The sequence below is a fragment of the Ochotona princeps genome, chromosome 3 (assembly GCF_030435755.1).
Source record: "Ochotona princeps isolate mOchPri1 chromosome 3, mOchPri1.hap1, whole genome shotgun sequence".
NCBI lineage: Eukaryota > Metazoa > Chordata > Mammalia > Lagomorpha > Ochotonidae > Ochotona > Ochotona princeps.
In genome coordinates this window covers 85792096-85936274 of record NC_080834.1, presented here as the reverse complement: position 1 = coordinate 85936274, position 144179 = coordinate 85792096, and the positions used below count along the sequence as shown (strand labels likewise).

The 144179-nt window shown below is 40.3% G+C and overlaps 2 protein-coding genes and 1 long non-coding RNA gene across 4 annotated transcripts; 1 reads left to right on the top strand and 2 right to left on the bottom strand.

The window, feature by feature from the left end:
- Window positions 1-41338: 41338 nt before the first annotated feature.
- LOC131479826 (uncharacterized) lies at window positions 41339-44027 on the bottom strand. The gene is made up of 3 exons (XR_009245121.1): window positions 42995-44027; window positions 42530-42888; window positions 41339-41684 (listed from the first exon to the last, which is right to left on the bottom strand). It is a non-coding gene; the product is annotated as an uncharacterized LOC131479826 (long non-coding RNA).
- An 11579-nt stretch (window positions 44028-55606) lies between these two features.
- On the bottom strand, window positions 55607-89590 carry GTF2E1 (general transcription factor IIE subunit 1). 2 transcript variants are annotated; one of them, XM_004577867.3, is made up of 5 exons: window positions 89507-89590; window positions 84576-85053; window positions 69101-69302; window positions 65365-65606; window positions 55607-57423 (listed from the first exon to the last, which is right to left on the bottom strand). In XM_004577867.3, the coding sequence occupies exons 2-5, from the start codon at window positions 85021-85023 to the stop codon at window positions 56999-57001; spliced, it is 1317 nt and encodes a 438-aa protein (XP_004577924.1). In that variant the 5' UTR covers window positions 85024-85053; window positions 89507-89590; the 3' UTR covers window positions 55607-56998. The 2 variants fall into 2 exon arrangements, with proteins under 2 accessions (XP_004577924.1, XP_012784255.1); XM_012928801.2 differs by lacking the exon at window positions 89507-89590 and adding an exon at window positions 89200-89325.
- Window positions 89591-89652: 62 nt separating this feature from the next.
- On the top strand, window positions 89653-136493 carry RABL3 (RAB, member of RAS oncogene family like 3). The gene is made up of 8 exons (XM_004577868.3): window positions 89653-89817; window positions 93445-93536; window positions 109886-110015; window positions 115859-115973; window positions 124856-125006; window positions 129811-129882; window positions 134981-135019; window positions 136181-136493. Exons 1-8 carry the CDS (start codon window positions 89772-89774, stop codon window positions 136244-136246), a joined length of 711 nt encoding a protein of 236 aa, XP_004577925.2. The 5' UTR covers window positions 89653-89771; the 3' UTR covers window positions 136247-136493.
- The last annotated feature ends 7686 nt before the right edge of the window (window positions 136494-144179 follow it).

The following is a 144179-nucleotide window of genomic DNA, read 5'->3' as shown; positions in this document are numbered from 1 at the left end:
GAGAGTTTCTCAAGTATTTGGAACAGTGCCTCACATATAGTAGTTGCTGTAACAATTCTTGAATGTTTAGGGAATGAGAACTTCAGAGTTCATACTTTCACAAATGAGGACATTGCTTGGAGCCCAGAGAGGCAAAATGACTTATCAAGGCCAAACACACTTGTCAATACTAGAACTGATCCAAAGTTTTAAACTACTCGTCTCAAGCTTATTACTCTATTTTGTATACAAAAAGGAAGGTAGAAAAAATCATATGGTTTTTGGAAATGAATTATAAATTATGGTATGGATAGAACAGCAGAATTGTATTGGAATATAAATTCCATAAAAAAAAGAGATTGTGTCTTTTTTTTTTGTAATAAGGGGAATGGAGTGGGAAGTTCAAACAATATTTCACACATAGTAGGTACTGAACTAATAAAAGAATGAGTAATCAATTGTTCTGTTTGTGGTGTGATGTATGCATTTTTTTTTTCTTCAGAAGACAACAGAAAAAAAAAGTGTTCACCACCACTTTTATCATGGCTTGGAAGGTTGGAGTGAGATTAGCATAACATCTGCTACTCTTAACAAATGGCCTCTGAAGCCAAAATACTAAAATTTTAGAAAAGAAAAAAAAGAATGATTCCACAGGCATTAGATTATTTATAATTCTTAAAAATATCAGGTCCCTGAGTGTTTCTATTTGTACAAAATTGAATGTTTAGGGCTGGGCGCCATGGCCTAGTGGCTAAAGTCCTTGCCTTGAACGCCCCGGGATCCCATATGGGTGCCGGTTCTAATCCCGGCAATCCACTTCCCATCCAGCTCCCTGCTTGTGGCCTGGGAAAGCAGTCGAGGACGGCCCAATGCATTGGGACCCTGCACCCGTGTGGGAGACCTGGAAGAGCTCCTGGCTCCCGGCTTCAGATTGGTGCAGTACCAGCCATTGTGGTTACTTGGGGAGTGAATCATCAGACGGAAAACCTTCCTCTCTGTCTCTCCTCCTCTCTGTATATCTGACTTTGCAATACAAATAAATAAACCTTAAAAAAAATTGAATGTTTAAATTTCTGAGAATGTGGCTTTTCAGACTGAAATCAATGTGATGATGACAAATAATGAGGCTTACTAAACGAGTAGGAAAAACTTTCCAGTACAGACACATGTAATAAAATTCAGCTATCGCCTTGATGTGATTAGAGTTAGGAGCTTTTTAAAATTACATATAGCTTCTGTTTTAATGATGTTCATCGACACCTTTATTCCTCTGATACTCCTAGAAGAATGGAAATAGTTATTACATTTATTGGAAAAGGAATCAGAGACAGAGAAAAACATTTATTGGTAAGTTATGAGCCATATCACAAATTCATCTCACTGCACTTTTAGAACCCCTGAGAAATAATCTGAATGAGTCTAATAATGTTTGATATTCGTTTGAACTAAAGGTCATGTCCTTACTCAAAAGCAACACTAACACAGACCCAAAGTCTGATTTGCATAGGAAATCCACAATCAAAAGTTTACAGAAACATACTATTGGCATCCCAGTAACTTGCTCAGCTTGAACATATGCTATCTGATCCTTTTTTAGAATCATGAAAAAACAGTGCTGGAACTTTGGGTGCAGCTTAAAGTACAAACCTAGGACAACTATGAGCAATGTGTCTATGATTGAAATTGAACTTTAACGGAGAATTTCAGTGACTAGAATAAATTATAGGTACCCTATTATAATTTTATTTGAATTCTAAGATTTTCCTAAAAGGGACTACAGATCAAAAAGCTATTAAAAATTCAGCCATGTTTTGCAGATCTATTTAGCTGGAGGTATGGAAATGTATCCATTTACCATGGCTGGGGTCCAGTACAAGGATCTAGGATGGCCTGAGCTGATAGTAATTTTATTGTCAGACATTGGTTGCACAAATGCAATTTGAGTTTCCATCTATGAATTCTATCCTATGTTAATATGATTCTGAACTAACCAGCCAACATTAAGGAAATAAAGCTTTGGGGATCAGTAAAAGAAGCTAAAATTCAGCTCATTGGCTTACAATATGACCTCAAGAATATCGTTTCACTTTTGGAAGCCTTGAAAATTTTCAATCTGTAAAAAATGAGGAGAAAATTCTGGATAAAGGGAACCATTTGAACAGAAAACTTGGTAAAAGGGAAGAGAACCATAGGTTTTACAAAGGCAGAGATTATATTTTGGGGACTAGGAAGAAGGTGGCATAGATCAATTTAACTAAGTGGGACCAGAATGAGGATTTAGATTGAACACTATTGGTCACTGGCAACCAAATGACATGAGAAGAGTATATAAAAGATTGATTCTGAAGGGTGAAGTGCCAAGAATCAACAAATACTCCCGCTTTCTCTAGACATAGTTGTAGTAATTCCTAGATGAGGTAACAAGGCTTGCAGTAGCAATGTGTTATTGTGTTAGAGGCAACAGAGGGAAAACTCTCTCTCCCTCTTTCTTTCTCTCTCTCTCTCTCTCTCTCTCTCCCCCTCCCTCCCTCCCAGTGACTGTATTTTAAGTGTGGATTACAGCCAAAATGATGATGTAATATACAGAGAAAGCAATCAGTAGGGGAAAGTGGAAGTGTTCCTCAGATGCTGAGTTAGAGGGTGGTGATTCCAAGTCATGCTTGCAGAGATGTTGACATTTCGTCAGTGTGACACTAGAGACATGGCTATATCCAGAGATCACAAGAATTTCCCCCAATGAAGGAGAGAGAAGAGACATTACTTGGGAGCTAGGATAGGATGTTGGAAATTTAAATGTGGTAATGCATATTTACACAGTGGCATCCGCATAGCCAGAACAAGTTCCTGACAGCTCTTACTGTATTTAAGAATATACAGATTAAACAATAAGGCATAAAGATAACGGCCGTGGGTCCAATGGCATGGCCTACAGCTAAAGTCCTCGCCTTGAAAGCCCCGGGATCCCATATGGGCGCTGGTTCTAGTCCCGGCAACTCCACTTCCCATCCAGCTCCCTGCTTGTGGCCTGGCCTGGGAAAGCAGTCGAGGACGGCCCAAAGCTTTGGGACCCTGCACCCAAAATGGGAGACCCGGAAGAGGTTCCTGGTCCCAGCATCAGATCGGCGCGTACCAGCCCCTTGCGGCTCACTTGGGGAGTGAATCAATGAATGGAAGATCTTCCTCTCTGTCTCTCCTCCTCTCTGTATATCCGGCTTTCCAATAACAATAAAATCTTTTAAAAAAATAATAATAATGTAAAAAAAAAAAGATAACTGCCAAAAGAAAGGCAAAAGCCGTGTCTTCTTCTGAATGACTAAGAGTGTAGAGTCATGGGTTGGGGAGCCAGCCTCAACCTGGGGAGACTCCCAAGATTCCTGAGGATTATTTCCCACAAAACTTGTCACCAAGCATAAAATAGAACTGAATATCAACAGCTTTATTAGTGAGCTAAATTCTCAAGCACTACATTAACTGATGATGTAGGCATTAGTTGAAATGGTCATAAAATATGACCCGTGGGATTTTCAAGTCAATGCATCAGTCATTTAAGAACAACCCATGGGGTGGGCTTTGAATGTAGCAATTAAGATAGAGGTTGAAGACACCATATTGGAATGCTTAGGTTTAAGTGCCAGTTTTGGTTCCTGAGTCCAGTTTCCCTCTCATGTGGACTCTGGGAGGCAGGGGCAACAGTGGAAGTCATTGGGTCCCTGCCACCCATGGAGACTTGGATTCAATCCTTGGCTTCCGGCTTAGGCCTCTCCTACTGTCAGCTAGAGCAGCCACTTGGGGTGTGAACCAGTAGACAGAAGTGCTCTCTATCTCTATCCCTATCTCTATCTTTGTATTAAGTAAATAAACCTAAAAATAGGATTTTTTTTAAATGAATAACCTCAGGAGCACAAGATGCAGATCAAACCATTCTTACTTGTGTTGAATCTGTGAATAGCTGACGTTCAATAGAAATGAGCCTTCACTTTGTGGCTTTCCCTCATGTTTCAAGGCCACTTGGTATCATATCTGTATACATGGGCAGGCCTTTTATTCATCAGTCTTCACATAAATCTCATTAAATGTTAAAGTATCCATTAAAAACCCATATTGGTAGAAACTACTACAAAATCAGTCCTCCATTAGATAATATATGTTAGGTACCTGTTCTGATTCAGAATAACATCATTTACATTCCAAAAAAGAAGGGTAAAGAAAATAGTGAGTCAATAATAGATGGGGAGGGTGAGAAAATAATTAGTAAGGGCTAAAAAGATACAAGCTGTTAATAAAATGCCATGAAACATTTAACTCCTCATTTGTCTTCATACATTCCCTCTCTTTTATAGCAGAGAAGGTAATTAGATGCGTAGGCCACTCAGTCCCAATTTCTGAATCCAAAAAGGAATTAATGGTTCCACCAAAAAGAGTTTTTCTACTTTTTCTGTACCAATCCAACATGAACACAAATGAATCTCTGTTAAGACTGCGGAGAGAAAGGGGGAGGGAGGACATGATTCTGCCAGATCAAGCTCAACAGACAGGAACAGAAAAGAATTTTACTGGCAGAAATTAGAAATTGTTCTTTCTCACTCCACCAACACATAAGTAATAAACACAGAACTACCTTCTGCTGCCTTTATAGCTGTATTAGAAAAATGATGCCTCAAGGGAAAGAAGTAGACTCTATCATGAAATAAAACTCTAACACCACACTCAGAATACCTAAAACCATTATAAACTTGATTTTTTGGCTCATCATATCTGATACAGTTCCAAGATATGATATGGTTCCAAGACATGGTTAGCTAATGAATGATTCTAAAACTATTTAGCCACAGGTCTTTGTAAACCTTCTAGAACAAACTGAAAAGTATGATTCAGTCTTCAGAATTCATGAAAACTTTTGAACACCCAGACAAGTTTTAAAAAAGTATTTCATGCATGAGACATACATTTTAGACTTGCATGTGTCGTGAAATACATGTAACAGGGATGTTAAGATGGGACTCCTTTTTGCTGAGGCCCTTAAAATAATGGATGCCTAAAGACCTATAAAACATATTGTATAAAGAAAAATTTCAGCAATGCAACCAGTTTCAACAGATCAAGCACAGATGTGTCTTGGTCATGGAACCAAAATTATAATGAAACATTCAATCTTGTTGTGCAGGGTTTATTTTTTTAATGTAACAACACATTTTTTTAATGGAAAACACTAGTCCAGATGATAAACATCATTTTTAAAAAATCAAAATAACAACAAAAATAAAGTGAGGGTGGGTGGAAAATAAAGCACAAGGAATAACAATGAGGAGTTTTTCATAACAAAAATGTTTCATTGGAAAAAAGAGATAATGAATGCCAACCACGCCAACATTTCGAAGAGAGTTTCTCCATATACAAAACAGGACATGGAGTTTTGTGAACACTGGTTGGTCAACCATAACCAGTCTTAAAAAAAAAATAAGATTGGAGAGGCTGAGTAAGCTTTTTGTATTGTTTTCCTTCTCCATATGTGTTCACCTTGCAGCAACAAGGATCCTCTCATTGCACATCTAACCAAACGAGGGAGAACTGACCAGGAGAACACAAGAGAGTTCAGGTTTGCAGGCCAATTATGAGAAATAGGAAGGATAAAATGCTATCTGAAGTGACCCATGGCAGCAGAACAGAATATTGCAGCAGAAAGGCAACTGGATTCCCACCCTCAGAGCCAAGGTTCTTGTATTTCATAGATGAGTTGTGAACAACTCAGAAGAAAGACTACTTTCCTAGAATTGGTTAAGATAGCACCCACAAGGTTGCTTGAGAAAGCAAGGCAATCTTCAGTTAGAGAGAAGCTCAGAAGTATGAAATGGTTTAGAAATGGCTACCACAGAAAGGAGCCCCACTCAAGTGATCCACTAGGGAAATCTTTGATGAGGTTACAAAAGCACCTCCAGAGAGTTTACTTGCACTTCTGCTGCAGTTACAGGAAATGAAGGCCATTATTGTGGTGCCAGTCAGATTGTTTCTGCTGAATCTATCTCCTTCTTTCCTATGCTTCTACTCACCATAAAAGTAATCAAAAAGCCTATTGACCAAGACAGCTGCAAAGAATACAGTCCACAAGTTCCCACCTACACCGACCAGCAAGTACACTCCTAGTTGCAGTAAGCACAGGTTGGGGATGGGGAAAAGTCTTTTTGAATGCAGTTCAGAATTTTTGTTATTGCACTATTCTAGTTCTATTAGTTATTGAATGAAGACTGGTTTAGGAAACTAAGGAATCAGAAGAGACTTTATTATCAAATCGTGAGCATGTAAGCTAGGAAGTGAGCCCAAAGGTTCACCTGGGGTCCAAGTAAGAGGTACCTTCAGAGTATTGGCAGTGAAGGAAAAATGCAAAGTTACTTTCTGGTTATCTCTTGTCTATGTTCTGCTTATAGGAACAGTGTTTGTCCCTGTTATTCTATTTCACTCTCTACTTCTGACTGCAGTTGGTTTATCAAAACCATGTATCTGACCAAAGTTAGCTAAGTAAGACCCTAGCCAGAGGCTGTGGACATATCTTTGAGCAGCAAAATAAGGGTAGTCAATTTCCTTCACATGAAATCAGGAGAAGAAACAGACAGATTTTTAAAAAATAGGATACTTATCCTTTGGAATTGAAACCAAAATATCATTCATATAATTATTTATTGAAGGAACTACTCTGTAGGAGTAAAATAAGGAACAAGATGGGCCAGGTACAATGGGTCAGTGCCTAAATCCTTGCCTTGCATGCACCAGGATCCCATATGAGCACTAGTTCGTGTCCTGGCTGCTCCACTTTCCAACCAGCTCCCTGCTTGTGACCTGGGAAAGTAGTAGAGGATGGCCCAAAGCTTTGGGACTCTGCATTAGCATGGGAGACCTGGAAGAAGCTCCTGGCTCCTGACTTTGGATCAGCTCAGCTGTGGCCACTGTGGCCACTTGGGGAGTGAATCAGCAATGGAAGAGCTTTCTATCTGTCTCTCCTTCTCCCTGCATTTCCAATAAATATAAATAAATATCTTTAAATATATATATATACATATATATATATGTATATATATATATATATATATATATATATATATATATAAACAAATGTATTTTTTAAAACAGAGAGAAAAAGAACCATAAAATCATTGTCCTTCAAGGAGATGGTGGATAAAAGGAAAAAAAATTCATCACATACATAAATTTACAAACCACATATACAACTTTTTTCCCATAAGACTATGCTGGAACTCAACAATTCCCATCCTCTAGTGATCTGACAGCTATCAAAACAATGCAATATATTACTCTGGCATTTGTGGTGATGTTGTTGTATGCAAACCCACTACAATGCTGCACATATGAAAGTATAACACATGCAATTATGTACAGTACACAATACTTGATAATGACAATTGAAAGTTAATTGCTTATTTATTCATAATAGTCTCACTGTTATTTTAGGATGAACTCTACTTATAAGATACAGTATACTGTATCATGATGAGCAGTAGTCTTGTATGACCAATGTTTATCATGTCTTTTAACTATACAAGATTTTTACACAATAAAATTTGCCTGAAAGGTAGGTATAAAGAAAACTTTCCACAATCTGATAAGGAAAATCTAAAATAAGTTTATCGTTATCACCATTCTTAGATTGTTATATATCCATATTCTCTATCTTCTGAGAGAAACTGAAACAATGACATGCAGTGAAATGAACATGTTTGATAGCTAGACCTTTTCTTTTTTCTTTTTAAATTTTTAAGTTTTATTATTTTATGATACAATTCCATAGGCTCTGGGATTTCCCTTAATCCAGCCCCAAGACCTCTCCTTACCACACTGACTTCCCCTATATGATTGCTATAGTATAGTCCTTCATAAACAGTCATAAATCCATCATTCTGCTATTTAAATGTATCCTAACATTGTAGATTTGGACATTGGCAAAGAATTCAGCATCCTATTGTCAAGATATATTCAGCAGTTTCATTGGGAGTTCATCTTTGATTTGAAAGTAGAGGTACATACTGCATTGTAACTCCACATCTGGATATGATAGTCTCTATTACATAGTTACTATACATTCCCTTAAATGAAAAAGCCATAAAACAAAATCAACAACCCATTTATTCTCATTCCCTTCCTTCTAAGTATTCATTAGCATTGATAATTCACAGCTTTAGTGATAACAGTAACTGAAGAAAGGTACTCTGGAAGCTTCTGGGAGGAAGCAGAATTGTTTCTGAAGGAGCTATAGGTTAGGTGATTGGTATTGTTTGGCCTGGCTCACAGCATCTTCTTTGAAATGACAAGCAGGCAACTTGACATGGATAATACTTTCTCTTTGGCACTTGTCAAAAATGTACAGTGGAAATTGTTTAACATTACAGCTGCCTAAAGGAGACAAAATTATTGGGATAAATAAAAAGTAGATTAAAAATAAGAAGAGAAACCAAAAAATGAAATATACATAGGAAATTTTGAAAAGTTTTAATGAATTGCAGGAAGTCTAGGTAGCAAGAGAGGGCACAGGACTCTGTGAACACCAAGCTAAATCCTGAAAAAGCCCTAATGCACGAACTCTGGCTGTATATAAGCTGCATATAAGCAGGAAGCGAAACCTAAGAAGAAATTGCAAATGCCAAAGAATGATGGAATGTCCCAACAGAAACACAGAGCCAGATAAGAAATCCCAACGAAGACGTAGAAACTATACTTTTAAAAAAGTAACTAGACACAAAGTTTGTAGTTTAAAAATATTTAGTACTGTGGCTCAATAGAAAATTTGAGCTAGCAAAAGGAAAAAACAAAATTTGAGGATAAATTCACTGCTATTATACAGTTTGAGGAACAAAAAGAAAAGGGAATTCAGAGTATCAGAGTCCTGTGAGATATCATCAAACTCATCAACAAATCAAACTCATCAACAATTGTATAAAAATAAGTCTAATAGCAGAAAGGGCCAGAAAGAACATTTGAAGAAATAATAGCTAGAAACTTTCAGAATTTGATGAAATAAGTCTCTACATCTGAGAATCTCAGCAAACTCCAAATAAGCTATAATTGAAGACATTAATACTGAGACACATTAAGACCAAAACTCTTGGATGCCAAAGACAATGAATGTTAAAATCAGCAAAGCAAGAAATTCACAATGTACAGGGAAATCTCAATAATATTAACAGCTGATTTCTCATTCTCATCAGAAACTATCATAATTGGAAGATAGTGGAATGAAGTGCCAAAAGAAAAAGACAATTAAGCAAAAATTCCATTACCAAAAAAAATTATCTTTTAACAACAAAGAAATTAAAATGCAGATCAATAAACACTAAGAGTATATATCACTAAGAGAATCAAATATACCTGTTTTACAAGAGAAACTGAAAGGAAATCATCAAGTGAAAATGCAAGCGCACTAGACAATAATTCAAATCTATGAAAAATAAAGAGTCCCTCTATGTATGGTATATGCTTGCAGTGAGGGACTCCCAACGGAACTTGAGCTGTGGTTATGCATCAAGATGGAGGAATCCACCATGGGGGGAGGGTTTGGGGTGAAGGGGGGAGAATCCCAGTACCTATGAAATTGTGTCACGTAATACAATGTACTTAATGAATAAATGAAAATAAAATAAATGCTTTCAAAAAGAAAAATAAAGAGTCCCAGAAAAAATGATTACTTAGAGCAATAAGAGACCAAACAAATGAATTTTTAATTATAAATCTTATTTCCCATGATTTATAGGATAAATGTATAGGAAATAAAACTATGTTAAGATTTAATAAGAAGATACAATTTACATGACAAGGAAAATTAATAATAAAATAGACTGCAACACCCATTGGTTTGTATGGAAATAGGGCTGAAACAGAACTGGCCCAGCATTTGCAACCACCAACATATGCCTAAGCTGACTGGGGAGACGGACTGTGACAGACCCTGTACTGGCATGCACACACAAGAATCAGGTCTGGGATCACCTCAGATGAAGTTTCTTTGGGAATCTCCCCAATCGAACTGCTGATCTCAGAACCCCAATCACGAAGAGAAGTACAGGTTCCATGATCTGACCATGGAGTGCAAGTGTCAATGCTGAGGCTCCTCAGAGGCTCAGACGCAACAGTAGACAGCACACGCAGATGCACATATAGGATATGGCAGTCCATCGGAACCTGCAGAGGGCACATGGTACCACAACAGGACAGAGGACAGAACAAATTGATATCTACCCCAGCCAAGTGTTGGCAGTGAAAATCTGGACAAACGGAAACTCTAGGGTGGACTATGTCAGCCAGTGGATTCTGGAGAGATTTCATCATGCTTGGAATGGTGAGATTGGCAGCAATTCAGAACAGTAGAACTATCAAAACCACTTGAGCAGTGCCCTTGGCACATGACCTATGTCGCAAATCTGGGCTGGGTGGGAGGCTGGGTATGACTTCTCCCTTTATCTCTCCCCTTACCTCGGAACTAGAAAAAAAAATAATAATGTTGAAACAATGGTCTTAACCACTTTCCTGTAGCCCTTGACCCTTTGTGCCCTAATCAACTATGTGAAGATTATCAAAATAAAATAAATAATATTTTAAAATAATAATAATAAAATAAAGACTTGGTAATACTATATCTACCTAACAGATACATATATAACATCCACCCCCAAAACAGACGACTACACATTCTTTGTATAGGCATACAGATTATCTACTAATCCATAAAGCTGCCTTAATGCATTGAAGAAAATTAACAGCATGCAAAATATTTTCTCCATCTACAGCAGAATAACATTTAAAACCAGTGTCAAAAGGAAATTTGGGGAAATCGCAAATACATAGAAATTATACAACAGTCAAACAGTAGATCAAAGAAGTACAGTGAATATTAGAAAAATAATTTGAAGTGAATGAAAAGGAAAACACATGCAAACACATCAAATCCAATGAAACTTTATGGAATACAGGTAATGTACTGGACAAAGGGAAATTTATAGCTCTAAATGTGGATCTTAAAAATGAAAGTCAATAACCCAACTTTCTGCCTTGAACAGCAGATTTGAACAAGCAGAGGAAGGAAATAACATTCAAAGTAGAAATAAATGCAATAGAGAATGCAAAAACAATAATCAAAAGTTGATTTTAAAAGTCAACAAATTTCAAAACATTCTGTTAAACTGATCAAGAAAATAATAGTGAATATTTGTGACTACATTCAATAGTGAAAGAGAAGGACTTACCACTCAATTTACAGAAATAAAAAGGATTATAAAAGGAATAGTATGAGCATTTGTATGGCAACAAATTATATAATACATGTAGAAATGTGTCTTTCTAGGAATTCTTCCAAACTAATAAAATAGACTCAAGAAGAAACAGAACATGTTCACAGACTGATAAAAAGTAAAGAGATTACGAATTGAAAAAAATCTTCCCTCTCTCCTGCCAAAAAGCGAAGCACTAATCCTTCATAAACTGTTTTGAAAAGCAGAGAAGAGAAACACTCCCAAACTTATTCTATGAGATCAAGAAAAGGAAAGCGCATACTTAAAATATATCTAGTGAATACAGATGCAAAATTCTTAACAAAAATACCAGCAGGCTAAATCATGCATTCAAATGAAGTGGGATTTATTCTGGGAACACATGGATGTTTGACATATGAAAATCACTTAGTGTATTATACCACATTAATAAAACAAAGGGAAAAAATATACATGCGTCAGTAGAATATGCTTAAGAACATAAACCTTAGATCCAAATACTTTGGGGATTCTTAGTATATGTTGCAATCTTTTTCTTTCTTAATTTTTATCTGAAAAGCAGAGTTATACAGCAAGAAGAAATAGAGATTCTTCACACACTGGTTCACTTCCCCATATGTCCACAACAGCTGAAACTGAGCCAATCCAAACCCAGGAGTCAGGAGCTTCTTCTGAGTTTCCCATGTAGGTGCAAGGGCCCAAGAACCTAAACCATTCTCTGTTGCTTTCCCGAGCCATAATCAGGGATCTGGATATGAACTGGAGCAGACAGGATTGAAACAAATGCACATTTGGAATGCTGGTGTCACAAGAAGAGGAATGATTTGTTAGGCAACCATGCCGGATGCTCTTTATTTTTTAAAATTTTAGAGAGAGTGAGAGAATCCATCTGCTCTTTCACTCTAATATGTCTGCAAGGCCTGGAGCTGGGCCAGGCTGAAGCCAGAAGCGCTGTCTGAGAAGGTCTCTCTGAACCATCACTGTTGCTATTAATGCCTGCATTAACAGGAAGATGGAGTCGGTAGCTGAATCCAAGTGCTCCAGTGTCGGATGTGGTCCATTACGCCAAACACTTGGTCCTACCCAGGTTTCTGTACAAGTTCTACCACTGACTTTATGATCTAGGGCAAGTCTGAAATATTTCTATGCCTGTTTTACCTTACATCATTTTGAAGAACAAAGAAATACATTATAAAGGTCAAAGAATAGTGCCAGATAACTAAATGCTACTCAAGTATCTTCTGTCACTATTTTTAAAATTTTCTTTTCGCTGAATTTGCTGGGGCCATTAAAGTTATGACTAATCTAGCTTTAAAGGTAGCACAATAGACATGCTCAAGTTTCTATTTAAATACTATAGAAATGCCATTGAGAATTAACAGATATTTTCAGAGATTAAAATAAGATCAATGATATGAAAAAAGTTTAACATATTCAGAAAACATTTTCATTATCTCCCCTACTGTGCTTCCCTCATATTCTTATCAGAGAATGACACCAAGCTTTGAAAATGTACTTATTTATTTTAAAAGCAGAATGACAAAGAGGGAGGGAGGGTGAGAGATCTTCCATTAACTGCTTCACTCCCCCAGTTGCTGCAACGTCCAGGGCTGAGCCAGGTCAAAGCCATGAGTCCAAAACCCCATTTGAGTCTCTCAGATGGATAGTAGTGCCAAGGCACTTGGGCCACAATCTGCTGCCTTCCCAGGTGCATTAGCAGGAAAATGAAGCAGAAGCAGAGCAGCAGAACACAAGCTAGCACTCCAATATGGAATCCTGGCATCTCTAGGGGTTTAGCCTATTGTACCACAATTCCCTCATCATTTTCCATTCACCGTTCAAATAACTTTAATTCATCTTCGATTTATTTTTCCCCCTCTTCTTAAATATTAGGTGCACAGCAAATGATTCAAAATGTATTCTTATTCCACCACTTTCTGCCTTCCTCTTAGTAGCATGTTAGTCTGAACTGCCATTAGTTCTGGATTCTTGTACTGGTTTCCTTGGCCTCTCTACTCCTGCAGTCTCATCTCTACACAGCAGCCAGAACCACACTTACAAATTTTAAATGAGGTCTGGGCCCGGCGGCGTGGCCTAGTGGCTAAAGTCCTCACCTTCAACGCGCCCCGGGATCCCATATGGGCGCCGGTTCTAATCCCAGCAGCTCCACTTCCCATCCAGCTCCCTGCTTGTGGCCTGGCCTGGGAAAGCAGTTGAGGACGGCCCAAAGCTTTGGGACACTGCACCCGTGTGGGAGACCTGGAAGAGGTTCCTGGTTCCCGGCATCAGATCCGCGCGCACCGGCCCCTTGCGGCTCACTTGGGGAGTGAATCATCGGATGGAAGATTTTCCTCTCTGTCTCTCCTCCTCTCTGTATATCCGGCTTTCCAATAATAATAAAATCTTTTTTTAAAAAAAAACAAAAAACAAATTTTAAATGAGGTCATGACTCTTCTTACCCTACCTTGCCTGGGTCTCAGACACTGGTAACCCTATCATGTGTGAATTTGCCATCTCCTCTCAGTCCTTCAGCTACAACTGATACCTGTGTTGGTTCTACCACAACAAGCACATCCTTGCCTTAAGGTCATTGCACTTGTTATTTCTGCTAGGGACACCCTTGCCCCCAAGGTTGCAAGTGTATGCTCCAATTTCATCTCCTCAGAGAAGCTTTATCTGACAATCCTTTCCAAAACAGTGCCCTGCCATTCTGTTTCTTCTTGCCCTGCTTTGTTTTTCTTTATAGCATTTATTGCTACTTGACACTACATATTTATCATCTCTTTATAAGGCCTGTTTTTTCCCATGAAAGTTTGAATTCCTTAGTGTTGTCTGTTTGCTCACTGCTTCATTCTTGCTAGCTAGACCAATACCTGGCACATGCTAAAAAAGAAATTATTTACTATTGATTAGAAAATACTAACAGAGCATTGGAATTTCATGCTATAGAAGCAATTTCATAGTAGGAATGAAGACAAATTCATTTAAAGTCAGTCAAAATCAAGGGTTAACAAACTAGACTCTAGAACCAAATCCAGCTCATTGTTTTCATAAAGTGTTGCCAGAGCACAGCTACACCAATTCATTTATATGTGATCCAGGGCTCCCTGCAGGCTGTGAAGACAGTAAAGTACTTGCAGCAGAGACCATGTAGCTCACAAAACTGAAAATATTTTGGCCCAGCACGGTGGTCTAGCAGCTTAAAGTCTTTGCCTTGAACGCACCGGGATCCCATATGGCCGCTGGTTCTAATCCCAGCAGCCCCACTTCCCATCCAGCTCCTTGCTTGTGGTTTGGGAAAGCAGTTGAGGATGATCCAAAGCCTTGGGATCCTGCACCCACGTGCGAGACCTGGAAGAAGTTCCGGGCTCCTGGCTACGTACGGCGCAGTTGCAGCCAATGCAGCCACTTGGGGAGTGAATCATCAAACGGAAGATCTCCTTCTCTGTCTCTCCTCCTCTCTGTATATCTGACTTTGCAATAAAAATGCATAAATCTTTTTAAAAATTGAAAATATTTATTCTTTAGGTCTTTACAGAAACTTTTCTGACCTTTGCTAAGTACAATCTAAGTGGTACAATCTCTAACTTCAGCACTTGCTATATACTTAACAGTTTCCCATTCGAGTATGAGAACAGTGGATTGCAAAAATTATCTAACATATAATTACCATGATTCAATAGCTGTACATTGTTGGGGAAAGGGCAAAGTTCCTTTCTCAAATAGTATCTTTTCATTTTCTCGAGAAGTTCCTGTCTCTTATCATAGCTTAGTAGAGTCTCTCTGGACTGTACTTTCTCTTATCTGTAGGATCCTTTGCATGGCTTTTGAGACAATTGGATGTGGATCTTAACTCTGACAGATAATATTATGTCCTCCTGGGGCATCACACGTATTTTTGCTGCTATTTTTTTAATGCAAAGAGGAGAGATTTATGTTTAAGCTAATGGATTTACCAATTTTAAAAAACATAGGAAAATAAAATTACCTTTCACATTTCGTGTCTATGACCTGCTAGATAGAATTAATGTGCCTCCTGCAGCATGCATCTTGTACCTCTATTGAATCTGTCACTTCATGTCTTCAGTTGAAGTCATCTGTGAACCTAAGGCCAACTCTAAAACAGGAGCTTCTTTTTTTTTTTTTTAAGATTTATTTGTTTTCATTGGAAAGTCAGATATACAGAGAGGAGGAGAGACAGAGAGGAAGACCTTCTGTCTGCTGATTACTCCCCAAGTGGCCACAATGGCCAGAGCTGAGCCAATCAAAAGCCAAAAGCTTCTTCCGGGTCTCCCACATGGGTGTGGAGTCACAAGGCTTTGGGCCATCCTCTACTGCCTTCCCAGGCCACAAGCAGGGAGCTGGATGGGAAGCAGGGCTGCCGGGACCCGAACTAGCACCCATATGGGATCTTGATGTGTGCAAGGCAAAGATTTTAGCTATCAGGCTAAGGCACCAGGCCCAAACATGAGCTTCTTAATGGAATGGTGTAAGGCTTATCTTTTTAGCTTTTGGATACCCAGTATTCAACACCATTCTGGTTCTTAATAGGTGATCAATAAATATAGATTATTATCAACCTCCACTGTATCCTCTCTTTCTTGATAATTCTAAAGGTCAGATCTGCCTCTTACCTGCTTCATTCTGGCCATTCTGTTGTCTCTTTCCAACAGTTTCAATGTGTCCCCCAAAATTTCATGTCCTAAAAACTTAATACCAAAATGTATATGTTAATGCCATTTGGAGGCTGAGAAGTAACTAGAATTAGATGTAGTCTTGAAGATGGGGCTTTCATGATGGTATTAGTGACTTTATAAGAAGAGGAAAGCCCAAGCTAGCATACTTGTTCTGTCTTGTCCCCTGAGGTCCTCTGCCACACTATGATACCAGCACTATATCATGGTCTTGAACTTCCTAGCCTGCAGAACTATGAGCCAAATACATTTATATTCTTTTTTTATTATTATTTTGCATTATGTGACAGTTTCATAGGCTCTGGGAATTCCCCCACCCCTCCCCATCCCCTCCCCCCTGGTGGATTCCTCCACCTTGATGCAGTATTACAGTTCAAATTCAATCAAGATTCTTTCCTTGCAAACGTATACCAAGCATAGAGTCCAGCTACTTATTGTCCAGATGGGTTCAACATTTTCTTGGGGAGACCATTTCTGGTCCGAAGTTAGAGCTGGTAGAATATCATCACAGTCAATTAAGAGTCCCAACATAACATCAACAGCAATTTGCAACATTATGGAATTGACATGGTTTTGAGTAACCAGTATGTTAAAAAAAAAAAAAAAAGAAGCAAGTTCTTAACCACAACCTATGATTAGCTCATTGACATTTCAATTTTAGTTTATATACAGGACCGGCTGCTATATACCTTAAAATGGCTATAAGGTACCATTCAGCTGTCTCGTGTCTATTTCATTTTAGTATTTAGCCATTTGTTGTGTTGAAGTATAATTTTGCTGATCTTGGCAGATTTTAGGATAATCTAGACTGGCTTGTAACTCTAACAAGACATGTGTCGACAATTAAGGTGCAGAACATTTTTTTGGGGGGGTGTGGGTGTGCAGGAAAATCCCCAACACCATGGTGAGGAGTGACTAATCTGTGTCCCACCCAGCAAGGCATGAGCCAATCCACGCCATGTGCATGGAACAGGGGGGCACTCCAGAGTGGAGCAGGTGGTAAGGAGGAAGCTTGGATCCCAACCATGAAGACTCCCAGACCTTCACCACAACTATTAATATGAGCAACAAGGACTATATCCCAACTGCCAAGGAGGCCACAGGGAATTGGATGCCCTCGGAGGCCGAGTACTCTGAGGTCACCCACTCCCAACCAGAGCTTCCGCAGGGGATGGAAGAAGTCCAAACACTACCGTGCAGGAACCAACGTCATCGGAAAGACAACCAGAAGCCCAGAGCGGTCCACAGAAACAGAAGAACAATAAACGTCCTTCGGGACCAGGGAGGAGAGCTTTCTGTGGTCCGAGCCTGGCTCCACCTCTGGACCCCCACCCTCCCTCGCAATGACCATCGGGATCGCTCCCAAAAACCCCTCATAGCAAACAAACAATCATACAAACTAAAAAAACCTAAAATAAATAGACAAACAACAAAAAGTAGAGCTTGGAATCTGACATTTATATTCTTTTTAAATTCGTTATTCAAGAGAAGGAACTCCTATCTACTGATTCACTCCACTCCACCCCACCCCATACACACATGTTCCCCAATGGCCAAAACTGAGCAAACCTAAAGCCAAGAGCTAGAAACCTAATCCAAATCTCCCATGACAGCAGAAACTAAACCACTCAAGCAATTACCCATTTTCCTCCATGGTGTACCTCAGCAGACTGGAAACACAAACAGAGCCAGGTTTTTAACCCAGGCACGATGCAAGATTCCAACTTCTGCTCCAAATACCTGCCCCAAACTTCCATCCCTTATAAATCTCCCAGTCTCATGTATTTTGTTACAACAAAAGAAAATGAACTGAAATATAAAACACTCTCCCTTTCCCTTCTCTGCTATGTGTTCATGTATGGATCAATATAAACTCTGTATGTGAAAATGTGTTTATTTCATATTAGTGTTTTCAAAATGTAACTTCTATCTGTAAAAATTCAGCAGCAGGAAAAAAGGAGCTTTATTTCCCTACATTTCCTTTCTCTGTGCTCCATCGATCCAAAACTCCTGTATCTGTCTTGGCAAGAACTGGCTGGTCAGAAGTGCAAGACACTTCTCTGTCCTGAATTTTAAACCTCATAACAGAGGAAAGCTCTCTTCTTATTCCCACTCCTATCAAAGCAAAGCCTTGACTACAAGGTTACAGAATTCTTACACTTAAAAAAAAATATGGGGCAGACTTTAGCTTAGAAGTTCAAACACCTGTAAAGATGCCTTCACCCTGCATCAGAGTGCCTCCGTTAGAATCCTCATAACAGCTCTGGACTCCAACTTCCTGCTAAAGTAGACCATGGTAGGCAGCAGTAATGGCTCAAGTCATTGGACTCCTGTCATTCATGTGGGAGACCTGGGATGAATGCTTGATTTTGACCACAATATGGGGCCATTGCATGCATTTGGGGAATGAACCAATGGCTGGTAAATCTGTGCCCCAGCCTTTCAAATAATAAATAAATAATTTTAAGAGAACTCATGAAAAAGTAATCATGATAAAAATGGGAACTCTTAGGAGTAGCTATTCTCATGATGCTCTTCCTGGCCATGAACTAACCAGCTTTGCCTTCATTGACAAAGGACCCAGGACAAGGGTCAAAGTACATACCCTTCCCGGCCCTAGCTCTCTCCGTGGGCCCTTGAGTCTTTTACCAGTACTGCTGTTGCCAGAGCTGACTCTAGCTTCCTTGGCACCCACCAAATGTATCCGCCAGACTGAAAGAGAAGAAGAATTGATTTCCATTTCCAGCTTGAGAATGTCTGTGTTTTTCTGACCTTGAACTGGGCTTTCACTTTCTTGCCAATCCTCAGCCCATAGCCAGAGTTTGCTCTCAGCACCATTTTGATGCATTTCACCAAGATTTTTTTTTAGTGGCCTCTCATCTTTCCTGGATTTGTGCCCTGACCCTCTCCAAATCCAGCAGGGCTGCCTAGCCAACCAAGATAACAAGAGACAATAAGAAAAAGTTGTGGCACTGGCTCTTGGCAGACTGACCAGCCTCAAAGAGGACCAGGGACTTGGAGAGAAATGGACTAACTGGTCCAGCCCTTCCAGCCTAAGAATCTGTTTGACTCATGTAAATGAAGAAACAGGTCCTAATACTGAGATTATGGACATGTGCCTATTTTGTCCTCTTTTTTCACATTTATAAAATGAAAACAGTATCAGGGAGGTACAAATACTTATACATGCACACACATACACACACACACACACACACAGACAGGAGAGAGTACTCAGTATCAGAGTAGTGGTAAGATTTCTTTGGAAGAGAGTAGCAATTGCTTTAGGCTACTTCCATTAAAGATTGGACAAAGTAGAGCAGCAGAACTCAAATTTGATCAGCTTTTCTAACAATAACATCCAAACTAGATTAGGTAGTCAAGCAATTATTCTTCTTTTTCCAGTGAGTATATTTTATTGTCAGACATTGGGCCCATCGAGGAAATACTGCTTCTTGCACAATCTTGCTATTACAGAATTTCCTATCCAGGCCATGGACCACCCTTTTCCTACGGCTGCATTCCAGCAAAAAATGGCTATGTGACTCCCTTGGAGGTTGTTAAACCTTACTGCTAGAAAGCAAAATGAATATCCTTGATTGGAAGTCAGGAGTGGAGAGGGCTCTGTTTCCAGTTTATGATGGTTTGGATATGTTTTAGTCCCCAGAGCAGTGATGCTGAAGTGTCAGAGCCTTTAGAAAGGTGGGGGCTGGTAGAAGGTAGTGAAGCCATTGGGACATCACCTTGGAGAGGGTCCATGCTGGGATGCTAGAATGGGTTCATTCCTTCCAGAGTGAGTTGTTACCAAAAAAGTGAGCCTGACCCCTTCCTGTGATGCACCAGGAATTTGCTCCTTCTTGCATGCAGTCCTGCCATAATGCCCTCTTTCATATCATAAAATAGCTCCAAATGTCCTCACCAGAGTGAGCAGGTGTCAGATGCCATACTCTGGGACCTCCAGACCTGAGGGATAGTAAGCCTCTTGATAAAATCCTCGGTTGTGGGTATTTTGTTATAGCAAGAGAAGGTGGCATGAAACATAATGCTACCTCAGTTTGCTTCACTCTCTGGGCCTCAATTTCTTCCCCCTGCAAAATAAATGGGCTAACTGTTTCTACACACCCCTTCTAGGCTATGCTATAATAATTTATTCCCAGCAAAATCATGTACATCACAACTTTGATAGCAAGAGGAAAATGATGGGCTCTCAAGTCCACTGATTTCTTTTTCAATATAAATGGAAAATCTTTTAGAAAGACCTAGCAATACCGCTTTAGACATGAGGGAAGGAATTTGCTAGAAGGAAAGCTGTACTCCAGAGTCCTGGACATGAATTATTCTTAAGAGGCAACTGAGTATATAGAGACCAGCCAGAATAATCTTATGCATCATTCCTGCCCTCCGCTGCCCATCTAATTCACTAATGTAGAGTGAACATTTTCTTGTGCCAGGCACAATGGGAAATAAAGAATAAATTAAGCCAGTTATTTTCCAAATCAAGTTCATAGTATCTAGGAGGAACAAGAAGTCAGCAAAGTTACAGCACAAGAGTTCTAGTTGAGGAATCATTGTGAGGGGTTAGGGCCATGGCATAGTGGGCTAGGTGTCCATCTTGGGGCCAGCATCCCATGGACACCAGATCAAGTCCTGGCTGCTCCACTTCCAATCCAGCTCCTTGCTTGTAGCCTAGAAAAGCATCAGAGAATGGTTCAAGCCCTTGGACCCTTGAACCCATGTGGGAAACAAGTAGGAGGTTCCTGGATCCTGGCTTTGGATGTTCACCTTCAGCTGTTGAGGCCATTAGGGGAGTTAAATCAGTGGGTAGAAATATCTGTGTGTGTGTGTGTGTGTGTGTGTGTTCTATCTTCTTTATAACTATCTTTCAAACAAAAGTAAAACAAGTTAGAAAAAAAGTCATGGGGGCTGGCATGATGGCTCAGTGACTAAAGTCCTCGCTTTGCACAAACCAGGATCCATATGGGCGCTGGTTCATGTCCTGGCTACTACACTTCCCATCCAGATCCCTGCTTGTGGCCTGGGAAAGCAATAGAGGATAGTCAAAGACTTGGGAACCTGCACTCATGTGGGAGACCCAGAAGAAGCTCCTGACTCCTGGCTCCTGGCTTTGAAGTGAATTAGCTCTGACCATTGCTGCCTCTTGGGGAGTGAACCAGGAAATAGATCTTTCTCTCTGTCTTTCTTTCTCTCTGTATTTCTGCCTTTCCAATAAAAACAAACAAATCCCTTTTTTGAAAAACTGTGATACTCTTTGTCACTCATTCAAGAAGCAAATTAAGTAGAAGTTAAAAAAGATGTTTAAATCAGACATACCTGTTGCGTCCAGCAGAGCCAGTAATGTGGACACGGCGAAGGATCTGGGGATGAGGCGCCGACAGAGACCAGTGATGGTGGAAATGCCTCTCGCCAAGGCCTGCTTTTATTGCCTCCTCTCTTGACCTTTTACCCACTTCTTGTTTACTCTTTCCCCCCCCACACCCTCATTAGCAGAATATTGGATACAGCTGAGTTGGATTAGACCAGGTGCTTTCAGCTCCAAGCCCATTCCCTGTAGTGCTCAGTTTAACGAGTGCTAACCAACTCCTTAGCCCACAACACAAACCCACATTCAAATTAAGACAAGTTAATCTCTTCTGATTTCTAGAAGCACAATAGTGCTTCTAGCACCTGTCTACTTCAGTACTTTTTTTTATTTACAATGCTTCTAACTGCAAGTTAAAGGTCCTCACAGGACAGACACATTTGGCCTATTAAGAGATGGCTTGGGATGCCCACATTCCCTAACAGAGAGACTGGATTTGAGTCCCAGATGTGATTCCCAATGCCACTTTCCTGATAATGCGTATCTGAGAAGGCAGCGGATGGCTTAAATTATTGAGTCTCATCAATTACATGGGAAATATGGGTTGCTTCATCCTACAAGACCTGACCTGGGACTATTGTAGGCATGGGAAGAGGGAACCAGCAGATGGGAAGCCTCTCTCTCTTTCCGCTTCTCAAATACATAAAACAAAAATAAATTTTAAAAAGTTCTTCATGGCACTAACATTGTGGCACAGTGAGTTAAGCCATCACCTGTCATGTCAGTATCCCATGCAAGCTCTTCTTCTAGTCCTGGCTGCTCCACTTCCAACCAAGCTCCGTGCAAAGATGCCCAAGTGAATGGACCCTTGCCACCCACATGAGAGCCCTGAATGGAGTTCCAGGTGCTGGCTTTGACCTGGCCCAGCCCTTGCCACTCTAGCCATTTGGAAAGTAAACCAACAGGTGGAAGCTCTCTTATGCTCTGTCTTCCCCCTCACACTCTGTCACTCTTGTTTTCAAATAAATAATCCTTTTTTTTTTTTTTAAAGATTTTATTGTTATTGTAAAGCCGGATATACAGAGAGGAGGAGAGACAGAGAGGAAGATCTTCCGTCCGATGATTCACTCCCCAAGTGAGCCGCAACGGGCCGGTACGCGCCGATCCGATGCCGGGAACCAGGAACCTCCTCCGGGTCTTCCACACGGGTGCAGGGTCCCAAAGCCTTGGGCCGTCCTCGACTGCTTTCCCAGGCCACAAGCAGGGAGCTGGATGGGAAGTGGAGCTGCCGGGATTAGAACCGGCGCCCATATGGGATCCCGGGGCTTTCAAGGCGAGGACTTTAGCTGCTAGGCCACGCCGCTGGGCCCATAAATAATCCTTTTTTGAAAAGTTTTTCACTTTCTTTCCATAAATAATTTTGAGGACAATGACATTCCAAGCATGTTGGAAAATAAATAAGGATACAATTTTGAGTGTAGATGTGGCCTCTTCCTTCATAGATTTTTGCACTGTAGAAGCAACATTAACTAGGCATTTTTAAAAAATAATTTATAAGACTAAATTCCATCATGTTACTCTTGCTCCCTGCTTTAAATTTAGCCAGGTCTCTGCACTCTCTACCAATTACTTCCACTCTTTATTCACCAAAAAATATATTACTTAGTAATCTCACATTTCACTGCTCTGTTTTGGACATTCTACTTCATTTTATGAGTATTTCTATCTTCTTAGCAGAGCTTAAACATTTCTGTTTAAAACCACAGTTCATGCCCCATCTACCTCTTTTTCACAGTCTGACAACAATTATCTACCTCTCTTCCCAAACTCTGCTCAGGCCCTCTTAAGAGGCCCGCCCCACTCAGCCTGACATTTCCTACACTCCACTTCCTGCTGTAGGGTTGTGAATTGTGCCAGAATGTCATCTTTATAGTCTTTGCATGCTATCCCCCCTTGTTCTGAACTCTGAGAAATCAGCTCCCCAGGAAGTAACAGGCACTTCGAAAATGAAAACCTGAAGGATGATTTATCTTCTCAAGAAGCTCTGCATTTTCTTAAAAAGAAAAAAATTGTTGGAAATGATCAAACAATTTAGCTTGCTTCAGTTGGAAAACAGAAGCAAATGAGAAATAAGATCTACTCAAAAATATATATACACATATACATTTATTTATGTGTGTGTGTATATATATATATATATGAATGTACTAGGCAAAAACACTCAATAGGAGCTAAAAGGCATTGAGTTCTTCTCTGTGAATTACTAAAAGGACCTTATTTAAACTATTTCATTTAATTCCCAACACTCCCCAGCTGTAGGAAACTGCCTAGGTTGCCTTATACATAGGCAAATGTTACTTTACTGGGAGAAAAGCAGCTGATAGCTAGTGGGCATTCTGGGCCTGATTAATGCCAAATTTGTGTTAACTGTACCAGTATGCCAGCACAGTTGTCTATTCTATTTTTAAAAAAAAAGGATATGTGGGGGAGGTAGGAAATGCTGAGATGGACACACAACCCCGACCCCAGGTGGGGGGGGCTGAAAATTGCCTGGGGAGTAAGTTTGGAGATGCATTGGAGTGGGAGCAGCTTAGGGCATGTTTGACAAAGGAGGGATGACTTCCACAGACCAGGCCATTGCACTCACAGGTAGGTGAGGGAGCTGAGATGGGTGGTTTAGAGGGAAAAACCGGAGAGTATGTCTGGGTCAGGCTAAGACACCTGCCCATGTGGAAGACCTGACTGAGCTAAATAGCATCTCCTGCTGCCCTCTGGTACATGCAAAAGCTGGGGGCTAGGGGCATACCTGACTGGGCTAGCCCACACAGTACCTGCCTCTGAGTGTCAGAGCATAGGTTGGTCACATCATGCTGGAACATAGCATCCACCAGAAGGCAAGAGATCCATATCTGAGGGCAGACTCTGTGAGGAAATCGCATGCTTACCTCTGTGGATCTGTAACACCTGCTGGTTTACCCAAAAAGTTAGGGGTTGGTGATGAGCTGAGCCAGACTGGACCACAAAACTCACCTGGAACAGAAGCTGAGACTGGGAGGGGGCCAGGTTGCCTCCTCCTACTCCTCTACCCCACAGACACAGGAGGAAAAATTTTGAAGCATTTTTCCCACCCACCTTCCTCCATATGTCAACCCTCCCTGTTCTAATCAGAGACCCATGTGGGTGTGCATCCCTCTCAACTATGTAAAAATATTAAAAATAAAATAATTGCCAACACTCCATGTAGTAGGATTCTTACGTTTATTTTGTTGTGTTGAATGACAAGCATCACCCAGTCTTCTGAAATGTAAAAAGAAAGCAGTTTTTCTCAAGCAACTAATTATTGAGCCTGAGGAGTGGAGAGGGTCTCTGCCATACGCCAAGGAACAGAGAGTATTCTAGCAAAGTGGATAGAAGCCAAACGACTTCAGAAAAACGAGGCTGAATTTCACAGGGGAAGCTTGTGTCAAAGAGGTGTTAGAGGGAGAAGATGCAGGCAAGCAAATGGGATTTTGAAAGTCTATCAGTTTTAGGAAGCTTTACATATTCCTTCCCCATCTCCTAAGGAGAAACTCTAGCCCAACACTGCTTAGTTTTTGTTTTCATACTTTCTGTTTCTGATCTTTAGTCACTAACACTGTGTCTTGCAGTAAGAGTTGGGTAGTCCAACTCTTTCCTGCTTACCAAGAGGTACGGTCCCCCAGAATGTAGAAGGGATATAAATGGCAAGAAATAACTTGAGCAAAGAAACACTACCTCTGACCAAGAGTGGTAAGGTGAGGGAAGGACGGGAAGATTTTCTCTCTCTCTGTGTCATAGTGAATGGGGATTTTAAAAGAGCAGATACATGCAGAATGATGTCAGTGGCCATTTACTGAAATTAATAGCAAAGACAGACTGGAAGTTTTAAGATCTTGTTACATATCAAAGAAATACAAAGGCTGAGAATGGAGGCAACCAGAGGCCAGGCTGCCTCAACCCGCAATGAAGGGGAAGAGTTTGGATTTCCACTGAGTTGAGGGTCCATCTCCAATTTCTTTTCCTCTTCCTTATCATTTTGCTTATGGAATTTCTCACCAAGCCAGGAAATAGACTTTATCTGCTTATCTTCAGGAAGGTCAGGGAGAATGCACAGGTTATTGCTTGAATAAGAGTTAGTAAAATACAATGATCAGACTGGTGTGATGGTGCAGGGAGAGCAGCTGCAAGTCTTCGACAGACTTTGGGGCAGTATTTTCATTAAAAAACAATCTCATGAGAGCTGTATATTAGATGATAAGGTATCTTCCAGGAAAGCCATTGCACTCTCTTGCAAAGACACAAGCACACATATACTTAATTTTCCAATTAAAATGCATGTACACTTTTTCAGTTTGAAAACATGAATGTTAAGATAAATTGATGTCTACATATTTCTAACTTAATAAGGGAAAAATATCTGTGGAAGGACATAAGGAAAGGAGTAAGGTGAAGGAAAAGACATTAGGTGAAGTGTAGGGCAAGGTTAGCAGAATTGTGCAATTGATGTTCTCAAAAAATAATTGGGCTGGAGGGTTGACACTTGTTGGAGCAGTTAAGAGACCCCTTGGGACACCACATCACATATCCAAGCAGTTGGGCTCAAGTCTCTGCTTCCAGTTCCAGCTTTTTGCTTATGGGTATTGGTGGGGAGATGAACTTGAAAAGATGATGTTTATACAGTGTGGCTACATACTGCTGTGTGTAACTGTATAGATGTTTTTATGTGTGTGTCCAATTGCCACCACAGACATGAAGGCCTTGGGGGAAGTGGCTGCTCCTGATATATATCTCACCACCACCATAAAGGAGATAGAACCCATGAACAGCTCTGAGTTGTTTTCTGATCTGTCGGATTATAGATATACTTGTCCTGGACCATAAGCCCCGGCATACAGGCACCCTTGGATGCAGCCCGTGGTAACTCAGGTAGAGGGGTTCCTGACATCTATGTGGGAAGCTAAGTGGCATTTATTTTTTTTATTGGAAAGTCAGATATACAGAGAGGAGGGAGAGAGAGAAGACCTTCCATCCACTGATCCACTCCCCATCTTCCAGGAATGTAACTGGATGGCTACAATCAGCTACATATAAGGATCTCTCCTTGATGCTGGAATTGTAGTCAATTCAACAACAGGGATAAATTCACCAACTGGATAAATTTAACGGGTTCCATAAAGTAATCATGCACCTAAAATCGTCCACAAATGATTTCCTTGCTCTCATGTTCTTCCAAATCTTTTTATTCCTCGTGAAACTGCTTCATATGTTAGGCTATTTACTTTCATCCCATGTAACCCCAAACCTCCCAAAATATTTTATAGCTTTTTTCCCTCTCTTTTAAAGGGATTTATTTATTTTTCTGAAAGAGAGAAGAGATCTTCCAACTGTTGGTTCATTCCCTAGATGGTTGCAATGTATGGGGCTGGGCCAAGCTGAAGCCAGGAGTCAGGAGTTTCCTCCAGGTCTCCCCTGTGGATGGCAGGGGCCCAAGCATTTGAGTAGCTGCTGCTGCTGCTATTCCCAGGCCTTTAGCAGGGAGCCAGATTGGAAATGGAGCAGCTGCAGCTTGAACCAGCACCCACATGGGATGTCAGCATCACAGTCAGCGGCTTTCTTCATTATGCCATAATGCCAGCACTTATATTTTTCTCCCTTGATTCAACAACTATATAAAATAAAACTACTTGGGTTGTCCTATTTTCTTATTTTTTAGATAAGAAAACCCAAAACCAAAGTGGTTACTTTCCCCAGGATCAAGCTGTCAATGGCTAGAGTGATAAGAGACCAAGAACCCAGGTCTCTCTCCTGTAGATCTTCTGCTGCTCTTCAGTAACTTTCATAGGATATTTTTTCATCTTCTAATTTTCCCTCTTGGAAGCCTTTGTGAGCTCATTATGGTTCCCCTAGGACATGGAGATCAATATTACACATGCACAATATGATTCTACAAATGCATCTCACATTCCCTTGTTTATTTGCTAAACTTGCCTTGTGACCTTTTGGCCTATTTGCACACTGGCCAATGTCTCATGTATGTAAGCTGGCCCATAGACCTTCTCTTTACTAGGAGACTTGAAGCAGGGAAAAGCAACTCAATAGGTAACAATCGTTTTTTGAAAGAAAAAATAGCAGAGAAGTATAAGAGTCAAAATCTCATCACCTCACCCACCAGTGTTGTCATCCTGGTGCACTTCTTCCAAGGTATGTCCATGTTTTACTATCATTTTTCTCTTTCCTTTACTGACTTAGCTCAAATCCAGTGATGCAATAAGCCTTGTCCTTCCCTGGAATCCATGGAAGGATCTTCTAAGAACACCAATATCCTAAGAGCCTCACCCAATGCATGACTGAGAGTTGGAAATCTTTCTGGATCATTATGGTTATATGGTTTTGGCAGGACCTGCTAACTAAGTATGTAGTATCATAATTACATTTTTCCTGCCTAGGAGAACTTCAATTTTCTTTAAGACAAACCAATGCCAATTGTAAAAACTATATTTATTCAGCCTCTCATTTTTTTTCCTATAGCCTCTTTTCTAGTCAGGATTGTTGATGTCAAATAGAGTTGATGAAAAGATGCAGAGATCACAGGGTGCAGTACTGCAGGGAATGCTCTTGTAAAGAGACTGGTTTGTTCTCCTGCTTCTTCCTACCTGCATGATGGGTGTGACACTTGAGAGAAATAGTGACTAGCAGGCAATCCTGAGGATAGAAACTAAGGATGTTGACACCAGAAAGAATAAAGCTGGGCCACTGATGTTATCATGAGAAAAGAGCAGGTTCCTACCTTATGGAACTGCACTTTACCAGACTTTTTCTTACTTGAATGTAAAAATTACTAGTTGCTGCAAGAGTCAATACCCACTGAAATGTTTTATGGACTGCTTCTTCTGATACTCTCTTTGGATGTCCTGATGGTTCCTAGAAGATTTGATTTCTTGGTTACTTGGGATTTCCCATTCCTCTCTGTGTACCCATACCTCCCAGACTTGTACCTTGGTGAAGGCAGGTGAATTCCAGCCCTTGGGTTCCTTGGGCTCAACTCTCTGGACATTGAATGCTGGCCTCTTTTTCTCTCACCTTGCCCCAGTTTTAAATATCCCTCCCTCGGGCCCGGCGGCATGGCCTAGCGGCTAAAGTACTCGCCTTGAACACACCAGGATCCCATATGGGCACCGGTTCTAATCCCAGCAGCTCCACCTCCCATCCAGCTCCCTGCTTGTGGACTGGGAAAGCAGTCCAGGACGGCCCAAAGCCTTGGGACCCTGCACCCGTGTGGGAGACCTGGAGGAGGTTCCACGCTCCTGGCTTCAGATCGGCGCATCACCAGCCATTGCGGCCATTGAGGAGTGAACCATCAGACAGAAGATCTTCCTCTCTGTCTCTCCTCCTCTGTGTATATCTGCCTTTCCAATAAAAATAAATAAATCTTAAAAAAATTTTTTTCCTTCCCTCAAAAGTCCTGGATTTGGGAAGTTGCTGCTGCTTCTACACCTCAATCCCTCTTTATTTCATCTTCACACCAAATTTTCTTTGGAACCTGCTAGGAGTATTCTAGTCAGTTTTATACTAAGTGTTTACCATAGACACTACATATAATTCCTTTGTCAGATTTTCTCTAAAAGCATCTCAAAACAGATTTCATCTAAAGTTTCCCATATTTATTTTCGTGCTTCCTAGCATTCTCAACCAAACTGATTGACTAGTTTTAGCTTCCCCCATTGTTACTGCAAGGGGTAACAATGGCTAATCAAACTCCTCTAAGTGCTCGCTTAGACAGCACATATACTAACACTGAAATGATACAAACCCACCCTAAAAATCTATCCATACGTGATTTTAAAAAGTGCGTCTAGTTCTATAAAAAGTTTCCCCAAGGTTTAGCCACAGAAAGAGAGGATGTTTTCCATTTTATTCTTTTCCTTAAAAAAATAGAGCAGCTGGAATTTGAATCTGTGCCTTGAAATGTGTGTGTGTGTGTGTGTGTGTGTGTGTGTGTGTGTGTGTGTTTGAAGAGCAGATTTCTGGAGAGAGAGATCTTCCATCCATTGGTTTACACCACAAATGACCACAATGGCCAAAGCTGGGCCAGTCTGAATCCTCAGAGTCTTTCACATGGGTGCAGAGGTCCAAGGATTTGGACCATCTTTCGATACTTTCCTAAGCACATTAGCAGGGAGCTGGATTAGAATTGGAGCAGCCAGGACTCAAACCAGTACACATATGGAATTCTAATACACCTAGATTAGAATTGTGCCAGTTCCATTCTGTGTTTTTTACATCAATCTTTCTGTTTAAGTTTTGATTCTGACAATACATGGGATCTTTCAGTCTTTAGTGTTCAAATTAGCTAATTTATGGGTAAGTGATAACTTTCAAACCAGCCTAAAACACATAACTCTAAACAGAAACAAATAGACATAAAAAAGCAAATTATTAAATAATGATACTGATGCTTGCTTGAATTTTAGTGGTGAGTAATATTCTTCCCCAGGCCATCTTTCAACCATGTTAGCTTGTGGTCACAAATTAGTGTTGTTATTACAGAAACCATAAACTGTCTTTGTATGTTTTCTGCTTCTGTTACAGTATAACAAAGATTAGATACTTTATAAACAGTTGAAGTCTTCTGGCCCATCATAACATGGCAAAAGAGCAAGCGAGTGCTCTAGAGACAGAGCAAAAACCTGGGCAATCTTCTCCTTTTATCAGGAGCGTCTTCTTGCGATAATGGCCTTAATCCATTCATGAGGGTGGTGCCTTCATGACCTAATACTGTTACAGTGTCCATTATGTTTCAACATTGGTTTTTGAGGAGGCATCAGAACCATCATAGGAAGCAATCTTCATCACTTAGATTGCCTACTCATACGGTACGCACAAGACTATTGACTAATGTGATTTGAGCAGACCTGTGGGTGCTCCCACTTTCCTAAGAGCTTGATTTCCGACAGAGCAATCTGGAAAAGATCACAATGACTGCCCCTAGGAGCAGCGGGTCAGAGAAGTTGGCAAGAGAGAGTTGGATAAAAGACCCTTCACCCAAGTGTCTCAGGCTCAGCTCTCAGGGATTAATTACCAGGCTCAATAAATTAGGAATTTGTATCAAGGTACCAGGCAAGCGGTCTTTTCCAAGGAGAGTTCTGAAACTAGGTGTCCTCAAAGATTTGTCTGTAACACTGCTAAGTTCTCATCTAGGGTTACATCATTTTTCTTTGGGGAATTTCATTAACCTTTTGCTTTTATTATGCAGAGTAATCTGCTCTTACCTACCCAACTTATACCTTACCTCCAGATTTTATCCCTAACACCCATGATGATTGTTGGGCAAACAAAGGACATTGTAGCTACCAGAACTATCTCACAGAGCTGGAAGCAACAACAAAACATCCTCTCCTTTATGCACAGATAACAGGCAAGATGATGATAGCTTAAAATCAGTTCAAGTGGTGCTACTACAATCTTCTTTCCTTCTGTCCTCAATCTTCCCATATTTTCCTGGGTTAAAACACATATTGATGCATAATAACACTTCCTAAGCACCAATTCTGGGCCAGAGACTCTGCTAGACACTTTATGTATTTTGTCTCACTTAGTTCTCTTCTCAAATGTGAGTTCATATATAAGAAAAGGAAAAATTAGTAACTCCTCCATGGATAGTATGTGGGTTTAGATCTATCTGACATGGTTGGTACAGCCTCTATGGAAATCAGTATGCTGCATTCTTCAATGAGAGAGCTTCAAGGGAGGGAATGAGCTGGGCCATGGGAGTTCATCTCTTGTATCTCCTGAGATCATTAATAGCACAGCCAAGCCTCAAAGCAGAAACTTCCATCCCTTTTTCTACATAGTAATTTTATTAAAGTTATCATGTTATCAAGATCTATTCTTTTTTAGTCAATTATTTTATAAGAACATAAAGTGCATGTCTATTTTGTTTAACATTTTTGAAAATGATGTATATGTGTGTAGGGGTATAATTTACTAAAAAATTAAGAAAACACAGAAAAGCAATACAGCTCCATACTTGTAGCACTAAGAAATGATTAATTTTGTCTGTTACTCCAGATGACATTTGAAACATGTCAATCCAGATATACTATTTTTGCTGTATATATTTAAAAAAAAAAAATCTTTGGACCCGGCACGGTAGCCTAGTGACTAAAAGTCCCCGCCTTGAACACGCCAGGATCCCATATGGATGCCGATTCATATCCCAGTTGCTCCACTTCCTGTCCAGCTCCCTGCTTGTGGCTTTAGAAAGCAGGAGAGGATGGCCCAAAGCCTAGAGACCCTGCATCCATGTGGGAGACCCAAAAGAAGCTCTTGACTCCTGGCTTCGGATTGGTTCAGCTCCAGCCATTGCGACCACTTGGAGAGTGAACAAGTGGATAGAAGATCTTTCTCTCTGTCTCTCCTTCTCTCTGTAAATCTGACTTTCCAATAAAAATATATAAATAAATATTTTTTTAAATCTTTGTACATGTAAGATTTGTAGCTTGCAGGGTTTTGTTTTGGCTAACAATGTATCAAAGACCTTTTTCACTTCTTGGGCTGCATATAGCTCTTTGTATACTTTTTCTGCTTTCTATAAATGTTTTTGAAGTTTTGTATGAAAAAGTATGCTTAAGTTGTATACATATATTACAATTTAGAAAGGTTATTTCAATTTATACTTCCACCATATTTAAACCAGTTTTTCAAAAGTGTTTAGGAATTACCAAATGAAAGTCAAAGAAATAAAGGAAGTGTTGAATTACAAAAGTATCCCTACAGCAGAAACAATGATTGCCTAATACATGCTCAAAAAGTAAAGAGAATCCTACAACTAGGCAAATGAATGAGTACAAGAGAAAAGGCAGGGTTATAGCCTCAAGCATACCAAAACGTGTTCCCTGCTCAGGAGGTCATGGGCTGTGAATCATCAGGCTGATCCCGCTCCTTCAGCCAATAGAGTTGGCTTCCAACTCAAAGACCAAGAACCTGCATGAGATACCAGGTAACAACAATAATGAGCACATTTGGGGCAAATCAGGCTCAGTGATTTCTTTGATCTAGGGAGCAACAGTGAAAGAGAGAATCCTTCTTCATTTTTCATCTCTCCTCTGTTCAACACAAAAGTCTCCTCCAAGGCAGTAATACTGTCATGATTCTAGATGCTTGGATCTCTCTCTCTCTCTCTCTCTCTCTCTCTCTCTCTCTCTCTCTCTCTCTCTCTCTCTCTCTCTCACACACACACACACACACACACACACACATTCGGACAATGGCTTAGCTGTTCTAAAGCTCTTACTTACATGAACCTGAAATTTACTTTTTTTAACTTCTGCTTTTGATCTAGCTCTACATCTTGGCAAGGGTGAACAAATCTATTCTGCCTGTCACACAGGAGCCTTTTAAATATTTGCAGACACTGATCTGGAATTCTTTGGGTTGACCTGTCCTTTCTTCCTTTCTCTGGGCTAAATGCATCTCAGTCAACTATTTCCAATTCCCTGATCCTCACCATCCTATTAACCTTCCTCTGGTTGGTCAATATCCCTCAAGAATTGTGGTACCTACCACGGAACCCAGTACTTCAGTGTGGTCTGACCACAGCCCTCTACTATAGGACCAAAGATGTCTGTCATCTACACCTCATTTCCTTCCAGACAATAAAAGGTTAGATCAGTTCTTTTTCAGCAGACACATCATAATATTGTCAGATAATCAATATGTGATAATTAAAATCTCCAGTCCATTTATAAGAACAAACACTCTCTGGGTAATTACCTACATTCTGAACTTTCATGACTGGTTTCCTTTTTACCTTAACTATACAATTCTGTAATTATTTCTGATAATATCTTAAGTTAGACAACACACTGCAGATGCCTGTAATTTTGACTTTTGATTTAGCTGTACTTTCCAGCTTTTTGTCACTTGTAGATTTGGTTGACATGCCATTTAACCAATTGATCCATTGTTAAAGCAGAGCAAACTCTGACTTTATTGCAAGTGTAGGCTTGGGTACACAATGCAGAATGAGTTCTAAATTAGCTAGAGAAATTTATAGACAGCCTTTTTCAATTCTTTCCAACCCACCTACATGACATACAATGCAAAGCACACAAAGAAGAAAAAGAGGCTTATTTAATGCTGATAGTGAGAAAGGAAGGAAACATAAAGAAGCAGTGGCACTACCTGTACCTCCCTCACCATTTTATTCCTGGTCCCATGATGATTGAATTTTCTAGTTAGGTCCTGGCATTACCCTTTGATGTGGATATGGCTGATGAGGTGTTTATAGTTCCTTCTTGACCATTGTTTAGCCTCACCATCCAACTGTTCAGGGACTTCAAAGGCAGTAGGTTGATATCAGGGCTTCATTGAAGCAAGATTGATGTCAGATGAGTAGCCCTACTCTGCACAAGACTTAGCCCTTTGATAATTCCCTATCTCCCTGCCAAAAATTATCTTTTCCTAGCCATTCCTTTCACCTTAATGGTATCACTATCAATCATAAAAGGAATTCTACTCATTGATTTATTTCCTCCTACTTATATCCAGTCAGAAGAACTGGCAGCCTTAAATTACCTTAATGTTGGAGCAGGAAAACTTATCAATAACCTTAAGGAATAGAAATAACTTTTGGCCAGTGCCTGATACCACCAACAGTAATCTTTTCTCTTATGCATATTTGGAACAAAAACATATTCTCTGAAAATTTTAATGGAAAATACAATTAAGGATAAATTTATTTTGATGAAAAAAATTTTAATCCATACATATAATTTTTTCATAAGACACACTTTATGAACTTTTTGAAGGCTCGTTATGTACATGTATTTCTATTTTTTGCACCAAAATTAAATTATCTTAATTACATTTTCCATAAACTTTTTGGAGTATGTTTGTTTTCAGTATGATTTTGGCAGCTTCCCTTTTTCAAAGGAGATAATCATAATAATATCCTCCAGAAAATCCTCTTATTAGCTGATATGAGTTCTTCTTCCTCATATCTCAATATTAGCAATATGGAATGGGACTTTAATGTCCTACACAGTCATCAGAGTAGACCAGAAAGCATGAAAGTAGAGAATATAATCCTGCTTACTAGTTTAGCCTAGAATAAGGCTTGGATTTCAGAACTGCCTTTTTCATCTGTCAACCATATGATCTTCAGCAGCTCATCTACAACTCAGCTCCTAAAAAATGGATAAATACAACATTAGGTATGGTAATAGTTAATCAAAATAATTCATGGTGGGCAGAATCAGGCTGGACTGTAACACCCATTGGTTCATGTAGAAGACAGGGTGGGAAACAGAACTGGCCCAGCATTTGCAACCACCAACATATGCCTAAGCTGACTGGGGAGATGGACTGTGACAGATCCTGTACTGGCATGCACACACAAGAATCAGGTCTGGGATCACCTCAGATGAAGTTTCTTTGGGAATCTCCCCAATCGAACTGCTGATCTCAGAACCCCAACCATGAAGTACAGGTTCCATGGACTGACCATGGAGCACATGTGTCAAAGCTGAGGCTCCTCAGTGGTTCAGACGGAACAGTGACAGCACATATAGGATATGGCAGTCCATCGGAACCTGCAGAGGGCACATGGTATCACAACAGAGGACAGAACAAATCATTCAACTACCCCAGTCATGTGTTGGCAGTGAAAATCTGGGCAAACAGAGACTCTAAAGTGAACTATGTCAGCCAGCGGATTCTGGAGAGATTTCATCATGCTTGGAATGGCGAGATTGGCAGCAATTCAGAACAGTTGAACTATCAAAACCACTTGAGCAGTGCTCTTGGAGCATGCCCCACATCAGGGACCTGGGCTGGGTGGGAGGCTGGGTGTGACTTCTCCCTTTCTCTCTCCTCTTCCCCCAGATACAGAAAAAAAATAACAATATTGAAGCAATGATCTTACCCACTTTCATGTAGCCCTTGACCCTTTGAGCCCTAATCAACTACGTAAAGATTACCAAATAAAATAATTTAAAAAGAATTATCCATAAATACACAAGAAAAACATAACTAAGTTTTTCTCAAAACCATCTCTTACAAATCCCCTATTTATTGACCTTGGTGGGATTATGGAAAGAACATAGAACTTGAAACTGACTGAGTTGAATTCAAATTCCAATGCCACTATTTACTATTTCTATGATCTTTAGCAAGTTACTTAAAACCTACATTAGCTTTGTCACTACAACAAATTACCCAAAAAACTTACGTCAAGTATATTTAGCTCACATTTTAAGCAGTAAGCTGGCCCATTGATTTGACTTCTGAAGCATTGGCAGAAAGCTCACCTGCTGAGCCAGGAATCAGACAGAGCAGTCGGGTGGATTCTTGGGCTTTTATAACTAGTTCTCTTGGGAGAACTACCCTCTGTTGGCATTCTCCCAGTGACATAAGAACCTTCCAATGGGTCCACTCCCTAAATATCATTTTCTTACACCATAATTACTTTCAGGTGTAGATAGCTGTGTGAGCTTGGAAGCAAAATCGTGTTCAGACCATAACAACGTGTTAGAGCCTCACTTTCTTCAACTGGAAAATGGAGATGTTAAAATCTGTGTCACTGATGTTTGCAGTGCTGAAGATGCATATTACAGGAATGCAATACCTAGAGTGAGGATATGCCCATCACCCACTGGCATCTCCTCTTCGGATGATCCTACTTTACTCGCCTTAACCTCTACTGTAAGCAAGGCACTGCTGGATGCTAGTGAAATGGCAACAATGGTTTAGAGAAAAGACAGTTTTCTGTTTGTTTTTTTACTTGAATGCGAAGAAAGAAGGAAGGTTCAAGGATAAAATTGTGATAGGCCTTCAAGAATTAGGAAATAACATTGTGTTCTGAGAGTTTGTCTATGCAATCAGTCCATAATAATATAACAATATGCAAAGTCATCTTAAAATGATAGTATAGATAATTAGCCAAATAAGACTTGTTATTAGTACTGCTTCAAACTGACTAATGATCAGAGTCACTTATGCAGACATGGAACTAATATCCTACAACCTGTCTCATACATAATAACTTATAATTTTCATTGAGAAAAAAAGAACAAGTAATGTGTCATTCAGAAGAGGGTGATCAGTCAAGGGAATGTGGGGTAAATGCACACTTAGCAGTCATGGCTCATGCAAGCACAGTTCAAGAGTGGGGTCCTCCCCCCCCCACTGCTGCTGCTGTTACTCAACTGCGCCCCCCCTGTCAGCAGGAAGTAGTCAAGAGCGGACGACGACATCCCCTTTCCCTAAATAGTTGGGGTCTAGTCCTCTGTCTGGAAATATAGGAGCCAGATGGGATGATAGGCAGTTAGGGTCTCCGGTTCCTGACAGAACTGTGTTGTATACATGTAACATCTTAACACTAAAAGATTCTTAAATGTTAGTATTTTCAACAATGCTTGTACATTGTTAATTGTATTACTAAGTGTGTTATTGAATCAAAGATTTGATTAGTTACTAGAAAGAGGGGGGAATGAAGAGCCTGGAAGTTTTCTGCCCTTTGTGATTCCGCCTTGATGGCTTGGCTGGGGGCTGTGTGGATTCCAGGCCTGACACCCAGCAGGACATGTGGCAGACCACTCCTTAGGAAGGAGGTACCTGGTGTTTGATAAGATCCACCGCCCTATAGCTCATCGATTTGTACTTTTTGAAAGTTGCTAGTTTCAAACCCACCAATAGAAGCCTGCTAGATCATGACTGTGTAATTACTAGCCTGAAATGTATAAAAACTGGGGGGCTTGGGCTCTGGCTCGCGGGCTTGCTGTTTGCTAGCCCTGCGGTTCCTGCAGTGGCTGCCCCTCCCCCGCCCAGCCATGCTGGGCTGGGGGAGGTGGCTGGGAGACCTGGGCTGATCTGAATAAACCACTTTTATGCCTTTAAAAAAAAAAAAAGAGTGGGGTCCTCGACCACAGTGGCTAAGACAGCTAGACCAATTGGAAGGTAGATTCCTGCTGAGGACACAGGGCCCCAGGTAAGCAGGCCTGAGGTTGTTAAACATTTGACTCCTTCAACTCCCCTCATTCCTTGCTTATTGGGCAACTTTCTGATGATCTTTCTTACCAAACACTTGACCTTTAGGAAGCAATGGGGAAGATGAGGAAAAATGGTTCCCAGTGTCAATGAACAAACTGGCATTCTATTTATAGGTCAGCATCTGGTGGGTTAGGATGAGTCACCATCTCTGAGACCACTCAGCTCAGAGGCCCCACCAAGATGAGGTGTCTAATACTGCAAAGCTGAGGGCCTGACCCAGAGCCCAGAAAATTCATGAGCACAAATGTGTCCCAACCAGGCCTCAGGAAGCCAACCAGGCAGCTAGCTCCTCCTAGAGCAGAGGTAAGAAACAGCTCATTTCCAAGGTAAGCACGCTGTGAAGCCCTTCACATAGTGTGTGCTTTATTGGATGCATACACTTAGGGAGCATGGTGGGGGAGGGAGGGGAGGGAGGGGAATGACAGGAAGTGGGAGTTGAGGTTCTTGCAAGAAGAGTCCTTCAGAAAGCTTGTTTGGTCTTAAAGCGCTTTCCTGTGTGTTGACTCATTTGTTACTTGCAACAATCCTGGCAGGCAGGGCAAGCTTACAGCACTGGTTTTCTTATTTCAGAAAGGAGAAATCTGAGCATACAGGGAACTGACCTGAGATCCAAAGTAAGTGGCCCAGCTAGGAACAGAATCGAGACTTTTGACTCCTGTAGTATTCTTCTCACTTCCCCACTCCTATAATAAGGAAATACCTTGGAGCCACGGAAACACCTGAATGAGTCAGAGTGGAGCCAGGTGTGCATGTGTAGAAGCGAGGTAGAGTTGAGGGCACTAAGAGAAAGTAGGAGAGAAGAAACATTGAACCAATGGTGGTAACAGTTGGTAACACTCCAATTCTGTTCTTAGCTAAGAAAATTAAGTCGATTCAATAGTGATTCGATGTAATGCAGCAGATTATTTACTGAACTTCTATTGTGAACACACAGGTGCATAGCTTGAAATTTTTATGTCATGATGAATGACCCTGAAATGTTTCCTTCTTTAATGGCAGCATCCTAGAATGCAGCCCACAACCAAGGTATTTAAGAGGGAATGGGTGTCCTAGCAGCTAAAGTCCTCACCTTCAATGCGCCAGGATCCCATATGGGCACTGGTTCTAATCCCAGCAGCTCTACCTCTCATCCAGCTCCCTGCTTGTGGCCTGGGAAAGCAGTGGAGGACGGCCCAATGCATTGGGACCCTGCACCCGTGTGGGGGACCTGAAAGAAGTTTCTGGCTCCTGGCTTTGAATCAGCACAGCACTGGCCGTTGCGGTCACTTGGGGAGTGAATCAATGGACAAAAGATCTTCCTCTCTGTTTCTCCTCCTCTGTAAATCTGACTTTCCAATAAAAATAAATAAATCTTTTTTAAAAAAAGAGGAAATGGGGAAAGGAAGATACTACAGTTAGAACTCAGGCAGCCAAGACCATTTGGAAGTTTGGGCTTGATGACATCTCATCAGAGACGGCTGTGCAAAATCCTTGCTGGGAAAAGAAAAAAAAAGATGCAGATTCCTCAACACTTTTGAACAATGTGTTTTACCACAAATTCTAGTGAGTTTTCAAAGTCAATCCTGTGAGTTTTGTTTTTTTTTTGCCTTAAAAGTTATTTTCTTAGAGTTTTTATTAACATCTTTTGACATTTCTAAAATTAACACAGAAAGAACAGATTCCATGTAGCTCACACATACAAATCTGAGGATATAATGAAGCCTTCCCTCCTTTTACCTCCTTTCCCCCCTTTTCCTTTATTTCTTTCATTATTTTTATGATTACATAATTTTTTTATTATTTATTATTTTTAATTCATTAATTACATTGTATTATGTGACACAGTTTCATAGGTACTTGGGTTCTCCCCACCCCTCCCCAAACCCTCCCACCATGGTGGATTCCTCCACCTTGTTGCATAACCACAGCTCAAGTTCAGTTGAGATTCCCCCATTGCAAGCGTATACCAAACATAGAGTCCAGCATCTTATTGTCCAGTCAAGTTCAATGGCTTCTTAGGTATACCCTTTCTGGTCTGAAGACAGAGCCAGCAGAGTATCATCCCAGTCAATTGAAAGCTCCAACATACCATCAGCAAAAATTTACATCATTATGGAATTAATTGACATAGTAATGAGTAACCAATATGTTAAAAGTAAATGCGAGTTCCTAGCCACCTTCTGTGACCACCTCATTGACATTTCAATTTTAGTTTATACACAACATATAACATTCATAACATAACATGTTATACATAACATAATATCTGGCACAAAGATAGAGAGGAAGATCAATGGAGTAGAATAGAAACACCAGAAGGGAGCCCAAACAGGTACAGCCAAATAATCTTTGACAAAAAGACAAACGACAATCCAGGCAAATGGGAAGGTCTATTCAATAAATGCTGTTGGGACAACTGGTTAATAGCCTGCAGAAACAAAAAGATAGATCCACATCTCTCACCATACACTAAGATCAGATCTAAATGGATAACAGAACTAAACCTACATCCAGAAACCTTCAAACTTTTGGAAGAAAATGTAGGAAACACACTGCAACACTTAGGGGTAGGCCCTCACTTCCTAAAAAAGACTCCAAAAGCAGTAGAAATAAACAATTGGGACCTCATCAAACTAAGAAGCTTCTGTACAGCTAGAGAAACAATCAACAAAGTAAAAAGGCAACCCACAGAATGGGAGATCTTCGCGCTCGACATAGGTGATAGAGGGCTAATCTCCAGAATATACAAAGAGCTACAAAACAACCAAAATGTCAAAACAAACAAGCCACTCAAGAAATGGGCATGGGAAATGGGCAAACACTTCACAAAGGAACAAACCCAAATGGCAAATAAACATATGAAAAAATGCTCAAGTTCCCTGGCAATAAGGGAAATCCAAATTAAAACATCAATGAGGTACCACCTGACACCAGTAAGACTGGCCCACATGAATAAAAGCACCAACAACACTTGTTGGCGAGGTTGCGGGGAAAAGGGAACCCTACTCCACTGCTGGTGGGGCTGCAGGCTGGTACAGCCTCTATGGAAATCAGTATGGAGAATATTCAAACAACTCAAAATCAACATACCGTATGATCCAGCAATAGCACTCCTAGGAATATATCCAGAACAATTGTTTTATGAGAAACCAACATGCACTCCTATGTTCATAGCAGCACAATCAGTAATTGCAAAAACATGGAAGCAACCAAAATGCCCATCAGCAGAGGATTGGATAAGAAAGCTATGGTTCATCTACTCCATGGAATACTACTCAGCTATTAAAAAAAACAAAATGCAGTTCTTTGTGGCCAAATGGGCCAAACTGGAAACCATACTGCTAAGGGAAATGAGCCAATCCCAAAAGGTTAAATCCTGTGAGTTTTTAAAAAATGTTTTTTGACAATTTCATGAACAGAAAAATCTAGATTTCAAGACTCAAGAATTATGAAAGTGACAGGTCCCCGGGCACGTCTTCTGCTTTGCTACAGGCTTCGCCACGGTTTACAGCTGGGTGAGGGCTTTCAGCCAGACCAGACTTTACTTCAGGAGCTGCTTTAGTCTTCATGCTTTGATAACAGATTGATCTGATTTTTTTTTCTGTAAATCTGCACATTTTGGTGCGAACACTCTGGGGTGGCAAAGGGAGAAGCACTAACTGCCTGTTCCTCACCCAGTGGGTTCCTGTCTGGCTGGATCAGCCTCCCACCTCTCTCTCAGGCTGATTCATCAGGCTCAGTCTATTCAAACAGACGGAGCTTCTATTTATGTATTTTAATAGCATGTTTTTAAGAGACCCTACTGAGTCTTATCTGAGAGAGGTTTGATGGAGTGTGGAAGTGCTGAAAACCAGGCTCACTTGGCAAATGACTTCTTCCCCAAAACCAGATAGCTTAAATCAGTTCCACACATATATTGCCAAGGGCTTACTTGTGTGTGCTCAGCTTTGAGTTAAGATAGTCAAGGTAAGGTGATTAAATAGCTAAATAATCAGAACCCACACCAAGCAACTCACAGGAAATGGCCATCATCTCTGATGATGAGAAAAATGAAACAGAGGATGTAACAGTTACTGGGCACCTTGATTGAATGTACTGAATGCTCTTTCATGCACCATGTTCCCTCTCAACAACCTGCTATTGCTTCTGCTGTTGCCTTACCTTTAAGGGATATAGCTCCCCTGTCTGTCATGCTCATTCAATTCTGATTCTTGTTTTTTTTTTTTTAATAACACCAAATCCGACTTTCTCTGAAAGCTTTTGCTCCCAACCTCCAGGCAATAATGATACCTTTCCTTCATAGCCTTTATTGTTAGTAGTATGCCTTTAGGATCCTCAATTTAGTCACAGCCTACATTGGAGTACCTCGACAAGTTCCTGAGAAAATTAAATTAATGGGTATGTGTATTTTATTGTGAAAGTCTTATATATTTCTTTTATAACATGCATTTTCCATGAACTTCTTGAAGAAAGGGCTGTGAGATTTGGGTATTCAACAACAGTGCAAGCTCATTCAAGATAAAGCTCAATGAACATTTATTTAGTTAATATTTGTTCAGTATCCACTTTGTACCATAAGCACAATTGCGAAGAAAATAAGTATGAATAAAGAACAATTCTTGTTATCAAGAAGCTCACATATATTACAATTGTTACTGTAATGGAATCTTTATGTTTCTGAAAAGCATTTAGCATAGTGCCAATCACATAGTAAGCCTTCTATAACTGGATATTATTGTTTATCATTTTTTTGAGACAGAAAGATTGGGAAGTAGCAACAGGAACTGAATTAAAAAGTTGCAACTTTTAAGATGCTTTTGGGGCCTGGCATCGAGGTGTAGTAGGTTAAGCCACTTGCCTGCCACACCAGCATGCCACGCAGTTGCTGGTTAGAGTCCCAGCTACTCACTCCTCTTCCAGCTCCCTGCAAATGTTTCTGGGGAAGCAACAGAAGATAGCCCAAGTGCTTGGGCCACTGCACCCATATGGGAGACCTGGTTGAAACTTTTGCTCTCAATTTCTGACTGACAAACTCCTGGCCATTGCCACCATTTGGGGAGTGAACCTATGGATGGAAGATCTCTTTTCTTCTCTCTTTTAATTCTGCCTTTCAAATGAATAAATAAAACTTTCTTTTAAAGAAAAAAAAGATGCTTTTGGAAGCCAGTAATGGGAAATCCAACTCAAACGACTTACAAAATAAAGAAAATTGATCGACTTACCTAACAGAAAAAGCCCAGAGACAGAATAATGAAGGATTGGTTATGATTTAGTCTTGGCGTTGGCTTCACTTCTTTGAGATTCCTTTAGTATTGGCCCTCCCTCTGTGTTGGCTTAATCCTTAGACTGGGAGTAAGATGACTGCTTGTAGTTACAGGCTTCACATTTACACACAACATCCAGAGAGAGAATTCATCTCTTCTGATGGCTCTCTTAAAGGTGTGAACACTTCTTTTCTCAAATCCCAAACTTTCTTCTCATCTTGGTATACCGGCTGAGTCACAAGCCTTTTTCTCAACCAATTCCTTGGCCATAGATTGCTGTGGATTGCTTGGCCAAGGCTAGTTTACTGGCTCAGGCACTGGTAATAGGATGAGATTAGTGTATCAATTAGGACAGCCTTCTTATACAGCCATATAGCCAAACCCCAGATCTCAATGGCAGAAGAAAACATGATGTGTTCTTACTACTTGTCAGTGGAAATCAGCAAGGGACGCTCCACCACTGTTGTCATTCAAGCACTCGGGATGATTATGGCTTCATCCTGACACATGATTTATCATTCATAACAGCACTTTCACGACAGTACTTCCAAAAACTTGTGCAATGAAGCAGTATCAATCAGTCCTGTTCATATATTATTGATCAGAGTAACTCACCTAGGCACTCCTAAGTTTATTTATTTAAAGATTTATCTAAAAGGAAGAGTGCAGAGAGAGAGGGAGACAAAGAGAAAGAAAGGAAGAAGCAGAAGAGAGAGACAGAGAGATACCATCTGCTGGTTTACTCCTCAAATGGCCAGAGCCTCATCTATGTCTTGCATATTGGTGGCAGGAGCCCAAGATGAGTAGCAATGACAAAGTCATCATATAACTGGGAACAGAAGTCATACTGTTAAGCTAGAATAAGGTCTTGAGAAGCAATCTCTAACAGTAACAGAGACTTGCAGTAAATGGTACGCATAGAGAGAATGGAAGCAAATGATGGAAAATGGAGGGCAATTTTCACCTACGAGATATGGAAACAAAAATGAGGCCTGTGTCCCATTGGGCTGACAGGTGTTGGAGAAAGGAAGTCCCTATGGGAGAAAACATTGCAAGTTTACATTAGAGCCATGTTTCTACCCAGGGGATGTGATACAATATGAAAGAATTCTGGATTTCCAGTCAGGACACATGAGTTTGAGTCCCAGCATTCAATATGAATAGCTCTTTTTTCCTCAGTACTTCACATGAAGATCCAGTGAGGTAGAAAAACCCTGTAACAGAATAAAAGTCCCAATAGATGCATGAAATCATAACCTTGATGTGGGTCAATGGGAGTTCTGATGGTTTAGGGATAGGCAAGACACATTCCCCATTTGAATAGGGACCGGGGGAAAGACAGAAGCTAAAGTAGGGATTATCAGTGAGATGATAAGCAATGTCTTGACCAGGATGTTTTAATGGCAAGAGTTAGAGACCCAACTCAAATTAGCCTAAGGGGGGAAAAGGGTATTGACCCATGTGATAAAAACAATTGCAGCGGCAAAAAAAAAATGCCTTTAAGTGTCAACAGAATCAGGTGCTCAAGTGCTGGAATTAGAAGTCTATCACTCAACCCGGAGTCTTTGTCTTTCCTTGTGTCAGTTTGCTTTTCAGTCAGGTTACCCTCGGATGATGAGACAATTGCCCTAACAGTCACCAGTTCCGTTCCACCAGCTTGGTAATTCTTTTTTCATTTTCACAAAATCCTGGGTAACATTAGCCTGGTTCGTACCTCCTCTCCGAGTCAATCACTGGTGTGAATATTGGCTGGCTCACATACAAAGTGGAGAAGGGAAGCAAACCATTTATCCATCACATAAGTAGGTTTAAAAGGCTAATTGCAGGGGCTGGCATTGTGGCACTGTGAGTTAAGCTGCTGCCTGCAATGTCGGCATACCACATGGGAATCAGTTCCAGTTTTGACTGCATCACTTCTAATCCAACTCCTATTAGTGTGCCTAGGAAAGCTAAGGGAGATGGCCTGAGTGCTTAGGGTTCCCACCACCCGTTTGGGGGGCTCAGATGGAGTTCTAGGCTCTTGGCATGGAGTAGAGTCAGTCCTAGCCATTGGGGTCGTTTGGGAAGTGGATCAAGTGTTCTCTCTCTCTCTCTCTTTCTCTCTCTCTCTCATCTCTATCTCTATCTCTCTTCTCCCCCTCCCCGTCCCGAGAACTCAAGTAAAATAAATAAATCTTTTTAAAACAAACATACTGAAAGCACTAACCAAATACACTTCGGAGGAGGGGAGCTCGTGAGATGAAGTTGCTGCTGAAATAGAGATGTGAGTCAAAGAAAGAGGGGACAATAGGGACAGACGTACCAGCTGCTGAAGTGGCCCAGCCCATTCACCTTTGGTAAAGCACCAGTTTAGGCGGGCAAAGCAGCTGCCACCATGTGCTTTCAGTCAGCTTATGGACATGCTTGCTCCCAATGTAGGTGGTCCTGGATGTGGGCAGGGGGTGGGAAAGTGGCGTCACTAGAAAAGGACGGTTAGGCTGCTGCGGAAGACATGGACACAGCTGCCCGTTGACGCTGCCACAACAACAGAGTTGAATGAGTCTCAGTGGGAAAAGCAGCAAAGAAATCATCACCAGTTTCACTAGGAGTTCCAACCTGTCACAGAGCCGTGACGTGTGACTGACGCACAGTGGGTCCTCTCCGCCCACAGGCTCAGCATTAAGGCCCTCCCTGTCTTGCCTTTTTCCCACCCTCCCACATACACATTCTGGCTGCACACGGGCACATAACCACAGGGGAGGCCTCTCTTCGAACATTGAGAGAATCATTCTTCAGACTTCCCAGGTAGCTCACAGCCATGGAATGAAAAGCTGTCAGTCTCCCAGCTAGGAAACTGGTGAAATGTGGCTGATTACAGCTGACTTCACACAGAGCAAGTTCCACCAGAGGCCATTTAGTTCCAGATCCATCCTCCAGATGCTGGCAGTCTCCATCACCATAAGCCCTGGTGCTGGCACAGTTCCAGGCAGGTCCTACCAGAAGGGCCACACCTCCAGCTTAACTAGAGGAAGGACTCAGGTCCCTCTGACCCTTGACCATGTGGCAAGTTGGAGAACAGAGATCCCAGTTCCAGAAGAAGGCACCAAAGGCCAGAGAGAGTCTGAACTCCAAGAATGGGTATCAAAGGCCCTTCAACAAACCTAATTCCTTCATGAAAAACAATCTGGATCTCCTGAATTCTTGCCTCCTGTCACTCTGTCATCTGTAGTCACTGCCAGAAAAGATTGTCTGGTCACAAAATCAAAGAGGGAATTCTTTTGTGACTTCTAGATCCCAATCAGATACTGTGGTGACCAGACCCTGCCTATTCCCCACTGAATGACAGTAATTACTGGGCACAGTGCAGAAAGAGGCATTCCTGTAAAATGAAATAGCATGCAATCAAAGAGGTACCAAATGCCAGCAACCCTTATGCCTATATCCCCCCCAAACTTAAAACAGCCCCTCACACATTTTTTTAGCAGTGTTATTCATATTAGACAAAATGTAAAAACAAGTTAATGTCAATCAACAGCTAAGTGAACAAAAACTATATATACACATAATGGAATATTATTCAGTCTTGAAAGAGTTAAATATTGGTACATGCTATAATGTATAATATTATAATGTACAGAATGCATACTTGTATACAAACCTTTCAGTGAAAGATGCTGGACAGAAAAGTTCCTACCCCACATGAGTTTTACTTAAATAAACTACTCAGTGAATCTACAGAGACATAAAGAAGATTGCTGGTTGCCAAGAACTGGAGGCAGGGGAGAATGCAGGCTGATGAACAAGAATGCCTAAAGGGCACTGGGTTTTCCTTTGGGGGTGATGAAGGTGTTTTAGTACTAGATCAAGTGGTATTAAATGGCACTGAATTGCTCATTTCAATTGCTATTACAAGGGGCAGTTCTGTGATATGGCATGCATACCACCTGCTATCTCCTGCAGTGCTTGAAAGCAATGTGGGCACCATTGAATAAAGTTCTGACTGCTCCACTTCTGATCCAACTCCCTGCAAATGTGCCTGGGCAAGTAGTGCAGAATGGTCCATGTGCTTGGGTTCCTGCACCCATATGGGAGACCTGGAGGAAGTTTCAGGCTTTTGCCTGGTCCATCTCTCTCTCTCTCTCAAATAAAATAAGTACAACTTTAATGACTAATCCCAGCAGCAAATGGCCCAAGTGTTTAGCCTCCTGTACCCATATGAAAGACATTGAAAAATTTCCTGATTTCAGACCAGCTCAGCTCTGATCATTGTAGCCCTTTGGAAAATGAGCCAGCACACGGAATCTCTCTCTCTCTCTCTCTCTCTCTCTCTCTCTCTCTCTCTCTCTCTCCACCCCTAACCTTCTCTGTAACTCTGTCTTTCGAATAAACAAATAAATCCTTTTTAAAAAAATTAATGAAAATGGCAAATAATACGCTGTGCTGATGCAGCTGACACACACACTTATCTCCTTACACCCTCTCTTCTATCTGAAGGTGGTCCGCCTTCATGATGCAACAAGCAGTAAGCTAGGCAGGCTGAGCACAAAGACAAAGGCTACAAAAGCTATATGGCTCTTTGATATTCTGGAAGCAACCATCACTAATTTTATCAGGAAAAAAATAAAGCTCCTCAATGATTTAAAAACAAAAAGAAAGAAATAGCACAATCTTTACAAACTTTCTCTTTAAGACGCAATCTTTTAACATAGATGAAGTGAACAAGTTCATGGTTGAGTCATGGTTGAGTTATGGTGAGCTGTGTGCTTTGCTAGGTGGCTTCACTTGTGACTGGGAAACTGCCTTTGCTGCACAGATCAGCACTCATAGTCTTCCAAAAGAAAGCAGCACAGACATTAGGTATACAAATGGCAGCATAACTTGAAAAGAACAGCCTTTTCAATAAGGACCATAGTTTATCCCTAGACTGAAGCAGCTGTCATGTCGTTGTTCACTCAACAAACATGTCTTTTTAAATTTTTATTTTTTCATTTATTTATTTGGAAAGCAGATTGATGAACAGAAAGAGATCTTTTCCATCACTGGTTCGCTACTCCAAATGGCTTCAACAGCCAAGGCTGGACCATGCTGAAGCTAGGAGTTCAAGACTCCATCTAGGTCTCCCACATGGGTGGCAGGAACCGAAGCACTTGGGCCAACTTCTGCTGTTTTCTCAGTTGCGTTAGCTGGGACCTGGATGTGGAGTGGAGCAGTTGGCACTCCCATGTGCAATGCCAGCATCCCAAGCAGTGGCATAACTCACCACCCATGTTGACTCCAAAAATGATGATTGATGACTACTTACCATGACAGGGAGCCAGCAATATGGTCCAGAATAGTACAGTAAGCAAGGAAGCCAAAACCTCTATTCTCATGGAGCTATTATTCTAGCATGAGATGGAATGCCTGGAAGTGGAGACAGGAAGATAGGCAGTAAGCATATGGGTAACTAAACATACATATTTATGTATATGTATTAGTACATAATGCAAGCAGATCAACAGTTGGAGTATAACTGCCCACTGACTTGGGATGGACTCTTAGTTCATGGCTTCACAGGGTGCCCAGGTTACTTGGTTATCTAGAAATCAACATATTTTTCAACACTACACCATTGGTCTCAGTAGTTATAAACTTCTCACCATCATTGCCAGTTTCCCTGCATTCTATCCTACTTTAGGAAAAAGACAAATGAACCAAACACCCACCCCAACTGCCCCCATGCTCCTCAAAGGGGGGAAATAAACCAGAGATAAAATTCATTATTGTTCCCCAAAACAAGGAGTCTAGAAACAAAGCCTACCTTTCTGGTAGAGGGTGGGAGAAAAGAGAAGGGCAAGCAACAGCTCCAGCACGCAGACAAAAATTGTGATATTATTAAATATGAAGCATAACATTTTGTGTGTAAATATGAGCACCTGAAAACGCCCAAGATAAGTTTTGTCTAATAGAAATATAATAATGTGAGTCATTTGTGATTTTTTAAAATGTTCTAACAGCCATATTGTAAGGAGAGAAAGTAAAATGTTCTATAGCATGTTTTCTTTAATCCAACATGCCTAGAGTAATATCTTAAATACATAATCACTATAAGTTTATATTCAGCATGTTATTAATTTATGACACTACAATTTGAATGAAACACATTTCAATTATTGAGTAGCCATATTTAACTAGTGATTTTATTATTTGTCACTACTCACCAAATTCTTTTTTTTTCATGAACACTACAAAGCTATTGGATCCTAGATTTGACGTTTCTAGCTGTCTCATTGGCTATACCCTAGAAATTATACTCCAGAACCCCTATTCATAGCCCTGGAGACACAGCCCTAGGTACCATGAGCCACCAGTGAACATAAGTAACTGATTAGGAACATAATTACTTTGCAGTTCAGGCAGGAACAAAATGATAACTTTGATGAAGAAAAGGCTGTGTTCTCTCAGTGCCAATCATCTGTCCATCCACCCATGCAAGGTTTAATGAGAACCTGGTATACACCAGCATTAGTGCCATGAGCTAGCATCCTGCCCTCAAACAGCCCATAGTGCTTTGGTAGAGGAGCTGATAGACACAGACATAATAAGCAAGGTCATTTCAAAAAGTATCCGTGCAATGAAGGAAATAAGACAAGAAATCAGGTTAGTGAATGGAAGAGGGAATGAGACAAGAAGGACAGAGAAGGCTAATTTCTTTATTTTTAAACATTTATGTATTTATTTATTTATTTATTTTGAAAGGCAGATTTACAGGGAGAAGGATAGACAGAAAAATCCTCCATTCACTGCTTCATTCTCCAAGTGGCCACATGGGCTGGAGCAGAGCTGATCCAAATCCTGAAGCCAGGAGCCTCTTTCAGGTCTTGCCTGGGGGTGCAAGGGTCCAAGAACTTGAGTCATCCTCTGCTGCTTTCCCAGGTCGCAAGCAGGGAGCTGGATGGGAACTGGATAAGAAGTGGAGCAGCTGGGACTCAAACCAGCACCCAAATGGGATGCCTGTGACTGCAGGTGGAGGATTAGCCTGTTTAGCCACAGCGCCAGTGCCAACAAGACAAACTTGAGGTGGCATTTAAACTGAGAATGAAATAATAGGGACAACAGTGGAGAAGAGTGTTTTATGTAGAGAAAATAGACAAGGAGAGGACCTAAAGTAAGAAGATTGATACACTTGAGAAACAAAATGTTTCATTAGTTAACCAGAACACTAAATGTGGGTAGTAGGGAGTTTTGATGTTATTTCTAGAAACATAAGGAAAAAAAATTTAAGTTGGGGATCATCTGATAGATGACAGATACTGCAGTCACTGTTGGGAGCAGAGGGGTAGAGGTATGGAAGCTGCTGAAGGAGTGGAGAGAGCTGAGAGTTGGTATGCCTGGGAGTGATAGGGTATTGGTAGAAGCACTGAGGTCTCACTTAGAATATGCTCAATTTATTAGCAAGTCTTGTCAGCTGTGTCTTCAAAATGAGATTGAACACAATGGATTGTATCTTGACTCTGACAACACTTGTTGACAAATTGGAGATGGGATGAACAACAGCTAAGACATTTAACTTAAGCCTGTAGGTAAAATGATGTCGCCATTTACTCAAACTGTAACAGGAGCAAAACTTGCTCACCCTCCTGTATTTCTAATTATGGTGAATTGTACCACCATCCACTTTAAAATCTCAGCTTTTTTGCAAAGCACTGCCCTAGTTAGCAGTCCCCAAATTCCATTAATTGTCCATCTTCATAATTTCTCACATCTATATGCACCTTATACCCACTGACTTGGACAGGTCTTTTAAAATAAAAATTTTTTTAAACTAACAAACTTTAAAAATATTTATTTATTTATTTGAAAGGCAGAGTCAAAGGTTCCATCTGCTAGCTCACTTCTCAAATGTTCCCAACAGCCAAGGCTGTGCCAAGCCAAAACTTGGAGCCTAAGCTTCTTCCATGTCTCCCATGTAGGTGCAGGGACCCAAGTACTCGGGCCATCTTCCATTGCTTTTCCAGGTTCATTAGCAGGAAGCTGGATCAGAAGTGGAACATCTGGGACTTGAACAGGTGTTCCTGTGGAATGGTGACACTGCAAGTGGTAGCCTAACTTGCTATGCTACAGCACTGACACCATGAGCAGGTCTTTAGATCACATTACACATCAAGTCTATTGCAATGTCCTTAATAATCACCAAGTTTACATTCTAATTCATTATCAGTGTTACAAATCATTCCCTTCTTAAGATAATCCAAAAATCAGCTCAAAAAGCAATCTGAAAATGACTATCAATGTTTGAATTAGATATGCCTCCTACTGTGGTTTGGATGCATGTTACCCCACAGGTTGTTGCAGGGAAGCTTGGTCTCTGGTGTGATGGTACAAGCCAAGTAGATCGTGGGGGCATCAGCACGAGGTGGGACTCATGTCCCCTGGAGGCAGTTCTCTTTCCAAAAGGAGAGGCTACCCTGCATGTGCAGTCACTTCTGCAGCAGCCATTTCCTTTTCTGCTTCTCCACATCTGATGCAGCCACACCAGGGACCAAATAGATGGAGCCACCCAGTCTCAGATTCTCAGCCTCTAAAACTGAGCTAAATAGATCTTTCTTGATAAAGAACCAAGACACCATGGAATAGCAATACATGAAAAATGGACTAGCACTCCCTTTGTCTGGTTGTTGTTTATGATTCCCAGCTTATAGAAATACTCGAAAAAGAGAATTAAAACATGAAGGTAACTCATTAGAACAAAGAGTAACTAGACACAATAACCCACCAAGGGAATTGTTACATAAACCATTATACAACATTTTGAAATTTGATGTAGACCTTATTTTTAAAAACCAAATGGTATTGTGTATGTATTTTATTTGAGTACGAAGCATTGCAGTTTGTTTGTTCGTGGTTTCTTAGGGTCTACAAAGGTCCGGGACCTTACATATTAAACTATAAACAATGATGTCTGCAGAGCAGTGCGACAGGATTGGGCTAAAGAGTTTCTCTTTTTTGATACATTTTTTGTTGGATTTTTTTTTTTTTTTTTTATGATCTTAACATAGTTGATTAGGGCTCAAAAAGTCAAGGGCTACAGGAAACTGGGTAAGATCATTGTTTCCACATTCTCTTTTTTTCCTTTCTATATCTGGGGAAAGGGTAGAGATAAAGGGAGAGGCCCCACCCATCCCAGGGTCCCTGATGTGGGGCATGGGCCAAGAACATTGCTCAAGTGGTTTCAATAGTTCAACTGTTCTGAATTTGCTGCCAATCTCACCATTCCAAGCGTGATGAAATCTCTTCAGAATTCCACTGCTGACATAGTCCATCTTTGTGTCTCCACTTGCCCAGATTTTCACTGCAATACTTGGCTGAGGTACTTGATCAATTTGTTCCGTCCTCTGTTCTGGTATCAAATGTTCTATGCAGGTTCCAATGTCCTACCATATCCTCCATGTGCACCATGGAGAATACAACCACAAAGTCCTCTCCAGCTATCCTATATGCCTTCATCTGATTCCAGACATATTAGAACCTGGCACAAACCTTCGTTCCAGACTGATTTCTCAGACTTACACTAGGGAGTGGTGATGTACTTTGTATGATGGGAAATGTGGGAATGTTGTAAGTGGGTCATGGACTTGGTCCACCTGCTCTGCACCTGGGCTAGAAAAGGCTGCCTCTCACACCCACGGGATATGAAGCCCTTTCTGAAGCAAAGCTAAGGTTCTTGTTCCTGCCCTGGAGGACGCTGCAGAATTTCATCAATGCTTCAAAGGAAGTAGTAAAATATTTCACGTTTCAATGCTGTATTATCAGAGATGGGCAATGTCTGACCCAGGGACCATTAAGACCCATGGATAATTTCAGGTGGCACTAAAAATTCAATCTACAGCACATTGACTTAAAAAAAAAAATGTGTTAATTTATTTGAAAAGCAGTTACAGAGAGAAAAGCAGGGGTAGAGGGAGCTTCCATCTTTTGCTTCACTCACCAAACGGCCACAGTGCCTAGGGTTGGGCCAGGCTGAATCCAGGAGTCAGAGACTCTCTCCAGGACTCCCATGTGAGAGGCAAGGAATCAAATCCTTGGGCCCTCTTCTGCTTTTCAGGCATGTCATAGTAGGGAGCTGGGTTGGAAGTGTAGCTGGTGCTGACATGGGGTGCCAGTATTGCAAGTGGCAGCTTAACCCTCTGCACCACAATGCCAGCTCCAACAGGTTTTTATATTGATAAATATGCAGGCCAGTGTGGTGGTATAACAAGCTAATCTTCTGCCTACAAGTACCAGCATCCCATATGGGTGCCATTTCATGTTCCAGCTGCTCCGCTTGTGATCCAGGCCCCTGCACAGCCTGGGAGAGCAGCAGAGGATGTACTTAGGCCCCTGCATCCACATGGGAGACTCAGAAGCTCCTGGCTCAGGGTTTTGGATCAGCTTGGCTCTGGCCATTGTGGCCATTTGAGGAGTGAATCAGACTGCTGGGGTTCACACTGGCTCGGCTACGGCTGTGGGTTCACACTGGCTTGGCTATGGCTGTGGGTTCACACTGGCTCAGCTATGGCTGTGGGTTCACACTGGCTCAGCTATGGCTGTGGCGACCATTTGGAGAATGACTACTCACTCTAGTCTCTTCCTGCAAGAAACGCTTTTAAAAGACATTCAAATAAATGTCCTAAAAAATTAAAAAGTTAGTATTGTGGCCCATGACGTTACAAACACCCAAATGGCCCTTGGCAGAAGATTCCCTACCCCTGCTTTTCATGTTTTTAAGAGTATCTGCGCTTACCTTCTTCAGAAATTACTTTGCTTCCATTGTAACAAAGCCCAAATAAAAAAGTAACTTACCATAATGCCAGTTCTTGTCTGAAAATCTTCCCTTATTTCCCCTAGAGATTTTTAGGTATTAAAAAGAAAGTGACTGGTAGCCCAATTCTGTCAGAGACAACACATATGAAATATCTCTGGTGGAAACACAATGCGAAATAAACAGAAGGTGGAATTATACCAATTTGTAAATTCTAAAGATTTTCATGTTTGGTTCTTGTCAGTTGCCCCCTTTTTAAAACTAAGGAAAAAAAAAAAAAAGAAGTGTTTGTATTGTCCTGGTTAGGAATGCAGTCACAGGATCAATCAGTAAAAGAAACTGAACTGCTCTTTCCAGTTGCCCAAAGTCTAAGTCTCTTAAACCATGGCCATAGTTACTGAACTAAGGCGTGGGGGGGGGGGGGGGACGAGCCTCATTAGCTACATTCTTAATCCTAACCCTGCCACCACATTGGATGCCTCAGTTAAACATCATCCACCTGGGTTGTTCCTAAGACACCAGAGGCTGTTTCATTACTATTCTTGGGCCTAACTTTAAAAGGTATGAATATAATATACCATTTGTCTCAACTATTAGAACTGGAGGAACTAGGCTTTTCTAGCACAGTCCTCTCGATGCTGACAGCTGACTGGCCAGTATTACTATACCAGATAACATTCTAACAAGTAACACTGCCTACTGTGCAGTAGGCAGAAATAGTACCTAATCTCCTGATTTTCAGTTAATGCCAAACTTTTTTTGTCTTAATAACTGAAACTCTTAATGCTATTTATGTTTTTTTTGTGACAAAATAAGCAAAGTCAACTTTGAGGGTAGACATAGGTTTTGAATCATCTAGCATCAAGATTGCCTATTTCTGGCAACGTATAACTTACTGTTTTAGTGCAGTGAGGAGAGAAAAAAACTCCCTTTCAAGCCACAATTAACCCCCGAAGCTGACTCCTGCCTGGCGGTGGGGAGATGGCTCCTTGATTACGGAAACAAACAAACAAAAAGATAAAGTCCTATTTTAATGTTAAATCACAATGGAAGAGACAGATGATAGTTGGTTAGCTAAAACTTGAGTTACACTATAACCACATTCTGTGAATTCATGTTTCTGATCACTTATTATAGGATATGGACAGTAACAAACCCAGCTGTTCCGAGGTCACAAGACATTGTGACTACAGGGATCTACTAGTCTAAAGTGTTAATATTGCAGAGGCTGGGAATTGAAAGGGCTCATTTCTAGATCCTCTGTCATTGATTAGCTGTTCTTCCTAATTATCCACCTCAGGAGACAAACTCAACTGACAGTCATGGCAATCTATTGTGTCGCACTGGGCATGTTCCTGAAATGGGTAATGGCTAAAATTTTTACATTTTAAATTTTTCTATTAACTCACTATAAACTCAGAGATGTTTCTCAAAGGAAATGATAAATGCAAGACTAAAAGAGCTTACTTTTGTCACTGAACTAGTTCTTAAACTATACCAGGGGATTTCTACATGAAACTCATTAAATACCCGTTTGATTCTTTTCTCAAAATGACAATATCTTTCCTATTAGTATTAAGATCATCAAAACGCTAATTCCCAGTACAGGTATTTTATATACATACATCTATCTATTTCAAGGGTTGTCATAAGAGCATAGATTAATCAACAGATATTAAGCAGTTAAAAGTGTTTGGCACATGGGATGCTATATATTAGTGACTTTTTTGCTTTACACATTCACACAAACACTGGGAAAACTGAACCCTTCCACATTAAACATCGTTTTCTAATAATACATTCTTTTTAATGACGCTATAGTTCCATGTGAAAAATAACTTGATCTTGGATTAATGTATATTTGCTGAGTAGTTCCATCTTTCTATTCCATGTCAATAACCTCTCACCTCCCCCTTTTTATTTTCATTTCTTCATAAGGACTTGTGAAGCAGAGTCTGGTTTCAATCTTTCACCACAACTCCAAATCAAAAGGCACTAAGCAAAACAATATGACAGTGTAGTCAATTTTACAGGTGTAAATTCTGGTTTGAACAAACTCTGATTCATATTTCTATATTCACTTGAGAACTTTGCATATCCCACATACGCACACACAAAGAGTATAGTCTTCAAATTAGCTTTTTAAAAGGGTGAATAGTCCCATGCAAACAATTTATGTACTTTCATAAAGGTCATTCTGTAGGTAAATTATTGCTAGGAAAAGTTCAGATCATGCAAGTTACACCTATGATTTGAAATATAATGACTAGCAAAAAGTCTTTTAAAACTTTTTAATGGGCAGAGTTTTCATTTTAATTATATTTCAAGATGTTACAGAGTTAAAAATGAACAAATTTCAGTCAGTACAGCAGACTTGCCAATATTCATCCATTAATACAACACAGTAAATGAAACATCACTTCATACAAGACTCAAATACTCCAAAATGCTATCTCATTCACATACAATAAAATGATAAATACTTAAAAATTATTACAATGTAAGGAAAATATTATTAAAAAGACAACTGTCATAAATCCTGTATGCAAGTTCTTCATTTTTAAAGTTTTGCCTTAGGAATAACACCATGCTACACATCAGAAACCCAAAGAAACTCTATTCTTTGAGGTTACAGTGCTTAACAATAGAGTAGCTACACTCTGAAATGCCATGTCTGACAAGAATCAAGACAAAGCAAGCCTTCAAAGGCGTTTACAGAGAGCATATGTGAGCAAGGAAAGGGTAATCCATTATTCTATGCTCAGCTCTGGAATGGTCTCATTAAACAACTTAAAGCACTGACGGGAAGTCTGTAGAAATAGAGAAAAGTCAAGTCTCAGAACGAGTCTCAGCTTCAGATTAAAGAATTCCCCAATGAGAACCAGCCCAGGCAGTTCTAAGGCACTATTTCCAATACTCGGAAATCTTCAACCCTTAACAGTAGACTCCTTGTCCTATCAAGATGATTTTTCTAATTTGTTCAGAGGTATTTACCAAAATACCTTCTTTTCTACCACCTAAGGTCCAAAATGAAAGGCATTATGTGAAATAACAGAATCTACCAGTCAGATCAGTTTTAAAGACACAAATTCCAGTTTAGACACTGATCATGAGATTCAGCCACAGTAATCCCTCTTTCAAACACACTCCGCCACCCTCCCCTTCATATTGAACCCAACCTTAATTTGGAGGAATACGATTTTTCCCCTCGTCAATGATTTGTTCAATGCAAGCTGCTTTGGCTGAAAGCAATATAAAGAATTGGTTGGAATGCTTGGTCAGAACACATAAAAGGATGTAACCAGTGACCAATGTAACTTATCGTAGTAGGTTTCTGTAAGACACAGTAAATTTACCCTATAGATGTCCCTGATTTGAAAAGGCAGAAAAACGTGTTTTAGCAAAGGGCAAACAATAGATGAGCAAATACAGTAAAATATGAATACTGTAACAGTAGCAAGGAAAGAGTTGCTTGCAGCAAACCTGCCTTGCTAGGAAACTTTCGGTACAAAATTCAGACTTCCTTTCCCATTATTCTTTGCTCAAAATAAAGATAACAGTTACTTTGCATTAACAGGGCAAACAGCCACATAATCCATTTTTTAAAGATGGGAGTACCTTTTTTTTTTTTTTTAAGAGTACTGGAAAGAGTAAAGTGGAGGGAAAGATCACTCAAAGAGGTCCTGAAACATGCGTTGGCCCATTGCTATGTATGCTTCCTTCTCTTCTGGTGTCATCTGGGCCACCAGCTCTGGCCCTTGACTCACTTCACTGTAGGGGAATGGACGGCCAGCCACCATGACAATAGGGTCATCTGCTACTTCCTCAAACTCATCATCTTCCTCATCCTCTTCCTGATGATGCACTGTCACAGCCGCTGGACGGGGTGGAGAGTCTTCGTCTGACTCACTGGTCTCACTCTCAGAGTCACTGCCGTTGGCAGCATTAGCAGGAGCAGATGCGCCCACGGAGCCTGCTGCAGCCGAGGAAGTCTTTTTCTCGTGAATGAGCAGTGCTCGCATGACCTCCTCATTATCATCAGGCCCTGCACGGCCTTCCTCTCGGTCTTGAAATGCGTCCATATCTATGCCACCTGAGGGTTAAAGCCCACAAAGTCAATAACCTTAAACATATAACAATCTAGTATATATATAATACATGACAGTAAAATAATACAAACTTCACTGGTTCCATTTCTTTAAGCCTGATTTACTTACTTGAAAGGCAGAATAACAGACAAGAAAGAGTGTGACTTAGAGAATGTTCTATTCAATGATTCACTCCCCAAATGGCTGCAATGCTGGGGCTGGGTCAGGCCAAAGACAGGAGTCTAGAATTCTAGCTGGATATCCCATGTAGGCAGCAAGGGTACAAGTACTTGGGCTATCCATCTTTTACTGCCTTCCTAAATATAAGAGCAGGGAGTTGGGTAAGAAGTGCAGCAGCCAGGATTTGAACTAGGGATGTTGGTGTTGTAAGCAGTAACCTGGCACACATCAGTGGCCCTTGATTCCATTCTTGGAGCTGCTATCCATAACATACTTGAAATGTTTCTTGTTAATGAAAGTTCAAGTAGCATAATGGTGAATGAAGCACAAGGGTTTTAACAGTCATACAGTAACAGATTAGAAAAACTGCTTTTCCACATGTAAGTTATTATTACTTCCTTAAACAAGTAATTTGATTTCTAAACTTGCTTCACTTTTCTGAAAAATGGGTTGATAAAAGCATCAATTTTTTAAGGCTCTGAATAAGAACATATGAAATAATGTTTATGAAAGATGACGTATAATAGGTGACATTAATAGGAAATCAAAGCATGGCCGTTCATCTTGTTCAGAGTAAAAGCTAGGGGTCTTCCAATGGTCGATTAGGTGCTAAACCATCTGAAACCCCTTCTGACCTGTCTCTCACCTGTTCTCTTCGCCCTTTCCCATCCTGCCCCCAGCTTCATGCCCTGACACACCAGACACTCCTACCTCCCAAGTTTTCTATTGTTTGCTTCCTCTGCCTAGAATATTTTCCCCTTGAAGTAATTCACACAGCTAACTCCCTTCTATTTTTACTCAGATGGTACCTTTTTAAAATACACCTGATACTCCCATTCACAGTGCTCTGTTTATTTCCAGAGCATTCATTTTCCAACATAATAATAATAATAATAATAATAATAATAATAATAATAAAAGCTAGGTCTATTTTCCTTGCTACCCTCTTCCTCAGATGCACTCTTTACCAAGGCAGATATCTTTTATTCAGTGATACTTTGTACCTAGACAGCAGTTGATACTTGTTAGGCACTGAATAAATACTTGATGAATGAGTAAATCAATGGCAGTTCTATTTTCTTGAAGCAAATAAACATACTTAAAATTCTTTCTAAAAAGGGATCTAATTTCAAGAATAAAGCTGTTCTCATCACACTTCTATCATTTTGTGCATATTCCTTGCCTGATACAGGAGTAAATGAAAAATTTAAGGAAAACATTTTTGTCCTGTATTCTGATACCACCAAACATTTTGTCATTTTCATTACACAAAGGGATTAAAAATGTTACTTGGAATCTGACGCCTTGATTCAAATCCCAGTATTTGCTAGCTGTGTAGTTTTGCCCAAGTTCTTTAAATTTTCAAGAACAAAAAAGAAAACAATAATAGTATTTATATTACTGGGTTACTGTGGAGATGAAAAGAAGGTAAAATGTTTAGAATGGTTTTGCATATAAGATACTATGTATCTATCATTACCACCACCAAGACAAGGCTCCAAAAGGGTTAGGTCTGGCTATGGATGAAGGTAAATCATCTTTTCACTAGCACAACAGAATGTTTTAGCTGCAACTCAGAACACTTTGGGAAGTACAAACGTCCTAAGATAAGACACTGGGTGCATAAGAGAAAGAAAAGAAAATAGAAGTTGAAGTTTAGCTCAGAAAAGAGAACTCTGATCACATAAATATCAAAAAGAGAACAAAAAAATCAAACCCAACTACTTCAAAAACAATACCAAAGTTTGAACCTCCTGACTACAGCTCTTGCTGCCAATGCCGTTCTATCAAGAAAAAAGAAAAAGGTGAGATACACATGGTCTTTAACGCAACCACCACTTCTAAATTTTAAATTAACAAAGTAAATATAAAAACAAGAGAAAGCCAATTACTTTTGTAAACTAACTTATTTCGTATCTAAGATTCCTGATAAGGTTCTTGAGGGATCTGATGCCAAAAAAAAAGAATTGTTCTGTTACAGATGGAAACTGAACAGAGAGAGAGAGAAAAATGCACAAATATCCAGATGACAAAGGAGAAATACTAGGCCTAGAAAAAGTTTGTTTTTTTTTTTAATAGTTACAAACTGAAGAAGCTACAAGGGTAGATGGACACTGGCAGAGTAGGTTACGGTGCCACCCATGATGCCGATATTCCCTACTAGAGCGTCAGTTCCAGTCCTTGCCCTCCTGTTTCCACTCCAGCTCTCCGATAATGCATCTAGGAAAGCTGCAAACACTGGTCCAAGTACATGGGCCCCTGTCATCAAAGTGGGAGATCCAAACGGGATCCTGGTTTTGGCCCTGCCTGACCCTGCTGTTGCTGCCATTTGAAGAGTGAATCATCACGTGGAAGAGGTTTTTTTTCTGTCTCTCTGCCTTTCAAATAAATAAAATCTTAAAAAAAAAAGAAAGAGGGCCCGGCGACATGGCCTAGCAGGTAAAGTCCTCGCCTTGAAAGCCCCAGGATTCCATATGGGCATCGGTTCTAATCCCGGCGGCTCCGCTTTCCATCCAGATCCCTGCTTGTGGCCTGGGAAAGCAGTCCAGGACGGCCCAATGCATTGGGACCCTGCACCTGCGTGGGAGACCCGGAGGAGGTTCCTAGTTCCCGGCTTCGGATCGGCACAGCACCGGCCGTTGCTCTCACTTGGGGAGTGAATCATCGGACGGAAGATCTTCCTCTCTGTCTCTCCTCCTCTCTGTATATCTGACTTTGTAATAAAATAAATAAATCTTTTAAAAAAAAAAACAGACAGACAGGATGTACACATTTTAAAACTATCAAGTTCACTGCTGAAGCTGAACAACTGTAGGTGCTTAAAGTCCAAGTAACAGCAAAAGAAAAAACCACATACACACACACACACACACACACACACACACACAGAGGAACGGCTACAGGTTGTATAAGTGTGTAGATGTATTTCTACACTGGCATGTGGAAGAAAATCTCCTTACAGGGAAATAACCTAAAATATACTGGAAGACATGATCAGATACGGGCAGGCGAGGATCTCAAAAAGCCCTTGCACATGTTTCTTGGTCTTAACATGCTTATTGGGCCAAAACAACAAACACGATTTCACAGAGAAAACAAAATGACAACAGAAATAAAACTCAAGCCATAAATGAGGAATCCATGTGTAAACAACACATACTGTTCTGGTCACTAGGTCTCAAATTATATTATAATTACAGATAGTCCAGTAAAAAGCAAATACAATAAAAACTAGACAGCGGTAGTTTTAAGAAAGTAGATTATTTATAAGGAAAGCAGAAACAGAAACAATGAAAACTTTCCGTAAAATAATTACAGACATGATTAAGACCAGAAATTTATGAAAACCATCAACATGACTTGAAGTTTGAGGAAAATTAAGTATGACAGAGATATGACTCAATGTACACATTTCCCTGGATAAAGCCTGCTCTGCCATCATGAAACAGGAAATTTGTGGCACTATATTATATAGAAAGACAGGTTCACAAAATATAATAGACTAGAAGACTTATTTAAGACTCTTACTTAAGGACTTATTTAATACACATTCCATCATTCTGGGGTTTAGAAATATCAAATGGGATCTTATTGCCTAACTTTATTTACTATTGATTAGGAAGTGTAATTCAGTTGTTTCTAAGTTCAAAGAAAAAGTATGCTTTAAGAACAGGCAAGGAGCCAAGTTGGGAAAACAAACGTATTAAATTGTTTTATAACCTAACTACTACTAAATCATCTAAGACTTCTCAAATCAGAATAACTACATATGGCAAGCTAAGCAGTAGAGAGGAGGGGAAGGCATATTCATTAAGCAAAATATTCTGACTGTAATGAAATTACCAAGCAGAATTACACTGAGCATTACCTGATTTTATCACCACTACCCAACTCCACACTGCTTGCACAAGTTCTAGCATACACAATGCTAATATTATGAAGATAATACAGGTTAGCAGGAAGGTCAAAACAAAACCAAAAATAAGCAGGGGCTGGCATTGATTGTGGCATAGCGGTAGCCACTGTAATGCCAGCATCCCATGTGGGCATAGGTTCAAGTCCTGGCTGCTCTACTGCCAATTCAGCTCCCTGCTTGTGGCCTGGGAAAGCAGTGGAAAATGGCCACAGTGTTTGGGCCGCTGCACCCATGGGAGAGACCTGGAAGAAGCTCCAGGTTCCTGACTTCAGCCTGGCCCAGACCTGGCTGCTGTGGCAAACTGTGGATGGGAGATATCTTTTTCTGTCTGTCCCCCATCACTCTCTGCAACTCTTTCAAATCAATCTTTTTTTTTTTCTTTTATATATATATATATTTTTTTTTTAATTATATTGTTGACAATCTTTACATAGTTAATTACGGTAAAAAGGTTCAGGGGGCTATAGGAAAGTGGGTAAGACTATTATGTCCATATTGTTTCCTTCTTGTATCTGAGGTAAAGGGGGATATTGAGGGAGAAGTCCCACCCAGTTTCCCACCCCCCCCAAGTCCCGGATGTGGGGCATGCTCTAAGATCCTTGCTCAAATGGTTCTAATAGTTCACCAGTTATGAATCGCTGCCATTTTTGCCACTCCCAGCTCGGTGAGGTTGTTGAAGAATCCACTGATTGACATAGTCCATCATAGAGTCTCCATTTGCCCAGTATTTCGCTGCCAATATATAGCTGAGGTGGATGATTGACTTGTTCTTTCTTCTGTCTTTTCTTGGTTAGAGTTTTGAGTCCAGCATTTTGATTGGGGAGATCTCCAAAGAAACTTTGAGGTATTCCCAGACCAGATTCTTGTATGTTCTAGCAAGCACAGGACCTGGCACAGTCCATCTCCACGATCAGCTGGTGGTTGCAATTGCTGGGTTGGTTCTGTTTTCAGCTCCGACTTCCACTGGAACCAATGGGTGTTGCAGTCCAGCCTGGTTCTGCCCAGCACATGCTCGGCCCTCACATAAACCACTGGGAGCTGCAGCCTAGTCAGAGCAACCCACAATAACCCCCACCAGGCCCGCCCCCTACCCTGGTTTGCCAGTATGTATAGCAGACTAGTCCAGACTGTCCCACATCCCATTTGGCTCTCGTACTTGTCAGTGCGTATTAAAGCTTAGTTCCATCTAACCAGCTCAACTATCCAGCCCTCACGGATGTTGCTGAGTGCCTCTCTGTCTAGCCACCCCAGCCCCCGTCCTAGTTCTCATGCCCTCCCACGGGAGTAGTAACCCAAGAGGGGAGAACCCACTATTTCCCTCCCAGGTCTCTCTCAATCCCGGTTGATGCACTCTTCGGGTGGTTCTGTGGTTTGACTTGACAGAATTAGCCCCCAGTGCCAGCTTCTGCCAGCTGATGTTGTGACTAAGCCCTAACAACCCTCACCCACTCTAATTTATGCTTGTACCAGTAGGAATAATCAGCCCAGCCTGGCTTTTCCCTGATCTAATCCATATGAGGCCCACAGGTGTTATAGCACTGCTTAGTCTGGTCTGTCCCCATCCCAGCCCATGCTCTCCAGTGGGAGTAGCTGTCCGGCGAGGGAACCCCCCCTTAATCCCCGTACCGGCTCTGCCCCTCCCTTCCTGGATCTCATGTGTGCTGGCTGGGTGCTACAGTCACATCCAGTACAGGCAACCTCACCCTGGCATTCCATAGTGTGTATTGGTTTTTGTCGCAACCCAACCTGGCTCGACCCACACTCTGTTCTGGTGATCGGATTCGCCAGTGGATGACATGAACTGATTCAGCCTGGACTGCCCCGACCCAGGCCAATTGTGTGCCAGTGGGAAACTTTCCATGGCCTATTCTGGGCTGTTTCCTATCATGTTTTTGTGCACTTACCTGCAGGGATTATGTCCTGCCAGAGGAGTTGCCCAGGCTCCTCCATCAGAACCCCTCCCAATGCCAGATTCTGCGCATACCAAGGGGTCTTGATACAGCCCTACTCAGTTCACCTCCTGTCCTAGCAGGAACAGTGGCTTTTCTTGGCTGGCTTTCACCCCATTCTGGTTCTTGTTGTTGGATGTTTCAGCCCAGCCATGGCTCATCCATACCCACATACAGCTCACACATGGCTCTGCAGGGGGTTGAGACCTAGCCTAGTCAGTCCCACATCTATCCTGGTTCTCCAGGACACCAGACGGTGTTGGGGTCTGAACTGGCCTGGTACATTCAATCCCAGTCCACACTAGTGCCAAGAGAGACTACAACTGTTTCCTAGTTAGAACACAGCCCCCATTCCAGCACACACGCCCCTTAGTGGGAACCTCAACCCAGTTAGGGTGTCCCCTTAGTACCCCAACCAGGCCTGTTCCCAGCCATAGATCACACGCATGCCAGTGGCTGCTCTGACTCAGCTTGGCTCAGTCCCTCACTTGTCCTGGCCTTGGCCTTAGACACTGTGGCTTAGCGTCCTTGACTCACGTAGACCAGTAGGTGCAAGAGCCTAGCTCGGCACGACCTGTGCTCCATCCTGGCTTCTAGTTTCGCTTGTAGGCTAAGGGTTGCTCAGTCCTGCCCAGTACATCCTGTTCCATTACCACTACACATTAGCCAACTGTTGGAGCAATTTTGCCCAGCTTGTCCAACCTCCAGGCAATCTTAACAAAAAAAAATAAGCAGTTTTCAGCTATTAATGATTCTTTAGCACTAAATAACAATGTCCAAGTAATACGTCAGTAATGATACATAAACTGGAAATAGGGAAACAAAGATCTTATGCTTATGAAACTTAACCAGAGGTAAAGTGATTCCCTTTCACTTCTGTTTTCCAGCTTAAATCATCTTTTAAAAAAATTTATTTTATTTTTATTGGAAAGTCAGATATAGAGAGGAGGAGAGACAGAGAGGCAAATCTTCCATCTGATGATTCACTCCCCAAGTGGTCGCAACAGCTGGAGCTGTGCCGATCTGAAGCCAGGAGCCTCTTTCGGGTCTCCCATGCAGGTACAGGGTCCCAAGGATTTGGGCCGTCCTCGACTGCTTTCCCAGGCCACAAGCAGGGAACTGAATGGGAAGCGGGGCTGCTGGGATTAGAACCGGCAGGCATATGGGATCCTGGTGCATGCAAGATAAGACCTTATCTACTAGGCCACTACCACACCAAGCCCCATCTTAAATAATCTTAATTGTAGCTTCCTATTTCCACCCAAAGCCCTGAGCCCAATATCACAGTAAAACATAAAAAGTAAAATCCTGCAATTTTCAACCATCTAAAGATTATTACACAATTGTTAACTTCTAAGGTTCACAAACATTTCTAAAGTCTTCAAGAATAAATTCTGCCAATCTTGAACTATGGGATGTTTGATCCCCTACTTACATGTAATTTTTGCATGTATTTTGAGTAGCAAAATTTTGGTATTTACAAGAAGACAACAACAACAAAAAGCTTGGGCCACTGTATGCTTATGGCTCCCAATTCAGAAAAATAAAATGTATATAACATAGGGCACGCAAAGACTGAGAGAGGAAAATTCAGTCACCTTGAACACAATAGCACATTTGTAAGAAATTAAGCTGAAGAGAAGCATTTTTTAAAAAACTAAACACAGAGATTTAAGAGGCCATCAAGTATTCTAAATGTGTTAAAGGAAAAGAAAAGTATATTGATTAATTTTAATGGGTGATTTAAATTTCTTACTTCTAGATATAACATAGCCAACTGTTTTAGGAAATAGGTATGCTGGAATACTTAGACAATTAAGAACTGCCAAAGCAGTTGCATACCAAGTCAAATTCATTCTGTACTGATCCAAGACATCTATTTTACTGTCATCTATTCTTACCTTCTTTCATGTCTTCAGAGCCATACGCCCCTTGGACAGTGCTTTCTCTCAGCCAAATGGGTCTCTCTTTGGCAGATTTCCCCTCCAGTGAGGCTCGATGAAGATCTTCTTGGTCATCCATGTTAATCACAACATTCTGCGTGTATAAGTCCTCATAGGAGGGGCCTTTGGTAGTCCATGCTTCCCGGTGGTGCCCACTTGGTAGACCAGCAGCTCCAGCAGTCGTTGCTGCATGATCCTTGCTACATATTCAAAAGAAAAGAAAGGGAGAGAGTAGAAAGAGCAGAAAATTAAACACTGATACTGAAAAGAAGGAAAGCTACGAAGGCAATCAGTAAAATATCATAAATAAATGCCATTGAGCAGTCATGTACAAATGCATGAACAATTCTGACAAATCTCTTTTAGCAAGTGAAATCTGCAGGGATCAGAACAACACATCATATCAAAGTTGTGGAAAATGGAACCAAAGGTAACTTTACAGGGCAGGTATTTGTTTAGTTTTTAAGACATTGTTAAGAATGCTGACATCCTCTGCTGGCAGATTGCAGCTTCCTGCTACTGCGTCTCCTGTGAAGCAGGAGGTGATGGTTCTAGTGGCTGGGTCCCTGCCATACACACAGGATACCCGGATGGTTTAAGGCTCCGTTGACTTAACCCAGTCCCAGCAATTGTGGGCATTTGTAAAGCAACCAGTAGATCGAAGGTCACTGTCTGCCCATCTCTCTCTCCTCTTTTAAAGAAAAAATTAATTTTGCACAAAATGTTCATTTTGGTGCAAAAAATTATGAAATCCATGTCACGATAGGGTCTTCCAAAAGTTTGCAGAAAACACAAATTATTAAAAACGATGCACGAATTTATCATCCTCTTCTCTCACAATTCACATGACCTACTTTCTTTTCTTCCAAGTTGTATCTTTTATTTCTGTACGTATGCTGACTCCGCACCCAACCACAACCAGTTTGCACCCCATAGTGACTACAACCTATTTGTTAGTTTATTTTATTTTGCTTTTTTACTTCTACCATCCATGACCATCTTTACTTGCTAGCCTGGAAGAGACCATTCCTTATCTTTCTCTAGTCAACCTGCTCCTCCATCCCGTATGAGTTAAACCACGCTTTCAGTCTTCCTGCTATTCCTTGCTTATTTCACTCTCAATCTGTTCCGAAATCCTTGGAAAACATCTGAACACTTGTTTCAGTTACTAACATCTTCTGCATCAAGCTCTGTGCATGACTCTACCTCGCTCTCTGTTCAGACATGGATGTTTTACCCCAAAAACTACTTTAATACTTCTTGCACTACCTGTTTACTCCATAACTTTTGCTGTGTTCATTTTAGTGTCCACTGACTAATTCTTATTGCCTCTAACATTCTTCCTTTAAAGCTTTCCCATGGAAACTAACCCTTCCCCGGAATGGGGAGCCATGTCTCATTCTGAATCCTACTAATATCTCATTTGTCTTCACTGCTTAAGAGCCATTCACCATTTTTGCTTTGCTTCAGTCTTATTTTATTGCTGCTTACTCACTGCTTTCCCTTTGGGTCTACTTCATATCTACTTGGGTTGTCTGTCCCATTCTGAGTTGAGGTTCTATGATAATTAGCTATGTCCATGTACTTAACTGGCTAATTACATCTCTCTCTAACAACACTATTTCTGTATGACCATCCTTTGGAATTAACCTTAGCCTTTATTCCATGCCTTCTGTTCTGCTCTCCATATCCACTGTCACTTCTGCGATCAAAAGGCACGTTCTCTCTAGTTGTCCAAATTACAGTGATTCAATCATTTAACCTGTATCTTTCAGCTACTGCCTCTGCCCAAAACTATACCAAGGGCTACTATGCAAAGCACTCTTTCCCACAGCCTGTTTTCCCAGTGCCTGTTCTACTTCATGTTTCAATCACTTCTGGCCTCCTCCGTACTTGTCTCATCGCTCCCACTCTCTACCATTTACTTGCTCTCCTACTCTCAGTCTCTCTAAATATATGCACTCCATCTTTGTGTCTTGCTATATTTGAAGCTTTGTGCTACAGTTACAAATGACTTGTTTCTATCTTCTATTTCTTTCTATATTCATCTGATGTTGCTTTGCACCATTTACTTTTATCTCAATTTGATCATATCTGTCCCCAGTTGTTCCCTACCTTTTACATTTTCTATGTTGTCTCCTAGAAGATTGTGAGCTGCCTTCACTGTACTCTGACTCTGCTTAATTTGGTATAGATTGGCTTTTTTAATTTTAGTCTCCTCTTAAGCATTCATTTTTCTTTCTGCTCTCGCCTGGCCTAATCTGTTTTTGTATATTTCTGTGCTGACTCCATCTTCTTGAGTCTTTCCTATTTCCCTCATTAGTTTTTGATTCCTTTCAATGCCTCTTCTACACTCAGTAAACATCCTCATCTGGTTGTGCTCAACCTGTTCTTTATGCCTGTCTGCCTGACTCCACCTGCGAGGGAAAAGGCCTGCTTCTCTGGCCTTTACCCAGCCTACTAAATCTTTGTTTTTCCTTCCTCCAGGCCCTGAAATGACCATCTCTGACGCTATTTCCCTGCCTCCTCTTCATTCATAATTTTGAATACAGAGTTTTCATTTTCATTTACAGTGTTAATTCTGTAATTAATTTCATCTGCAGTGCTAATTCTGGAAATCCACAAAGGTAAAAACAAATTAACACAAGACTACTTTCATAAAGCTCTTTCTTTATAGTGACACTGTTACAAAAATTTAAGATGGATGTTATTGATGTAGGAAAAACTCTTATCACAAGTTAAACAAATTCTAAAATTTGAAAGAACTTTTGAAAGGGGGTATTTTTCACGAGACAGCTGACTACACACATTTTGTTCTGCTTTTAACATAGACACAGACATACCTGAAATACAACCCAAGTGAAGTTAAAAAGCTACCTGACAGAAATCTAGGTATACTCCTTCTGCATGTTCACACTTCTTCCATCCTTTCACTATTTCAGCACACCTTGACATTGCAATCACGGACAATAGCAGAGAGCCCAGTGTTCTTAATCAGAGGTGAGAGACGTATTTTTTTAAAACTAGCATTTTAAAGATCTACAGGTCTTAAAAGGAGAATGTTAAGAGAAGATGGAAAAGGAAAGATTACTGACAAGGAATTCCATTTTGTCTTGACACTGGGGGCGGGGGGAGAGACAAAAAGAATGAATCAGGAGAGTACATCTTGACCCCAACGCTCATCTTGGTTGAAAAATAATATAAGCCATTTTTTTTTTTTGGCGCAGCAAAACTAAGGCTGCTTCTTCACTTCCAACACTAGGCTACATTGAAAAAATTAGAAGTCATTATTAGAAGTTGAGCCAATAACACTAAGCACATTTTGCAAAAAAACATTTAAAACTAAAAATTATGTGATCACAATGTTTCAAAAACAAACAATAACTTCAGCCTTTGGAATTTGGCTAGGAAATTCTGAAGGCTAAGAAAATTCAAATATCCCAAGAAGAACAACTAAATTTAAAATTAGTTAACAACTGGCTGAGCAAAATAAGCACTTGAAGTCAAATCTAAGGACTTTTGCTTAATCCCCACACTGAACGCAAAAGCTTTCAGTACAAATTTTATCCCAGCACACATTAGTAAAACAGGTATGGCACAGTTTCAGCCTCCTGGTAAATTACTTATCCACTTCAGCTCTGCAAAATACAGGTAGTTAAAACGAATTTTAAAAGAGCACAAACACCATACTCACTTCTGTTTCAAGGCTGGGATTTCTGTGGGTTCTGGTTCAAGTATTTCATAGGCCAAGTTTACATCCTCTGTCTGTCGAAGCAATTCATAAATGGGTTCAATTTGTTCATTAAATCTTGCCAAAAGTGTGCGTGCATCTTTTTTGGGCATTGCTGATTCATCCTCTTCTACTTCTGTACGACAAAATGTACAGTGGAAAGTTCCTACAGAAAAAACAAAAGTCTTAGGGAGACAAAATCTTCAGGAGGCCATAGCAGCATCCCTAACATCTCATTATTGAAACTAAAATACACAGGACAGTTAAGTTTTACAGTGAATACCACATGCTTACTATCCAGTTCCAAAGCAGACATTTTGGTGTATTTTGCTGTAAGTTGTGGCCTTTCCCAACAGCTTTCTTTGTGTACATTACACAAAGTTGAGCTTACATTACAGGGAAAACCAAACAAACTCCCAAAGCAAAAGTTTCTGGTCATCCCAGTCACATAGCCATTTCTACAAACCTATTAACCATTTATATCTGAACAATTTTAAGTAATCTACTTCCAAAATTGAAGTTCAAGAGGTCTACATTTTTCTGCTTTCTGTATCATATTCAACCCATAACTAACTGTGGTAATTCCTTCAAAACATCTCAGACTTCATGCCTATAGTCATTTCACTAATCTAAGTTAACATGAATTGGCCTGAAAGGTATCTGTATCTGGCCTTTGAACCTCTAGGTTCTCTCCATGTTATCACCTCACCCTCTTAATCTAAACATTATCTGATAGCTGCATTTCTATATAATTTTCAAAATTTATTTTTATTGGAAAGTCAGATATACAAAGAAAAGGAGAGACAAAGATCTTCCATCCACTGGTTCACTCTCCAAGTGGCCATAATGGCCGGAGCTGAAGCAATCTAAAGCCAGGAGCCAAGAGCTTCTTTTGGATCTCCCACGCGGGTGCATGGTCTCAAGGCTTTGAGCTGTCCTCGACTGCTTTCCCAAGCCACAAGCAGGGAGCTGGATTGGAAGCAGAGCCACTGGGATTAAAACTGGCACCCATATGGGATCCTGGTGTGTGCAAGGCAAGGACTTTAGCCACTAGGTTACTGTGCCAGGCCTGATAGCTGCATTTCTAAAATCCTCAACATACGATCCAAATTTCTCATTCTGGCATTCAAGATGCTGTATAATTTGGCCACAAAACGTCCTAAGGCGACTTCAGTCCTGCACCCATCAAGGAGAGAGGCTATGAGCTAAACACTAACATTTATTTCTATGGAGCTGGTCTAAAATGCTTCCACATATATTTTCACATTTTTATTATCTATTTGAATGAGGTAGCACGTAAACGCCCTGTATCAACCATGCAAGGTGATGTCAGAAGAGGATCTGAGCTTTGTGATTTGTCCAACATGACACAGCTTATAAAGGAAATATAACAGCAGTTACTACATACTGAGTACTTTCTAAATGCTAGGTATCATCAAACCTCTGAAGCTGGTATTATTATTATTATTACCCATTCAAACCTTCAAATTATCCAGATTCTAAAGGGTTAATTAACTTGTTCAAGATCCTATAAGTACTAGGCAGGGGATGAGCCAGAATTCAAATCAACACAAACTATCATATTGAAACTTATACTCCTAACATTGTTTAACAGTACACCATCAGCTACACTTGGATTTCCAGTTTGCTTATTATTCCCAGTGTAAAGGACAGGCATCCTTCCTTTCTGACTCGACTGATCTAAGAAGTTAAAAAGATCACGTAAGTAGCACATAAAGTGTTCTTAATATTTACCTTTAGAAAGCCCCCGAGTGATTGACACATAAACCACCCACTAATCCTCTTATATCCAGTTAAAAAATAAACTAGGCATTTCTGCTGTAACACTAGATCCTATAGATAAATTCCCAATGAAGTTTCTTTACTGCCCCTCACACCCAGCCAACAGCATGCATAGTTTTTGTTCAACTAGCCTGTTGTCCAAGTGCCACCTAATTTTCAATACATAAGCAAGTGCAAGCACACACACAAAAAGTATCTGGTAAGTAGGTTACTGGAATTTTTTTTTCCCAGAGTCACACAGATTATCAATATCATATAAGATCCTCTTACGGTCATGAAGTGAAGCGAAAGTCAGTCACTGTGGAATCATGTCTGACAACAGGCAGAAACAAGGACTCTACGCTAACAACAAAGCCCCAGCTAACACAAATGACTGCTCCTTCCAAACTAACCAGCTTTAGCCTTACCCTGATCTTCTCATCCCCTAGATAATATGTATTTAGATACTCAATCACAGAGCCACACTTCCTGTCAGAACTCAGTTAAAACAAACTCTCCACACACACAACTTCCATAAATCTTTTCCCAAACCACTCAACTAAGTTCAAATTCTCCAAGTCTGTCCAGTACCATCATGAGACACTCTATGGTTTCCTACAGTATGTGGTTTCCTTGCTACAAAAACATCAATAAATGTAACTCTGTTACAGCACAGATGTGAACACTGATTAATGGGTATCAAGATAAGAACTCTAGCCTAATCAACTACACAATGATATTACAAACCAACATAAAAACAGAACAATTTTTTTCTTTGTAAATGAAAGATACCAAGATACTTCATATAGCTGAATCTACATTGTCTATTAGTTGCAAATCGTCAGGTCAAGAGAAAGGCATAGACAATCAAAACATATTGATGGTAATTGAAGCAATAAAAAAAAAAGATCAAGCAGAATGAGAAGATAGGCAGTCAAGGTATAAATCCAAAGAAATAAAAATCCCGGGGGGGGGGGGGGAGGGCGGGGTGGGAAGGTACAAGAGATGGGATTATATTTGAAGAAAATGATTTGGAACTACTTCCAGACTCAACAAGAATCAAAAACCACCTCTCTTTCTTACATTTAGTGACAAACAAGGAGGTTGGTTGGAAGTTGCAGATGGTGTTTAGGTTATTAACAGTCTGAAGCTATCTTAGCCCCTTCAACAGGAGCATTAAAAAACAAAATTATCTGATCCTCTTCTCCCCACAAGGGAGCATTTACAAAACCATCAGTGGGAACTAAGAATAATTTAGAAGACAAGCTAATCTAATCCAGTAGTTCTCAAAACTGTCTGTGGAGGAAGGGATCCCATTCCTCCAAAGAAAAGGTACCTAATAAACAATCATAAAAGTACTCTGGTAGAAGTACAAACAATCATAAAAGTGCTCTGGTAGAAGTACAAAAAGGCAGTTAAAACAATGGGGAATAATCTAACCTTGACATTGCAAATCCTTAAAGCTATACAAACCAGCCTCTGCAGTATCTCCCATCCAGGCAAGCACACTGCTGCAGAACCTATCCATTATCGCTCCCCTACCTAGGGAGTCAAATGGCTGACCTCCGAACTCACTTAAATTCTTTATTCAAAAAACCTCAATAGGACCTTCCCTTGCCAACAATATCTGAATTTTCAATGCTTTTCTGTCTACCTCAACAATCCTACCCCTCTTCCTTTTCCTGTTTTTTGACATTGGCACCATTCAATGTTTTAGTATTACCTCTTGTATTAACTTATTTGTCATTGGCAATTCTTTTTTTACTCTCCCTTCTGTTTTTTCATTTCAGATGTATTTATTTGCAAGGCAGGGTGACACAGAAAAAGATCTTTTGTTTGCTGGCTCACTTCCCCCAACAGCCAGGGCTGAGCCAAGGCAAAACTCAGGAACTAGGCACTGCATTTAGGCCTTAAATGTGGGCCATTACCCAGTGCCTCTCAGGTACTAGCAGGAAGTTATATCAGTAAGGTAGACCTCAGCCAATACAGATTGTAGGCATTCCAAGCAGCGGTTTATATTGCTATACCACAGAGGCTACCTCTTTTTTTTTTTTTTGAAAGATAATAAATACTCTGATTTTTAGCTTTAGGTAAACATAACAAAATGCTTTTCAGTGTAGCTCACCCTCACAAAACAGCTTTTCATTTTAATAAAGAGAGAGAACCATCAACCTTTATTTCATAGAAGGACAAGCACAGAATAATAATCCCGTAGTTGGATACTTTTACAGGAGCAAAAAAAAGGCAGAGAAAGGACATGGTAAGGAACCCAAGTTCTAGCCTTACTCAGGATTATAGAAGAGACTATGCAGTTTTGAGAAGAGTGGCCTTTCATATTACTGTGAAGAACAGTGAAGGGTCTGAGATACTAACCTACTTGCAAGCTAGCAAGTTACTCTCTCAAAGTTTCATGGACACTGGCAGAGGACACAGATTAGAGACAAAGAACTCTGTAAACTCATGGCTATAGCTGCAGCCTGCCTCAACACTTGAGACAGTTTCACAAACCTGATTCTCAAAGGATGACACAAGAAGAGACGGGTGATCAACTGTACATGCAGTGGGTTATGCTGCAGAAAAGGCAGGAGCTTAAAGGGAAAGCCAAATCTTATTATGGGCATAAACATGCGTGCCCTCTGCTCTGGAGGGTGATGTTATCTACAACACCAGACATCAGCTAAACACCGTCTACAGGGAAACACTGATTTTATTATGGTTAGATCGTATGTAAACCTACTCTTTTGTTCTGGAGAGAAACAACATCTTCATCTTTCAAAGCTACTTGTTAAAGGCTACTTGAAAAAGTGCAGCAAAAAGGCAGTCAGCCAGCATTATAAGCCATGCATTATATGTAAGAGCACCATGGGATTTGTGTCCCAGTAATTACCATGTCTGGCAAGCATTTGGAGAGGAAAAGCTAGCCTCACATCTGAGGGCTTTGTTTATCACAAAAGCACAAACTACAAATGAGAAGCAGGCTGTTAAAAGCCAAATGTAGAAATGTGACATTTTATGGAAAATGACTTAAGACTAATTTAGCATACCACCAACATTATTATAAATACCACCAAGCATTACAAAAATGCAAGTCAGCTTTACCAAAATCAGGAGGAGCATCAGGCTAAAAGCTAGGAAGAGTGGGGCGTGGAAACTTAGCATATACTCTGTGGTAAGTACCATGCCTCAGAGAAAACGGTGATGGAATATACACAGAACCTATCATCAGGGAAGCTTAAAGTTTAGCAGAGAAAAAAGATACCTGGAAACAAAGATGAATGGGAAACCAGTGCAAAATAAAGATCATAAATGTTCTCCAGCAGGTGAATGGAACATGATTTTAAACTGCAATTTCAATGCGGTAGGAACACAGTTATAAAAAGTGATACAACAGAATAACCAAGATAGATTGGGGTGATCATGAGTGGGTTTTGAATTCTAAGCTTCATCCTGACTTTCTTTACTCTTTAGTAGAAGAAAATCCATTAAAGAGGATCAGGAAAGAACATAAAATCTTCTAAACTAATATTTACTAACACTCATCTTTAGTGGTTTGAGATGGCCATACAATAAAGCAGTTTCTTGAGTGTCTGCACAAAAACTCTGTTAGGAGTTGGGGGTGCAGCACAGCCACCTGCAATGCCACCACCCCATACGGATGCCGGTTTGAGTCCCTGATGCTCCACATTCAACTCAGCTCCCTGCTCTTGTGCCTGAGAAACCAGCAGCAGATGACCCAAGTGCTTGGGTCCCTACCTCCCAAATGGCAGCCCCAGATGAAGCTTCTGGGTTCCGGGCCCAGATCTAGTCCTAGTTCTGGCCACTGTAGGGAGAATCAGCTGCTAAAACAATCTCTATTTCTCGCCTCCCCCCCCAACCTCTCTAACTTTCAAATGAGTAAAATAAGTATTTTTTTAAAACTGCTATTGGAACTGATATTCAGGCCCTGTCAGACAGGCTAGTTTACTGGTCAATTGTGGGGCCCAGGATTGTGCTATCTACTCTTGGTTAAGAGCTGACATGAAGTAATCAATATCTCAACACTTTGGATCACAGATTTAAGAATGAACAAAGGAATGGACTTCCACACTATCAACAAAGTATCATCCAGGAACATGAGTTCCTGGTCACAAACAAGCTCTATGGAAGAAAGCAAACAAATGAAGGCTACAAAATTTCTAGAAATAGCTTGACATACCATTGGTATTAGAAAGCCAGAAAGTTACTTGATGATATTCCCACATATTTATCAGAAGCAAGACTATGCAATAGTATTATCTTAATCCCACAACTGACGATTCTGAAGCATTACATTTAGCAGGTTGTAGAGTGAAAACAAAAATCACTAAACCTGGACTCAAACATGAATCTGACTCAACAGACTAAATCCACCACACCGACCTGCATTACACGTCCTTCTTCTGACCTCCTATCACCCCTGCCAGTTGCAATGTAGCAAACTTTTTCATGTCTAAATGCAGCTCTATTTTTTTATGAAACAGAAGGATAAATAACTTCCAACAAATAACTGATTTAACAAACATTAGGAGCCCACTATATAGTTAGCATCTGTTTAACTGAAAACCTATCAGGTTTGCAAGAAGGATCAAAGCATATGTGGTTGAGGTAACAGGCATTAAAAGTATGAAGAAAAAGATCTTTTACAAATATTTCAAAACCTCTTAGAGTCAGCTATTTCAGCAGTGGATATTGACCCAGTTCTTTAACTCAGAACTTTTCTAATGAAGGTAAGTTATCACTCCAACAGAGAAAAGAAAAGGAGAGCTAATTTGGGGGATGGGAGGAGGAGTGAAGAAAGCGGGGAAGAGTTTACACCATTTTAACTTTTTCCCAAAATAAATGAAAACAAAAATGAATTGAGAACAGGAAAGATAGAGAGAAGGGACTAAGAACAAAAGAAAAGTAAACCTCAACAAAATTTAAAACTTAGTATTTTTCCATTGTTAAGCACAGAAGATACCTTAATTGGTTTCCACTTTGCTGGCCAACACCTTCCACTCAACTGTTCCTCACTTTGGCAGATACACGGCCACAGTATGCAGTCAAGAGAATAGTAACTACAAATAAAACCAAAGTCAATGAACCATTATTATTCCTAGATTTACTAGAAGAAAGTGCTTTGGAAATTTATATTTGATAAAAACAAGAAAAAGAACAGAGATATAAGACAATGGGCAGAAGACATTATGAGTCCAATCCCCAAATAGCTCTTTTCTTTAGCGCTGTTTGTTATCTTTCCCTCTTCACTCTAATATATAAAATGAATAGGCCACAATTCTGGTTAAGGCTTTGTCCAAGGTATTAGCTACAAGAGGAATATTCAGCCATTTTGCAGAAAGGAAGGAAGGAAGGAAAAAAGAAAGAAATCAAAATAAGCTCCACGGCTTTTATTAGGGCACAGGGCACTGCAGTGCTGAATGGGAGTCATGTTGCAGCCCATGCCCTCAAGGCTGGCCAAGGCAGCAGGGAGGATCAAATGTCTGCTGCTGTGGAGCCCTTAGTGGGTTTCTGACAATCTGCCTTCTCAAGACTAGTCAAACATCTTATGAACTGCTTTCATGAAGCTCATCTTGCAGGGAGGAGTAAAGACAATAGCAACAACAACATCTAGTGTAGGCAACTATGGAAAAAACCAAAGCCGGGAAGCATGCTAAAAAAACACACTTGGTAGTGAAGAAAAAGAATGCTCTATGATTTAGGAAGTGCAGGAAAGACATCCCTGATATATAAGGTATGAGTAGAGATTTAAAAGAACTGTGTTTTGTTTTGTTTAGCAAAGCTCATTGACTGGCCAGGGGAAACAGTACACCAAAATGTCATGCAGCACGGAGGCAGGCCTGGTGCACGCAAGCACCAAATATCACTGCTGCCAATATGGGAAAAAGTGGTAGAAATAGTCTCCCAAATTGGAGGGGTCACAGAGAAAATACAAGAGCACTTGAATTCTCCTAACAATTCTAACTTGTGATTGTGGGGAGAAGTCTTCGAGGGTTTTGAACAGCAGCTTATCATGGCTTAATATGCTTTCTAGAAGGATCACTGATTGTCATGGCACAGAGCTTCTACATGCAGCAAGACTAACAAAGAGACTACCTGCTAAAAACAAGAATTCCTGAGAATAGAGCAGAATCTAAGTAAAGGTGACCACTTGAGCAATTTTTCCAAATAATTACATAAGAAAACTCTGAATAAAATTCTCATTGCTGTTCCCACCCTTGGTTTCACACAAGCCTAAAAATAAGTACTCAGAATTTTAGTGAGATAATTTTAGTGCACTGTGAAAAATCCAGCCACTGTATGTGAGGATGCATATTTGAACTTTGTGTTCCCTTCCAGTGGATAGTTTACGGATTACAGACATTTCTGAAAGGAGTAAATTGGGGAGTTGGGAAATAAGATGATCTAACATGATAAATATAATTTTCCATGCCACAGTGTTATTTCCTAAAGTGGCATAAATAGAGCATATTTCCTATATGAAACATAACCAAAACCAAGGGTTTTAATTCTTAAGCAAGGCTTCCAAATAAACCCAAAGTACTAGCATTAATCTCTAAAAGCAATGAAAAATTAACTCCACAGCATTTGCCCAAGAAAACAGTTAAAACATAGCCCAGCACTAGAAACTAGGGCTTTGGAATCCTAACACATTGTTCTAAGGCCACTGCTTAAAACAAAAATAAAAACCAGTTAGAAATGACATGTTCAGTAAATACAACAATTATGTGAAAAGTACCCAATGTAATACATGCACTAAAAAATATGTAATACTATGAGAACTTGTTATAACAGGTAAGAATCCCATGGTCTAATTTCAAAAGGGCTTAATGAAAGGTGAGTTTATAAATAAAAGGACTGAAGAGATACTTACAAAATGTCGTAGTATTTAAGACAGAAAAGTGGTGAAAGTGAGGTCTGGGCTAAGTGGAAGACATATTGAGAGGAAAATCTGCTTGCCATTTTAGTTGACGTAATTATTATGTTAAAATATTAAGTCAAATGTTTAAATCTCAAAAAGTACCCTTATATTGTTTAATTTCAAAAAAAAAGAATTGTTGTAGTCAATACTAACACATAATAAAACCATGGTTATACATTTCATGTAATTATTGTATCTGTAATAAAAAGGAATTTGAAAAATCATCATGATATACTGAAAAACGCATAAAACTGCAAAAATATTCATTTGCATGCAAAAAGAAAAAAGATTTAATATGTCTGCAATTTAAAAAATCTAAAATGTCTTAATACTATCACCCCAAATTCACTTTACCAGTGAAAAATAAATCTGTCCTTTCTCAATTGGACATTTATCTAGATTTGGTCTAATCATCCATCATTCCTAGATTCTAGAACTCATATCAAGAGGAAAAATGGTAAGAGTAAGGTAGGGTGGTACAAAATGACAAATCAAAGTATTATACTAAGATAAATACTAAAACTTGTATCTTTCAAATTAGGCCTAAATTCATCACAATGTGCAGTGGCATGCAAAAGGTCTACAGTTTTGATATGGACATTTAAAAGGCAGTAACTGATACACTACCATATGCCAGCATCAAAACAAAACAAAAAAACAAATTGTCACAAAAAAATTAGTTCTTACATAATCAGCATTAAAACACAAAACATACACACAATAACTAAAAAAAAAACCAAAAAAACAAAAACCCCTCAAATACTCAAAAGCAACAGAATCTTTACATGATACCAATCCAACCTAAAGGTTTAAAGGAAGAGGTGGAGAAGAAGCATGAATGAGGAAAGATACTTCTTCACTACTATCTTTCCTTAATTTTGGGGGAAATTGGGAACTTAATCTATTTTAACAGCTATATAGTACAGACTTAATGAAGAATTGGTTATTATTATTAAAGAATTCTTTAGGCTAATCCTAAATAATTAATTTTTTTCTAAATAACCACACAAAGCAAACCAAATCTCCATGTTTTCTTCTACTATCCAATATGAAACATTCTGACAATCTACACCCTACATGTCATTAAGTGATTATTTTGTAAAAGATTCTCTGAATTCAACATAAGCAGGCACTTGTTCACCTACATAATATCATCTGATGTGCTGAACAAAATCATTTCAAAATCTCTATAGTTAATCTTTTACTAAGCATATGTTTCATTGACTCTTTTCAAAAATTCATTTTCTACCTCAAAGTTTTTAAATGGGCTTTTCCTGACTCTACATGTATTTAGTAAGAGGGTCTTCCTAACAATCTCTAATTCAAACATCTAACACTTTATTCAACCCACAATGACTTAAGTGCCTTTATAGATGTTATTAAACTATGATCTTTTGCCCACTCTATTTCCTGCTAAGAATTCTTAAAGAAAAGCTGAAGTGGGAATAAGATGTGAACATACAAGGCTTCACCCAAATCACCTAATCTATTACAAGCAAAAAATAGAACAAAATGCCCAGAAGGGATAGAAAACAGGATAAATTATACCTATTAAAACACAGTTTGAACACTAAATACAAACAGGAGATCTTGGCCCATTAAGAATCTGAGAGATCACAAACTGTTCCAGGCTACAATTATGCTTCTATGTAAATGACTAGTTTTTCAGTGAGTTTTTTTCCCTCTCCCAAATTTTCTCTGACACTATGGTTACATAATTTTTAAATTAAAAATGGAAAACACAAAGCTATTTTTTTAATCATCTAACTTTAGCATCTGAAAAAAGAATATGGCACAAAGCTAAACTTAACTTAGAAGTGACATTAACTAAATCACCCAAGATTGAGGCTGCTAAAATAGAAATACTAAGTATTTTTATACAGAAAGCTTCCTAAATCTGAAACATGCACTCATGAACCACAAGATGCTGTTCTGCTGATTTGAAGAGTTTTCATGCTATGCTGTCTTTGTTTTAATTAAGAACACTCCTCCCTCTGTATTTCAGGAAATTAAAGCTGCTAGTTTATACTAATTAAGCTTCTAAAACCAGGTACTATTGGGCAAAGGTTAAGCAATTCCATGTAATGAAATAAATTATCAATGTATACTAAGTATCCATTTAGAGAGAGCTCAACCCGGAAACACCAAAGGCAAAATGTGAATGAAAGGTATGATGAAAAATTCATATTAGAAAAAAGACAGATGAAAGGAGCACGGTGTAACCTGACAAAAGTCACAGACTTGTGCACGAATTAACCCAGCTAAGACAATTCCAGAACCCAGGCTCCTGGGTCCAAAATCACCAGACACTCCTTGGGAGACTCCTAAGTCACCATTCTTTGTCCAGTGGCACAAAGCCTCTCATACACTGGAGGAAACAATTTTCTATCAGGGGAAAAGCAAAGTCTAGACAGCTTCAAGCTGAATTCCTGAATATCTCCCAGGTGCTAATATATACCCTAAATCAACCTTTAAGAACTATTGAAAAAGGAACAGAAATAGAAACCTATCAGCTATCCCCATCATTTGATCAAAAGTACCATCAATCTCCAGAAGCAGCCCGAAAATGAGGGTAGAAAACTGCAATCTACCAATTTAGACAAAGCATAAATGTCAGGGTAGAAACAGTTCCCTCATCCTCCGCTGTATATACCAAATGTTTATTTTTCATCTTCTTTACCATGGGTGGCACAAAGGGGGATGTGAATGAGCAAAAAAGGAAGCTAAGAAAAACAAAGTTTTCCTAAAGGAATGTACAGACCAAGGGAGGGTATCAACATATTAATAGTTCAAAAAAAGGGGAAATGCAAACCAAATCATACAGTGAGACCCAAATCAGTTAATAAGCACATTTTGTTCTCAGAAGAAAGTGCAGTGACAGCAAAATTATAATCACAAATACATTCTCAGAACAAGGGTCCCTAATGATTATGAGTTTTCCATCATGGCACTTTAGGCTTCACTGTGGGGGATATAACTGCCAATTAATTAAAGTATTAATGCTAGCTGATCCTCCCCTGAGAAACATCAAGGTTAATTGATGTACTCTTGCTCTCCCTTACATCTTGTCACCTTCGTGCTGACCATAAGCCCTCACACTAAAAACACTTTGTGCAAACTGACCACAACACAAGTGTTTCAATTTCAACCTCCATAATGTGTTTTCGTGCCCTTGCCCACACCTCAACCGACTCACTGAAAATCTTTGACTGTATGTGGATATTAAATCAGCTGTTCCACAGGCTATCTGCACGAACCCTGGGAGAAATTCAAAGAGCACTACAGAACAATCTCTATATGCTGAGATACAATGGAATCACCTCCTTTTAGAAAATAAGCAAGTCTCAAACAAGAAATAAATGTAATAAAAGCACATCATCCTCCACTGTGATCAAGAATAATGAAGACAGGACCAATGCAGCAAAAACTTCTGCAGGGAAACACAAAAACCAATGCCCAGAGCTCCTTTAAGAAACCAAAGAGCCCCCTTCGCCCACAGAAAAGAAAAGAAAAGAAAAGAAAAGAAAAGAAAAGAAAAGAAAAGAAAAGAAAAGAAAAGAAAAGAAAAGAAAAGAAAAGAAAAAGAAAAGGAAAAGAAAAAGAAAAAGAAAAAGAAAAAGAAAGGAAAAGAAAAAGAAAAGAAAAAGAAAAGCCTAGTCAATCTTGAAAGAGCTGCAGATATATTCTACAACTTCCCTCTATAATTCACTCCAGCAACTCTCAAACCTGGGATGGTTAGTTCTTTGTTTTAAGATCTCTCCTAAATAAGCCCTTCTGAGGTAAATACAAGTCTGGTAAATATTTAATATAGTATCAACTCCTCTAAGGCCTTCTCATCAAAAATGACTGCTTTATCATAAATAAGAAAAAGTCAGGCTCTTTCTAGGTTTTTATTAATTAATAATCTAAACTGATACTGGGATTATGTCCCATTTAAATATTTTAAAAATTCAGGGCGGTTCATGTCCCAACTGCTCCACTTCCTATCCAGCTGCCTGCTAATGGCGTGGGAAAGAAGCAAAAGATGGCCCAAGCACTTGAGCCCCTGCATCTGTGTTGGACATATGGAAGAAGCAGGCTCAAGGCTCCGGGTTGTGACCTGAATCAGCCCTGGCCATTGTAGCCACTTGGGGAGTAAAACTGTAGATGGGAGCTCAGGCTCTCCCTCCTTATCAACCTCTTTCTGTAACACTGACTTTCAAATAAACATATTAATCTTAAATAAATAAATAAAAGGCAGATCTATGAACTCAAAAGTAACCTATGCTCTTGAATACAATCACAACAAAGGACAACCTAAGTGAACAGCAGTCTATCCTTGTTAGAAAACAAGACCATGATTCCCACTAAACTATGTGAAAGCTGTGTCTGGGTGCGGACCAGGTATCACTGGGCTGCCAACATCCAACAAGAACCAGAATGTGTGTGGCCAGTTGAGCAACACCACAGTTCTTGTCAAGACAGGAAGTGACAAAGTCAACCTGGGCCAACGACCCACTGGTGTGTGGGAGAACTGCCACTGGGAGGAGACTCGATGGAGGAACTTGGGAAACCTCTTTATTGGGATGCAGTCCCTGGAGGTGAGCACAAGAAGCAAGGCAAGGAGCAGCCCAAACCATGCCAGGTTACAGTACCCACTGGCATACATGTGGGTGAGGTCTACGGACAGACCAGTCTGGGCCAGCACCTAACACCCACTGGCAAATCTGAGAACCAGGGCAACACCAGCCAGTTCACATTAGAACCAGGACAGCAATCAGGCTGGGTAGGATAGGCTGCAGCACCCACCAACAGGAGCTGGAACTAGACTAGGCCAGGCTGCGCAATAAGATTGTGGTCACTTTGTCTGACATTGTCCGTACCAGCAATGTTGGGGCACACTTAAATAACAGACTGATGGAATCATGACTCCTTATGAAGGACTATACTACTGTAGCAATGTGGGAAAAAAAAAATCTGTTGGGGGGTGGGAGTTTGGGTCCAATCTCTATAAAATTGTACCATAAAATAAAAATTTAACAAAAAGATTGCAGTCACTGACATGAGGCAAGTCATGCCAGCCTGGGCCCAGTAGGGGTCAGGTAATTGAGTCCTAGGGACGGGGGAATCTGACAAGGGCTCAGGTAGCTTGGCTCAGGTCCTGGGGCCCACCTGTGCGGTGAGGGCTCGGTTCCTGAGCCGTGGGAATGGGGTAACGGGTGGGGTTTGGGTCACTTGGGTGTTGGTTTTGTGAACCCCAGGGGTGAGGGATATAGCACGGTCAGGGTGTCAGGTTTGTGATCCCCACGGTGGGTATCAGGTTTGTGATCCCAAGATACGGGATCCAGTAGGCCTCTGGTCACCTGGCCCAGGTCCTGAGCCCCCTACTAGGTGGGTACTGCATTTGTTAGCCCCAGGGGTGGGGAATCCAGGGGGATTCAGCGGGGTTTGAGTTGCCTGGCCCAGGTCTGAGGGTCCGCCTACTAGGTGGGTGCCAAGTTTGTGAAGCCCAGGGGTGGGAGATCCGGCGATGCTTGGGACACCTGGCCTGGTATTTGGACTCACCTTCAAAAACATGTTCTACTGAATTAAAAAGGTGGAGCAGTGGACACAGGCCCTATTGTAAAAGGAGAATATGGCAGCACATTTGGTGCTTGTAGCAAAAGAAGAACAGAACAAACTGGACAACTACTTCAAATAAGCGATGACAGCAAAAAATCTCAGTGAATGGGGTCAATGGACATTGGGAGGGTGACATCATCCTCGGATCGGTGAAATCTGCAGCACTTCAGAATTATCCAAACCACTAGGATAGAACCCCTGGAATAAGTACATACTGAGACTCTGGGTTGATATGAGGTGGCAGTTCCTCATCCCTGGGTACTGGGACGTGTGGAAAGTCATGAGTAGTTTCCCCCTTTGTCTCTCCCTTTTCCCCAGAAACAACAAGAATAGCAAATTTGGAAGCAATGAATTCACTCAATTTTTCTTAAACCTCTATCCCTCCCATCCTAATTAGCCATGTAATCATTATTAAAAAAAATTTATCCAATGAGTAATTAACAAACCTACATTTTTCTTTCTAGGCTTGCCTTCTAAGCAAGATAAAATAACTATACAACCTGGCATTTTAACATCTCATATTAATGCTGGGTGTATTATAGCGCTGAAAAACACATGCTCTGTAAATTATGTTGATTGAAAAAAAATTCTGGGGCTTGCACTGTAGCACAGTAGGTAAATCTGCTGCTTACAGCTCTGGCATACCACATGGGTAGGGTCCTTCAAGTCTTAAATGCTCCACTTCATATTCAGTTTCCTGCCAAGGTGCCTGAGAAGGCAGCAGAACATGGCCCAAGTGCTTGAACCCCTGCATTCACATGGAAGACCAGGAAAAGGCTCCTAGCTCCTGGCTTCCAAACAGCCCAAATCAGAATAGCTTATTTGGAGAAATCAACCTTCCAGATTAGGATCCAACCGGCAAGAATGGGGACAGAAACAGGAAAGCCACAGAGGAGAAAAACCCATGGTTAACTTCCCTTGTGAAGAGGAACATTTTGCAACCACCTTTTAACGTAAGACGAAAACCAAACAAAACTTCGACTGCATGTGGACTCTCACTGATCCATTCACTTTTACAACAATATACATGTGATTTGCTTAAAAGCTAGTTGAGTCAATTTAAGAAAAAGGGTTCATATCTCATTTTACCTGAAAGAGTCACAACTGAATGAGCCTTACCTGTCACGGGGTCAAAGAGTTGATTAGCTTCTAGGTCTGTAAAAGTACTACTACACACAGGACATTTGAAGGAAGCCCGGTTGGTGGAATCTCTTTCATCGGTTTCAATCCTCCTCCTCATGTGGTCCAATTTGTATTTTACCACATTAACAAGAGTACGATAATTGATAAAGTAATAGTTATGGCGAGTGGTTTTCCCATCTGCAGCAGTCTCTACTCTCATTCTGCACTTGATGAATTTGTCTCCCTTTAAATTATTCAAAACGGATCGAAGTTGCTTCCGATCAAACTTGAGCAGCTCCAGCATATCCTCCTCTTTCACACAGGGATTTCGGATCAGGATGTCCAAGGCCAGGGCATGCTCAATGCCATAAAACCCCCGGATCACGTACTTAGCTAACTTCTTCAATGCTGCTGGAACCTCAGTGAGGACATCTGGGTCTGCCATCCTTAGCAGTAAACTTCAACTTTAAATACACTAAATTCACAGGGGGAAAAAAAAGAGAAATAGCAAGGCATAAAAACATGGCAATCATATTTCTTTACTGATTACTCTCATGATCTATAATGTTTGGTTCCGAAAAAATATAAAAATTACTATTTTATTAATTTTTTTTTACATAATAATGTCAAAAACACTTTATTTCAGAAAGAGAAACACAATAAAGGTCAAAGAAATGCTCACAATTTCTAATCATGTAGATCTTTGGGAATGCCAAAAGCCCTCTAAAAAACCTAACAGTTAACATAACCTTTACTACTTCTTTGGAGTAAACTTTTTCTACCAAGATTTAGGATTATATTACCTAGGTATGCTCTCACAATAAAATCACAACAAGTAAACAAATATGAACAATTTCTGGCTGATAAAACCATTAAAAGTTGCAAATCGGAGACAAATGAGCACTCAGATCCAGTTTTACTAACATTGCCAGGTTAAATCTGACAATTATGCAAACACCACTTAGTCTGAAACAAAGAAAAGGGGAGGCTAGCACTGCTGCCTAGAATGTAAAGACACAGGCTGAGACACAGTCGTCCCATGTGGCCACTGGCAAAGGTCCCATCTACTAAGCTTCCAATCAGCTCCCTGCTAACAATCTGGGAAAGCAGTGGGAAACGGCCTGGGTGTTTGGGCCCAAGATGCCCACTTGAGAGATCCAGACGAAGCTGGTGGCTTCCACTTAGCCCATTCCTGTTTTGGCTACCTGGAAAGTGAACAACAGGAAATAGAAGATCTCTGTCTCTCCTTCTCTTTAACTGACCTTCAAATAAAATACACAAATCTTGGGGTGGAGGGGAACACAAAGGAAAAAGAAAATGGAAGGAAAGCCCAAGATACCATTAAATCTCGGATACCCTGTGAGAAAAGGCAAAAGCTAAAGTGAATCTAACGTTCATGCCATGACCCAGAAAGCTGTCCTCTCAACCCCCCAACTAGAATGTGCTTGGGACAGTTATAAATGTACATTATAAAACAGCTTTTGAATCAATCAGACATCCTACATTTTGAAAGACATGGGATACTGAGTAAATTCCTCAAACAATTTCAAGCTACATTTCTCTAGTGAAACACAAGCATATCATCAACTACTTCAGCGGGGCTGTTGTGATTAATCAATGAAGACGTAAGAACTCTGGTATCAATTTAATATATTCCAAACTAAGAACGGCTGGGCCAGCCACAGGCTACATCAGTAAAATGTCCCTATTCCATTAGTAAATTTTTAATGGAGAAACCTCATCGAACTATTTCAGGTCACTGAATCATAGTCAGTTGTTAATGCCAGCTTCCATTGTAATTTTTATCTGAAATCAGCAGTTATCAATTCTAATCAGATTTAGTACCTTTTTTAATAAGATACTTTTATATTGACAGAACTCTAGTATGAAAAATTTCCTAAAAAAACTGACATATTTCAAGGATAAAATACAAGGTTTTACCTGTGATAAACAGAAAGCAAAGCCATTTATCAGAAAACTTGAACTCTAAATGCTAGGGAATGATTGCAAAGGATAAAACACAGTAGCAGCTGGTTCCAAACTGGTGTCCCAAGGCTTTCCAGTGATTGCAGTCATGCCAGGCAAACACCTACGTTTAACATCAATGTAGACCACAGTGCACTATGGTGCACACGGTACTCAGCTGTCTAATGTGGTCTACACATTGGTACTCAGAACCAGTTTTGGTTCTTTTGCTATTTCATACACAGCTGACAGGACCTACCACACAGCTTTAGAAACAGCCAACAGATCAAAGAATAGCAAAAACCAATTTAACCCGGTTTTCCAGTATTACTTCCTATAGTTGTACCTAATGATAGTCTCCTCTGGCTGCAAGGCAGAATCATCCAGGGAATACCTTAAGAATAACCACCCTCAGAGCCGGCATGATGGCTCAACTGCCTAATCCTCCTCTTGCAAGGGCCGGCATCCCACAGGAGCGCTGGTTTGAGTCCCAGCTACTCCACTTCCTATCCAACTCCCAGTTTGTGGCCTTTGAAAGCAATAGAGGATGGTCCAAGCAAGACCCAGAAGAAGCTCCAGGCTTCTGACTTTGTATCAACTCAGCTCCAGCCATTGTGGCAATTTGGGGAATGAGAACTACCAAATGAAAGACCTTTGTTTTCCTGTCCTCCTTTCTGTAAATCTGCCTTTCCAATAAAAATAAATAAATCTAAATAATAATAACCACCACCTTGGACCATATATCCAGTTTCAGTATTAGTCTAGGAGAGCCAGATTAAGTATTATGCAAACTTTAAAAACTTGTTAGAGTCACCTAAAAAGTATTCAAAGCCCCTGATCCCTGAAGTTGCTGCTAAAGCGAATCCTGCATGAATACATCCCTGTTTCACCTAAATATTTTGTCTATTTTCTTTGACTGCAACATTGTAGGGAGCCCCGGACAGCAAAGATGTGGCAAGGGGATTTTGCAATCTAGTAGTTTTGGGATTTGAATCCAGTTCCACCATTTCTTCACCTGTGACCCAAAAAAATACTGAGCTTCAGTTTCTTCTTACATTAAAAAAAAAAAAAGACCCACAGGGCCCTCTTCACATAACTGATGTAAAGACTAAATAAAATAGCTAATGTACCATGTTTTGCTTTCAGGACTGACATAAGAGTTCAATTATGTATTGGTATTCATATTAAGTAACTACGAAAGTGACTCTCGAAGCAGTATGTGCAAAGGACTCACATAAGTAATGAAGATAGTGCTACTATACAACTATGAAGAGCCATAGTATAAGGCCTAAACTAAGAAAGCAAAAAAAATGCAACAAGAGGATAGAAAGAATAGATGCACTAAATAAATGAAATTTAAAAAAAAATATATATATATATGTATAGTATACTGGTGTACTATAACAGCATCCTAGTGTTGGAAAAACCTTAAATATATCTTTGTTTTGAGCCATGGTAAGTAAGCAAACAAAAACATTTCTATAAGAAACACTTAACACCTGAAGAGGAGCAGATTTGGAAGAAATAAAGCAGTCACCTCCAGATACTTGTCTCTGAGGAAATAGCACACAGGCTGTTCCTCTGAAGATGCCCAGCAGGTAACTCAAGAACTGAGACTGGAGCTGGGACTGAGAGCAGGCAAGGTCCAAGCCCCTGCATTCGAACACCCTCCTTCCCGACCACTGCTTTTTCTTCCTGGCCACTTCTCTTGCCCACCCATGCTCACTGCCCTGACCCACAGGGATTTCTGAAGTTACTTAGGTCAAAGGTCTCAGACAGATCACACAGTCGCACTCAAAGTTTTGAATTAGCTGTCAGCGTTTAAATTAATCTCAGCAAACTCCAGCTCCTTTTGAACACTGGTGGAACAAAGTGGGCCCCAGTTCCCACATGGACACAATAAGCCAAGGCGGAACTTGAAAGAAACCTCTCAGGTTGTTGGAGACTTCTGAGGGTGTGGCCTCCAGGGGCCCTTGTTTCCTCTTCATCTTCATAGTCAGCTCTCACCCTCACCTGCCACCCTCCCCAATCCAGACCCATATGTACTGTCACCACCCAAATGTTAAAGTCACCTGAGCACCACAGAGGACACTGGAGAAGCAAAGTCGAGAAGAATATTTCTCAGCTTCATGCTCACACAGCATAATCCCAATTCAAGGAAACAGGTAAGCTTTCCTTATTTCCGCGCCCCCAAAGTTAAGCGCCAATCCCACTTCGGATCTCCAATGACATTTCTTCAGACACCTTCCCGGATTCCCCAGAATTCTCCAGAAGATTCCCCCTTCACAGGTTACTCCCCTGCTTGCACCTTTGTCTCTCCATCTAGTTCATCAGTGGATTTCCACCTTCTAACCACAAAGACCTTAATAAACCTCTCACACATCTAAGCACCTATCCTACCACTCACTTCCTCCACAACAATTATTTTAAAAGGCAGGCTACGAGACAAACCTCATATTATTATTTAGAAAGTTTTAGAAAACCGCGCTTTGACAGGATTATGCTGAGGGCGGAGGGGGCAGTGAACGGGAAAGGGAGAAGAGGAGAATCCACTTGGAGTATCCCAGTATACAACTGTTCCCGGGCTTCTACGCAGGGTGTCTAACTGCAGTTTTCTCGGTTCTCACATTCCACGGCTCGTTCCACGCCTTCGTACCTAAAGCTGCAGCTGCGCTCCACGAGGCCAGTTCTCTAACGCTCACTCCACTCCAGCCCCCGATTCCCCCAATTTCCACGGACTTTAACTGGTGGGTCGAGGGGCGCACGAGGCGCAGCCACGTCCTTCCCTTCCCGAGTTCGCTCTCGGGCCGGGCCGGGCCAACCGTTCTCCGACAGACCAAAAAAGGGACCAAGACAGGAGAACAGCTAAGGAAAAGGGGGTAAAGAGAGGAGCGAAAACAATGAGAGACCAAGAAAGCGACACTGCGCCAGGGAACTCGGAACGAGCAGGAAACAAGGTTTACCAAAGCGAACGTTCGCACACTCCCACTACAGCTTTCCTCAGCACCCCAACCACCGGCTTCACCGAACCACGCGACTCGCGCGACGAAGAAAACGCCTAATTTCTGCGACAAAGGCCGGGATTCACGCGCTAGCTTGAACTGCACGGGCCAATCCACACCGTGCAAACTCCGCCCGGCCAATAAAATTGAAGGCGCTGCCCGCCATACGCCGCTGCGATTGGTGTATAATCCCGGAACAGGCGTTACCCGGGATGGCAGTGGCAAGATGGCGGCTCTGGATCGGGTGAAGGTGCTTGTGTTGGGAGACTCAGGTGAGCAGCTTCGTCCACCTCTGGGGATTCCGACAATGAGGTGTTACCCAGTAACCCGTTTTCATTCACTCTTCCACGCGCAACTTCCTGGCGCTACTGCCTTTTGCTGCCTTCCTCTCAGGACCTAAAGACTACATTTCCCAGAGGACCTTGCTGTCTTACGAAGCTGTCACATAGCGCGGGTGGGGGACACGGAGCCCTGGCATTTCTCCGACTAAATAGCTTCTCCCCTTGGTCTCTCTGGCGACCGAGCCAGGAGTGCATTGTCAACGATTCTAATTATGCAGACTTTGGGTTTTTTATTGGGCGCCAAGTAAACGGTACAGAAATAACTAGGGTCTGTTCATGAGATTGTGTTCGTAAGCGAAGCAAGACGAATGATCCTGGCGAGGGCTGTGACTGGGTTATCTTCTGTTACCCTGTTTTACGGGTGCAAGAGTGAGGTTGGAGAGATGTGATGAACCCAGAATCCGTACACGCACACACTAAGCTATGTAGTGAAATGCTGAGCAGCCTTCCTGTTTCACTTTTGACTGCGCTTTTCAATTTCCTTGTTAGCCCTTTTTAAAAATGTATTTGATAGGCAGAGAAACAGAAGAGCTGGTTCACTCCCTAAAACCCCAGAGGCAAGTGCAAGTGAAGCCTCTGTCTTCCACGTGGCTGCTAGGAACTGAGTGCTGCACTTGGACCACTGCCTCCCTGAGTCTGCATGAGCAGGCAGCTGCAATAGGAGGCAAATATGGAACCCAGGCGTTCCCTAAGAGGTGCAGGCTCTTCGTTGCTAGGGCAAAAGCCTGCCTCTTATTGTAAACTTAATTGAAAATCAGTTACATGCTAAGATTAGTAGAAATAAAGAAATTAAAGGTCTCATTCTGAAGCCTTTGGTATCTGATCCTGGAGGCAGTTTAATTATCCTTTAAGAGTTTGGTTCTCACTGTGGACATCCGGGAACTACGGGTGAAATATGTACTCCTTCCCACCCTCCAGGAGAGTGTCTTTTTTGGTCCACCACTGCCCCCACCCCCAACTGCAAGTTCAGCTGTCCTTAAGAACTTAAACACATTTTGCCTTTGAATTTTATAGATTGGTTTTACTGAAGTCGACTTTTGAGTGTGTACTGTGAGCAGACATTGTGCTGGCTAGATGTTTGAACATAGAGAAGGCATATGCCAGTTTTCAAAGACCTGCAAAATTAATCTTCTATAGATTACGTTTTTTTGGATACACTGTGTATTACCACAGATCAGAGAAAGCATGGTATTTGCCTATGTGTATTGGTATCCAATTACATTCATTTTGGGGCAAAGGACAGAAGATTGACTTGGTGAACTGTTTATTGTTTACAGACTTTGTCTATGCTCTTGAAGAACAATAGGGCTTTTTTTTTTCTCACCTTCTAGTGTTGAATTCCTTTTTCTTTTGTTTTAAACTTACATATTTTTATTTGAAAGACCGAGTTATAGAGAGATGGAAAGACAGAGTCCCCAGATGGCTTTATTTCCCAAATATTCCCCAAATGGCTGCAGTGGCCAGAAGTGATCCTGTCTGAAACTTACTCCTCCCACATTGGTACAGGGTCCCACGGCCTTGGGTCATCTTCCACCTCTTTCCTCAGCCATTAGCAGGGAGCTGGATTGGAAGTGAAGCAGCCAGGACTAGAACCATGCACCCATGTGGGATGCTGGCACCAGCACAGCAGACAGAGGCTTAACTTGCAAGCCATGATGCCAGCACCCCAGTTGCTCCACATGATCCAGAGAGTGGGTGTCCCCATTCCTCTGTTCTTTGCTTTTCTATCATAGATGACGATCCTTTTCTGTTACGTGTTAGAGGTGATCACTTGTTTTTTCAATAGGCACTGTATACGGGGTTATGACTGGTTTCAGGGCATTACATGGAAAGGGCAGATTTGGCTGCTGCTGGCATGTGTGAGATAATTAGCAGGTTTGGGGCTTCATTTAATCCAGTACAGTTGTAAAACAGAAGACACAGCTGTGCCCACCAGGAGCATAATTGATCTTGTCACAGATTCGCTAAGTTAGGTTAAATGTACAAAGTCACTTGTCTTTTTACCAGTTTCCATTTAACAGCTTTTTACTATCTTGACAGATTAGTATACTTTTTACATTTTATCTCCTGTTGTATTCAAACATCAAAGTTTATTTTTCAATAATGTCTAATCTCCTGTGTGAAATGTTGAGGGTTTCACAATTATATAAAGCAGAGACTTGAGACTTAGAGCTTTGTTTTGTATTCTAAAGGTATTTGATCATTTAGTAGGGATTCTTGAAAGTCGCACTAATCTACACAAGCTGTTTTCTCTCTTCTCTCAGAGATTAGGGGATGTAATGAGCTTAACACATTTCCAACAGCTATTCTTGGAACTGACATTTACTTAATTATATTGGGCCTTTTTTCCCCCTAAGCAAATTGAGTCCATCCTTTTGATCTAATTTAGTTCTAAAGGTGAAAATAAAGTCAGAACTTACCAAAAATTCTTAGAGAAATGTACGATTAAATATTGGATAATACTTCAACTATATGCTGATACTGGTGATCTTTGCGTGGTGATTTTTATTTCTTTAAGCTTTCTAGATTGCTAATATAAATTTAAAATAAAATGATTCGTATCAATAATTCACACAAAGATGTTATCTAAATTTTTTATGTAATTAATGATTCATAAAGATTCACCAACTTTGCTTGTTGTAATGGAATTCCAAAGTTCTGTTGAATAAATTATTCCACACAGAGATGTACAGATGGAACTCAGGCACTTTCCTCTTACAAATCTGAGTGCTACTGTTAGCATTAGTAACTAGTCTGCCCTGTGCCCAAAAGATCTGAAAGAAGATGCCACCTTAATCTGTTATGTCAAAAGTTTGCCATTCTGCAAATATTTCAGTGACATAATATGAATTTCAGAGTTACTATAAATGCTATATTTGTTGCTCAATTTAGTTCTCTAACAATATTTTGTGTATAAGACAACATAAATGGTCATTATATAGAAGAGGAAGTAAAGGCGTCCTTTTTTCCCATTGCAGAAGGCTGGGCCGAGTGTTTGGTTCTTAAAATCACTTTTGGTCAGAACTGGAGTATCTAACTACGGCATTGTCACTGACAGCATGCAAGAACAACCTAGAAGGCCATCTAACAGGATACTAGGAAGGGACCCCAGTGTGAGTGTGCAGGAGAAAGGATCTACCTAAAAGATCTGTTAGATTTCGTGTGTCTCAGACAAGCTAAATGAAGTCTTTTAAAGGGAAAGGAATTAGTTAATCTGAAATTGCTGCCGACCGTGATTCTCACAGTGAAACCCTGGGCTGTTAGTATTGGTATCACCCGGGGACTTATTAGAAGCCCAAAATATTGGGCCCTGTGACAATCTGCTGAATCAGAAAGTGTGAGGGGGGAGCCAGCAGATTGTGTCTTCAGAGGTCCTCCAGGTGATCCTGGTGCTGCACTGGAGAGAACAGCGCTGCCAGCCATCCTCACTTACCCAGGAAAGACTGTTTCAACAGCTTTGCTTTGCATCTCATTTTTGCCACATGCTCTCAGTCTTCCCCCTGGCTGTAAGAAGTTCCAGCATGCCTTTCATAACTAGAGTTCTTGTATCTTTTACAGGTGTTGGGAAATCTTCCCTAGTCCATCTTCTATGCCAAAATCAAGTGCTGGGAAATCCATCCTGGACTGTGGGCTGCTCTGTGGATGTCAGAGTATGTGTCTTTTATGCTTCAGTTTTTAATTAGCCATATTAGAGATAACTCCTTCAAACTACAAAAATCAAGTTGCACCACTGTAATTAAGATTAAAGAATAATACCTGGGGTTATCATCCTGTAATGTGCTAGGTGTTGTAGTAGTGGTGTTTGCTTATCTTTGTCTATTTTATCTTTTAAAACTGTGCTATACTCAGGTAGATGCAGAAACTGAGGCAAAGGAAATATAAGTCATTTGACCTATGTACTCAGCTCATTAAAAATAGAGTAGATAGGGCCAACACAGTAGCATAACAGGCTAATCCTTCACCCGTGACGTCGATATCCCATATAGGTGCCCGTTTGAATCCCAGCTGCTCCACTTCTGATCAAACTCCCTGCTTATGACCTGGGAAGACAGCAGAAGATGGCATGGGTCCTTGGGTCCCTGCACCCATGTTGAGGACACTGAAAGAAGCTCCTAGTTCCCAGCTTCAGATGGGTTGAGCTGCAGCTAGTGGCTATTTGGGGAGTAAACGAGTGAATGGAAGCCGTCTCTCTCTGTCTCTACTTTCTAAGATCTGCATTTGAAATTTTAAAAAATCTTTTTGTTTAAGGCGGAGTGGAGATTTGAATCCAATTAACCTGATTCTGTGTATCTAGAGACCATTTAACAAACTCCACATATAATTCTGTAAGCCTGTGCCCCTAAAATGGCAAGCTTTGGGCTAGAAATACAGAGTATAGACAAAAACTGGCATTCCAGATCTAGGTTCAATGTCATGTTTAAGAATCAGAAGCAGTTCCCAATGGATTAATTGTTTCCCCAGGTATGCTGGCCATTTCTTGACTTTGACATGGCCCAGCCCTGGCTATAACAGGCATATACGGAGAGAACCAGCAGGTAAAAGATCGCCACATCTGTCATTTCTCCCTTGCCCTCCTCCCATCTATTTTTATATCTCTCTTTTACTTCTTTCTCTGTATGTCTGCCTTCCAAATATTTTTTTAAAGCATGAATCTATTTTGATGCACATAAATTTTGAAATTCATGCATAACATGAGCATTTTTGTTTGTTTTGTTTTATGACACAGTTTAATAGGCACTGGGATTTCCCATCCCCCTGGCCAAGTTCCCTCCCATCCCAGCTGATTTCCCCTCCAGTTTCACAATGGGTGTCTTTCATGAACATAAGTCCATCATGCTGCCACTGAAGTGTCTCCCAAGAATGTAGGCATGAACAGTGTTGCAAAGTCCAGCATCCGACTGTCAGGACATTATCAGCATTTTGCTTGGAGCCCATCATTGTTCTGTATGCATGGAGACATCCTGTTCTCTGTCTCCACGTCTGAACATATCAGTTTTCGTGACACTTCCATTATGCAACCCCTTAAATGCAGAACCAGTGTACACAGTCCACTCCAGGGAGAATAATAGTAAGCTTTCATCCATGAAGTTGCCGAACATACAATAAAAATACCAATGGGTCGCTAGAGTGGTGAGAAAGAATATTAAGAACCTTCATGTGGGAATAGATGCCAGTGCATGACCCAGGTGGTGCTATAGAAATTACAATAAAAACTAGAGCATCATTACTTATGAGTTGTAGCAATAATAGTGATAAAAGGGACATTAACAATCTCAGGTATTTACAAGCAATCAGTCTCATACATGATTGATTAATGAACATGAGCATTTTAAAGTCACAAAGTATACATGGATTTCAAAACTTCTTTGAGGGTCCAGCACAGTACCCTTGTGTCTAAAGTCCTCACCTTACATGCACCAAGATTTCATATGGGTGCCAGCTCATGTCCTGGCAGCCCCACTTCCATCCAGCTCCCTGCTTGTGGCCTGGGAAAGCAGTAGAAGACAACCCAAAGCCTTGGGACCCTGTATCCATGTGGGAAATCTGGAAGAGGCCTCTGGCTCCTGGCTTTGGATTAGCTTAGCTCCAGCGTTTGAGGCCAATTGGGGAATAAATCAGCAGATGGAAAATCTTCCTGTCTTTCCTCCTCTTTGTATATCTGACTTTCCAATGAAAATAAATAAATCTGAAAAAAAAATTCTTTGAACCAATAATCAATTTTTTCATTTTGCTTTCCACAAATGTTTGAAGTACCCTCATATATTGCTGCTGATTGGAAATCTTCTCAGGGCCAGCCTCAGGACATAGTGGGTAAAGCCACTGCCTGCAGTGCTTACATTTCCATGTGGGCTCTAGTTCACATCTTGGCTGCTGCACTTCTGTTTCAGCTCTCTGCTGATGGCCTGGGAAAAGCAGCAGAAGATCCCAAGTATTTGGACTTCTGTCACCCATGTGGGAGACCTGGAAGAAGCTCCTGGCTCCTGGCTTTGACCTGATCCAGCCCTAGTCATTGTAGCCCTTTGGGAAATAAACTGGCAGAAAGATCATTGCCTTTCCCTCTGTCTCTCTGTAGTTCTTTCAAATAAAATAAAATCCCCTCATTTGTACAGATGTTTTTAATTTATTTATAAAGCAGATTTACAGAGAGGAGAGGCAGAGAAAGCTCTTCAGTCCATTGGTTTATTCCCCAGGTGGCCGCAATGACCAGAGCTGAGACAATTGGAAGCCAGGAACCAGGTGCTTCTTCCAGGTCTCCTATGAGAGAGAACTGGTACAAGGTCTCAAGGCTCTGAGCCATCCTCTACTGCTTTCCCAGGCTACAAGCAGCGAGCTGGTTGGGAAGTGGAGCAACTAGGACACGAACCAACGCCCATATAGGATCCTGGTGCTTGGAGGTGGAGGATTAGCCGATTGAGCCATCATGCCAGGCCCTAAAATGAAATAAAAAAAAAATCTGTCAGACTATTCATTTTTTAAAAATATATTCATTTTATTTATTTGGAAGGCAGAGTTACCAAAAGAGTGGGAAACACAAAGACAGGTCTTCCATCTACTGGTTCCCTCCCCAAATAGTTGTGACGGCTGGGGCAAGGCCTAGCAGAAGCCAGAAGGCAGGAGTATCCCACCTCCACTGCTTTCCCAGGTGCTTTAATAGGGAGCTGAACTGGAAGTAGAACAGCTAGGATTCAAATTGGCACCCATAGGGATTGTCAGCACTGCATGCAGTGGCTTTACGCACTGTGCCATAGCACCAGCTCTAGACTATTGGGTTTTTTTAGATTTTTTTTTTTTTTACAATGCATTTAAAATATTTTATTTTTTAGTCTTTCTTGTTCTTTAGTTTTTCCAGCCTCTGTCTAGGTGTTGGTTTGTTTTTAGTCATCCCATTCAGTAGCATGCTTATGATGTCTTCATTTCTCATCATTTTTATCCATTATCATCATCTTCCCTTTATGCCTCCCTTTTGTAATCCCATTAGATTTTTGTCCTCCAGGTGTTTCAAATGCTCTGCTATGTTCTCTGTCCTTTATTTCCCCTTGCTACACTCTGCATGATGCACTCAGAGCTGCCTTCCAGTTAACTAAGAATTTGTTCAATTGTTTAAGTAACTAAACTATGGAATCTCGGGATTTTTGTGTGTTTGTTTGGCTGTTTATGGCATTTTCTCCACCTTTCGTTGTGATTTCTACTTATTTTAATCCTTTTCCACAGTTTAGTTTGTGGTTTTAATGGATTGTTCTAGAGGGGGGTAGATATCCTACTTCCTGTATCGACTGCACCACTTTGTGGAAATGTATTGTAGAGGAAGTCTTTGGAGAGGATCTCCTCTTCAGTGGGATTTTCCTTCTTTCTGTAGAAGTCCTGTGATTTGTCAATGAAAATATACCTGGGTCACACCTGTGCCTTTCTGCTGTAGTCAGCACCCAAGGGGTTTGAATGAGCCTTGTAGTTTCTCAACTCCGACTTTCCACACTATGTAGATAATAGAAATCTACCTCTGTCCCCAGCATCTGATGGTAGCCCAGGCTTATGGCCTCCACTTCTTGTGAACCATAGGCTACTCTCTACCATCCCCTACCTCAGGTCAAGTTGTTACTGCTCCCCTGAGTTTCTGAACAGGTTTTTCCAGGTCGTTCTTTATTGACTCACAGTTCTTCAGGGCTCCAGATTTTGACAAGGTAATTGCAGTTTTCTTCCTCACCCAAGGATACTCTTATTTTTAAAGATGGAAGGCAGGTCTGCCATTGTGGAGTGGGCGCTAACACTCCAGGAACAAGCCTCTGAAATTAAATCTTACTCTGTGTCAGTATGTGCTTATCCTTCTGAATTTAAGTTGTTTGTTCTTATCTAGCACCTGGGGATATCCCATTCTGTCTTGAGCTAGTTTGTGTTCTCTCTCTCCTCTCTCTTTTTTCTCTCTTGTCTTTCATACTCTCTTACTGCATTTTCATATTTATGGTGTATGACTTATATGTAGGGTACCCATATGTTTTGTTTTGATGACTAGTCTGGCAGTCTTAGTGTTTTAATTCAATTAGTGGGCCTTGTATCCAAATGTTCTGTTTCAGAATTCTGTATGATGCCTAGGAATCAGCATTTTAATGGTACTAGGTTCAGTGATTAAGAAGCCACTTAGATACCTGTTTCATGTGCTAGAATGCCTGGATTCAGTCCTGCCACTGCTTCTGATGCAGCTTCCTGCTAAAGCATTCACTGGGTGGCAGCAGGTGATGGTCAAAGTTCTTGGATTACTGCCACTCACATGGAAAAATCCATATTGAATTCCAGTCTCCTGACTTGGACCTGGTTCAGCCTGGTTGCTTTGGACATTTGGAGAATAAGCCAACAGATAGCAGATACCTCTCTCACGTGCATGCTATCAAATAAATAAAAAATAGTTTTAGGGAGTCAGTGCAGTGGCTCAGCACTGGTATCGCATATAAGCACCAGTTTGTGTCCCACCTGCTCCTCTTCCAGTCCAGCTCCTTGCTTGTGGACTGGAATAGCAGCCGGGGATGGCCCAAAGGCTTCGGTGCAGGTGAACTGTATTGTGGAACACTGACTAGGATGTAGGATCAGTATACTCTGGGCAAATAAAAGCAGTTATGGACAGCACTTGGAGCAGGGAGTAAAACTAAGAAGCAGGTACTGTGACGCTGGTAGATAATAGCAATAAGACAAGAGGGAAAAGGAGAACTGATGAACCAGATCCTCTAAAGGACACAAATACACAGACACACACACACACTGAGAGTCACATGCTGGAAATAGCTATAAGGAACAGTTGAGAATATTGGAGAATGAGGCACATCTATCTTAGTGGGTGGAAGGTGAAGCCATGTCAACAGTAGAAGTGGGCTTACCAGTTTAAGTTAATGCAGTGAGTTTAAGGATAGGATATAGTCAAATTTTTAACCATAGAAAAAAAGTAACAGGAGGAAAGTGAAAGTATTTGGAGGAAGGGAACAATTGGAAATTGAAAGATGGGTAAGAGGAAGTACAAAGCAGAGTGTAAGAGACCAAGTAATGGTAACTGGGAATAGCATTGGTGGCGAAGTTTCCAAAAGAAATTTTGTCTCTACAGTGCTCTATATAAGAGAGTGAATACTTGATTGTATCTCTGAGGAAAGCTTTGTGAAAGATCCAGAGAACGTTCAAACATGAAATTATTTGTTCTCAATACTCTGGGTTTTTAAAGTTAACAGCAGCAGTTCCCTTTGGAAAATGCCACTTTTGCAAAAAGGAATGTTGGAGTTAGTTTATGTCACATTACATATATATCTGCCTGAAACAGGCAGAACTGGCAAGGTTGGCACTCTTGCAGGTCTCTCTTTTGGATAGAAGGAAGCTGAGCATTTGTGCTCACACTCATTGCCTCGCCAGATGCAGATTAGCAGGAACTGAGGCTCTCTGAAGTAGCACATGGGTTTCCCAGTGGTGGCTTACGCTGCTCACCAAACAAGTATCCCTGGATTGTGTATTTTGTACCTTTGTGCAGGGAACTGCCTAGGAGACTGGAAGAAAGATGATAGTGGTCAGTGACCAACATCTTGTAATAATGTGATTTTTTTTTTTAACTGGAGTGTGTGTGATACCAAAAGACTTTTTAAAGCCACACTGGCTAGAATTATGTTATTACAGAAGGATATGGCTCATGGGGCTGAAGACAACCTTGTTTTTATCACTGTCCATTCTATCTGGTTGGTCTCTGTATTCCATCTTTGGGAAGAATGTTTCTTGCCTGACAGTCTAGGCAAAAGGCAATTTTAAACTATAATCTTAAGTTGTTATATACATGTAAATCATTTTTACTACCATTATAATACAGTGAACAGTTTTTCTCACTGGAAAGAATGCTTAAAGCTTATAAAGCCTTTGCCTAAATAGCTTGGAAGAACATTTTTTTCTGTAGAAGCTATTAAAATGCAATTTCAGTGTCTGTGTTGTCAAAATCTGACAGAGGGGATTTTCAGAATTAGTAGATGCCTATGAAAAAACACTCCTTTAACTCATTTCGTCTGTAAGAACCATCTACAAAATAGAGAATAAAGAAAACAATACAATTTTTAAATTTTAAGTGCTAGTAGAGCTAATGAATTTAATGTTTGTGCTCACTAATTCTTAAAATTTTGGATTTAGTGTTCGGTGTAAAATTGCTCATAACTGAATTAAAGGTACAAGAAAGGAAAGTTCTGTGTCATTCTTGGTTTGTTTCTGTCTTCCAATTATATTGCCCAATGTAGTGGGAGTGATATAAATCATTAAAGCCAGACTTCGAGAATTTGATATATGCAAAAATTAAATCACTTTTTGGGATTTTTTTTAAAGATTTATTTATTTTATTACAAAGCCAGATATACAGAGAGAAGGAGAGACAGAGAGGAAGATCTTCCGTCCGATGATTCACTCCCCAAGTGAGTGCAACGGCCAGTGGTGCGCTGATCCAAAGCCGGGAACCAGGAGCCTCTTCCAGGTCTCCCACGCAGGTGCAGGGTCCCAAAGCCTTGGGCCATCCTGGACTGCTTTCCCAGGTCACAAGCAGGGAGCTGGATGGAAAGTGGAGCTGCCGGGACTAAAACCGGCGCCTATATGGGATCCCAGTGCGTTCAAGGCGAGGACCCCAGAGTGGAGCAGGTGGACAGGAGGAGGCTTGTATCCCAACCCTGGAGACTCCTAGATCTACACGAAGGACTATCAGTACAAGCACCAAGGACTAAATTCCAACTGCCAAAGAGACTGCTGGGAATTGCAGTGCCTTCGGAGGCCGAGGACTCTGAGGTCACCCACCCCCGTTGGGATCTACCACATGGGATGGAAGAAGCCCAAATCCTTCCTCACAGGATCCAAGGTCATTGGAGCAACAGCTAGGAGCCCTGAGCGGTCCGTAGACATAGAAGAACAGCAAATTTCCTTCAGGACCCTGGAGAGGAGCTTTCTCTGGTCCTTACTTAGTTCCAACTTTGGATCCCCATCCTCTCCGGAGCCCCCCCAAAACAAACAAACAAACAAACAAACAAAATCAGAATAGACAGAGAACAATAAGGAAAGCTTAGAACCAGACAGGAAAAGGTCAGTGTGGATTCACATATACCTTACTAGGTAGAACACAGAGAATAGATATTCCTCACTGGAGAATGGAAGATTTCTCTGCACACCCCTCCTAAAATAGTTCGACACTTCAGCTGTTGACATATGCCTTGCTAGAGTTATAAGCCAGTTTAGACTATTCTAAAATCTGCCAGGTTCAGTAGAATTATGCCTCAACGCTATGGACTGCTAAATACTAAAATGAGGATAGACACGAGACAGTTGAGTAATACCCTATAGCCATTATAATGTGTATAGAAGCTGGTTATATATACTAAAATTGAAATGTCATTGTGGTTAAGAACTTGCATCTTGTAACATATTGGTTACTCAATACCATAACAATCAATTTCATAATGTTGTAAGTTGTCGTTGATGTTAAGTTGGGGCTTTTAATTGATCGGGATGATATTCTGCCAGCTATGCCTTCAGACCAGAGATGGTCTCCCAAGAAACCGTTGAATGTATCTGGACAATAAGATGCTGGACTCTTTGCTTGGTATATGCTTGCAATGAAAGACTCTCAACTGAATTTGATCTGTAATACTGCAACAAGGTGGAGAAATCCACCATGCGGGGAGGGTGGGTGAGGAGTTGGGGGAATCCCAGAGCCTATGAAACTGTGTCACATAATGCAATGTAATTAATAATAATAATAATAATAGCAATAATAAAGAATCATTGAAGAATTTAATGAGAAAGAAAATGTTTTGAAGAGGTGAAATTAGAAAAAAAAAATCAAGATCTATGAGATAGTTTCCACTGATCTTTGTTGGTGAAATATGTCTCTTGTAGGCAACAAATAGATGGGTTTTATTTTTTAATCCAGTCTGCTAATCTATGGCATTTGATTGATGAGTTTAAGACATTTACATTCAGGGTTAATGTGAATGGGTGCCAATTTGGTTCTGTCATTTTAGCAATGAGTTGTTCATTAATTTAGTCTTGTGTTGTTATTTTACTGGGATGTTCTTCGCATTTGCCTTTGGTTTTGGTGGGCCTACAATACAATGTAATTAATTTTAAAAAATAGGAAAAAAGTTATGCTTTAAAATTACTTTAAAATAATTTGGTTTTCAAAATTTTATTTTTATAGAAGAAAGTTACAGTAAAAATGTTTTGTTCAATTTTCTATATGGTATAAATGCAGATTATAAGATTCAGAAAGCAATGTGAAGCATTGTATGCAACTATAAATGACTAAATTTTTAACATATGCAAATTTGACTAATTTAGTCAACATATGACTAAATTTTTAAAAGATGTATTTATTTTTATTGCAAAGTCAGATATACAGATAGAAGGAGAGACAGAGAGAAAGATCTTCCATCTGATGATTCACTCCCTAAGTGGCTGCAACGGCTAGAGCTACCCCAATCCGAAGCCAGGAGCCAGGAGCTTCCTCCAGGTCTCCCATGTGAGTGCAGGATCCCAAGGCTTTGGGCAGTCCTCGACTGCTTTCCCAGGCCAAAAGCAGGGAGTTGGAAGGGAAGCCGGGCAATCGGGATTAGAACCAGCGCCTGTATGGTATTCTAGTGCATTCAAGGCGAGAACTTTAACCACTAGACCACCATGCCAGGCATTAAATATATTTTGACAACAGGATGCTGGACTCTCTGCCATTGTCCATATCTACAATGTCAGGATGCACTTCAACAACAGAATTATGGACTAATGACTGATTGTGAAGGACTATACTATTGTAATAATATAGGAGAAATCAGTATGGTGAGGAGAGGATTTGGGAAGGGGGAAGGGAAATCCCAGAGCCTATGGAACTATAACATGAAATAATAAAATAAATGAACTTCTTTTTTTTTAAAGATTTGTTTATTTTATTACAGTCAGATATACAGAGAGGAGGAGAGACAGAGAGGAAGATCTTCCGTCCGATGATTCACTCCCCAAGTAAGCCACAACGGCCACTGCTGCGCCGATCCAAAGCAGGGACCAGGAACCTCTTCCGGGTCTCCCACACGGGTGCAGGGTCCCAAAGATTTAGGCTGTCCTCAACTGCTTTCCCAGGCCACAAGCAGGGAGCTGGATGGGAAGTGGAGCTGACAGGATTAGAACCGGTGCCCATATGGGATCCTGGTGCGTTCAAGGTGAGGACTTTAGCCACTAGGCCACGCTGCCGGGCCCATAAAATAAATGAATTACTTAATAAAAAGTGTTGTAGGGGCTGCAGGAGGGAGTGTCTTGCTCGGATCCCGATCCCAACCACCATGTGCTCATGGTGAGCTGGGCCCCGGGCAGCCAGTGCACCATTTGGTGCCAGGCTGTGCCTGCTGGCCGCCTGGCTGGGGAGCTCTGGGGTGTTGCTTGTCTGAATCGCTGCTTTGGTAGCTCCAGGCTGACCCCACTGTTTCTGGGATCTGAGTCAATCCTAAAGATTCCCAATGCCAGTAACTCTTCCTTTGAAGAACTTCTAATCACTTAACAATGCTGAGCTGTGAACACCTATCATGCAAAAGATAAGCTCAGGCTTGTCTAGCAGGATATTGTTTTGCCTGACATGATGATGGTTCAGGAGACTGGTCACATTAGGCAGGGCCATAATATTAACTAGCACTCTAGAACCTTATCCTGGGGTGGATTCTGTGCAGAATGTGTGGCCACACCCTGTAGAAAGTTTAGCCCCACTGGTAAACCTAAAAGTTTGGGTGGTTATGGACTAAGCTAGGTGTGACCAAGGAGCCTGCCACCAATCACAGGTAAAGGACCCGCAACAGACTGGACTGGGCAAGGCAGCAGCACCCAAATGTGCATCCTGAATAGGGTGTGGGATGGGCCGGGCTGCAACATTCACCAGCTCATACAAGGCCAAATGGGAGGCCAGAGTACGACAGAACCTGGCCTAAAACCCAATGGCATGTATGCAAACTGGGTCTGGGAGTGGATCAAGTGGAGGAACTTGGGAAACAACCCTGGCAAGTCATAGCTCTCGCTGGTGAACACGTGGTCCAGATCTGGGGGTCGGACAAGCAGGGCATAGTAGCTCCAAAATGTGTAAATTGGTAATGGAACGGAATGTACTGGACAGGACTGAGCAAACCTTAGCCTACAAGCAAAACTGGAAACCAGCATGGAGCACAGGTCATACCGAGCTAGGCTCTTGCACCTAATGGTCCTCAGAGCAACCACGGACAGGTGCGTGATTTATGGCTGGGAACAGGCCTGGTTGGGGTACTAAGGGGACACCCTAACTGGGTTGAGGTTCCCACCAAGGGGAGCATGTGCTGGAATGGGGGCTGTGTTCTGTCTAGGAAACAGTTGTAGTCTCCCTTGGCACTAGTGTGGGCTGGGATTGAATGTACCAGGCCAGGCCAGACCCCAACACCATCTGGTGTCCTGGAGAACCAGGGTAGATGTAGGACTGTCTAGGCTGGGTCTCAACCCCCTACTGAGCCATGTGTGAGCCGTATGTAGGTATGGACGAGCCATGGCTGGGCTGAAATATCCAACAACAAGAACCAGAATGGAGTGAAAGCCAGCCAAGAAAAGCCACTGTTCCTGCTAGGACAGGAGGTGAACTGAGTAGGGCTGGATCAAGACCCCCTGGTATGCACAAAATCTGGCATTGGGAGGGGTTCTGATGGAGGAGCCTGGGCAACTCTTCTGGCAGGACACAGTCCCTGCAGGTAAGTGCAAGAAGCATGATAGGAAACAGCCCAGAATAGGCCATGGAAAGTTTCCCACTGGCACACATTTGGCATGGGTCGGGGCAGTCCAGGCTGAATCAGTTCATGTCATCCACTGGCAAATCCGAACACCAGAACAGAGTGTGGGTTGAGCCAGGTTGGGTCGCGACAAAAACCAGTACACATTATGGAATGCCAGGGCGTGGCTGCCTGTACTGGATGTGACTGCAGCACCCAGCCAGCACACATGAGATCCAGGAAGGGAGGGGCAGAGCTGGCAGGGGGATTAAGGGTCTGGCCCCCTCTCCGGACAGCTACTCCCACTGGAGAGCATGGGCTGGGATGGGGACAGACCAGACTAAGCAGTGCTATAACACCTGTGGGCCTCATGTGGATTAGATCAGGGAAAAGCCAGGCTGGGCTGATTATTCCTACTTGTACAAGCATAAATTAGAGTGGGTGAGGGTTGTTAGGGCTTAGTCACAACATCAGCTGGCAGAAGCTGGCACTGGGGGCTAATTCTGTCAAGTCAAACCACAGAACCACCCGAAGAGTGCATCAACCGGAATTGAGAGAGACCTGGGAGGGAAATAGTGGGTTCTCCCCTCTTGGGTTACTACTCCCGTGGGAGGGCATGAGAACTAGGACGGGGGCTGGGGTGGCTAGACAGAGAGGCACTCAGCAACATCCGTGAGGGCTGGATAGTTGAGCTGGTTAGATGGAACTAAGCTTTAATACGCATTGACAAGTACGAGAGCCAAATGGGATGTGGGACAGTCTGGACTAGTCTGCTATACATACTGGCAAACCAGGATAGGCGGTGGGCCTGGTGGGGGTTATTGTGGGTTGCTCTGACTAAGCTGCAGCTCCCAGTGGTTTATGTGAGGGCCGAGTATGTGCTGGGCAGAACCAGGCTGGACTGCAACACCCATTGGTTCCAGTGGAAGTCGGAGCTGAAAACAGAACCAACCCAGCAATTGCAACCACCAGCTGATCGTGGAGATGGACTGTGCCAGGTCCTGTGCTTGCTAGAACATACAAGAATCTGGTCTGGGAATACCTCAAAGTTTCTTTGGAGATCTCCCCAATCAAAATGCTGGACTCAAAACTCTAACCAAGAAAAGACAGAAGACAGAACAGGTCAATCATCCATCTCAGCTATATGTTGGCAGCGAAATACTGCGGCAAACGGAGACTTTATGATGGACCATATCAATCAGTGGACGACCTCATCGAGCGAAACTGGCAGCGATTCATAACTGGTGAACTATTAGAACCATTTGAGCAAGGATCTTAGAGCATGCCCCACATCCGGGACTTGGGGTGGGTGGGAAACCGGGTGGGGCTTCTCCCTGAATATCCCCCTTTACCTCAGATACATGATGGAAACAATATGGACATAATAGTATTACCCACTAAAAACAAAAAAACAATAAAAATACTAATAAAAAATGAAATATAAAAAAAGTGTTGTAGCAGTTCAGCAGACAAAGTGAAGTGCATGTGAAGCATGTAAAATCATACTAGGTGTTAATGATCAAGGGGGTAGCTTGGGTAACTGAATAGGTGGGCCTTTCTCCCACAAGAGTGGTTGCTTTGTAAGTGAAAGAGAAGGAAATGGTAATAACTTCTGTTCTGGATGTGGGGAAGAGGAGCATCCAGGAGCTACCTTGCTGAAGTCGTCCAGAAAACATTTGCACAAAGTTTAAGAGAGAATTCTGAGTTGGAGCCACTTTTGTTGAGATAATGCAGAATCATGAGGATTCATAAGATTTTTTTAACAGAAGGAAGAAAAGGTAGAATCTTGGAAGATTTAGAAAGCTTAAGGTGAAAGGGAGATCAGAGCAAGATCAATCCAAAGGATGGAAGAAGAGCCAAGAGATGAACTTTCACAAGAATGCAGAAAGATGAGAACTTCATGCATGAAGAATAGAGTTTTAGTATGAAGGACTGTAGAGATATAAAAATTGAAAAACTTAAAAAAATTGAACTCGGTAATGTTGACATCATTGTTGACTTTCACAATCCCACAGCATGTTAGTGTAGAAACCAGATGTTATATCAGAGAGTAAATACACATTTCAATGACTCTTTCATAAAGTTTAGAGATTAAATCAAAGAATAAATGAGTTCAAAACAGAAGAGAAAGCAGTTTATTTTATTTTTTTAGGTAAAGAAAATGACTAAAGGCAAAAGAAATTCCTGGAAGCAAAAAGGAATTAACCATAAATTTTATACTGTTCCTTCACCCACTTGTTTATTTTCATAACTGCTAGGAACCAAACACTGCAAGAAATCGGAAGTATAGCCGTGAATAGGACAAGTGAACTCCTGGTATATTCTTCTAATTGCTCTTTTCTGTCCTCTTCCTGCATTTACCTTCCAAAGCTTCCAACATTCCTTCCTTTTTGTAGCAGTAATTCTGCAGGCACAGATACTTAACCAAACTTAGTAACATCTACAATATTCAATGTTATTTCTTAAGGTTTCTCATTTCCTTTACTGAATTTTTTCCTTTTCAGTAATTACTAATAATGAATGAACTCTTCAGTGAGGCATGACCTTTTGTGCATACTTTACATTTGGCTTTCTTCTTTTTAAATTTTAAGTTATTTTATTTATATAAGCTAAACTAATTTCACATCACAGATTTAGGGGTACATAATGATACTTTCCACCCTACCCTCCCTGCTTCCAGATTCTCCACCCATTCTTCTCCTTTCTTTTTGAAATGTTTACAGCGACATACATTCTTAAATTGAGTTCACAAGAACAAGGTCAATCTTAACACTCTATTAGGTGAAGAATTTAACAAATAGCAAGCAGAAAAAAAAGACACCTATTTCACTAAAACAAGAACTGAATAAATGAGGAAGTCTGATGTGACAGGAGCATTCAGGGTTATTTTCTCATTCAGTGGTCAGCATGTATTTTTGCTTCTTGTTGATAAAATCTTTCATTGTGTACTTGTAAGAACAGCAATGATTGTTAAAACAGCAGGCCCTTGATGATGCAGTTTACAAATGAAACACATTTCCTGTAGTTTGATGTCATCCCTGCTCAACTGGGCTCTTGGTATAACACCAAGGTACTACTTATTGTCTCAAGAACAATAATTGTTAAATGTCAAGCTTTCCCTTGGATGTTACTCATCCATGTAAAAGACAGAATGTCATAACCACCAGCTGGAAGCTACTAGATTAAAATTCTGAGGACTCATTCCATATGAATTAATTTAAACTTGAAGAATAACAATTAAGTGAATAGGAAAAGAAGGAGGACAGTTTCTGTTTGGAAAGAAACTTGGAAGTGATGTAATCAGGGAATGTATTTGTGGTAGAGAAGAGAATGGGTGAGTCAATTATTTTGGGAGGATGCATAACCAGAGAGTGCTGGTCAAGACTTGGTACATTGTTAAGCCAGAGAACATACTACCTGGGAATGGTATTACATAATGGCTATTCTCAAATGAGTCTTTTTATGGGAGGCAACATTAGATATTTGAAACAAGTTTAGAGAAAAGTGAGGCAAAATAAAACTGTTAATAGACCATTGAAGTCAGCAATGTACATGCAAGTGGTGGCTTACACCGGGAATGGTTCACTAAAATACTCGATGAGGAGAACTTCTATTTAAAAATTTTTCAAGGAGAGGCTGGGTGCGATAGCCTAGTGGCTAAAATCCTCACCTTGAACGCACTGGGATCCCATATAGGCTGGTTCAATCCCGGCGGCCCCACTTCCCATACAGCTCCCTACTTGTGGCCTGGGAGAACAGTCGAGGACAGCCCAAAGCCTTGGGACCCTGTACCCATGTGGGAGACCCAGAAGAGTCTCCAGGTTCCTGGCTTTAGATTGTCTCAGCTCCAGCCATCGCCATTGCTTGGAGGGTGAATCATCAGACAGAAGATCTTCCTCTCTGTCTCTCTCCCTCTCTGTATATGACTTTCCAATAAAAAATAATAGTAAATTTAAAAACTTTTTTATTTTAAAAGAGACTGTGAGGAGCCAATATTGTTTGGTATAGAGGATAAAACTGCTGCCAGGCATCTCACATGGGCTCCAGGTTGTGTATGAGCTGCTCCATTTCTGATCCAGCTCCATGCTAATAGCCTGAAGAATGAACTGGAAGATGGCTGACATGGTTGGGTTCCTGCCACCCCTGTGGGAGATCCAAATCCAGCCCCTGATCTCTAGCTTTGGCCTGGCCCACCCCCAGCTGTTGTGACCATTTGAAGAATGAACCACCAGTAGAAGATCTCTGTATATCTCTCCTTCTCTCTGTAAGTCTACTTTCAAATAAATCTTTACAAGAGAAAGAATGTAAGAAAAAAGAATTAGAGGTAAGAACAATTGGGGTGCTTTTCTGTGAAAAGGAACAAAAATGTTGCATATCAGGAGTACATAAGGTGAAGAGAATATAAGCTTGTTTAAGACGGGAAAAATTGTGATATGTTTATGTGTTGGTGACAGTTATTCACCAGAGAGGGAAAAATTGATGAGCAGGGGAAAAATGGTAGAACTTCCTATTTGAGGAAGGAAATGGAGATGGAATTTCATGCACAGAAGAGGTTTTAGTCCTGGAGAAAAAGGCAGCCTAAGATCCTAACAGAAGGGAGAGCAGATTATGTGGCATTGATACAGGGATGTGTCTATTGTTGGAGGGCAGGTTCTAGAAATCCGTGACTTACATGTGCTAGGCAGCAAATATTAGCTGTGATTTAGGAAGAGTAAGAAATATTCCAAATTTTGCAAGAGGAAAAGTATGAAATAGTTACCTTGGAAAGGAAATGGGTAAATGTGCTCTGGAACTGGTTGAAGTGTGGTTCCAACAGTATGCTGGAATTACAAATGAATTCTATGAGCTTGCGTGTGGTTAGCCTGGGCTCCACCTGCAGCTAACTAGATTGTGAATATGAAGTAAGGGGAATGGTGCATATAACTCAGGTTGAAATTTTGCCAAAGGAATGCAGTGTGAAACAGGGACAAAGAAATGACTGTAATGACACGGCATGGAATTTTTGCCTAATTAGGAAGGAAGTAAGACTTTGAAAGTGGAAGTGGGAAGTATGAAAGATGTGGATGTGGATCAGTTAACTGTATGACTCTCTGTGATCAAATTTGATCAGAGTTGGAATGTTAATAGTAAACTTCAAAGATAGGATACGGTGATAGAGAGTCAGAGAAACATGCTAATGCTTAAACTGGAATGACCATGTTTAGGAGTTTGCTTAGTGGCTGTACTAATTATTGAATTGATTGATTTGTTAGATTCATGACTACAAAGAAGGAACCCCGGAAGAGAAGGCCTACTATGTAGAATTGTGGGATGTTGGCGGCTCTGTGGGCAGTGCCAGCAGTGTGAAAAGCACAAGAGCGGTATTCTACAACTCTGTAAATGGTAAATTTTTATGTCTGCTATAGAGTAATGATCTAAAAGTAGAGATGATTTTACATGAGATACTGTAACATTCAAGATTCATTTAAATTCAGGAAGGTTTTAATATACTCACAGCTCCTGACTTACTGTGCATGTCACATTCCATTTTATGTTTCTAAATTCTAACCATATAATTCAGAATATTAAACATCTGCTTGGTCAAAGTTTTTCTGTTTGTATTATTGTCATAAACTAAATACTGAGGAATAAAATTGCATGGAACGTTCAGAACACTGTCCCTTGAGTGCTGTTTTTCCATTCGGTTAAATTAAGTGCAGTAAGGCCATTAAGAGTCCTCTAGTCCTACAGCAGATACCACAGAGATTCAAAAATTTCTTTCTGTGCCACTTAAAGAGAGTCCTATATAAAGAAATGCTTAAGGGAGTTTTTAAGGGAGCAGAAATTGCATGTAGTTTTAGATATTTAAATACTTCAAGAAAACTTCCATAGAAGATATGTTAGAGAGGGCATACTTTCAATCCAAAGTACCTAGGCTGTACTAAGGGACCAAACAAACTACATTTGTAATTTGTGTGTAGAATTTCTTTATCATCTCTCTCTTTATTTTTTTTTTAAAGATTTTATTATTATTATTGGAAAGCCGGATATACAGAGAGGAGAGACAGAGAGGAAGATCTTCCATCCGATGTTTCACTCCCCAAGTGAGCCGCAACGGGCTGGTACGCGCCAATCCGATGCCGGGAACCTGGAACCTCTTCCAGGTCTCCCACGCGGGTGCAGGGTCCCAATGCATTGGGCCGTCCTCGACTGCTTTCCCAGGCCACAAGCAGGGAGCTGGATGGGAAGTGGAGCTGCCAGGATTAGAACCGGCGCCCATATGGGATCCCGGGGCTTTCAAGGCGAGGACTTTACCTGCTAGGCCATGCCGCCGGGCCCCTCTCTTTATTTTTGAAAGCCTTTTTTAAAAAGTAGAATACAGTTTCAACTTGTGTTTCATGAGTCTATGAAAAGCTTTGATATCTCAGTCCTTCTCTGCTGCTAAATGCCATTGCTAAGATCTCGTGTGTGCGTAGATCTCATTCCATAATTAGGGAAAGGTTGCATTTACTTAGCACCTTTGTTCCTTACATTCTTGTATCATTCCTTTTTTTATTCCTTTTTTTTAAGATTTATTTTATTTTCATTACAAAGTCAGATATACAGAGAGGAGGAGAGACAGAAAGGAAGATCTTCCCTCTGATGGTTCACTCCCCAAGCAGCCGCAATGGCTGGAGCTGCACCAATCTGAAGCCAGGAGCCAGGAACTTCTTCTAGGTCTCCCATACTGGTGCAGGGTCCCAAGGCTTTGGGCCATCCTCAACTGCCTCCCCAGTCCACAAGCAGGGAGCTGGATGGGAAGTGGAGCTGACAGGATTAGAACCGGCGCCCATATGGGATCCCGGGGCTTTCAAGGTGAGGACTTGAGCTGCTAGGGCACGCCACCTCCTGTATCATTCCTGTTTCTTTACATTTAGAAAGATACTGTGGGGGCCCGGCGGCGTGGCCTAGCAGCTCAAGTCCTCACCTTGAAAGCCCCGGGATCCCATATGGGCGCCGGTTCTAATCCCAGCAGCTCCACTTCCCATCCAGCTCCCTGCTTGTGGCCTGGGAAAGCAGTTGAGGACGGCCCAATGCATTGGGACCCTGCACCCATATGGGAGACCCGAAAGAGGTTCCAGGTTCCCGGCATCGGATCGGCGTGCATCGGCCCGTTGCGGCTCACTTGGGGAGTGAAACATCGGACAGAAGATCTTCCTCTCTGTCTCTCCTCCTCTGTGTATATCTGGCTGTAATAAAATGAATAAATCTTTAGAAAAAAAAAAGAAAGAAAGATACTGTGGATACTGCAAAGGGAAGATAAAAAGATTAATGACATTGGTACTTGAATTGTGTCACTTCAGACCCATGCTATATTTATCTTAGGATTTGATCTGAAACATCACCACTTAATTGAAGAAACAAAGCGTACTTAAGTGGAAAAAAAAGCACAGTTATAAAATGATGACATTGGTGTATGCCATCATCATTAAAGAAAATATATGATAATGGCCTGTTTTGATAGAGTGAAAATGTGTGTGAGAAAGACAGTAAGATATGCCCAGTTTGGTATAAGGTTGCTTCTTAGAGAAAAATAGAGAAGGAAATGAAAGTTGGTTAGACAGAATCAGCAATAAACTTCTATCACTCAAATGATGTGTCAAAGTAAGTTTGTAACTGATCTGATAGAGAGGAATTTGTCTAAACATCTTTCTGTTTAGATAATTTTGAGAAAGAGGAAGAATAAAAAGTTTAAGTAAATAATACAAATAAAGATCATTCTAGTCCAAGAAACTGTTGAATTCTGAGTTGTAAACTTATAAAGTACAAAAGAAGAAATCCATCAAAACCCATACTTGTCTTATTTTTTTAATTTTTTTATTTTTATTACAAAGTCAGATATACAGAGAGAAGGAGAGACAGAAAGGAAGATCTGCTGTCCACTGATTCACTCCCCAAGTGGCCACAATGGCCGGAGATGTGCCAATCCAAAGCCAGGAGCCTCCTCCAGGTCTCCCACGTGGGTACAGGGTCCCAAGGCTTTAGGCTGTCCTCAACTGCTTCCCAGGCCACAAGCAGGGAGGTGGATGGGAAGCAGAGCCACTAGGATTAGAACTGGCACCTATATGGGATCCTGGTGCATTCAAGGCGAGGACTTTAGCCACTAGGCTACTACGCCGGGCTCTGTTTTATAATTTCTAATATGCCTACTATTCATGGGTAATTTGTTTTCTCCCTTAATATTATTGAAGGGATTACATATACATGCTATGTTAGTGTTGCAAAGAGACAGAGACATATTCCAGTTTCTTAATTAAAAAAAAACTTATTATTGATAACCCTGCTTCTGTGTTCTTTTGCCCTAGTTTTGGTAGAAGCATACAAGGTCTTCATGCTGTCTACCATCCTCAGTTACCTAAGAAACAGAGCATAAGAATTACCCACTCAAATGTACACTCCCTGTATTTAGTGATAGCTTTCTTGCCTCAGTATCCTACCTACTCCCACTCTGATGAGTTGGGCTCATAATTATAGAAGGAACCTGTAAGTTGTGTCTGTTTCTGTCAAAATTAGAACATTCGCATCAACTGTCATTCTGACTTCTTCCATCTGGCTCTTCTAGCTCATGTTCTATAAAGCAAGAACCCTCAGCCCTGTTGAAAGAAGAATTAGGAAAACAATGCACAAATAAACTGTTTCCTGTTCATCTGATAGCTAGCCTACTCTGTGGTAATCCTTTCACTTTCACGTTCCAAAAATCCAAGTCATCATTTTGTAATATTTATGTCAGAAAAAATAGAAAAGGAAAAAAATATGTGCCACTTCTTTACCCTAAAATGAGATTTTATTCTGTTTTCTCCCAATCTTTTACTACTCTCAGATTACCTGATTCTAATTTGTTTTTTTATGAAGATTTATTTTTATTGCAAAGTCAAATATACAGAGAGGAGGAGAGACAGACGGAAGATCTTCCATTCGATGATTCACCCCCCAAGTGACCACAATGGCTGGAGCAGCACCAATCCGGAGCAAAGAACTTCCTCCAGGTCTCCCACGTGTGTGCAGGGTCCCAAGGCTTTGGGTTAGCCTCAACTGCCCTCCCAGGCCACAAACAGGGAGCTGAGTGGGATGCAGGGTTGCCGGGGTTAGAACCAGCGCCCATATGGAATCCCGGCACGTTCAAGGCGAGGACTTTAGCTGCTAGGGCCACTGCTCTGGGCCCCTAATTGTAATTTCTGACTACCCCACCTGCCATGTATACTGAAGGAAAGTTACTCAGCTTTACTCTTATGTATAATAATTCTTACTGCATTAAACCATTCTGAAAATTAAATTGGATTGCATGTAAAACAGAGGAGCTGGCATGTCTGTATTGAATATACATTAGCTGCATTCCTTAATGGGAGCCCTTTATTCTTTTTTTAAAATCTGCCTTTGATGTTTATTGGAATTCTTCATTATAGAAAGTAGAGTGAACGCAGTTTGGATACTGAAGCAAGAGTTAAATCTCTACTTCTTCCAGACACTGCAAGAGATAAAGATTTGTCTCAGCTTTTTTGGAGTGAATCAACTGTAAGTTGCACAAACACCTTAGTTACACAGATAGCTGTAAAAAACCCAGAAGCCAGTTAACCCTACCTTTTCTGCCCTTCTTTTTCAAATTCACATATACCACATCTTGAAGATGGAAGAACTACCAGTTTCATGTTATCTTTTCACAGAAGAGTCTTTGTAATATAGGAAAGAGTTGCAAGTTTCAAAGCCCAGTCCTTTGACCAGTGATATTATAAATTCTGAAATGCATAAGGGTTTTCTCTTTTGTATGTTAATGTAATTGCCTACCCAGCCTTTCTATCGAGCACCTTAATTGATTCTATTTAATTGAATTTTTAGTTTCATTGAATTTCGTTACTTTTTCTTAGTCTCTCAAAAAATATATGTATTTTTATTATTTTTAAATATTTTATTTCTTTGAAAGGCAGAATCTAGAGAGGAAAGGAGAGAGAGAGAATGTATCTTCTGTCTCTGGATTCATTCCCCGAATCGCAATAACAGCCAGTGTGGGCCAGGCTGCAGCCAGGAGCCCCAACCTCCATCTGGGTCTCCCACATGTGTTACAGGGTACCAGCTACTTGAGCCATCTTACATTACTTCCCAGGTTCATTAGCAGGACCTTGGATCAATATGCAGTATCTGGAACTTGAACTGGGATGCTGGCATCTCAATCAAAAGCTTAGCGCACTGTGCCACAAGGCCAGCTAGGCCTCATGTATTTTCTGCTATTCACACTCCTTAAATGTTTTCATGTTCTCTTCTAGTAGCATATTTCTTTTACATTATTAACTAAACCTATTATAGGAAGCAAACTTACAAAACTAACCATTAATTTAAAAAAACTAGACAATTAAGCTTTTGATTAGACCCAGATGATCTATGGGACAGTGTTTTATCAGCTAATAAATAACATTTGTGACAAAGTAAATTCATACCATTTTATAAATTTGTGTGACATAGTGTTTGTGGTAAGTAGAGGTAATATCAATGGCAGTACTGTGCAAATGTAAAAGCAATGTACCTTTTTGAATGAATATGATTTCTTAGGCACCTGAAGTCACTTTGGCACTCTTGATTAATGAGATGATTCTGCTGTTGGGATCAGCAATGAAGCAAGCATTCAGGAAGTGTTGAATGAGTAGAGGGCCCAGCATGGTGACCTAGCAACTAAAGTCCTGACCTTGAACTTGCCAGGATCCCATATGGGCACCGGTTCTAATCCTGGCTACTCCACTTCCCATCCAGCTCCCTGCTTGTGGCCTGGGAATGCAGTCCAGGACAGCCCAAAGCCTTGGGACCCTGCACCCGCGTGGGAGACCTAGAGAAAGTTCCTGGCTCCTGGCTCCGGATAGGCTCAGCTCCAGCCTTTGCAGTCATGGACGGAAGATCTTCCCCTCTGTCTCTACTCCTCTCTGTATATCTGACTTTGCAATAAAAATAAATAAATATTTTTAAAAAAAGAATAAGAGAAGACATTCTAAAAGTTAAGAAGTATGTTAACTTTTGTAGAAAATAAGTTATATAACTGACAAAAAACTTTGAAGTTAACTATATGTAAGTGTTTGTAAAGGCCATCTTTAAATAACTGTTCTTGGTTTTGTTATGGACATCAGAATGCCAGATTCATTAAGCAACCTAATGGTTGCACTTACTAACTTTACTTTACCAAATATTAAATGAAAAAGCACTGATATTTTCTCTGATTCTTTTAGGGATTATTTTAGTACATGACTTAACAAATAAGAAGTCATCCCAAAACTTGTATCGTTGGTCACTGGAAGCTCTAAACAGGGATTTGGTGCCAACTGGAGTCTTAGTGACAAATGGGTAAGACCAGAATTACTTCATAGTTGGTTTGAAATGTTATGACACAATATGGGGAAAATCAGTTGGTGGAGGGAATTTTGCAGGGGGATCCCTATACCCTACATAATTGTAGAATATATTCTCCAAAATAATACTTTGTCTTTTAATAGGCAAATATCTTCTTATTCTTTCTTTTTATAGCGCATCTATATATATATATGTGTATATATATATATATATATAAAGTAAACACATTTCATGTATTTCACAATAAAGATATAGGAGCATAGTGATAATTCCTACTCTACCCTCCCTCCTCTCCAGATTCTCCTCCTAACCTTCTTCTTGTTTAGTTCTGTTTTGTTTTGGGTTTTTTTTAGTTGTTACAATGACATACTTTCAGGTCACTTCATAGTCACAAGCTTAACACTCCTTTAAGTAAAGAATTCAGCAAATAGCTAGTAGGAAAAAAAAACTATTCCTCAAGAGTACAGACAAAGGCTACAAACAGAAATCATATCAGTATGGCAACCTCACTCATATAGATGACATTTTTTTATACTCTGTGTATTACCACAAATCAGATAAAATCTACAGTATTTATCTTTTTGTGGAGACTGGCTTATCTCACTGAGCTAATACTTTCCATTTTGTTGTAAAAAAAAAAGCATTTCATTCATTATTTTTTTTGAAGACTTATTTATTTGAAAGTCAGAGTTAGTGAGAGCATAGGAGAAACAGAGAGAGATCTTCCATCTGCTGGTTCACTCTTCTAAACAGCTGCATGGCTGGGCCAGATCAGGCAAGGCAGGAGCCAGAAACTTCACCTGGGTCTCCCACATGGTTGTAGCAACTCAAGGACTTGGGCCGTTTTCCACTGCTTTCCCATGTGCATTTGCAAGGATCTGAATGGATCAGATTGGGAATGGCAGGACTTGTCCCAGCATCCCTATGGGATGCAGATATTGCAGGCAGCTGCTTAAGGTTTTGCACCACAACGCAAACTCCTCTTTTTATTCACTTAAAAATTGCTTTAACACGGCAGTAGTTTTCATTTTAATGATATCTAACTTCTCAATTTTTCTCATATGGATTCTGATTTATTACCTTTTCTAAGAACTCCTTGCCTAATCCAAGATCCATACAGATTTTTGTCTCCTACAAATTTTATAGTTTTAGGCTTACAATTAGGTATTTGAACTAAAGTTAGTTTTTAATAAGATGTGAGATTTTGGCTCACATGAACATTTGCCTGTGAATGTCCAATTGTTCCTACAGTGTTGAAAAGTTTATCATTTCTCAGCTGAATTACTTTATCTTCTTTGCCAAAAACAAATTGAATATATTTGTAAGGATCTGTTTCTCAATTCTAATTCTGTTCCATTGATCTATGTGTCCATTATTTCACTAGTACTATACTGTCATTGTTGCATGAGAGTGCATTTTAAAATTATGTAGTATGGTTCTTTTCACTTTGTTCTACAAAATGGTTTAATCTTTTCACACACACACCAAAAAAACTTTATTTAAGGATTTATTTTTTCATTGGAAAGGCAGATATACAGCAACATGAAGATACAGAGAGAAAGATCATCCATCCGCTGGTTCACTCCCCAAGTGGCTACAGTGGCCAGAGCTGAGGATCAGAAGCCAGGAGCAATGAACATCTTCCAGGTCTCCCACCTGGGTGCATGTCCCAAGGCCTTGGGCCATTCTCCATTGCCCTCCCAGGCCACAAGCAGGGAGCTGGATGGAAAGTGGACCAGCCAGGACACAAACCGGTGCCCATATGGGATCCCAGTAGATGCAAGAAAAGGATTTAGCCATTAAGCCATCATGCTAGGCCCACGAAAAATTTGAGAGTCAACTTGTGTGTATCAGCAAAAATTCTACTTGGATTTTCATTGAAATTGCATCAAATCCATAGATCAAATCAGAGAAAACATTCTTATTCTGTGGCATCTTCTAATTCACAAATACATTATGTCTCTCCATTCATTTAGTTCATTTTGATTTCTTTTACAAGTGTCAGCACTTTATAGTTTTGGGCACACAAATCCTATACATATTTTACTAAATTTTATATCAAAGTACATATTTTAAAGATATTATAAATAACATAAGTTTTTAAATATCAGCTTAAAATTGTATGTTGCTGGTACTATAAAGTAAAAAAAAATTAGTACTGGCCTTGTATCCTTTGACCAGAGTTGTTACTGGAATCCTTAAGATGTTCCACAAAGACAGGTTTATTTCCTCTTTTTCAACCTGTTCCTGTAGTGTTTATTTCTTGACTTATGGCACTATAACTTCTAGTGTGGTACTAAATAGAAGTGATGGAATTGAACATTTTTATCTTGTTCCTGATCATAAAAAGTGACCAGTCTTTTTTATAGTGCATGATGTAGGTTTCTGTTGATATCATTTATCAGTTCAAGAAATGTTCTTTATATTCCTAAGTTGCTGCTAGGTTTGTCGTTAACTTATGCTTTGTCAAAAACTTTCTTTGTATCAGTTGGTAAGGACACATGGATTTTTTTAGACCAGTGGTGTGATGGATTAAATTGATTGATTTTCAAATATGAAACCAGCCTTCTATTTCTTGGTCATGTAGTATTATATTCATTTACTTATAGCTGGCTTTGATTTGTTAATAATTTGTTGAGGGCTTTTGTCCATGTTTATGAGGGAATTGCTGTTGCATCCAATGCGAGCCTTTCCCCAAGAAGTGCAGCCCACACAACTCTGCTAAGCAGCAAAGTTTATTGAGGAGGCAGATAAACCAAATGGTTGGGGTCAGCTCTCCTTGCATTCAGAGAGTGATCCCGAGGTGTAAGTGAGATGAGTTTTTATACAGCCATGGGAACCAGGTGAGTTGGACTGTCACAGGAGGCTGCTATGGGAGCAATGGGTAAATAAATCCTACAATACTGATTCCTGGAACTGAGGGTTGCTGGCAGGCCATGTTAGCCTCGTGATCTGGACCAAGAAGCAGGAAACTGACAAAGCATTTTGTACAGAAGCATGAAGAACAGGTTAGCAAACATGCTGGCCTAAACCAAAGTGGCTCCATTTTGTTACTGAATTTTACAATTTGTGTGCAAATTTTTCCATTTAATGTCATGATTGGTCTTGGTATGAGGATAACATTGGCTTCATAGAATACAGTAGAAGTATTCCTTTCTCTTCTGTTTTCTTGACAAGGTTGTATTTTGGTGTAGCTTAAATGGTGAGGCCTTTGGGGACTGAAGATTACCTATTTCAAAGGTGTTGCATTACAAATTTAATTTCATAGTGGCTATGGAAGTATTCAAGTTTTCTGTTTCAATCTTGAGAGTTTTTGGGAGTTTATGATTTTTGAGGAATTTATCAATTTCATTTAAGTTTTTGCATTTTTGTGAATAGAGTTGCTTATATCATTTGTGTATAAACCTTTTTTGTATCTGCAGTGATATACCATTTTTTGTTCCAAATTTTTGTAATGTGTGTCTTCTCTCTGACTTTCTTCAGACTTACTAGAGATTTATCATTTTTATGGGTCTTTCCCCAAAAATGTTTTCATTTCCTTAATTTTTCTCTGTTGTTTTCTGTATGCAGTTTAATTGTTTCTGTTCTTGTTTCATTTCTTCTTACTGTGTGTTTATTTTGCTCTCTTTTAGTTCTGTTTCTTAAGGTAAAACCTTAGATCAATACCTGGAAACCTTTCCTTCTTGCTAATATAAACAGTTAATTTTATAAATGTTCCTTTAAGACTGCTTTAGCTGCATCCTACAAGTTTTTATGTCTTATCTTGACATCCATTTAGCTCAAAATACCTAGTAATATTACTTGATATTTCCTCATGGGTTATTTAGAAATGTATGTTTTCAGTTTCCAAGTGTTCATAGATGTTCTTTTTATCTTTTGTTGCATTCTAACTTGTTGTTGTTATGGGCTAAGGACCCTTCTTTGTGTGATTTCAGTTATTTTATATTTGTATGCTACCAAATGATCAGTATGGAACTGGAGTGCTGGTCTCTGTTGGCTCCGTTCTCAATATTTTCATATACTAATGAGGATCACATCTATTCATATACCACCTTGAGGATGAGCCCAAGGTTTCATGAACTGCTTTATGGAGAAGCTTTCTCGAACTCCACACTCTAAAATCTCTCCCAGAACTTTGCAGTTTGCTGAGCCTTCTTTGTTGGTCCCCTCGTCAAAAAAACTAGAGCTTTATCTACTGCTTCATGCATGGTTGCAACCATACTTGTGTCCAGGATGAAATAGCAGGACAACAAACAAAATAGTCATAAAAGCACTTAGACTTTGCCCCACCGTCTTGGGATTACAGCTCCACCAATCAAAAAAAGAGATTCACTTTACTCTGTGTTCCTCGGCATTCCTTTTGTGGCTATGCCGCAATCATCATGAAATTGCCCAAAAGTTGACTTTTGAAGGAAGGATTACAATACTAAATTTTCATATGATAGCCAAACATTAGGAATCTCCTTTTTTGTTCCTTAAGCCAGAAGTGTCAGACTTCTGGAGTTCCCTGCACACAGTGACCGCTTTGGGATCTTAAGCTACGTTACATCCTGAAAGGCTATATAGAAGGAAAACAAAACCATAAATTCACTGCTGGTTCAGTGACACTTTAAAATCTGGTCTTCTTCCTTAATGTGTTCACTTCCAAAATATATGGTTCATGCATTCTGTCCAGATTTGATAGTTGCATTCACTGGAAAGAGAGGAATGAGTTTACTTCCAACCCGGTGAGTACAGAACTCCAACTTCTGTTTTTTCAGCCAAAGAAAGGCTTTGCTATATGGAGGTCTGATTGTTATATAAAACCTAAATGTAATACATGTTTGACTGCATACATCTGGATTCCTAGATGACTTCCTGGGGGAGAAACATAACTAATTTAAAAGCCTTATGTCAAAGCCAGATGGATATTTCCTGTTTCCTGTCTCAGTTCTTTTCATCATTGATACTTTATCCACCTAGATTTTACATAATTGTTTGCTGTTAAAATTATTGTGCTCAATAAATTTATTCATATATTTATGATTAATGATAAATAATATATTATTCATTCAGAAACAAATATGTGTTGTTATCAAGGGATTTAAGGTGACCATACCAATACAAGATACAATTGATTGTTGGAAGAATTAGGGACTTGCCAGATGGAAAAGTCCAGGCAAAATGTAACACAAAGTGAAAAGGCCAAAATCTAGGAATGACAGAGTGTGTTCCTAGTTTGTTTGTTTGATTGTACTGCCTTTGTTTCAGGAAGAATTTAAGGTAATTTATGTTCCAGTCTTTTCATACTGGAGTGGTTAGAGATGAGACTCGAAGATGGCACTAAGTATATTATCAAGAGTTTTGTAATTGATGCTTGAATATGAATTTTATATAATGGAATAACGAACCCAAGAGGACTGATAATCAGATTTGTTGTGAATTTTCTGTATATTGAATGAATGAAGATAGAAATTGAAAATTAATATGTACATTTACATGATTTCGTTTTTGTAAAAGGTGAAAGTGCATTTATGTGTGTTTATATATACTTGTATATACAAAGGAAAATGTTTCAAAGGATATACTTTAACTTGTTCACAGTGATAACCTCTGGGGAATGGGATTAGAGGGAAGGGGATTTATGTGGATGTCTGTATATTGGGTGGGATATTGTGTTTTTATTTCTGTATTTGAATTTTTAATAAATATGTATTAAAAAAATAAAATGTTATTATTGCCAAAAAAAAGAAAAAAGAAGAGGTACAACTGTGTTTTGACCCAATAGCTTCATTTTGACTTAGAGATGAACCTATAGATGTATTAAGCAAATTAATGAATCACTGCTTCATTGATGCATTGTTTGAAAAAGCTAAAGATTTGTATGTAGTTCTAATGTCCATCAGAATATTCATTAAATAAATAATGATATATCCACATACCAGAGTTCTATTCAACATTTAAAAAATCAAAAAGATCTCCATTAATAGGTTTTAAAAATCAAGATGCAGTGATTATATATCATATACCTCATATTGTATAAAAAGTTTGTACTTATATAAAGATTAGTGAAAGGAGAAACAGGAACTAATAAAAACCATCTATAGGAGACCAAAGGAAGTGGGCTATGAGGACAGGGTAGGAACAAGGCTCCTATCAGCCTAAAGTATGAACCATATACAAAAAATCTAGGGAAGTTTTATGTGTTTTTCATCTAATACGATCACCTAATGTTTATTGTAAAGAATTTCAAAAAACAAATATATAAGGAATTGAAAAGGAACCCACATATACCCGTCACTCAGTTTCAACAATTATGAATATATGACCTGTCTTACTTCTTCCATACCCATGCCACTCTCCATCTTCCTTGACCTGAATTGGATTATTATCTTTCATGCTTCATGTGTTATACTTGTTCTATGTAACCTTAATTAAAGGGTAAGAATTTTTAGAACCTATCCAACATACAATTATCATACCTAAAAATTCACAATAATTCTTTAGTTAGTAAATATTATTTTAATTTATTCAACTGATTCATATTTTTTCAGACAATAGTATCTAAATAAAAGAACATTCCCCTTCCTTTTTTATTTTAACTCATTATGTCTTTGTGGGAAAAGATGACTTGCTTGTGTAGTTTCTTGTATTCTAGCTCTTGCTTTTTCTATCTCTGTAATGTCTCTTTTTTACTGATGTAAAGAGAACAGATTTTGTACATTCCTTAGGTACAGTTCCAACAAGACAGCGCACTTCCCTCATTCACCTGGTCCCCTCAGCACTCCTCCCTTTGGCCCTTTCTTTATCAGTTCTTAAAAAGACAGTTTTAGTCCACCTTATGTTTACAGGCTGAATTCACTACTAATCACAACATCCAACTTGTAAAAAGTAGAAAGATCACCAGATCCACTGGAGTTACTGTATCTCTATAGTGCCTCTTAAACCTGTTTCCTGAATCCTCCATCTGCTCTAAAGTGGTAGTTAAATATAATGGGTCTGAGAGATGCAAAGGTTTTTAAAATAGCGCTGTCTTTGTGATGTTAGACTTATCAACCTTATCCATCCATAATGAAATTCTCCCACCAACTTTTCACTGAATGGTTAAAACAAAAGGATTTCAAGATCAGATTTTAAATTGGATGTGAAATTTTATGAAAGCTAAAGAAATGTATGTATTTTGTATATTAATGTGTAATAGATTATGCAAGCCCTATGTGGCAGAGATATTTGTGTGCCAAAGGTGATATTTTGAATATATGCAATATTTTTCATGTGAGACAAAATTAGTGAGTGCAGAAAAAAGCAATGGTCCTGAATGAAGATATTCTTAAAACCTTATTCTCTAGTCAATCAAATTTCAGTTTTGGACTATGTCTCCTAAATCAGGGTTGATGTTGGTAAGAAAAATCAAAGGCCTTAAACTCCAGCTATTACTGGCTTTGATGGGATAAATAACATATTAATATTTCTATGAGATTTACATAGTTTAAAATAATTGTATTCCAAGGCCTAACAGTAGCTATGGCTCTGTTGGGCATAAAAATTGTAGTGAAAAATATAAAGATTTAGTAACTTTGCCCCCACAAACTCAATTCAGGTTACTCAAAATGAAGGAAAAGTAGTATCAACGGAAGAAAAATAGCTGTGCCCTTTCTAGGTTGTATTGACTTGGATTATGCAATATTATTTGACTGTCATGAATGGTGCAAAATCATCTTTTGCTAGGTGTTATAAAATCAACTTATAACATGTCAGAAATTCAAATGTGTTCTACTTCTAAAAATGAAGAGAATTTAAATTAATTTAACAACAATGGGCCTCATGTTCCTTGCAGTAATGAAACTATTATTTATATTGCCAGTGTATCCTTTGGGTGTAAGAGGATTATAGTAGGCAGTGATCCAAGGCCACTAACCCCAAGTAATCCTTATTGCCTGGTCTTTGTCTTCCATGGCTCTCGTGTCACTGCAAGTACTTGTCTCCACTAAATTATTTTCTTTTACTCTTCCTTTTGCATTTCAGCACTTTCTTTCAATCTCCATTTGTTTAATCCATCTGTCCCCAGAATGTAATATCTATATTTAATTTATTCTAGCTTTCAGCTTCCCTGTTTCTTGTTTTCCTGAAATAATGTGTTTCTCTTTATTATTCATAGACACCAATGTGTATGGGAGATATATAGAGCTTATGTATGCCCCCAAAAGGTACCCAGAAGCTCACGCTTTTCCCCTCTGGCAAAGGTTTGAATATTTTCTAAGCTCCTGGAATTTTCTCTGTATGGGTTAAATCTGTTCTCAGTCTTTACACTGAAAATTTCCTGAGCTGTTCTGATTGGTTTTCATGCCTTTGAGGGAAGCCAGCTACCATACACTTGGTGGATACTCAGTTGTTACAGTAGTCTGTTATAAAGACAATAACAGAGTGGGGCAGGCTTGTGACACAGCAGCTGAAACACCTTGGAACACCTGGACGAGAGTTTAGTTTTAAGTCCTTGCTCCAATCCCAATTCAGCCCTCTCCTAATGTATGCTCTGGGAGACAGCAGACGATGAGTCAAATATTTGGGTCCCTGCTTCCCATATGGGAGACGTGGATGGCTATGCTTTCCCGGTCTAGCATCAGCTATTTCTGGTATTTGTGGAGTGAATCAGCAGCTCTCTGTCTCTTTCAAATATATAAGACTAAATTAAACTTTTTTTTAAAGAGACACAAAGAAACAAATTTGGAATATTGAGATAAATAGTTGGAAAGTGACAAATGATGAGGATAGAGTAGCAAATGAATGAGTAGGAATCGGTTGATTATCAATGTAATAACGTGCTAGTTGCTTTTAACTTTTATATATCTGTATTGGAAATATAAATACTATTTTCTTCTTCGTTTTATTCATCACAGGGATTACGACCGGGAACAGTTTGCTGATAACCAAATCCCACTACTGGTGATAGGGACTAAACTGGACCAGATTCATGAAACTAAACGTCATGAAGTTTTAACTAGGACTGCTTTCCTGGCTGAGGATTTCAATGCAGAAGAGATAAATTTGGTGTGTATTTTAACTAATGTGTGTTTGTATTATTATCAAGTGTTGCAAAACCAAAGACCTATTCAGGTTATTTAGGTTCTAGTCAAAATTGCAATCAATTATCCAGACTGTCAGATAGACAGTTTGACTGTAATCTTTTGACATGTTCAAACCTTATTTTATAAATAATGTAGTTATTGGCTTTTTAAAATTCTCACCAAAAATAATTATATTAAGGTGACGCTAGATTCTTGTTTTTAAGAAGCCTTTTAGCTTTTACAAAATTTACCTTGTGGCTTCTAAACTGAAATGAGAAAATTACAAACTGTTAGCTAAAAGTGCTTCTTAAGGCTCATTTATATAAGTGTATGCATAAATAAAAGATTAAATTACTTCCTGAGATAGCTAACTCGATTGGACTGAATGCTGAAGTGGCTAAGAACAGTACTTAGGAGCCAGTGTCGTGGCAGAGTAGGCGAAGCCTATAGCGCCAGCATCTCCTATGGGCTCCTGCTTGTGTCCCAGCTGCTCTGCTTCCAGTGCTGCTCCCAGCTATGGCCAAATGGTTCAAGTTCTTGAGCCCCTGCACCCATATGGGAGACCCAGAAGAAGCTTCAGATTAGCCCACTCCAGCTGTTGGAGCCATTTGGGTAGTGAACAAGCAGATGGAAGATTTCTCTCTGTCTCTCACCTTTCTGTAATCCTGCTTTCAAATAAAAAATAAAAACAAGCAAAACTGAATTAAAATTTTTTTAAAGATTTATTTATTTTTATGGGAAAGGTGGATATACAGAGAGAAGGAGAGACAAAGAGGAAGATCTTCCATCCAATGGTTCACTCCCCAAGTGGCCGCAACGACTGGAGCTGAGCCAGTCTGAAGCCAGGAGCCAGAAGCTTCCTCCAGGTCTCCCACGTGGATACAGGGTCCCAAGACTTTGGGGCATCCTCAACTGCATTTCCAGGCCAGAGGCAGGGAGCTGGATGGGAACCAGCACCCATATGGGATCCCGGCACGTTCAAGGTCAGGACTTTAACCGCTGTGCTAAAGCTCCAGGCCCTGAGTTAAAATTTAAAAAACAGTACGCATAAGCCGGCTTCCACTTCCCAAGAAAAAGCATTGGTCAGCAGCCCCTGTCATGACTATGTTATTGTGTCATAACTATGTTATTGCATGATTTCTGGAATATATTCATTGTGCTGTCATTTCAGGTAGTGGTGGTGGTTATTAAATACTAATGGCCAACATTTAATGCCTTTATAATTTTCTAGTTTATTTACAAAATCTAATGCTTTTCTAATTTAATTATTTCACATGCACACCAACCTTCTGAGATAGGTACAGTTATCTCTATATTAAAGTTGAAAACAGAAAGCAGGGAGGAAAACAGAGCAGGGTTTCACAGGTGGGTAAGGCATTCTAACTCCAGAGCATATGCTTTGTAATTAAGCCTGTTTTACATTGGCGAGAACTCTGAGAAATTTTCTGGATCCACAATAAACCAATCCCACCTGCACAATTATATTATCAGAAATAACTGTACAGTTTTTTTGAATAACTACCCCATACCTGGAGACTTTTTATTCATAATGTCTGGCAGGATACCAGGACTGAAAACTTTCACAAATAACTCAGATTCTGATGCCTTTATTTTGTGACTCAACACTTGTGAAAACTGCTTGGCTCCATCCCACCTCTACCCCCATGGCTGAGTCAGCTCCTGCTTATCCCTGCATTGTTTTTCACATTCTGCTTTGCAGTGGAATGTGCTTTATTTATTCATTTCTTTTAGTCATCACTATGGAAAATTCAATGTAAATAACCCAGATGATTAGCAATGGGCCATGATATTCCAGAGGACTCCTGACATACCAAAGTATCTTCATTAAAGAAACGTTGAGACTTCTTTGAACATCATTTCTAATGAGATATTTACCATTGAATTCACTTAATTTGTTCCAGTGATTGCTTTTCATATGTATCTCAATATATCTGTTTCTAGAATCTATGGGTTTCTGTAATACCACTTAGATATATGTTGTTGTTAACCACTTTACCAAGGCCTGGCCATCTTTTAATTGTTAGCAAGATGTAAAGGGAAACAAGAAGTGGAACTTGAGTGCATGTGGATCTCTGCAGAGTTCTTATACAAGATGACTTTAATCCTTATCAGTGTACAGCATTAAGAATGCAGGATACACAATAGTTAACAAAAAGGGGGGGGGTCATATGAATGCAGGAAAGAAAAAATGAGGAAAATTGGATATGACAGAATTAAAAACAAAATAGTAGTCTGAAAGATTCTGCAAGTAAATGTAAAGCCTGAAACTGGAAACTGGTGTTGGCAAAGGAGCTGAGACTCGCTTGGAATGCCCACATGCTGTGTTAGAGTTTGCAGGTTCAAGTTCTGGCTCTGCTCCTGGTTCCAGTTTCCTGTTATGTGCTTCCCTGGGGGAGGCAGGTGATGACGCAAGTGCTTGGGAACCTGCCACGCACGTGAGAGATCTGGATTGAGTTCTGAGCTCCAGGATTCAGGCCAACCCATCCCCTGCCTGCTGTGGGCATCTGAAGAATAAGCCAGTAGAGAGAGGAAATCCATCTGTCTGTGTCTTTCTTTCCTTCCATGCCTTTCAAACAAATCAATTAAACAACAAAAAAAAAACACTGTAAACTAATGTAACAGTATTAGTGTTAGCATCATCAGTTGCAATATGAGTCTGTTTACAGCAATAGGAAATAAAGAACATAACCAGTGCGTCCCTCAAAGGAGAAATCGAAATTACCCTCTGCCTGAATGCATGCAAATGTGTAAATTATAAATATATGGGCGAATACTTATTTTTTTTAATTTTATTAGGCTTACTGTGTTTAGTATAAATCTTTCTCAGCTATGTCTTTTACTCTGTGCTCACACTGAAGCATCCTCTTAGTTAATAGTCCTTTCTAAACCTCAGACAAGCTGTTTCAAGCTATTATTTATCATTCTTTGCCCTGAACTATGATTAGTGACAGATGGTTCTGTGGGCTATAAACTTTTCATTCTTTTTTTTTAAAGAGTCATTTATTTTTATTGTAAAGTCAAATATATAGAGAGGAAGGAAGAAAGAGAGGAAGATCTTCCATCCACTAATTCACTGCTCCCAAGTGGCCACAATAGCCGGAGCTGCGCTGACCTAAAGCCAGGAGCCCGGAGCCTCTTCCAGGTCTCCCATGCAGGTACAGGGTCCCAAAGCTTTGGGTTGTCCTCGGCTGCTTTCCCAGGCCACAAGTAGGAGGGAAGCAGGCCCATCGAGTTTAGAATCGGTGTCCATATTGGATCCTGGTGCATGCAACCTGAAGACTTTAGCTGCTAGGCTACTGTGCCGGGCCCTCTACTTTTCATTCTAAAATCACCAGTTTCCCAAAGCTGGTGACCCCTCAAATTAAATTCTGGGCAGCTTTATTTATTATTCTAGTTTTTGTGTTTTCTTTTGTTTGTTTTTTCTTTTTAGCCCCATGTATATCATCTCAGAAATCATTCATATTCTGATGAATATCCATTTTGTAAAACATATCTAATGCAGGTAAAAATCTTGCTTTTTATGTGTCTGAATTGCTTTAGAAATGCACTCAAACATTATTTCCAATACAACAGTATACACCATGATGTTTCAGTGTTTTTAATCCATATATGAATTATTTTTAATTATCTTTTTGCCTGAAAATTCAGTCTGATAACATTTGGTTAGAAAAATGAGAAAAAAGAATATTCCAGAACTTGCTATGTGCCAACATATAAAATCTGATTTAATTTTCACAGAAACCCTATGGATAACTAGTATTACCCCTAGCTCTCTAATAAGTAGTCCTAACTTTAAAAGGGTAGTAACCTAACTCGTGTTAGAATGTAGAAATCCTGAGCTAGATAGTTGGAGTCATAGCTTGCCCATGTCACAGATCGCTGATTTTTCTAGTGCGCTGTGGTCTTTGAAGAATTTTCTGTCTCTTTTTAGTGATTTTGGAGAATGTATTACAGTTTCTGGTCAGAATCTCTAGTCAGAGCCTTAAAATGTCAGATATAGATGAAAAGTGCTAAATTCATTAGAAAGTAATCATATCTTAGGTAACTTGGAGGTGGACTCCAAGTAAGCTCTCTCTCTGAAAGTAGCAAGTACACAGTGGTACTTAATATACAAACACACAGTGTCCTCTCTCCGGAGGTGGCGAGCACTCAGCACCGTCGGGTAGCAGCGACAGTGCTTCACTGGAATCCTGGGAGGACGATAAGAAGCCTCTCCAGATCTGTGCAAGCTACCATAAAAATTTCATGTTCTAGATTGTTTTTTCTGTTCAGGCTTTATTTTTACTAATTTAAGGAATTCCATTTAAAAATGATAGTTTATTATCAAAAACTGTGTATCTTTCCATGTTTTCTACTAATATGAATTGCATAGTTCTTAATTACTTGAACGTTTGGTACTAAAAAAATGGAGTAGTTACTGTTTTCAATGGTTCTATTTCTGGTTTTCAGGATAAATGCCGGTAGATCACCTGGATTAGTACCTTCTGCTATTATTAAACTACTACCAGCCCAATCTTCCTGAAAGAATTATTTGATATTGAATGCATTGATACGTTATTCTTTAAAATTGCCTAAGTGACAGAGTAAAAGGCTTTATCTTCCCTTTGTCTTTTTCCTCTTTGGTTTGTGCATGACTTTAAAATAATTTGAATATTTCAGGAAGGCATTTTGTCTACTATTTTGCTGTTAGAAGTGTGTAACAGGAAGCAGCGATGATGAAGAGTTTCTTTCCTCTAACTTGTGAATCTTAATGTTTTATCTTCCAGGATTGCACAAATCCACGGTACTTAGCCGCAGGCTCTTCCAACGCTGTCAAGCTCAGTAGATTTTTTGATAAGGTAATGGCTTCAATTAAGTTATTTTTAAACTTAATTTCTATATTATCAGACTTTAAATTCTTTGTGAAATACTATGTCCCTTTTTTGCTACGTCTGAAACTTCACCTCCTGAATAATAGTTGTTTTGATCTCTCTTATCAGTTGGTGTAATTACTCAAGGCTGCTGACGTATGTATTCCCTCACCAGTGTTCTCTAAGTAAAACCTGGATTTAAATGAGGTTTTTGCCTTTCCGATAAAAATAAATAAATCTTCAAAAAAAGCTATCCTTAAAGCAATTTATACTTACCCGTATCCTAGCTTTTTTTGTACTCATTCACGTACCCAGTCCACCCCTTACAATACGCAATAAGCCAGGGAGGTTCTGCTGTAGCCTTGAGTTCTTTCAGCCTTTCCATGGAAATGTTAGCGATTCTTGGTAAGATTATGCCATATTCTTGTTTCTCTGTCCTAACCTTTGCTTTTCCGTTGTTGACTCTGCTGGCATCACTGCATTGTCCTGCACTGGAATGAGAATGTCATGACTAAGCATACTGGTAAATTTGAGCACTACTTGTCTTTTCTTCCACAAGGCCACGGGCTGCAAAGTGCAAAGAATTAACCAAGTCTGAAGTTGTTGGCCCGATGTTGACATTGCTTAGTAAAGTAAAATGGAATGTGTTTCATCATATATTACTGGAACACATTAATTTGTGTTTCATCATATATTACTGGAACACATTAATTTATGTGTCACAGTAAGTGCAATCTCCTGATAAAGCCATTTCCTTCCTCAAAGCTTTTTTGAGAGTAATGTTTCTATTAACTGTTTAAATTTGATATTTGGCCCTCATGTTCAATGTATCAGTGTAAAATAAGCTCTGTTCCCCTTTTGTGTTGGTATTACACCACCATTAGACCAAATTTGGCTTCACTGCAAAACATCCTAACTGGTATGTGGCAAATAGGGTTTGGCTATGCCCAGATATTGGTTCACTGAATTCTTAGAGCCCCTAGTCCTAAAAGCTGAATAAATGATAACCTTCTCCATTTGCAACCATATGCTATGCAAATATCAGCAATTTCTAAATATACTATAACGACAACTATTCAGAAGCACTGAAAGGAATCTGAATTTCTCTTTTCAAACTTAAAATTTAAGAAGCAGTTATAGTGAAGGTGTGGAGAAAAGATTTATTTATTTTTATTGGAAATGCAGATTTTCAGAGAGAAGGAGATACAGAGAGAAAGAGCTTCCATTTGCTGTTTACTCCCCAAATGGCCACAATGGCTGGAGCTAAAGCAGTCTGAAGCCTGGAGCCAGGAGCTTCTTCTGGGTCTCCCACATGGGTACAGGGTTCAAAGGCCTTGGGCCATCCTCTGCTGCTTCCCCAGGCCTTAAGCAGGGAGCTGGATGGGAAGAGGAGTAGCCAGAACATGAACAAGTACCTATATGGGATCCCAGAGCTTAAGCATGGGGCAGATGGATGGGTGATTAGCTAATTGAGCCATTGCACCAGGCCCAAAATGGGAATATTTTTCACACTGTTGGTAGGAGTATGAATTAGTACAGCCTTCTGGAAAACAACATGCAGATTCCTCAAAAAGTAAAAACTGGAATGTGCATGTCATCTTATAATCCTGCTGCTGGGTATACTGAGTATATATGCAGAAGAAATTAAATCAGTCTGACAAAGAGACATCTGTGCTCCCATATTTATTGCCATGTTATTCATAATAGCAAAGAAATGCAAACAGACTAAATGTCCATCAGTTGATGAGTAGAGAAAGAACACAGGTATCTATCCACAGCGGAATATCATTTAGCCATAAAAAAGGGTGAAATCTTGTCATTTGTTACAACATGGATGGAAGTAGAGGTCTTTATTTAAGTGAAGCAAAAAAATCCAGATCCAGAGAGACAAATTCTACATGATGCCACTCGTATGTAGAATCTGAAAAAGTTTATCCCATAGAAGCTGAGAGCAGAATGGTATTTACCAGAGAGTAAGGAGGAAAGGGGCATGGAAGAGGAGGATACAGAGAAAGGTTGATGAATAATGTGCCAACTTAAGAGAAAAAAAATTCTAGTGTTCTTTTGCACAGTAACCTTATTATACTCATAGATGACAAAAATATTTTTTCAACAACTGGAAGAAAAAATTTTGAATGCTTTTACCATAAAGAAATAAATGAGAAGATAGTTTTACTCTGACTGGTACACTGCACAGTTTAAGTATATGAAATAATCATGTGATATTCCAATATGTACAATATATGTGTCCATTAAAAGTGTAAAAATGTATTTTGAAAACAAGACAAGAAAAACTTATGCTCGGTTTGGAAAGTGGCCTCTCCCCCCCATAGTATTTATATGTTTAAAGATTTGATTCATTGATATATTTGAAAGCACAGTAGAAAGAGAAGGAGGAGAGGGAGATAAAGAGATTTTCCATCTACTGGTTCACTTGGCAAATGCCATCAATAGCCAGGAATGCACACAGCCAAAGCCCGGAAGCCAGAAACTCCATCCAAATCTCTCGTGTTAGTGTTAGACGTTCAAGTACTTGAGCAGTCGTCTACTGCTTCTAGGGCACATTAGCAGGAAGTTAAATCAAAAACAGAAACTGAGACTCCATACTAGGCATTTCAGTATGAAATGCAGGTTTTCCAACTAGCAACTGAACCCACTGCACAATACCCACCCTCCCACAGTATATTCTTTAAATTTCTTCATCATGTATTAGCTGCAAAGTAAATAAAAAACAGCAAGTTATATCTGAGAGAAGCAGTAGGTTCTAAGCTAGCACAGTGCAACTTGTGAGGAAGCTCTATTTTAGAGCAGTTCTAGGAGTAGTTTGGTTAGTTCAAAGAAGGAAGCAAGATTTGGTGAGAGCGTTAGCATTGTGCCACAGCAGGTTAAGGCCTCACCTGTGACACTGGTATCCCATTTCAGAGCACTGGTTTGAGTCTGGCTGCTCTGCTTCCCATCCAGCTCCCTGATAATGCACTAGGAAGGCGGTAGAGAATGTTCCAAGCACTTGAAGTCCTTCCACCATAATGGAAAACCAGGATGGATCTGCTACCTTCAGCCTGGGCCATCCCAGCCAATAGAACCAATTAGGCCATGAATCAGCAGATGCTGGTTATGTCCGTCTCTTTCTCTGTCACTCTACCTTTTAAGTGAATAAATAATTTTTGTAAAAAAGGAAATATTTTTTTAAAGTTTAAACGATTAGATTTTCCTATCCTGCTGTGGAGAGAAGAAAGGGAATCAGTGCTTTGTTGTTGCCTGTGGAGTCAAGTGTTTCAAAATAAGCCCTCATCGGGAACTGGTTTTCTATTCTGGGACTAGTAAAGACAACCTTGTCCTGGGTCTCTTGTGGCTAAAAGTAACCCAGTCAGAGTCTCTGAGATGGAATCTGGATGATTTGGTTCTCAGGCCAGTGAGAGGGAGCTGGCCCAGGCCTGAAGGAATATACTCTACTCTCATTCAGAAGAATTCTAAGCTTCCTGATTCCAGACTCAGTGTTTTATTTTTAAACTCCAGCTATTCTGTATCCTTATCTGACTACTTATCAGAACAGCTATAGGTAAGAAAAAACACTGCCTGTCAATCATTGATGTTTCACAAATATTAGAGGAAAACTCATTATTTTTTAGAGTGTTTCTGACCACTTGAAAGCATGCCACTCTGAAACATGGTACATTAGAAAATTAGGATCTGCTTTCAGTGGTAGCGATGGGTAAATGCAGATACATCTGTGGCCCTAACTTGTTTCTCCTACTAACCAAAATACAGATCATTCTAAACTTAAGGATGTAGATTAAGTTCATAAAGGAAAGCTAATTGGCTGCTTTTGATGTTATATCATTTGTCTAACTTGAGGGTATACCAAATTTTCACTCTTTACTATTTGGGCTTGGTGGGTTACCACATTGAACAGACTGCTCTTTAAGGAATAACTACTATAATAACCAAGTATTTACTTATCTTCTGGGAATTCTGTTTGGTACATTTTAAAGGTGACTGCTACAAAAACCTACAAAGCCAGACTTTCTGCCATACTCTAGGAATTGCCTGGGAACTTGTGTCATCCTCTCATTGTTTAGTTGTCTTTGCTTGTTTATTTATAATATTTAATTATTATTTAAAAAGCAGAGTTACTTGGAGGTGGAAAGAGAGATTGTCTGTCCCCTGGTTCACTGTCCAAAGGTACTCAACAGCCAAGACTAAGTCCACCCAAACCCAGTAGATAAGATCTTCATCCTAGTCTCTGGCATTGGGGAGCAGAACCCAAATATGTGAGCCATCCATCAGTGCCGCCAAGAGGTACTTGCATTAAGCTGCATGGGAAGATCACATTAGCTGGGGACTCAAACCAGGCACTCCTATGAGGGTGCTAAAGTCCTAAATTACAGCTTGAAGCCCTAGGCCACAATGCTCACCCACACACACACACTTATTTTTTGATATAGTCTTAATTTTTTTTTTGTAATGAACTAGATCTTTATGGAAATACTCTGCAACCCTGGTGTCAGTAGCACCAGATCTTAACCCACTACACTAAATGTTCAGGGAACTCTATCTCTCCAACCAGCCCCATGCTCTTCTCTCTCTTTCTCGTTTTTAGTCACACTTCTCTGGTGGACAGGTGGCACTACAGCCCAACCCTTCCTCTCCCCTCCAATCTCAGGGACCACAACTCCTCTAGCATGGCAGAGGTGTGGGACAAAGAGGGCAAGGAAGAAGAGTTAGTCACATAAGGAGAGCGTCTATGCCTGCACTTAGAGCAATGGGAGGCCACCCTGCCAAGAGGGGCCCCTCAAGTGAACCGCCAGCCCCACCACCCCAGGAAGGTCAAATGCAACACCCCCACCCTGCCAAGGGAGGGCATTATATCATCAAGCAGTGCTGAGACAGGCATAGCCTCTAGAGGAAGCCGAGGCCACAGTGTGTTTAAGTGTGAATGATAAATGGGTCCTGCAGTTCACATTAATTCTCTCAGCTAGCTGTGTTCTTCATCGCATGAGTTGAGTAGTCCACTCATTCTCTCTATCCTCGTTAGTGGCCATTTCAATCACGTGTACTAAGCCCTTAAAATCTTTGTTTCTCACAGGTCATAGAGAAGAGATACTTTCTAAGGGACAGTAACCAGGTTGGTATCTACCTTTTCTTAATAAAATGGGTCTTAAATTTGGAGGAAAATATTTCCAAATTTATTTTCAGAAGTGTTTCCATAAATTTGAGGGAAACTCTTTGTAGGCAGAAGCAGGTTACTTTGCACTGTACTGTTAAACCTGAAAGGAGAAGTGCTAAGGAAATAAAGATCCTGAAACAGAGTCGTTCAAAGATAAGGTAACATGAAGAAATGACAAAGGAAAATAATTTAATTGGGACTCCAACAGTATATATACAGAGTTTATCAAGAATCAAATAATTCTGGCCCGGCGGCATGGCCTAGTGGCTAAAGTTCTCACCTTGAACCCGCCGGGATCCCATATGGGCGCCGGTTCTAATCCCTGCAGCCCCACTTCCCAACCAGCTCCCTGCCTCTGGCCTGGGAAAGCAGTCGAGGACGTCCCAAAGTCTTGGAACCCTGCACCCCATATGGGAGACCCGGAAGAAGTTCCTGGTTCCTGGCTTCAGATCAGTGCAGCACCAGCCCTTGCGGTCACTTGGGGAGTGAATCAATGGACGGAAGATCTTCCTCTCTGTCTCTCCTCTCTGTATATCAGACGTTATAATAAAAATAACTAAATCTTTTTAAAAATCGAATAATTCATATGCAAATTGAGATGTTGAGTATTATGAAATTCATCTTCATCCTTTCCAATTTTTTTTTAACTTACTTGAGAGGCGAAGGGAGAAAGAGAGAGCTTCTGCTCTACTGGTTCATTCCCACAAATGCACATAATGTTTGGGGCTGAGCTGGGACTGAAGCAGAGGTGGAGCACAGTGCAGGTGAACCACATGGGTGGCGGCCACCACTGCCTCCCAGCACCTGCACTGGTAGGAAAGCTGGAGTGCAGAGCCAAAGCCAGGAGCCAAGCCCAAGAAGTGAGTGTCCCAACCACCAACCTAAATGCCGGTCCCCTTTTGTAATTAGATGACAATCACATTTGCTTGGCAGATTTTTTCCATGTCGGCTGAATTTCTTTATACTTATTCCTCGCGTGGTGTGAGTAAAAGCTTGTTTTTTTAAGGAACAACAGGCTGACATATAGAAAGGGAGAAACAAAGAAAAACATGTAAAAGGCTACCAGTATTTGAACTTTTCCAGCTTGAGATTTAACATGATTATCTTTCATGCCTACAGATTCCAGGCTTTCCTGATCGAAAAAGGTGTGGGGGAGGAACGTTGAGGAGCCTTCATTATTACTGAATTACACTTATCCTGGGGAAGACTGAGCAAGCAGTGGCCGTGTTCACAGCTTTCCTCTTGCTGTGTCAGTTATTGACATCACAGCCTTTTAATCAAATCATCTTAAAGTGCGAGCCTTCAGCCCTCACCCTCTAATGGAAAAATGAAAAGAAGTGACAACGTGGGAGGTGCGGACTTTTCCCTGGCTCCCTCTGCTCCTCACCTTTCTGTCCCTGTTTATAGATTCTGTAAAAGCCTTGTAGAAATATGAGGTATTCTCAGAATGATGTGGTAAATGAGCAGTGACAAAGCGCTGCAGAGAAAATGTACTCTTGCCCAGGACTGGAGGGTTTTTATGGCTCTGTAATTTCCTGATCTCATTGCTGAAGGCTTAATTAAGTGCTTCAGAAATGTATCTCTATTGTTTTGCCTTCTTGAGAGGAAAGGTTATGTTAACCATCCCTCAGTGGTCCACCCCAATAATCTCATTTTCAAGAAAGCAAAATGGTGTTATTTGATTGTCTCCCCCATCATTTCTCTCTCATTCTCTTTCTCTCCCTAACAGACACACACACACACACACACACCTAAAAATAGCAACCCTTTCCTCCAGCTCCTCTCCTTTGCAAATAGCTTGGTGGCTGAGAGAAATGGAATGAGAGCTGGAGTTAAATATAAATGCAGATTAATAATACATAGACCAGCAGTCAGAGAAGAAAGAATTCTATGGGAAACTGACAGCTCCTCTCTCTAGGTTGCAGCTGACTGCAGTCTGTCCTGGTGTTTTCTGTCTGGAAATGGGTAAGGTGAAACCTAAGCCCTGCTCAGAGGCAGCTAGAGAGTTACAGCCTCTTTGGTATTTATGTTCTTGAAGGAAAAGTCAACGTCTGAAGTGTCATTTAACTAAACTCAATGAATAGCATGACTCATGTATCAATAATGTATTCGGGGAGAAAAGTAAAAAGTTCCACCATCTCACATTTACATAAATTATGAACTAGGATTTTTCAATTTCACAATCACTCCAAAACTTTTGGGGAATGTAGGCTGTGTCTCTGTGTGTGCGCTTGTTTAATTTACTTGGCCCCATTTCTTCCTTAACATATAAACCTAGTTTCAAAAAATTTACATATTTACTGTCTTGTCAACACTTGGTCACCCATATCCTCTCTGGTTTTGTTACAGATCTCTGCACTCCTTTTTTCTTGCATTTTAAAAAGTAATAATAGTAAGTGCTCAGTTTCATTTCTTATTTTAAAACTAGAGAAAAACCACAAAGCTCACTTTCTGTTCCATTTTAATGAAATTTCAGAAGTGCTCTGGAAATCAAGGTATGCTGAGAAAGGATATTAAAATGAACACATTAAAGAATCCCTTTAGAAAGGCAGCCTTAGGAATTTGGGATAGGATTCCTAAAGCACTTGTCTTCATACTGTTCTCAAGCTTTCCCCATTTCCTTCCTTCCTTTTTTGACATTAAGGCCAAGCTATGAGAATCATGATTGCTATGTTGAATTTGCCACAAGTGTGCTGTGGTAGAGGCTTCGCAGTTGGGAAGTAGGAAGCAAATGCGACACAGACACCTAAACCAGTTGCAACACTTGGTATTTCTTTTGAATAACAACAATAAAATCTAAAAGCCCTTTTACTGTGTGTTTAAATGTGATTTGGCTCATAAACTCATTCAGGACTCTCACTCTAAAGTCGTAAGATGAGAGGTACTAGAGGATGGAAACTTAGTCCAATTATGGAGCTAAGAGAGGCCTGGTGGGAGATGCCTAGACCACTGTGGGAGTGGGCGAAGTTGCTATAAGAAGATAATTCTTTAAATTTTTTAAAAGATTTATCTATTTTTATTAGAAAGTCTGTCCGCTAGTTCACTCTACAAGTGACCGCAAAAGCTGGAGCTGAACCAATCGGGATCCAGGAGCTTGCTCGGGGTCTCCCTTGCAGGTATGGGGTCCCAAGGCTTTGGGCCGTCCTCTACTGCTTTCCCAGGCCACAAGCAGGAGCTGGACAGCAAGTGGAGCAGCTGTGACACGAATCAACACCCATATGGGATCCTGGCACATGGAAAACGAGGACTTTAGCCACTAGGCTACAATGCTGTGTCCCAGATGATTCTTGAGTCTTTACAAAAACCTGTGTTTAGACCCAGTTCTCTGCCTCCCAGCTCATTCTGTGATTCTTATTCCACATGCATTCTGCGCTTGCCTCCCCAGCTTCACAGATGCCAAACAAGTGGGGCTCCTGAGCTTGCCTTGGAACCTCAAAAATGTGAGCTAAATAAAGTCTCTCCTTATAAAGTTAGTTACCTTAGATATTTTATTATATTGACAAGAGGCTAACAGATCATTCTTTTTCTTACTAAAAATAAAATCCATCCCTATTTATTTTCTCCTTTATAAATGAAAAGTAACACATTACTAACAGCTCCAGTGCCTGCTTTGTAACAACTGTATTCTTCAGCCGAGTTTCTCTTTGCTGCTAGGCTTGATCCTTTCAATTATAGTTTTCTAAGATTATTTTTAATAATGTAAGTATTAGTATGTTTCAAGTAGCAGTAGCAGAAAAAATAAAACTGCCAAAATAAATTTCATTTGCCAGTTACTTTGTAAGAATGTTTTTTGAAGGCTTGGCACATCAGATTAATGGCCAAAGTCCTTGCCTTGCATGCACCAGGATCCCATATGGGTGCCAGTTTGTGTCCCAGTTGTCCCACTTGGGGAGTGAATCAGCTGATGGAAGATCTTTCTCTCTGTCTCTCCTTCTCTCTTTAAAAATTTGACTTTCCAATAAAAATAAGTGATTCTGGGCCCGGTGGCGTGGCCTAGCGGCTAAAGTCCTCGCCTTGCAAGCCCCGGGATCCCATATGGGCGCTGGTTCTAATCCCGGCAGCTCCACTTCCCATCCAGATCCCTGCTTGTGGCCTGGGAAAGCAGGAGAGGACGGCCCAAAGCCTTGGGACCCTGCACCCGCGTGGGAGACCTGGAAGAGGTTCCTGGTTCCCGGCTTCGGATCGGCGCACACTGGCCCGTTGCGGCTCACTTGGGGAGTGAATCATCGGATGGAAGATCTTCCTCTATCTCTCCTCCTCTCTGTATATCTGACTTCGTAATAAAAATAAATCTTTAAAAAAAAAAAATAAGTGATTCTTTAAAAAAACTGTTTTTGAATAATTTTTTTCCAGGACTCCTTCAGAACTTAGAAAAATTATTTCTGGTTATGGACAAGTATAAATACAAGACCAGTTTTTTTGTCTTGGGATAGTGTTAATTAAACTCTCAGGTTTTTCAAATATGAAATTCTTTTTATTTATAATTTTTAATTAATATTAGATTTTCAGAGTCATGTCACAATTATAATATGCACATTCATTCTCCTATTAATATAATAGAAATACAGATTAACAGACTCACAATGAATATTTCTGTGCTTGTGACAGTTGAAAGTAGATTATAAGTTGTTCTGAAAGTAATTTTTTACTTCTAATAACTGATTCAATGGTATTCTATATTATGTTCAGGATGGTCTCACAGTAGATTCTTTTTTGTTTGTTTTTTTAATTGTTAAGAAAGCAACTAAACAAAAATATTTTTGCAAACCAAAACAAAGATAATATACATAGATACACAAAATTACACACACCAAAAAAAAAAAAACTAAATGTAATTCCTAGATTTAATTCTAGAAATGTAATGATGCCCCCATCTTTCTGCAGCCATACCATCCTAAACAGACCCATTCTCACCTAAATCTGAATCACCTTACTTTCTTGATGGGACAAGTTGCTAGAAATATAGAACGTTCTTCCTCCTCACCACCTGTGATAGTTGTAACTAATATTCTGAATCATTGTGTTAAGTTTATTGCCACTCATCTTTTAACCTTCTATGGGCATGGCCTAAAAATTTGGGCTGCTCTCCATCTTGCTAATGGGGCTCAGGACATACCATCCCTAAATACAACACCATGGCTTTGAGAAAACTAGAGAACAGTACTCACTGCTTGCTCTCACCACTGAAGCAAGCCAGAAAACGCAGCTGGCCTCTTCTGAAAGAGGTCCGTATGCCTTTGTTCTCTCCCTATAACCAGAGAAAGGGAGCAGCCTTAGCCACAAAAATAGAGATGCCAAATGAATCTTAATAAACAGGCCTTCCTAGGCTCATCATCAGTGAGTATCCTTTGCCTCCAGTCGTACTTCCACACAACTGTCCATTCGCAGGTTTGTTTGAGTCTTTATTTCTAACAGTTCCCATGTCACAATAAAACTTACATTAAGTATGTTTGTGTGCTTTTTTCTCTTGTTAATCTGCTTTTTGTTATAGGTGTATCATTCATGAAGTTAGTAATAGGTTGTCTCCTACATGCTCCGGAAGAGCTATTCACAGAGGTTGATTGATGTTGGCTTCCTATTGAGTTCTCAGAATTATATGGATTTAAAGCATTCGTAATCTAAGTATCATGGTGCTAATGTTTTTATTTCCATTCTGGAAGTAGACATCATGGAACTGATGGACTGGACTGAGACAAAGAGCTCCCAGGTGCCACCAAGGTCAGTGTATCTAGTCTTCTTTTCAACAGTGTGTGCTATAGCACCAACATAGGTAGGACTCTGCGTGATTATTCAGTGGATAGTGGCTTCATTGAATTTTTTAAAAGTACAAGGTGTATCTTATTTTAAGATGTTTGAAGGTCTAACAGGATGTCTGCATTGATTTAATATCTGTTGAAATTCAAAGGAGGATACTGTTTGAGAAAAGGGAGAGAAATAAATTAAAAATTCATTTCTCCGTAGTCAAAACACTGAGCTAAAGTACTGTGGTGGCACAGGAAGAGATCCAGGAAATCTCGACCTCTGCTTTCATTATTCCACATTATTATGTTTGTCTATGTGAAATAATCTAGAACCAGAGTGCCAGGACCATCCCCCATGGAATACAGGTAGGATCACATGGTGAGTTACAACTAACCTGCACTTCCATTTAAGGATTTAACTCAATGACTTTCAAACCCATCAGGATATTTTAAAAGTTCCCTGAAGTGTGCTTTTTAAAATGCAGATTCCAAGATTTTGTATCTGCCCTTCCCAAATTCACCCTTTATCCCAAAGGCCAGGTTTATTTTTAACAGGCAAACCAGATGATTCCAAAGCAGGTAGTGTGGATCTAGCCTTTTAGAATGACTATGAAGAAAGCCATTCAAAAGTAGAGGATACATTGAGGACTCTTTATAAGCACTATTATAGCAGTTTGTCAAAATTTATCTTGGACAGTCTACATGATCTCACCTCAGTGAAATGACCTGATTCTGCTTGAGCCTACACATGCCAAGATGAACATGAGGTGTTTGTCAGGCTGCCTGCTGGCAAAATAGGAAGCCCTTATCTTTGATCTACTGCTATCATTTTTATCACAGCCACTTTCTTCCCTGCACGTCTGTCTTTTTCATCTAAATATATCTATTGGTAAATAGTTCCTTCCTTATACAACATGCTATTCTTGTACAGTGTTTGCTCAACTGGATAACCACTAAGGTTTATCAGTGAGTAATGGTGGAAAGCATAACTCCCTCAACTCCAACCAAGAAGTAAAACCATGATCAATGCCATCTTTTGCTTGGAGATGATCCTGGATCAGCTCCAACTCCATTCTAGAGTAATGGTTCTGCAGACTATAAATGCTGTGCCTCACATTGCCCTGTAACAATCCCCAGCCTCCAGGATGCAATGTCCAGCTTCCTGGTGTGTGTCAGTGGTCTTCAGTTTGGAATGCAGCCAAGTATCCTCTCCAAGATGTGTAATAAGCACAGTTTTAAGAAAGCCATTTTCCAGATAGTGTTCATATGTCTGTATCTAGTAAAATGGATTTATTTGTGAATGTAGCTCAATGCTAGTTCTTTCTTCCTCTAGTTTCATAATCCCCTTGTTTTCCATTAAAGAAAATAATACTATGATGTGTCTCCCCAGGGGATAAATGTCTCCGGAGTGTCTATAAAAGAATTCTAAATACTTGCTTTATTTAAGAATTTTGCCTGTTCCATTTCCTAAAACCATTTAAGGGAAAAAAAATGCCAAGTCCCTGTAAACAAAACAAAAAGGACTTTAGTAAGAAATAGCCAAATCCGAACCTATCACTGCAGCCCAACTGGTTAATCAATGATGCTGGCATCCTCTATCAGAGTGCTGCTTCAAGTCCCGACTACTCCACTTCCAATCCAGCTCCTTTCTCATGTTTCCTGAGTAGCAGCAGATGATAGTTCAAGTTCTTGGGCCCCTGACACCCATATGGGAGAAACTTGGATGGAGTTCCAAGCTTTTGCCGTCAACCCAGTGCAGGCCCAGCCATTATGGTCATTTTGGAGAGTAAAACAGCAAATAGAAGATCTCATTCCATCTCTCCCTCTCTCTGTCACTCTGCCTTACATAGTCTTTATTTTAAAATGCCCAAAGCTGTAGCACATTCATTTGTGGTAAAGCTTCTGTTTGGTTTTATCAAAATGTCAAAATGAGAATCAAAAATTTTTTAGCAAGAAATTGTATGGGCATACATAAAATTAACATTTTTATTTCCCCAGCCCTTTCTGAGTAAATGAGCTGGGCAAAACACCTCTACATGAAAGCATACTATTTAATTAAAGTGAATGACTCCAGTAGCTGAATAATGAAGCCTTTTCCAATGAGGTTTCCAATTATTTGCCTTCAACACAATTAAAGAAGAACCTAATTGAGTTGCTGACTGATAGATCATTTAAAATAATGTTTAATGAGAGATCACTTTATGATTATTTTTAAACATATTTAATACAGGAAGAATGATAGTGTCACAAAATTCCTTCCATTTATAGATCAAACTTTTACATCTATAAAACCAAGAAAGTAATACAGGTTCTATCTCATTTTAGAAATAAGTATCATTCTTTTGAGGATATATGAATTAAAGGGGGAAGGATAGACATCCACCTCATGAAAAGAACCATTTCCAGAAAGATTGGTATTTTTATACTGAATAATTACATATCTAAGTGTATGCTGTTTGCAGGCCCCTGTCCCAAAGAAATCTTCCATTCTCCTGAGAGTGCAAAACGTGCTGAAAGCATTCTGGGAGGTTCCCAGGAAGGCTTGAGCTTTTATCACCACTTATTATACTTGTTTCTCGTGTCTGTGGATTCCAGACTTTTCTTGGAGGGATTCTGCAGTCAACTTCCTGTCTTGTGCTAGATCTGGAAGAAGCAGACACCTGCCATCTCTAGTTCCTGCTGTTTCTGAGTGTCTCTGCCTCACACATTCACCATATTGGTTCTCCAGATTCAGCCCCCTGTTAGTACCGCTCACTGCTTTAATACTGTGGCTCTGCTGGAGTGTCTTTTTAAGTGCCAATCGCCCTGTTCAGCCCTTCTATTTCTCCTGCTTCAATGTCTGCCAAAGCTCTCTGCTTCCAGAAGACTTCCCTGTCCCTCCACTTGGCTATTTCAGTCCACCGTCCTAACCACAGCTCTTTGAACGTACCGCATACCACTTTTCTGTCACTGCACATGCTGTTCCCTCTGCTCAATACCCTTTCCATCTGACTTTCAATTGTGTGTAATTTGGCACAGACATCATCTCTGATAAGGCTTCCCTGGGCCTACTAGCCTGGGCTACGTGCCCTCCCGTCTCTCTTGTAACACCCTGGTCTCTTTCCTATCACAGTGTTTACATCTGTTATAATAGTCTTCCCAAGTTATTAAGTTAATGAATGAATGTGAGATTGTTTTAATTAAAATGGAAAATCATTAGAGATATAGGACTATCAGTGCTATATTTTGTTTATTCTCATATCCCTTGTGTGTATGGCTCAGTGTCTGGAGCACAGGACTTACAATGAAAATACTGGTTTTGTTGAACCATTGTTACAAAAAACAGGAGAAAAAGTTAACCTGCCTGTGGAGCAATCCCTAAAGTTTTGTGAGATCTG

What these genes read in the sequence shown, in the direction of transcription:
- GTF2E1 (XM_004577867.3), bottom strand. Translation starts at nt 85,023, where the DNA reads ATGGCAGACCCAGATGTCCTCACTGAGGTTCCAGCAGCATTGAAGAAG. An exon ending in ACTCTTTGACCCCGTGACAG is followed by an intron (nt 69,303 to 84,575) that starts GTAAGGCTCATT and finishes TTTTTTCTGTAG; the next exon opens with GAACTTTCCACTGTACATTT. An exon ending in CTCTGAAGACATGAAAGAAG is followed by an intron (nt 57,424 to 65,364) that starts GTAAGAATAGAT and finishes TTTAACCCTCAG; the next exon opens with GTGGCATAGATATGGACGCA.
- RABL3 (XM_004577868.3), top strand. Translation starts at nt 89,772, where the DNA reads ATGGCGGCTCTGGATCGGGTGAAGGTGCTTGTGTTGGGAGACTCAG. An exon ending in GGAGTCTTAGTGACAAATGG is followed by an intron (nt 115,974 to 124,855) that starts GTAAGACCAGAA and finishes TATTCATCACAG; the next exon opens with GGATTACGACCGGGAACAGT. An exon ending in TCAGTAGATTTTTTGATAAG is followed by an intron (nt 129,883 to 134,980) that starts GTAATGGCTTCA and finishes TGTTTCTCACAG; the next exon opens with GTCATAGAGAAGAGATACTT.